Below are 105611 nucleotides of genomic sequence, written 5' to 3'. Positions count from 1 at the left end.
CTATTGTCACCATCTACCATCTCTTCCTCCAAAATCGTTTGATGGCTGTCTGATGGTGTTAGGCCTCAGGATGTAGCACTGTGCACTTCAACAAGATTTGCCTCCCTCTAAGCCAGTGCTTCCCAAATGTGAGGACATTACCCAAAACTGAGCAAAACTGGTTTTTTTCCTTTGGGCAACAACACACGACCCCATTGCCAATCAGAATAGGGACATTTGGATTGACTTAAAATTGCCACATGCACTAAAATATATTCGAAAAAAATCTCCCAAAGCATTCCTATTAAGATGAAGGTTGATAAAATTACAATTAGTAATCATTTGCTGAAATGATCGTTCAGTGATACTGGTAGTCCTCGAGTTACAACCATTCATTCAGTGACGGTTCGAAGTTACAATGGTTCTGGAGGAAGGTAGTTACAACAGGTCCTCAAAAGTTTGATAAGGCTTTTTGATAAGCAGTTTTGGGTAATGAATGAAAATGTTTGGGAGCCCTGCTCTAAGCTAGGGACTCCAAGCTTGGCACTTTAAGACTTGTGGACTTCAACTCCCAGAATTCCTTAGCCAGCACGGCTAGTTGAGAAATTCTGGATGTTGAAGTCCGTAAGTCTTAAAATTGCCAAGTTTGGAGACCCCCTGCTCTAAGTCACCCTATTCAACCATACAGAAGAGGAAATTCCATTGGAATATCTTTGCTCAAGAGAAAAGAGCCCACATCTCCATGTGTCTCTTTCATAGATAAGTGCTTGTGTTCCTTGCCATCTTACTCCCACCGCATACGAGTTTAATGAAAAGCTTGGACTTCCTGTGGCAGCCATGCCTGGAGTTGTTAGCATGTTAAGACTTACAGAAACAGGAGATTATAGCCAGAGTATGCTGCATGTACAAAGTTCTGCTTTACGTCAAACAAGGATTTGAATAACACAATCAGACTTTATTTAAAAAGTCATGCATGACCAGAACGGGGCCCCAGGTGGGGGCACATGTCATAGGACCACCACCAAGTGTTGTCATTCCTTCATTGCTGTTGAAAAACCAGCCTTTTAGGTAGCCTTTGAGGGTTTCAACACTGACCAGGTTCTGGAACCACGAAGAGCATTTATCTCTTGACCTTGTAATATTTTGAACCTAAACCGATGCTCGTTGTGGAAGCTCCTAGCTTCTCCCGTTTTGCATGTCACGTTTTCTGCAGCGCAACAGGAATAAAAGGAGGTGCAGAGGTTTTCGGTTTTTGTTGCAAAAAGTCTAGGAAGCCTAAGGCATGTTAAGGAACCTTTGTGGGCTACCATCTGCTAGGGATTCAGACATGAATCTGAGGCAACCTACTGCTGGTTTGGCTTATAAAAAGGGTGTCAGTGCTGGTTCTTGTAGCAAAATAAAGGGAAATCTGAGGAGGTCGTCAGAGACCGAATGCCTTCCTTCCAAAACTACGTTTCTGCGCTTTGTATTTGCATAACCAGGGTTACTTCAATCGGCTAAAGGCAATTCTGAAGTTATACGTCACATCCCTACTAAGTTACCGGCTCAGCCTTTGATGGAGTACCAACAAAAGAGTGGTTGCCAAGTTTTGCCCCTCTTTTTTAAAGATCTAATAAGCCTTTATTTCACGTTCCAGCACTTTTTGGATGGTTGTCCATAATGTAACACTATTTTTAATTCTCCAATTTTTGGCTAGTCTTCCAGCTTGTGGGAATGGGGGTGGGGGTGGGGGTGGGAACTGAAGGGGGAAAAAAAAACTTAAATCGATTTGTGTCCATTGATGGGTGCCAAGTTTACATGAAAGTCTTATTTGGTCTGTGTGGTAAACCAACCTGTAGTAGCCATTTTAATGAGGGGTTTTTGGGTGTGTGTGTTCTTTGAGTGCCTGATCTAGTAATAAGATGAGGCTTGTGGATTAATCCCCCCCAAAAAGGATATTTTTTTTAAACAGCCCCCCCATCCCTCCCAAAAGAAGCCATTCCACCATGCATTTAAAAAAAGCACTTTAGCGTATAAAACATGATCTAAACAGTTCCATTCTTCTTGATCTCAGGCTACTTGAAAATTAAACCTGCGATGATTCTGCTGCTATTTGAGCCATTCCTTCAATTGGGTCAGAGATGCTGCAGTGCCAGGCGGGAATTGCAGCATTTAACTCTCTTTCTAAGGACTCCGGTTCCTACAGGGTGTTTCAATTCCTTCCCTAAAGCATATTCCTTTTAGCCACCGAATTTCAGGTGTTACTGTTCCTCAATCAGCTAACATTGTAGGCTAACATGTGGTCATTTTCATTCGTACCTCATCAACCGCAGCCCCACTAGATAACTTAACCCAGTCAATTATGCAAAGCTTAGCACCATTTAGTGGTATGCAAAGCTCAGTTAGTCTTAAACTTGATGGTGGTTGGTTGGGCTGAGGGTGTTGTGTGATCCAAGTCTCTTTGGATCCAAGTTCAGGGATTTTCCATTTTTTCAGTGATTTCCTAAAAACAATAAATGAATTTTTTGAGAGATCCTCTCCCAAAAATTGATTTAACTTGAGGGTAGGGTTCAGCAAGAAATAAATGTTCCGCTTACTTTGAATTATTGTCAGCCCGCATATCAGAGGCAGTCATAAACTTTGCGGCATACAGAGGAAGGGAAGAGCAAAGGTGCAGAATAAATTTTAATCCGTCTACCTGTGCTAGACTGATTTTGTTAAAAAGATTATAACACTCTTTTTTCTAAAAAGATGTGAATCCTTTCCTTACTGGGCTGGCCCAACTCCCATTTGCAAACCCCTGGATTAAATTACGGTTCAGTGCATTGTCCAAATGCAGAAAATAGCTTAATTCGGGAACCAGGTTCATTGTGTTGATGTCAGTTTACTATGACATGCAAACACAGCCCCTGAAAGGGTTGATTTTCAATCTTGAACTCAACAAGGCAGAGACAATCTCTTTTCCCCCTCCAAGATTACTTCAGTTAACTCTGTAACCTCACAACTGTGTAGCTTTCACTAGTGAAAAATGGGCTGTCTTCAGGTAACTTCTCCAAGCCCCAGTATAAGTGTTCTGTATACCCCTAGTAGAGACCCTCTCAGTTCTTCCTTCCTTCCTAGCTCTATCAAGTTGCCAACAGCTCTGGCTCACTACTGCAGTCTTTATTTTGGGGGTGTGGGTATGATCTCTTTCAGTTTCATAGGCTTTAGAACAAGGGTTGTCCCAAGCTTGGGCACTTTTAAAACCTGTGGACTTCAACTCCCAGAATTCCCCAGCCAGCTGATTGGGGAATTCTGGGAATTGAAATCCATAGGTCTTAAAAGTGGTCAAGGTTGGGCACCCCTACTTTAGCATATACTTGAACAGCTGGGAAGAAGAGTAGGTTTTTCTGAGACCGGTTTGGGACATAAATCTGTCCTTGTTTTCTTCTGCTCTCTGTATTTACAAAATCCATTGAATTGATAGCTACCGTATTAATCCTTATTAGGGATTTTGGGGGGACAGGCAGAAATCAGATTCTGCAGAAGAAATGTATTTCCCCTAATTAAATATTAAGACCATGTCTTCGCTGTTATATATCAGGGAATCGACTTTCCATTCTCAGTTTCGCAATTCCCCATCAATAATCTTATATTAAACTAGATGTAAAGCAATAAATAATCCTTATTGCCAGAGAGGGGAAGGCGGGTTATTCAGTGAATGGCTGCGTAAAATCAGGATTCTAAACCCTACAAAATGGCTAACCCTGAGGTGCAATAAGAGCTGATTGTAGTTGTGAACACAAGTGAGGATTTCATGAAGATTGGCTCAGCTTGCACACTTTTATCGAAAAACAACTGTAAAGTGTATTTGTAAATATTTTGCCAATGTTTGGGGTGAATTAATTAATTTGTGTTTTAAACTGTAAGATGTAACTACCATAGGGAATCCCCTTCCCCCACCCCCAGACTTTCAGATGCTGAAAAATTGTGGGTTGTTTTTTAAAAAAAGGAACAAAAAATAATGCAGCATTGTAATTGTATTTGATGCACGTGAATTTTCTTCTCTTTCTTTTAACTCAAGAAACTTAAAAAACATGCAACTTCTCCCACCAGGAGCTTCTTAACAAGGACATGACCTGTTCTTGCTCCTTTCCTATCACTGCTGAAGCAACATTGCAGCTCTGATCCGAGAGCCAGGCATTTTGTTGACCAATCAGAGTTTTGTATGCACAAAGTCCTGACTTCCTGAGACTGTATGCAAGCTGCTGCCAGCCAGAGTAGACAGTACTCAGCATACTTCGCTTCGTACTTCAGCATGCCATTAAGAGGCAAGACTGACTTAGTGATAAAATGCCGATATCTGAGTGCCAAGAACTTAGGGTTTTAGCCATAGGGTTGGTCAGAAAGACCCCCCCCGCATGTATGTATGCAGCAGAAGGGCAGTGCCCCTGAAGCACTGAAATGATGCCCCTTCCCTTGCCCACTCACATTTACGTAACGAGGAGGCTGCGTTTTGCTGCTCTAGTTAAAAGCCCAACTTGATGGCCAACGAAGGAAAAGAGCAGGGAGAGACTGCTGTGCAGAAGTTCTCCCCTTCTTTTGTCTTCTTGGTTAGAGACCAAAGGAATTACTTTTTTTTTTTTTTTTTTTGTGGCTGTTGGAAGCCCCAAATCCGCCTTCCATACCTGCACAAAGGGAGAGGCATGTTGGTCTTCCTGCCGTATGAAACACTTGAGAATCCTTCAACTTCTGTGGAATGTATTTTTAAGAGATGAAAATATATTTTTTCTATTTGCTAAATGTCCGGACGGGGTGGAAAAGGGACTGCAGAAGCCAGACAATGTTATGTGTTCTAAGGCAGATGGGCATCGCCTGCCTTCTATTCCTTTTCAGGGGAAGGGGAAGGGGAAAAAAAAAAGCAAGTGCAATTTAAGCCCACTCGAGCGCCTCGGCTCCCAGCCCGCCACATGCTCAGCCAATGACCAGCACTATCCAGGTCATGCTCCCCCTGACCCACAAGGAAGCCCTCGAGTACTAGCATGCTGGCTGGGGAAAGGCTCCCCATTCGTTCACCTCCCAAACTCGCCTATGCACTGGACAGCAGGCAGTGGGAACCTGCCCGGTTACACAGAGCAATGAGTCTGCATGCTATGTTTAAATACATTTTTTTTGTCCGCATGTTATCTTCTGACTAATGCTATCTGTTCTGCAGTACATAATCAATAAAATTATTTGTATGTTAATGCAACTTGTGAGACAGAAAAGTCCTTTTGCTTTTTCCACGGGGAAAGAAAATCCAGCTCCTTCCGTGCAACATATTGGGTCCATAGTTGGAGTTTTTTTTTTAACGTTTTAAACCAACAAAGGAGACCCAATAGAAGAGACTATTTGTAGCTCAAGGTTGAACTGTGGGGCCCTCTGAGCTTGATTGTTCTTTCTTGCAGACGTTTCATTACCCAACTAGGTAATATTATCAGTGCTCATTGGATAATGAAATGTTTGCAAGAAAACAACCAGACTCGGAGAGCACCAACGACCCCACAACACAATAGCATGCCATCCTCAAACAAAAAAAAAACACATTGGGAGTTTTTTAAAAAAAAAATTAAAAAGATTTTATTTTTTATTTTTGCTTTCTAAGCCAAATCCATGTAAAACGAACTTACCTTAATTACTAACAGCTATCTTACAAGAACCATAGGCAGAAAGTTAACCAAAACCACATATGTACCTAAAATGCTCCAACTCAAGAGAGAGAGAGAGAGAGAGAGAGGCTCAGTTTATTTTCTGAGTAGTATGAACACTACTCTGGTGGGCCTGAATTGGGCTGGCAAATCGAGAGCAGCATTTTCAAATGATGGATACCTTCAAAGGGCTTCTCCATTGGGTCAGATGTTTTCCAACTTCTGGATTAAGCCCTCCAAGGGGTAGTGCTACAGAACACAATTCCACTTGCTTGTAACAGTCCATGCCAAGGATTCTGAGCCCACTGCACCGTTTCTAGCATTGGCATCTTCACATAGGAGGTGTCTGTTGTGCTGTTGCCGCAGGGGTCGTTTGGCGAGGGAGAGTGTACATCGCACCAAGAAACTGGTCTGCAATACGCCCAGCTTCTCTTAGGCCACTTAGCAGCGCTCCATGAACTGTCGCTGGGTAATTACGAATTGTATGTTCTCCAGCAAAGAAGAGACGAGGAATTGGCTGGGGGGGAAAAAGAGCAGTGGGCAATGACTTGAGACCCTCTGAGGAAGGTAATGGGGCTCTGGTAAAATAAAGATGGTCAGGCAGTTTTGTTTTTAGTGAAGTCCCCAGAAATGGAAACTAGATGGGAGAATAATTTGCAAATTTTGCAAAAGCAGCAATAAGAATTGCAAAGTTGTGTCACACATTTATTTCACAGATGATGAAGACAAAGGAAAATAATATTCCTCTGATACAAAAATGAGATTTTAAATTTAGCAAATGATAATGGTGAACCTTGAAACATGATGAGATCAGAAACTTTTTAAAGCATGGTTGGAAGATGTGGGGACTCATAACTGGCTTCCAAACCAAATAACAAACGTCAGCCTCCACAGGATGACAGACATTCAGCCTGCCATCTTCCTTCTGGAATTTACCCAGAGCCCTACAGCAAAGCCTTAAATTCTACATTAGTCTAGCCCAGTGTTTCTCAACTTTGGCAGCTTGAAGATGGCATGGGCTTCAATTCCCAGAATTCCCCAGCTGGCATGCTGGCTGGAAAATTCTGGAAGTTGAACTTCACGTACCTTAAAGTCACCAAGGCTGAGAAATATTGCTCTAGCCACCTTGTGTATTTGAGTTACAAATCATGAAAGCTGATGCCAGTTTATAAAATGTTTGTTAGTTGGAAAAGATGCCACCAAATACCTAATTTTTCTGCCATCATAGACTAACACAGCACTCCTAGAGGCCCCATGTGAGTACAATCTCTTTCTTTGTTCCCACATGGCATAATTCCTTGACTCCTTAATGCCCGAGTTCATTCAAACCCCGTCCCCCTTACTTAACAAAACACGGTTGCAATACATACATAAAACACGGCTGTTTAGCATGATGGCCTGATCCATACAGTATGAGGCAATGGCTGGGTTTTCCCCAACACAGAAATTACCCAGCTCACTATCTTCTAGTGGAGTGTTGTGAGAATTGGATTATAAGGTTGCAGAGCAGAGTCCAGATGACTTCTAGGGACAAGGCAACCCTAAGTTTGGCTGCATCTAATTAATATGAACTCAAAAGTTGTTATGGTTGGAAGAGGGGGAAGTTGATCCAAGGATTCAAGTAGAAAACAGTACAAGTAGTTCTAAACTTACAACCCTTCATTTAGTGACCATTCAAAGTTACAAAAGCATTCCAGAAAGTGACTTACAGCTGTTTTTCACATGACGGTTGCAGCATTCCCACAGTCATGGGATCATATCTGGGCCCTTGGCAAGTGGCATGTATTTATGACAATTACACTATCTTGGTGTTCGACATTTGTGACCTTCCCAGTTGGTTTCTGACATGCAAAGTCAATGGAGGAAACCAGATTCGCTTAATGACCACATGATTCACTAACAATTGCAGTGACTCATTTAACTATGTCATAAAATGGGGAAAACTCACTTAAGTGGCCAAGGAATTTGATAAATAAAATGAACAACTGCCTTGCTTAGCAATAGAAGTTTGGGGCTCAGTTGTGGTCCTAAGTCAAGGGCTATGTGGACTCTCTTGAAGAGAAACTGAGGTAAAACCCTAAAGGCAACTTCACCTCCCCTTATGGCAACTATTAGCCACGTAAAGAAGCAAATCTGCACCTGTTTCAAATAAGTAAAATACCTCACTGGAAGTGCCAGAATTAAGCATAATTCTGGTTGCTGGCTTCCTTATGCTAGTCACATCCTAGCAACATATGGTTAAACTTGGCTATTCTTCAAAAGGATGTTTTAGACTCACCTGGGGAGCTCCTGGAATGGCTGGTCCAGGAGTAATTGGCTGAGCCATCAAATCATAATCGTTTCCTGAAGAACCAGCTGCTACATAGGAATAAGAGCCTCGGGCCCAGGGATCAGCCCGCCATCGAGAAACCACCGTCTCTTTGGGCTGAGAGAGAAGCAGAAGAGAAATTCAATGGGAACGCTGCCAAAGTAAGGCTTTTATGAAGTCCTTGGGATAAGGGTTGGGTAAGAATGGATAGGCAAATCAAGCTTACAACAAAATGTAGAAGTCTTGCAAGCAGCAAAAACCTGAAAAGTTCTGAGGTTCCTACACAAAAGGTTTAAGATTCCTTAACATCCAAGAGAGGACAAGCAATGGGGTAAGATTGCTGTCAACAACCTCCTTCACAAAGAATGCAAAATGGAAAGGAGACATTTGCCAAGCCATAATCATGGGCTGTTGGGATTTTTCACTTTCCTCTTGCTCTAAAACCTCAAAACTGATCAGATTAACAACATATAGCAATGAGGATGGTATTAAACCATTTAAAATATGGACTATTCCACAACCAGGACTTTTCTTTAGATCCATAAAACATGAAGTAGAGAAGGGAATTCCCAGCCCCGGAGAACTCTTTGCACTTGATAGCAGAGGGTGGTGAAATCAAAATAACTTTTTCGAACCAGTCCCTGCCTGTCTTATATTATACATCTCAGAAGATTAAGGCTATGCAAAGTTGGCTGTGTTGATGAAGCAAATGAGCCACGGTGGCGCAGTGGTTAGAATGCAGTACTGCGCGCTATTTCTGCTGCCTGCCTGCCATTTGGCAGTTTGAATCTCACCAGACTCAAGGTTGACTCAGCCTTCCATTCTTCTGAGGTCAGTAAAATGAGAACCCAGATTGTTGGGTGCAATAGGCTGATTCTGTAAACCACTTAGAGAGGGCTGTAAAGCGGTATATATTGCTATATCCCTTGAAAGACGCTGCAGTGCTTTGCTATGATAGACAGACGGGGAACCATGTAGGCAAAAGGCTTCTAAGCTACGCATCACACAGAACTTTCTGCATTATAAAGGATACAATACCTGGGGGACAGCGCTGCTGCCAAAAATACCCTTGAGGATAGCAAGGCAGCGTCCAACAATGACATCATCACTGATGTTCTCCATAATTCCTGCTGCTTCTCCTGCCACCAAAGCCAGAAGGATTGGTGCTGTTTAGGGAAAGAAGTTTATGGGGCATTAACAGAGAGCAAGTCCAAGAGATGTTAACTCCACCCACCTTGTGAATGTTTGCAAACAGCCGAGAAATGAAACAGATTTCCTAGCCATGTAAACGGTTGAAGTTAAGGTGGTCTTATGATGATGCCAAATAGGCCAATGACTTGAAAGCAGCTAAACTTAGATCTATTTTGTTCAATCAGGTCTGCCCAAAAAAGAAAGATTTAAGAAAAACCCTTGTACTATGCCAAAAGCGCATACTGAAACATTGGCTGACATTGGTGTTCCCAGTTATGGAGGGTCAGGGAGCCAATGAAAGTTGTTCAGGGATCAAGAAACCACTTTTCACTTAATATAGTTCTGTTTCTTTCCGTTGAGGCCAATGCAACCTGAAGACCTCCCTTGCATGTCCTAAATTTACTGCCACTTCAAACTTCTCAGGTTTGCAGGCTCTACAGTTCTTAAAATGAAGCTCAATAAATTTGTACTCAATCTTTAAACAGGTATCAATGTTTAATATTTTATGGACTTTGAGCACTTAGTTTAGAATCCCAGTATGGGACCTTATGTATTCAGGGATTCAAGTTTGCTCCTTGGAACATGAGTGTTACACGCCTTCACACAACTACCTTTGTAAAGATTCCAAAACAGGAAAAGCTCTCCTCTGCTCGCCGTTGTACTGCCGACATGGCCGAACAAATTCACACTCGGATCCCAAAACACGCGATCAAAACACAGAACAACCTATTAAGCAAAGGAGGAAAACATGAACGGCAATTAAAGTATTCCTACTTTAGGAATTTAAATTTAGGTTTAACAGATGACAGAACTTCAGAAAAGGTATGCCTTTTTTATTCTTGCAGAAAATACTTCAGGTATTGATAAAGGTGTTTTGCCTTTTTCACAGATAAGACCGCAAGCATAGTCACGCTGACCATCCACAAGTTGACCAGTTATGCTAAATAAACCGTCTTTGTGCTTTTCATATTACCTTGTTAAGGTTTCCAAATCCCATTCTCTGTACAGCTGATGTCTTCCACTCCGGAAGAGGAGGAACAAACTGGACTGCTGGAGGCTGCTGCTTCAGCACTCCCAAGGGAAGGGTACACAACACGGCGTCACACTTATAAATAAAAGTCTGACTAGTAGAACGAGTATTGACAGCTATCACTTCACATCCTAGTGAGACAATGGAGACTGTCATGTGAGGAAATGATGGAGGGAGAATAAATGGCTGAATTAAGTGCCTAAGTGACTCTCTGTTTTCAGTTCATTGCTTCTAAAAATTAAATGGTTTCTAATTCTACCAATTCTCAATGCCATGATTCCCATCTAGAGTTCTTTTAGTTGACAATTTTTCCATGTGACTTGACCAATACAACACTGTGGCATTGCAAAGATTTAAACCTGATTTGATTTCCTTATTTCAGCCAAAAATGCCTGTCCCATTGGAACCAGATTAAGGTAAAGGTAAAGGTTCCCCATGCACATATGTGCTAGTCGTTCCCGACTCTAGGGGGTGTTGCTCATCTCTGTTTCAAAGCCGAAGAGCCAGCGCTGTCTGAAGACATCTCCGTGGTCATGTGGCTGGCATGACTAAACCCCAAAGGCGCATGGAACGCTGTTACCTTCCCACCAAAGGTGGTCCCTATTTTTCTACTTGCATTTTTACGTGCTTTCAAACTGCTAGATTGGCAGAAGCTGGGACAAGTAATGGGAGCTCACCCTGTTATGCGGCACTAGGGATTCGAACCGCTGACCTTTCAGTTGACAAGCTCAGTGTCTTAGCCACTGAGCCACTGTGTCCCTGATTATCCTTGTCTAAAACCACTTCAGAAGTTTTATTATTTTCTACTAATTCTACCTCTTACTTCCTACTAAACTTTCAATAATGCCAAGCAAATGCACCATATTTTACCTGCACATCTTGACTTCCTGTGCAAACAAGTTGGCCTATTTCAGACTTCTTACTTTTTGCTAATACTTATTGGTTCACCATAAATAAAAATACTTTAGTCTATTCAATATTAATTTTGCATCCATACGTGCATCCATTATCTGAATGCACTTTTTTGCATTTCCCTTTTTTGCATTTATTTATTTTGGGAGATCCATGAGAAAAACAGGTTTGTATATCAGTTTTGCAACCATAGAAAATACAACCTCCGAGTACTGACAAATTGTGTGTGAACATGTGTTCAAATCCAGCCAGGGCTCTTTGCCTGAAGACAATACCAAAAGAGGCATTTGAGCCAACAGGATAATCAGAGAGAACTCTTAAGTTTTGCTTACCTGAAGCGGTATAGCGAACCTGCCGAACGGCTGTATTCAGTTTGATATCTAACCCTTCTGCCAGAGCCACAGGCACGCAAGAATAGCCATTCCTCACAGTCAGATGACTGCCTGTGAATTCAAAATCATCATCCTGAAATGGGGGGAGAAGATTTAGAAAACCCATCAGTACAAAGCATTTGTAACAAGTCAGTAATTTCTCCCTCATATTGTTCCATGTTCTTTAGGGGTAAAGGAAGTGAATAATTTCCATGGGTGACAGGCCAAAAGGATACTGCTTGAATATAGGCAGCCAATAGGAGAAGAAGTCCATCTATCTGTTGTTACAGAGTCCAGGTCAAACTTTCTCCAACCTTGAGTCTCCCAACATTCAGAAATTGTGGGGACTGCCCAATTCAATCCCTCCTCCCCTAGCTTTCCATCATTAAGAGGATAGTCGTTCCTGTTTTGGCAAACAAGAGAGTGATTCTACTTGTCTTCTCTTCCCCTCCATGTTCCTTTTAAATTTTGTACCCGCCTGTAAAAATTCAGAAGTATTTATCAAGTAAATTATAGTATTTATCACTTGATGTTTTTTCTGCCCCTAATTTGAATTTGCTGATGGAGAATAGCTATGTGGGGGCTACGACAATAGCTCTTCAGGCCAGTTACATCTAATGTTTAAAAGTCATCATAGTATTCATTTTCCTACTTTTCCTTTTGGATTGCTTGTGCAAGATCAGTTCAATTTAGTGCAGCACATGCAGACCTGTGGCTGAATTTTCTGAATTTTAGCTTTAGCCTTGTTACTCGCTGTATCACTTGTACACTTCAGTGGAGGAGAATGCTTCAATTCCCCTGACATTTGTGTTTATTCATTTAGCCCCATTGAAATTTTAGAATGGGGGGGAGGGAAAAGAATAGTTACCTGGTCCCAATGCTTCAATGACAAAGTGGAAAGTGGTGTGGCATTTGCAAATTCAAGATTTGCAAAATGCCAATCAAGAATCTGCCTGTCCCTTGAAGATAAATACACATCGCTGCACATTTTTGAGAGGAAACAAAACCAAACAAAACAAAACACTGAGTATATGCTCTCATCATTTTTTCTTCCTTAAACTTTTAACAGTGTTACTTAAATTTCCTACACCCAAAGCTAATCTAAAAAATGTTCTTAATTATTTTGCAAGGCAATAGAGATTAATCTGTAGATTGTAAATAAGAGGATTGGCCATAAAATGGTTATGTAACTGAATGATTATTAAATGAGGCAACTGCTAAAGGAGGGCCACCTATATTAAAAACTTCTTATTCTTTATGAATTAGTATGAATAATACTGGCAAGAAATCTGAGTACTGGATTAGTTCTTCATTGCTATTCCCTAGCAAGATGACCATGTAGGAGAGAATTTTACAGAAGGGAGTTCTCACATGAGATAAAAATCAATTTTTAAAATTTAATTCATTGCATTTGAACTGAAGTGCAAACTTCCTCTTCAAAGGAATCTGCAACTCTTCTGATTGCATTTATCGGCATTATAATTGTAGCACAATTAATTAATGTACTTGTAGATTAAACATCAATGTAGTCTCCCTTTGCAATTAGTTCATTGATCTATTTGACCATCAGCATAAAACATCCAGTCTCCTTCATAAGATTTTACCTTGGAGGATTTGCTTCTAGTTCCTGGAGCTTCTCTTCCAGTTTTACTTGTGTTTCGGTTAGCTCATCGTACTCCTAATCACAAAATAAGGCAAGGACACAAATATGGAGATGATTATTAAAAGGGAGCATTTGTAGAAATCGCTTATTAAGTGTACAGAATAGTGTAAATTAAATTAGACATTTCAATAATAGCCAGTTAGACCCTCTACTTCATACCTTACAAAGAGCAGTAAGATCTCTGTGTTTGCTCTTCACAAGGAATTCTGCAGTAATATCTCGAGGTGGTTTTACTTCTGAAGCTTCTTTGTATTGTTGGTGAAGCTCTTTTATTTTTTCTTTCAAGTTTACCATCTGTAACAGGGAGGGAAATCATTGGCCAATGGAGAGAAGCAAAGCATTTCCTGACCTCTGCGGAATTTTAAGGAAAAGGATAACGTTTTTAAATTTTAAATCTTAAGATTTAAAGCCAAATACTGAAGCCAAATACAAATAAAAACAGACGATGCAGAATCATTTACTTACTGAAGCCCATTTTTTAATGCACTGGTTAATCTGCATTCACAAATACTAGGACTGTGCAAACTTCAAAGATGATTTCAAACAAAGTACTTTGGATTTTGCACAAGTATAGGCACAACACCATCTGGCAATATTTTTTAAAGTAACCTAACTTTTTTGGAGTTCCATTAAAAAAGCGGTGGCAAGTCATGCATCAAAACAATGCTAACCTTGTTAAGGAGATCTTTAAGTTCTTCCTGAGTTTTCACTATCTTCTTCCAATGTTCTATCTGTTCATCCTTGACATGCTTCTCCTGTAATCTATGGAAAGGAAAGAAGACAGCAACCTTTAGCAATAGTTCAGTGAGGAAAACTACACGGAAATATGCCAATTCTCTCCAGAGCGTGCAAGACGTTTGGTTATTCAATCTTCTCAAGGTAGAAAAAAAAAGTGCAATAAAATGAAACAGAAGAAGCCAATGAACTATGGAGGCATAAAAAGGAGGAATTTGAAGCTGTTATCAGCACCTAGGCCATAATGTGCTGTGTGCGAGGCTGTAACGCACAGTGCCACCACCACAACATGGATGCACTTGGATGGAGACTTAACACTTGGCACGTCACTTGATGTGACATTTAGCTTTACTTACTGTATGACAACTTCCAAGGCCTGACCAAGAGAAACAGGCTTGTTGTTGAGGACATTGAAGTCCAGTTGGTGACTGAGGTATGAGGTAGCTTCTAGCAAACGGTTGAACTCTTGCTCTACCATTTCATCTTTTTCCTTTGGAACCTGTGGGTTAGCAAGGGGAAGTAAACAGGTGCAGATAGTTCAAAATGGAGAAGTTAAATCAAGCCCTTAACCTAAAGGGGCATTTTCCATATAATGAACATTTCAAACCCTGCCAGAAACCTATTCTTAGTACTCATTCAGAATAGAATGACTTGCGTAAGATTTAACTTCTGTTTTATGACTAAATAATCACTGAGGTTCAGAAAGTTACTATGGCCCAGCCATTTCCAACATCAGATTTAATATAGAAGATTTAGTATAGAAATTCAATAATTAATAAATAAATAAATAAATAAATAAATAAATAAATAAATAAATAATATATCAGCTCCTAAAATGCATGTGATATGAGAATAACATTTAGTTCAAACTTAAACATTATTAGGGAAAATATTTGCTCTTTGCATGCAACATGGAAATTTAGGGAGTTTAACACTGGAAACCACCTTGGCAAAGACTCTTGCACCCAGTCAAAAGATTATAGTATTTTCAACTAAACCATTTCCTCAATATTGCTTTCCAAAAATAACTAGACTTACCGCTTGACCATTGGCTTCATAAAGTGGACATTTTTGTTTTATTTTGGCCAATTCCATGTTTACTTGCTTGCTTACCACAGCCATTGGATTTCCACCTGCAGAGAAAAAATAAATTTAACAAAACAAGGGCTCAAAATCTGGAAGTACCTACAGCTATAATGATCAAAGCCAAGCATTTAATCAAAAGTTAGATAACATGTATGTTGTGTACTGGGCACGAAGTGGCGTAGTCATGTCTTCCTTAGGCTTTTTTGCATATTTTTTCCTGTAAGAGAATTGACTAGTTTAATCTTTCCTAAACCAGAACATTCCAGGCATGCTAAGTTGCAACTCTTAGCATCCCAGCCAGGATGGCCAATGGTAGCTGAACTCTGACAACTGCAAAAGCAGTGGGGTTGTAGAAAACATGTGCTAAGCTAAAGTACATTCTGAGCTTTAATCAAATTATCTGGCCCAAAAGGGGAGACTTTGCAACCAAGATGTTCATTTCTTATTGGGAAGATTTATTACTATATAGAACAGATGTGAAAGCAATAGAGATCTCAAGTCACAAGACTGAGAAGACAGAACAAGGAAAGAGGAAGTCAGAAAGAGTCAACTTCTAATTCTGTGTGAAAAAAAAACAATATCAAACCTAAAGGTTATATTTTGCACAAGTATGTGACTGTGGAAATTGAATTCACATACATTTTCAAGGTAAGACTTACCAAGTCCTGTTACTACCATGGCTCCTAAATCTGCAACGTAGTTTCCTTTGCGAAAAGTAGCAACCCTGCCACCCACACGATCCTTAAAAAAAAAAAAAGCACAATGTTTAAGACTGACAACCTCAGGGTCCTCACTATAAACATATCAGCATACTACAATTTGGGCAAGAGGAAAACCTCATACAATATGTGCCATTTTAAGGAAGTTATTTAGCCTCATTCTTACACTTCTGTAAAAGACAAATAAAGGAAACTGGAAATTACATAATTAGTATGCAAAGTGAAGATCTAGGCAGGGGAACAAAAAATCTTAGCTTTTCCTTTATGCATTGTGAGCCCTTCCAGCCAAGATAGCAATAGCAATGGCACTGAGACTTATATACCACTTCACAGTGCTTTACAGCCCTCTCTAAGCGGTTTACAGAGTCAGCCTATTGCCCCCAACAATCTGGGTCCTCATTTTACCCACCTCGGAAGGATGGAAGGCTGAGTCAACCTTGATCCTGGTGAGATCTGAACTGCCAGATTGCAGGCAGCTGGCAGTCAGCAGAAGTAGCCTGCAGTACTGCACTTTAACCATTGCGCCACCGCCACCAATTAATGGAGAAAATTGGCTTATAAGAGTGTACTTTTTACAAGGTTGACACACTTTGGCATTGCCCACTCACCCGCGCTTCTAGCAGTGTGACATCCATTCCAAAGCTCTGGAGCTGCCGAGCTGCTGCCAACCCAGAAACTCCAGAACCAATTATGATGACCTTGCCAGTCTTCTTGGCTAGAAACATCAAGAAGTGCTATTGCGTTAGGGAGCATTTGAACAGAGAGACTGGCTTCTGACTAAAGGAGTGAATACGAGCTAAACACATCATCCTTCCGAAAGGGTCAGAGATTTCCAGAAATGCTGATCCTCTGAATGCAATAAAAGCATAATAAAATATAAAATATACCTAAACAAGAGCTGAATTCTCCAGCCTGACTGGTAGCCTGGCATCCTGCTGCTTAACTCAAGCCCAGGAACTGGACATTGCCCTGCTCTTCCCTAATGCCATCTGACCACTCCCTGATTTCGAAAGTGATCAACCACGCCACTTGATCTACTGGGATACTATATTTGTTTTGTTATTTTGAAGTGGGATGTAAGTATTGAGAGACAAGTGAACCATGTTCAGTGGGTAGAGTTATCAATTCAATAGCCTGTCTTTCTTTTAAACTTCAAACCTTCAGCTATCTGCACTGCATTTGGCTGCAATACGGTTTGTCTCATTCTGAGCTACTGATAGGCAAATTTAGCTACAGTGTTTTACAGGCAATGGTTTGGCATTTAATATAAACTGTGTGCCAAACCATGTTAAAACAAGCATGGCTTAGAAGGATGTGTGAGCCTAACTACTTCTTTGAAAAAAAGGAAGAATCTAGAAAAAGTGTTCAGTTTTAGAGCACTGTTTGCACATGATACAAACCACTTGGCCTTAACTTAAAAGATGAAATGATATATCTTGAAATTTTTTTAAAAAATTAAGTTCTTACTTGGTAGAGGCTTCACTCTTTTGTAGATGCCAAAATTGATTAAGCCATGCCGTTCCAGGTAGCTATGTACTCGATGGACAAGTACCGTATCACCTACAACAACAAAATATCTTTTAATGGACATTATGGAGAGGGGTGTGTGTGTATTTCGATAGGACTTGACTGTGTCACTCCAGTCTTCGCTTCTAATTACACATTTGCTCCACATTAATAGCCGATACAAAGTCCAACAAATAAGAAAGGGTCAGAGGGATTTACTGAGTTAATGAAAAAAGTGTCATAGTAGAGCAAACCAAGAAACCCTTTTCCCTAAAAATCTCCACAAGCAAATATTTCAGTCCACCCGTGACTTTTACTTTTTAAAACAGCCCTTTTCTCCAGTAACCCTGTGTGAAAAGGACGCAAGACCCAAAGCAAACAATTAAGGCTCACTGCAGTGGTTATTATATAAACCGTAAATACTGAAAAAAGACCCTACCAAATCGAGTCACTCCTGCAAACAAAAGAAATGCACTAATATTTATACATTTCAGGAAAGGGAGAAAAAGATACAGACATAAATATTTGTAAGTATTAATTAGACGATGCAATCTATTCATAACTAATAGACCTTGGGTTACTTCCTGCCTTTCTACTACTTAATATCAAACAGAATAATCATCTTACTGAGAAAAAAAAAACAGATGAAAAGAAGGGGGCTCACGGGGTCTGATAAGTGTTACAACAGACAGGTGGGAGCCAGTTCCAAGGCGATGGCAAATTCTTTATGTTTCCATTTGGTTTAAACCAGAGGTGGGTTTCAGCAGGTTCTGACCAGTTCTGGAGAACTGGTAGCGGAAATTTTGAGTAGTTCGGAGAACCAGTAGTAAAAATTCTGATTGGCCCCGCCCCCATCTATTCTCTGCCTCCCAAGTCCCAGCTGACTGGGAGGAAATGGGGATTTTGCAGTAACCTTCCCCCAGACTGGGGAGGAAATGGGGATTTTGTAGTAACCTTCCCCTGGAGTGGGGTGGGAATGGAGATTTTACAGTATCCTTCCCCTGCCACGCCCACCAAGCCACACCCACCAAGCCACACCCATAAAACCGGTAGTAAAAGATTTTGAAACCCGCCACTGGTTTAAATAGTCCCAATTCATCTGAAAACTTACTTTCCCCACACATGCTAGCACAGAGAGGCTAAGCAGCAACGTCTGGAAATGAACTGATGACACAGTGAAACCTCAAGAAATAGAGGGATTTGTGGTATTTATTTATTTGTTACATTTATTTGCTGCCTATCTTGTTGTTGGGCTATTCTAGACAGTTTACAACAATAAAAAGGAAGAAATGAAAAGAGTGTAAACAGAACAGAAGTGAAATAATAGAACAATAGAAAATGAAAAATAATTCACCAATATTGAGAATACACCAGCATGAGAGCAAAGCCATAGAAGGGGAGAGAGCAGAGAGCAAAGTGGGGGTAGGGGTGGGGGTGGAGAGGGGAAGTGGAGTCTGTCATCTATCCAGCAGCCAGTATATTAGCACCTATTGCTGCTCTTTGATCGTTCCTATAACTGGCAGAAATGGGACAAGTTCCACAAATGTAAGAACTGGCCTCTGTTAAGTTGCAGGCAGTATGAAAAATCTCTTGTTTTGGAACAGAGGTTTTGTAAAACATGAATGAAATAAGTACCGTCCTGTATAGAAGGAACAGAAATGGCAGCATGTCACAGCCCAAAGCACAAACATCAGTAAGTTAAAAGGTAAGAGGCAAAATGGCAGGAGGAAGATACAAAGGAAAAGAAGCTGGAATGGAGATGTGGCCATATGAAACATCTCTTCGGCTTCAGTGTTTCTGCTGTTATTATTTTGAGCTCTTTCAATTTCTATCACCCCCAGTCAAAGAACTATCTATGACATACTCAAATCCCCCACATCAGCAACTTACTATTATAGGGTGCTTCTAATTGCTGTAGTGTTGACTCAAAGGTCAGCTGAATCTTTGGGTTATCCAACCAGAGCTGCAACTGTGTTTAATCACACACACAAAATGTTGTTGTCAATATCTAGGCTGACATTAATACAGGTGGTTAACAATTTTAAATGTAGAGTTTGCATTGCAATTTTACATGCATTTAACATTAAAGAAAGATTTAAAATACGAGGATCCATCTATACAGGTAGTCCTCGACTTACGACCACAATTGAGCCCAAAATTTCTCTTGCTAAGTGAGATATTTGTTAAGTGAGTTTTGCCCCATTTTGTCACAATTGTTAAGTGAATCACTGCAGTTGTTAAGTTAGTAACACGGCTGTTAAGTGAATCTGGCTTCCCCACTGACTTGGTTTGTCAGAAGGTTGCAAAAGGGGATCACATGACCCCAGGACACTGCAATCGTCATAAATATGAGTCAGTTGCCAAGTGCCTGGATTTTGATCACGTGACCACGAGGATGCCACAATGGGCATGTGAAAAACAGTCACAAGTCACTTTTTTCAGGGCTGTTGTAACTTTGAATAGTCACTAAATGAATTGTTGTAAGTCGAGGACTACCTGTATTCTTGTAGAATATTAAAAGTGGAAACAAATTGCTTAAGAATAGTCAAGGCCGCAAAAAGTTGTTTCAGGTAGAGGTTGCATGTAGCCCACAATGGCAGAAGTTAACTTGGCCTTCAAACCAAATATTCATTGACCTGAACCCAGGATCATTCCAGTGGAAGAGCTTGAATGGGCTGTGAGAAAGCTCATGTGAACCAAGCCTGAACAGTTTTGTGATAAATTCACTTCTTCTTTCTCAAAGCAACTGATCAGAAAAGCAATATATACTGTACATTATATAAACTGGCACCCTAAGTTGAAACTGGAAGAAAAACTAAGACACCCCCCCTCCCCCCCCCAAAAAAAGGGAAATGCAAACAAGGCACAAGTCCAGGTGGCTAAGAGGAAGTTGTGAGTATCAAAGAAGAGGAAGAAAACATTGGAAGGGGTGGACTTATTTATTTAAACCATCATTAAACAACAATTTAAGTTTATTTGCACCCTTAAAGTCCACAGCACTGTGTCCCTATTGTGGAAAATACTTTTTCTAATTTGCTTTTGAGCCACCAATCATCAAATCACATCTTCAGCTGAATTTATATATTTATTTATATCCCACCTTTATTGTTTTAATAAATAACTCGGGGCAGAAAATGTACCTAATACTCCTTCCTATTTTTTCTACAACAAGAACCTTCTGAGATAAGTTGGGCTAAGAGAAAGTGACTAGCCTAAAGCCGGCTTTCATGTCTTAAAGCAGGATAGATCTCACAATCTCTCAGTTTCTAGCCTAGAGCCTTAACCACTGGACCAAACTCATTCCCTATTATTAAATGACAGAACTGTAGGTTTTTCATTTCAAAGTGTTACCAAAACCAAGCAAAATTGCCAGCAGAAAATAATTTCAACTCTGTGGAAAGAGAGCGAGCACAGAAAATGATTAACAGAAGTGGAGTTTTAATGTGTGTGGCTACATTTGTGGAATATAATAGTTACATGCTAAAACATGGCTTCGATTTCCTTGTTTTATGGTTTCTCTTAACAAAGGGAAATTTCTCAGTATGTGCCATCAGAATTCGTATTAAAAAACTGTTTTATACTGAATCCAGTAAATACAAAAACTACGAAGTGCATGCTTGAGAGATGCAAAACTACCATATTTTTTAGAGTATAAGAGACATCTTTTTCCACTGAAAATTTGGCTGAAAATTTGGGTGTGTCTTATACACTGAATGTAGTCCTGCCCACCCGCTGGCCCCCCGGAAAATGGGGTGCGCGGAGGCGGCAATAGACAATGGCAATCCATGCAGCCTGAAAAAGGTGATCTTCAGGAGGCCGACCCAACCGACAATCAGCTGTTTGCTGCAAGGAGGCAAATTGCTGAGAGGCAGAGGCAGATTTTTTTTTTCTTGTTTTCCTCCCCAAAAAAGGTAGGTGCGTCTTATAGTCCGGAGTGTCTTGTACTCCAAAAAATACGGTACTTGGAAAACCTTATCATCCTAGGGAAAAAAGTATATGAGCTTGAAATAATCAGCATACCGTTCGATTTCTGATGTAAAGAAAAACCTTCTGAGTTTGCTGGGGCCCACTGATAATATCTGGAAAACAAGCTGCTTCTTGTGATGTCATTCGATCGTGTGGAAGCCTGCTCTGGAAAGCTGCACCTTCCACACCTACAATGAAAGAACAAGCATGTGACAAGTACGCAAAAGTACCGGAAAAAACAAAATCTTGCTACACACACAGTACAAAAACTACAGAAATAGGCAGACTTAGATGATATGTTTTATTTGCTCTTTCACAGAAAGAACATCTTTTAATGACTATTGACAATACACTTGAAACCCGTTTTTAAATACAACTTGTCTTTTTCTTTAAAACTATTGGTTGAGACCTTGGAAAATGCTGCAAGGTTATCTGAGCAATGAAAATCAATTCAATATCTCAGAGTTTGTTAATTAAATGCATGACAATCCTCCTAAATCCTATTCCACTTTTTTGCAAGGGTGCACCTACCCTACTTTACTTAGAAGCAGGATTCTTATCTCAGGAAACTTATTAAAAAGCTTGAGACTTCAGCATACAGTCTAGTCTTAGACATCTTTAGTCAGATGTACTCCTGAGCTTCCGTGCAGACGCGGCAATCTTAATGAAGTATTTGTATACCAAGTCAATCATCCCTCAGGATCCTGCTAATAAGTGAAGAGGCTTGCTAAAAGCAGCAGGCAATACTTCACAAAGACATTCATGTTTGGGTACAGGCCTTAAAAATGGAAATTATAAGTAAGTATAAATAATAAATAAACAAAATTACAGGTAGTCCTCGACTTGCAACAGTTTGTTTAGTGACTATTCAAAGTTACAACAGCAGTGAAAAAAGTGACTTATGATTGTTTTTCACTTGCAGTCTCCCCATGGTCACGTGATCAAAATTCAGATGTGTGGCAAGTGGCTCATATTTATGACGGTCGCAATGTCCCAGGGTCACGTGATCCCGTTGCGACCTTCTGACAAGCAAAGTCAATGAGGAAGCCTGATTCACTTCACAACCGTGTCACTAGCTTAATAACTGCAGTGATTCACTTAATAACCGTGGCAAGAAAGGTCATAAAGTGGGACAAAATTCACTTAACAAATGTCTCAGCACAAAAAATTTTGGGCTCAATTGTGGTCGTATGCTGAGGACTACCTTTAGATCAATTACCCTTGAGGTTCTCAATATGTTATGTTTTTATTGATTTAAAGGTGGAAGCCGTCAGCTCTATTAATCAATATTTTCACGAAAATATATTTATGCTGTCCCACTGTGGCACTGCTTATTTTCTTTCCCTTTCAGTTCCCATCTACAAAAGGGTAGAACAAAGATTCTTTCCTTTTTCAATTTCTATATTCATTTTTCATTTTTCATCTTGACAAAATCTTGAGTTTCATCCTCTCAAAGTTAGCCAATAACCCTGATTCAGTTTCTTTTTTATACTAATGATAAGGCTGTCCGCCTGACAACTCATGTGGGCTCGAAACAGAGTTTCCAAGCATTTGCCTTCTATTATAAAGTGAGAAGACATAAATTGCTATGACAAAACAAAAACTGTTTCTTGAAAAAGACCAGGCAGGTGCCATTCCTCTTGGGAAATTAATGTATTCTCTATTGAAAAATTACTTGGACACTTTCTTTCAATCCTCAGTAGTTTGGAAAGAACTAACAACCTTTTCTTTCCAAGTCCACAAACTTGGAAACGTAAGTTTGTATTATGGTTCTATAATGGCACCAATTATGCACCCACTGCAATAAAAATTTCTAGAGCAAGAGTAATTGGCCACTCATTATTAGGCCCACAGATGTGTAATTACACTGATTCCAGCTTTAGAAAATTAGCCCATTATAAACTTTCTAACACCTTATTAAAAGTCTTTGTTCCAATATGTTTGTCACATCAGGAGACTGGACTGATTTCTATAAAAGACATATATGTGGTGCTACTGCCTCCAATTCTGCCTTCGTTTTTAGCAACAGCAATAGCACTTATACTTACTATATATACTGCTTCACAGTGCTTTACAGCCCTCTCTGAGTGGTTTACAGAATCAGCATATTGCCTCCCGACAATCTGGCTCATTTTACTGACCTTGGAAGGATGGAAGGCTGAGTCAACCTTGAGCTGGTCAGAATCGAACTGCTGGCAGTGAGAAGAATTAGACTGCAATACTGCATTCTAACCACTGCACTACCATGTCTCTTTTTACTAATAATTCCCTATGTTTCCTGATCTTATAGGACAATTACATATTAGGAAAGCATAGATTTGAGCCTAAAATTATAGTCTAGCTGCCTGAATTTGATCGCATTTGGCCTTGAGAAGACTTCGTCGGAGCAGAAGCAAAAGGTCTTCCATAATGGTCTTTTGAAAAATCCAAGAATATGTTCCTATTGATGGTTTCATCTTCAGGATCACTAAATACTGAGATGAGCAAGCATTATTAGACCAATGATGAAAAAGGAAATGAGATATAATATGCAATGGAGTTCCAGCTCTACTTGCTTTTCTCATGTTATTCCGTTTTTATTCTTTTTAAAGAATAAATGGAACATTTGGAACTATAATGATGCTTTAATATTACACATCATTTAACATCCAAATAGGATACAGAAAATTGACTGATTGATACCGATTTCACAGCAGGACACACCTACCTAATAAGGAACCTTTATTTAGCTTGGGTTTTAGGATGAAGCATTTCGACAGTGACACTAATTCTTTCCCCATACAATTCTCCCTTTCCTCCTACAGATAATCCTCATTTTACAATGATTCATTTAATGCTGTTCAAAGTTACAACAGCACTGAAAAAAGTGACATTTTTCACATTTATGATCATTGCAGCTTCCCCATGCTTATGTGATCAAAATTAGGGCACTTGGCAACTTGTTCATATTTACGATGGTTGCAGTGTCCCTGGGTCATGCGATCACTTTTGCAATCTTCTGATGAGCAAAATCAATGGGAAAGCCAGGTTCACTTAACAATTATGTCACTAACTTAACAATTGCAGTGATTCACTTAACTGTGGCAAGAAAAGTTGTAAAATGGGACAAAAACTCATTTAACAAATGTCCTGCTTAGGAACAGAAATTTTGGGCTCAATTGTGGTCATAAATCGGGGACTATCTATAAATTTCTGCTGGCCCAGTAAGCTGGTTGACTAAATTTCTTGAGATTCCAACCCTCCTCCTTTTTCATCTGGGCTTGTGATGGGCAACAGCCAACTTGCAGGTGATATACTCCGTATGGAGAACAACCAAATTCCCAAGATGGCAATTAGATGGACCGCCCCCCAATGTCAAATGACCAAAGGACACTCTCGAAATACATGGCGAAGAGCATTCATAGACAACTTCAAGAATCTAAGCAGGGGAAGACATCTCCCAAAATACTGGAGATCCCTTGATGACCAATATGATACATAGCATGGGAGAATCTCATGCTAAAAAAAAATAAGCTGGTGAAAAGAGACAAGGAGGAGGTTGGCAGTTTTGCAAAGATCTGGGATTTCATTGTCACATAAAAGTACTGTCACAAAATAAAAGCATACTAACATTACTTTCAGGAATGCCTAAAATATTAGCCACACTCAAATAGAATGAAATGTTTTATCAGCTGCTCCCTTTAAATATAGTCAAGATTGTATCTTTCTATGGCATGCTACCAAGAAGATAATTTGCAAGATACAATCAAGACAGGGTCACACAAGCTCCTCACGTGCTATATAAATCAGACTTTTAATCCACCTTCTAGCTTCTAGGTGAAAAACCCAAGCCTATTTTGGGCTACTTCTCTCACGTTTTTAAATGTGTCCACTAAGCCCAATTATTGAAAAAGAAATATCAGATTTCTAATATCAGATGCCAACATGCCTAATATATAAGCTTGTATATTTTAAATTCTAACCCTTGAGGAATTCTAGAACTTTAGAATGAAAACCACTCATATTTTAGTTGCACTGGAAAAACAGGAGCAAACAGAAGTTATGATTTATGTATCACTAGAAAACAGTTCTGCCTGAGCACTTACTAGAGTTGAACATAGGAGGATTACATTGAAGCAGCATCTATCTCTGTACAAATCCTAGCATTAAGGTTTCACATATGCTCATTTGTGATACTTGATCTACAACAATAATAAACTCTAATACAGGTCCACAAATGTGCATAATTGCAATTATTATTGAATAAATGGAGGCTTGAGGTTGCATAAATGGCGGTATTACCCGTTATTTACGGTCAGCAACCAATGGGAGAATTAGGGCACTGATGTTTCTCTTCCTGCTGGATTTTTGCTTTGGGCAAAACATAAATCCTGAACTGCCCTTGGAATGTTCATGCTGCAGTTACAAATTGATTAAATATTCATAACACGTCAAGTGCAAATAAATCTTAAGTTTTTAAAACAAACCATGAGATCCAAATGCAGTTTGGATGGGGTAATGGATTTTTTTTATAGAAACAAAATTAGCTTTAGGCTGGACCAAATCCATGGAGCAATTCATCCAGCATTCTGTTCTATAAATTGTTCCTATTCACAAAAGTCTGCCAGCAGCACTTTCAGCTACAACTTATACCTTCAGGAAACACAATTGATATAATGCATATTCTTACAAATATTAGAGCTCTGTATAGCCACAGTATGAATGCAAGAGCTGAATAATGACATAGCATGTAACAATCTGACTCTCTCAAATGTTATTTTCTATAATTAGCTCTTCTGTAGACAAAAGCTTGAAATTATAAGGTAGAAACTGAAATGTGCATTATATGTATGAGTGTAAATCTGCATATTTGATTTAAGTGTAGTGACATTTACATAATGCTTGGATGTAAGATAGATGTTGCCAATTGTACAAACAAAAATAGATTTGTCTGACAAATCATCTTTTGCTAGATGTTGTCCTATAGAATGATCAGCTTTCCCATTTCAACTGAGAATGACCGCCTAATGGTATAAGAAAGACAGCTAAATAAAATATCATTACTGTAAATAATCCACAAGTCATTCAAAGTGTAATTAAGTAATTGTCAGGGTTCCAAGTTAATAGCTTAACTGTATTCTTTTCAAAGGAAATACAGGCCATAAAAACACAGTCGTGGACTGAAAATATGCTCAAAGGAAGATTTAGGGCTTAGTGGGAAAAACCTTCATCTCTGTCCCTGACACAAATGTACAGTACTTTGAATATAGTGATTGGAAGTTGACACTCTTGTGGTCCCACTATAAGAATATATTAACCACTGGAATTTTTGCCTTCCCAAAGTTGCCTAGAAAACTATACAAAAGTATACTTCACTTTTTTAAGCTATAAAGGGCTTCCCGAGTACCTGAGCTTGGCTGGAAAATCTAGATATGCTGTCTAAGATAATATTTCCCAACTGATGCCACCCAAATGTTCATCACTGGTCTCATTCTTCCTAGCCACCATCCAAACAGCCATGACGACTGAGGATCATTTGTTACTCAGTGTATCTGGAGGGCATCAGAATTGGGCAATTATTTCAAGGAAGGGATTACAAATAAAAATCACAAATTCAGAACCATTGATAAATAAAATTAATTTCAGAACATATATACATACCATCTTCTTGAATTCTTTTTAAAAAGATGACCGAAACCCAAAATGTCTAATACTAGTACATAAAGACTTATTAGTTGGACCTTAAATTCTTGTCAGACTTGCCAAAACTCCTCTTCATTGCAGCACTTAACAGAGCTGTCTGCTCATAATTTCAAACCCAATCCATATTTTGAAATAATAAGACATGCCAAATAAATTTATTTCACGGTCTATACTTTTAATCTCTTCAGCATGTATATCCAAAATAACCACTCACTTAAACAGGTAAGGTTTCAAAAAATTAAACATATGATAAATTGCTCTGAAAAGCAGACCAAAGACAAATAATCTACACCTTAAACTGACCACTTCTGTCCTTAGATACAAAAATTCTAGCCTGAATGCATGAACTGGAACTGAGATTATCGTTTGTATCAAAAGTTCTCAAAAAGGCTGTCAAAGCAAGAGACTAAGACAGATTTGTGATCAATCCCTAAATTAAAAGCACAATTCTATGTATATTTCTTTGAAAATAAGTCTAACTCTCAGTGGGATATAACCAGAAAGTGTAAGCCAAATTGGTCAAAGTGTGGGGCATCTAACTAAGGAGTTGTTTGTGCTTGAGACTTATATGCAGAATTACAGTATGTAATGGAAAAGGCCTACAGCTCTAAAAGGAGGGAGGGAAACTGCCTTTTAAATTGTATAAACATACGCCTCTGATTTCCATCGAATTCATGGAAGAGCAGAGGGTTGGGAATTCTGCCTAAAAATTTCAGAATGCTTTCTTTCCCAATGTCTTCACCAGCTGGGATATAAAGTTTTACTTTTCTTTTTCAACAGGCAAATGCATGTCCCTTGTACTTCAAATTAAGTCTGGGCCCACCCACCCACATGCACTTGCAAGCATCAATCCCTGATTTGGGGGCTCTTGCTACTAAGTGGCAAGCATCAAACGCCACCCTCACCTGATGCTTGGCAGTCTCCATACCCTCCAGAACTGTCGTCTTGAAGTCCTCCTGCTTGCCCTGTGGAAGGAAAGAGGAGATCTCAGGGACCTTTCTCCATAAGTTCAAGTCAATTGGGGACAGGAAGGCCTGATAGTTGGCGATTCAAGTTTAGAAGTTCACCAACTAATGGAGGGAAAACATTTTCTGAGAATTCCAAATCCTGAAATCTGTCGTGGGCTTCACATACTCTCCAGTCTTCTAAGGCTTCATCCTTGTTGTTGGAACCCTTTGTCAGACTCTTATAGGGAAAAGATAGATATACACAGTATTTTCAAGGCACCTGGTGGGTAAATATGCATGAACCGGTGTATTAACAGTTTATGACAAAATAAAAAATATACTTCCCATTATAATTAGGAAGACTATTTAGACGAGTAGTCTAACCAAGGGTTTGAAACACCAAGGATTTTTAAAATCTTGGTTGGGCTGTCCTTGGAAACATATTATTTAAAGGGCCAGAAATCTGATATACTTTTTTTCTTTCCCATAATTTCTTACTTTCTAAGACTGACTTTGTGCACCTTCAAGTACTTAAATGCTACATAACCTTTACTAGAATTCACATTATATACAATGCTGTCGTATTCAAGCATCACTGAATTATCCTAGTGTTAAATCTTTCGACCTATTCAGAGAAAGAGGCAGGAAGTAAATACACTTGAAGGAAGCCCTAATCTTCCCTCTACTCTCATTTCCATTTTTCCCCAATACCAGAAGAAAATAATGGTGAATACTTCACGAAATAATTTGTTGAAGCAACTCTGAAGAAGTAATGTTTGGGTTGTTTCAATAAATCAGACTTTCACCTTGCAGGACAGAATACTATTTATTTATTTGTATCACATTTTTATTATTTTTATAAATAACTGGAGGGGGCAAACATACCTAACAGACTTTCCTCCTATTTTTCCACAGGCTAAACTGTAAGTATATCTGAAAAAAAAAACTTGCACTGCTTCTTCTACCGTATGTCCCATTTCAGAAGAGAAGACTTGCAAATATAATTAATATAACATAATTAACTTTCTGCACTTTTCTTCTCTAACTTTCTCAAATTTTTATTTGTATTTTATAATATAATAAACCTTAATAAAAAAAATTCCCATGCAAATATAGTTAGGTAATTCAGCTATTTATTAGTAGTCTTTATCAAAGCAGTCTTACACTAGAAGCTCCACCCTTATGGATAATTTAAGGTCTATCCAGTCTTGTCAGTAGAAGAGACTCAAGCACAGCATTCTTGATAAATACAAGAAACTATGAGGACTGAGCCAGTGATTATGGTCCAGCCAGAACACAATATAACCTCGCCCATGTTTGCTGAGTTAAGGGCTATAGAGCAACACTGTTAGCAATAGTTAACAACTATCTTACATTAAATATACCACACTGTACTGTGTTAATTCATTTTGTCTTGTTATAACAGCCCAAAAAATATATGCTTTCCAGAAACCCATCCCATGTCCAACAGAAGGAGGAATCATTTGTACTTGAACTGTTAATTTCTTTCCCATCAGGACTTTTCAGGAAGCAATAGGCTCAATTGGATAAAAGAAAAAGGAGGTTTTTCCACCTGCAACAAGTTGAGCTTCAACAAGAAGCACCAACTTTCTTACTGCCGCTTCCAAAAAGCAAATGGAAACAAAAGGCATAATATATTCATTTTGCCATAAAACCAAAAAACAGAAAAAGATAATTTCCCTCTTGTGCCATTAGCTTTCTTTTTTCTCATTAGCAGTAAAGAATTTTTTTTTTTTGGGGTGGGGGGGATCCTAACTCAGAGTAAAATAACTTTAAAGAACACATAACCAGCAGAGCCTCTTTACTAAGGGAGAATTAAGAAAAGCTTTCTTCAAAATTTGCCTTATTTTGAAGAAATCTTCCCTCAATTCTTCCCAATTTCTTTTCATCTGCAAAAAGGAGCAACCTATATGGGATGAAACACTTTTTCATCTGAAGATGCAGGGGAAGTTAAAGGTGTTATAGAAAAATGAATTGCTTACTGAAGCTCATCTGTGTCCTATTAAAAAGTCAACTTTCACATAGCTATTAAACAGGAGTTTGGGGTACAGAAGAGGGACCTAGTGTTAGATAACGGACATAGAAGAAAACAGAAATGTTACATATGTATGTTATATCTAAAACGTGGGATGTGATAAGGCATGAGTTTTTTAACATTATGTCCCTATAATGTACACCATACAGTGCTACAGTAGGGAAAATGCAAGCAAGAAATGTGTAGGAAAGAGGGATTGCATAATTAACAGTACTACAAAGGAACAAAAACCTGAGGGAATGGCTAAGACCTGGAAGGACATGGTTGTACAATAGCAAGGTTTCTAATTATCAATAAAGACATGGAATTATTTAGTGGATAGATGTGACACAGCTGTGAATTCTGCAGCCCTCTAAATGTAGATTAAGTATAACTGTACGATCAGCATGGCCAGCAATGAGGGATGACGGGAGTTGTAGCAATTCTCAATCTTGGTAGAGTAAACCCTTTCTGTTGTAGAAAAACAAATTAGTAGATAATCTGTACTGTAGGAAAATTAAGCTTTATACTTCCTCCAAACAAAAACATTAGCATATATCAATTTCCCTTTCACAGTTTACAGCAACCTCAGTAAAACATAAAGCTGTATGATTACTGTATAAATAAGAATTAAGAGTACATTGAACTAAAAACATATTTTTCAAATATGACAGATTATTTAATTGCTAAACAGATAATGTATAGAGATGCATGCTAGAACAATATTTGCGGCTGAAGAGACACTCAAGCCTCTTTTTAAATTAAATAACTTTTGTACTATGCCTTTTGCCCATCTTTTTCCTTGTAAGACAATTTTAGGTAATTTAACTTCAGGAATGGGTACACCCCTTTTTTCTCAAGATTATGATTTTGAATTATACACGTACTGATTCTTTGTAACCCACTTGCAGATGAATTAAAAAATATATAATTCATTCTGTATTTTTGGGTAAATGGCATGTAAATTGCCTTCTTTTGCTGTTGAGGGCAATGCTCAAACTGTGTTTTTGCACGGCACTTACACTACTTAATTCACGACCAGGGCATTTCACTGCATTTGAACTCAGCTCTCTCTTCCTACATTTCTACATGCTGTTATTTTCACTCTCAACAAAATACATTCAAAACAGTAGTCTTTTGTGTTGTGCAGTTCATAACCTCTCCGATGTGTACTGCAAGATATTTGAAAGTAATTCTTCCTATTTCATTTTGCATCCCTTTTCTATGGCAAGATTATTAAAACAACATTCTTTAATGTAGCCCTACCACCACTCTTCTCCTTTGCTGACAAAAATAAAAAAGTAGTAGAACCTTTTTCTCTGAACCAGTGTTCATGTGCAGGAAGAGATCATGAAATATTTATGGGTCAGAGATATATTCAAAGCTGTTGAATTTCTTTTAATTGAAAGGTTTCCTCTTATTTTGTTGCAATCTAAAAAAAAAAAAAATCACAGAAATGACAATTGGGGGATTTAACATGTTTTATTCAGATATTCTGGTACAATTTTCTGAACAATTCAAAAGCAGATTTTTGCTATGAAAAATTAATTTATCAAATCCTTGCTATTCCACCAATCTGTAAAACAATTAAGTCTTATATGAAGAGATAAATGTGCTTGAAGATGCACTTTAAATAAAATTGCTACCCAATATAAAGACCAGTGAAATTTGATTATACCAGTTAAGATTGGTAAATATCAAGTTACTTCCTATAAAAAGTGGCAAATGAACAGTTTAAACTTCTTCTAAAGATTCAAAAGAAAACAACCAAGAAGCATTCTAAACCTTGTACTAAACTCGTAAATATCTGTGACAAAAAACTGAAAAAAAGAGGTATGGATCTGAGGGAAGTAATAGAACTTTTCCAGAAGTGAAAATAAAACCTGACCTTGCTGTGGTTAGGGCATTGGATTAGCCCTAGAGAAATCCATCAAATTCAAATCAACTAATTGCCATAAAAGCTTTCTGAGTGAATTTGGACTGGTCACAGCCTCCCAATCCAACCTACCTCACAGGAGTGTTGCTATGGGAAAAAGGAGAGAAGGAAATGCTACACACACTGCCCTGAGCTCTAGAACAAAAGGCAAGCAATCAATGAAACAAATACTCGGGATCTGGAAAAGGAATACGCATGCTGACAAAATTTGATAAGATATATTTATACTGATGTATCATAAACAAGCTGACAGCAGAAATAGATTGAAAATAAATGCTAAAGAATGAATAAAGATAAAAAACTAGATACCTTGTAGCCTTGAAATTGAAGCCAGTGTACTGTTTTGCTAACTCTGCAGTCAATAGAAATTATTTTTTTCAAAAAAATAAGATTATGACAAAGTAATAAGGCACCAGATGCACTGTAGTTAAAAACATTTTTCAAAGACCAACATTGAAATTCCTAATTAATGAAATTTAAGTTAAACTGTCAATGAAAGTTTCCTATTAGCAGAAACTTACTTGCTTTATGCAATTATGGTGCCTCCTTTTATTTCCAGATAAAGAAGTGAATTCAAGTAAACTAACTGTATAATTCTGTGATTCATACAGTACATAAATTATTAAATAATGCTAATGTTAAATTCCTTCCTAGATAAGCAATTTGGAGATACATCTGCACCTTCAAAATATTCAGATTTAACTGTGTATTCCCTCTTGCTCTCTCTGAAATATCTACATATGTAACACAGAATACAAAGAACATGGATGAGAATAAGACAGATCTGGAGGTACTGACAGATCTCTGATAGGTTTGCAACAGATCAGCAAGAACCTCAATTATTTCCCAATAGCCTGCCCTATATTACACATTGAAATAAGGAGCTTGGGTGACCCTGAAATGAATGTTTATATGAGAAAACTGTATTTATCTACCACCCAAATAAGTGCATGTTATAACTGGATTTTCATTTCTGCTATCTTTATAATTGCACTCCTATAAATTGACAAATTTTATTGTCTTTCTGAATCAGAGGAAAACATTCCCAGCACTTACGTATTAAATAGAAAAAGGATACAAATGATTTCTGGTTCAGAGAACACTGGCAAAAATATCTAGCCGCAAAAGCCAAAGCTTGCATCTCTTAATTAAGAATAGCAATCCTAGCACAATTCAGCAAATTAAGATTGAAAGTTAGAGAATATATAGATTAGAAATGCTACCAAGCCATGTCTCTTCCACAAATAATATAGTCAAGAAACACAAAACTAATATTTAACCTACTTACACAACTTCAAATACACTCAAACTGGTTTGTTATCTAATTTTATAAAGTTTACTCCAAGTGGATCTATTCAACAATCCAAAAATGGCTAAACCTGGATCTATTCAGCTGTCTAAAACCAAACTGTGGTATCTACTAAATTATACCTTTTCACCTGATGCCATCTTCTTAATTGAAAAAATACCAACCATGTGCCATGCAAGATTAACTGTGTTTTTTAAAAAAGGCAGATGTCAATGCCTTTTCCATAAGGCACGACACAATGTTAACACTATACTGTACATGTAGTTGGACCTTAGCAAAACAAGATGCTAGAAACAGGATGACTCTTTCTCTGAAACAGAAATATCTGGTCATTATTTAATAGAGTGCAGTGGAAAAAAAATTATAAGCAGTTCTCACAAAAATTTAACTTTTTATTTACAAAATCAAGACTATATAAAAGTCCTAGTTGCAAAACAAGTGAACCATTATACTAAACTGGGTGTCGGCAACCTGCGGCTCCGGAGTCGCAAGTGGCTCTTTGGGCCCTCTGCTGCAGCTCCCTGTCCCATCACTGGTTGGTCCTGCCCCTAGCCCCTTTTAGTTCTTTTTTGGATATTTTTGGAAATCTGGGCTGGCTGAGGAACGATAGCCAGCCGCAGCAAAGGCTTCCCTTTGGGCGACCCTCCTCCTCCTCCCCCCCTCATGACCCTCTGGCCAGCTGTGGCTGAGCCAGGAGCGTGCGTACGAGTGGGGAGACTCTCCTCAAGCGAGCGCCAAAGCACAGGAAAGGCATGCAAAGGGTGGGCGGGTGCTTAAGGAGTGTTTTAACAGGACGCGGCTTCTCTCCTGCACTACAGCTCCAGCCATCGCCTTGCCGTGTCGTCCCCCACCCCCGGCAGCTCTTCGGCTGAGCGCTGAGGGGGCGAACTCCAGCCCGAGGCAGCAGGAAGCGGGCCTTACGGGCAAATGTGGCGCTTTCCTGCACTTTGGTGCTTGCTTGAGGAGGGTCTCCCCATACACGTGCACGCTTCTGGCTCAGCCACAGCTGACCAGAGGGCCACGAGAGGGTCGCTGGAGAGTGCAGGAGTGAAGCAGCCCTATACCTGCCTTCATGTCACATTTGTGCGTAAGGCAGCCTTCGCTTCCTGCCACTTTGGGTTGGAGTTCACGCCCTCCATGCTCAGCCGAAGAGCTGCCGGTGGTGGGGGATGGCACGGCAAGGTGATGGCTGGAGCCGTAGTGCAGGAGAGAAACTGCGTCCTGTTAAGACCCTCCTTAAGCGAGCGCCCCCCCCACCCCGCACGCACCTTTCCTGCGCTTTGGCACTTGTTGGAAAAGAGTCTCCCCACGCGTGCGCATGTTCCAGGCTCAGCCACAGCCGGCCAGAGGGTCACAAGAGGAGAAGGAGGTGGAGAGGAGGACGGTCGCCCAAAGGGAAGCCTCTGCTGCTAGCGATCATTCCTCAGCCAGCCCAAATTTCCAAAAAGAAGAAATAAAAGGAGTAGCGAAGCACCCCAAGAGCAGCTTGCTAGCTTGGCCCAGCAGCGGCTTTCCGAGAGAGAGGGAGGGAGGGAGACAGAGACAGTGGGGAAGAGAGAGACACAGAGGGGAGAGAGAGAGACAGACATAGATACAGAGAGGGGGTGAGAGAGACAGAGAGACACATACAGAGTGATACACAGAGAGGGGAAGATAGGGGGAGAGAGAGATACAGAGGGAGAGAGGGAGACACACAGAGGGGGGAGAGAGGAGAGATAGAGAGGGCGGAGAGGGGGAAGATAGGGAGAGACACAGAGAGATACAGAAAAAGGGGGTGAGAGAGGGGATGATAGGGAGGGGGGATAAGACATAGAGAAAATGGTTTTGTGGCTGAGTAGGCGTGGCTGGGGGGGGTCATGTGACTGGATGGGAGTGTGACATCAAGTTGGCCACCCCTACCCAGGTTTTGTGGCTCCCGGTGTTTTTTTTTTTTTCTGTGGGAAACTGGTCCAAATGGCTCTTTGCGTGCGTAAGGTTGCAGACCCCTGTACTAAACAATGTCCAACAATTCTATCTTGCTGAGTAACTAAAATATGATAACGTGCAGTATTTAAAAGATATAGCTGACTATATTTAAAGAGAAAAAAGGAATCAATAGAAATAACCTCTTTTCTTTTTTTCACAGCATAATCTATGGTGAACTCAAGGATTAGAGTGTGTGCCTCTCTGTGCTGTCCTGAAAAAAACACAAATATATCAGGAGTAACATAATTGTTGCCTTGCTGGATGGAGATCTTCCACTCACCAGATGGTTCTTCCGGCTCACTTTCATTCTCTTCCTCAGGAGGTGGGGGAGGAGGGGGAGGCGGTAGCTTTTTCTCTTTTTCTGCTTTAGCATTTCTTTCCTCCTCAGAGTAATACTCATCTTCAGAAAGATTAGCAAGGCTCTCATCCATTTCTCTGTATTCCACCTGTAATTGGAGTTGGCCAGAAAAAAAATGTTGACCGATCAAGTAAATTGCTGTGGGAGAGGTGATTAATACCAAAAACAATGAACGCAAATTGTATTGAATAAAATGAACAGGCTTCAAATTAAAGATGCAATACATCATAGAAAAAGTCAGTGTTATCTGTATAAGATTATCTAACCCTATGATGTGTTCTGGAAAAAATCCACACGGTCATTACAGATTCCAAAGCAGGGCAAGAGAAATTTCGTAATTTGATTACAAATTCAAAACTGTTCAATACCAGTGTTTTTTGATATAGAATTTGATTTCATTCCACAATTATATGCAAATTCAATATTCTATACAATTCTGAAATATTTATTCAAAACCATGTTCAACAACAGAGTTTAATTTTAGGACCGGGGCTTAATATTATGAAAGATAATATACACAGCCACTCCCTTCTCATGTTATATTATCAATTGTCATATTCTCACACATTCTACCTCACATTCACAACTAAGCTTTACCTTCAAACCTGGAACAGTGGAAAACTGGTGAGAAATCATAAGAGATATAGCACAAGATATCAAAAGAATATGGAATTACATAATTTCTCAGAAGTATTTCAGTAATTTTGCAAACAGAGTCATATTTGTCTTCCTAGGAAGAAGAGAAGAATTCTAGAAGCTCCCAAGTTTTTTTTTTCTATCTAATAACATTCTGTAAGATATTCTGGCAAAAAAATGGCAAATGGCAAAAAAAAGAAAAAAGAAAGAAAGAAAAAGAAAATGGAAGAAGGGAAGACAACTATATCATGACTCCGCCCATAAAGCGATTAAGTTAAAGAAGAATCCAACAACTAAAAAATCCTACCCCTCTGTCCACCTCTTTAAGAGCTTGGGACATTAAAGGATTTTAGAATGGGTATATAGCAGACCAGCCCCTCCCTCCAACCCAAAAGGCAGAAATAGTTTTGGAGAATGCAATACAATTTTTACATTGAGCGAACATAAATTTTGCTTTCAGTGAAATGTGGTTTATAGCCCTCTGAAAACTTAAACTGCAAAACAAGTCTTTCCATGTACAGCTTTCAACACTAAGCTTTCGAATATTAAGCTTTACTACTGCTACGTAAGCTTTCAAGCATTTTTTTTAAAATTTGATTTATATGCCGCCCTTCTCCGAAGACTCAGGGCGGCTTACAATGCATTAAGCAATAGCCTTCATACTTTTGTATATTTATACAAAGTCAGCTTATTGCCCCCCATAATCTGGGTCCTCATTTTACCTACCTTAGAAAGGATGGAAGGCTGAGTCAACCTTGAGCCTGGTGAGATTTGAACTTGCAGTAATTGCAGGCAGCAGATGTAAGTGGATGTTAATTAGTCTGCTGAGCCACCAGAGCTCCTACTATTTCAACAGTAAGAAAATAAAACAAGTTTATCTCTGTCCAAGGCAGGGTTTCTCAACCTTGGTCGCTTGAAGATGGGTGGACTTCAACTCCCAGAATCCCCCAGCCAGCGCTGCTGGCTGGGGGATTCTGGGAGTTGAAGTCCACCCATCTTCAAGCGACCAAGGTTGAGAAACACTGGTCTAAGGCAAGAGGTCTTCAAACTTGTGGACTTCAACTCCCAAAATTCTCCAGCCAGCTAATTCTGGGAGTTGAAGTCCACAAGTCTTAAAGCTGCCAAGTTTGAAGACCTCTGGTCTAAGAGGAAATGCCACTTTTATTTAAAGCGCTCCTCTTGCACCGAATGGTTTATAAGAAATACATTCTGAGGGAAAATATCTGCAGGGGCTTAAGAAAGCCCTAGGCCTGACTGACTCAAGAGGAAATGCCGTTTCTCCCGCCCAATTTTTGCCCTCACAACACCCCTGCAATGCAGGCCTGCCTGAAAGGTCAAGATGAAGGTCACCAAAGGACCCCCCCATCCCCTCCCCCCCATCCTAATTTTATATTTCGAGGAGTTTCAGGAAAAGGCGCTTGGCGAGGAGGTCGGCCTGAGGCGACCATGACCTCCGCTTCGTGCCTCCCTCAGGCAGCAACCCACCTTGGCCCGTTTCCGGCGGCTGGTCCTGCGGCCCTCGGGGGTCTCGGCGATGCCGGTCGTTTCGGAGCCCACGGCGGGGCCCGGGCCGGCGGGAGGAGGCTCGGATAAAGCCCCGGGCGGCGAGGCGCGCGGCGGTTCTTTCTTACGAGGCGTGCGCTCCGAGGCGACGCCGGCCTCCGCCGCTGTGGCGGCGGCCCCCAAAGAAGCGGAGAGGGCCGGAGGCGGCGGAGGAGGCGGAGGCGGCGGGGGTGCCGGCGCTTCGGAAGCGCCATCGCTCCCCGCGCCGCTCCCCGGGGCCTCCGCGGCGGCCACTTTCTTGCTCGACGACAGCATCGCCTCAGCCGGAGGGACAAAGGCGATTCCGCTCGGAGGAGGCCGGGCGCGCCGGAAGCTCCGCCCCCCCCCCGCGGCGCGAGCTACGTCACCGTCCTTCTAAGCCCCGCCCGAAGCCGGTTCCCTTCCCTGGGAGAAACGGTCGAGGAAGCGGGCGGGAGTGGCGAAACGAGGAGGGTTTTTTTTTTGTCCCTTCGCGCGCGCCGTAGCCTCAGTCCCAGGTAAATGCAGCACGTGCAAAAGCCATGGCTCTGCAACCTGGATGGATGAGGACGAGAAACCAAAGAATTCAGGTGCTTTTTCAGGAGGCAACTGGACATCTGCTGAGGATGATACTACATGCATTGCAGTTTAATTGCATTGCCGCCCTGAGTCTCCGGAGAAAGGCGGCATATAAATTGAATGAATGAATGAATAAATAAATAAATAAGCAAATCCAAAACAAATGGAAAAATAATTCTCTTTTCCTCCACCAGCAGATTGAGAGAGAGACAGATAGACAGGAGAGAAAGTGTGTGTGTGAGAGAGAGAAAATATGAATGAATCACTAGGAAAATTGGGTTCAGATTATAAATGATGTAAGTAATTTGAGAACATTAACATTAGTTAGTCCCGAAGGTGCTTTTTCAAGAGGCAACTGGACTTTCTGGTTTTCCTTTGAAGACCTTTCACTTCTCATCCAAGAAGCTTCTTCAGCTCTGACCTGATGGTAGTGGGGAATGGAAGGATTCATATCTATCGCATAGCTATGCAATGTGGGATGAACACCCTTCGAATGGTGTGGGAGTATGAACGGATTTTCAGAAAGGTTGCAGACCACAGGAACCATTAAGCACTACTCAGGTGACCCTGAGGACACAGATAAACCAAGTGCTTCAATGATCTTTAAAAAGATCTTTAAAAAGAATGTAAATGACCAGCTGTCTGCAAGGAATATAAATTCTTCCATTCGCTGCTATCCTGTCAGAGCTGAAGAAGCTTCTTGGATGAGAAGCGAAACGTCTTCAAAGAAAAAACAAAAAGTCCAGTGGCCTCCTGAAAAAGCACCTTTGGGACAACCATGACCTGGATGACTGAGTATCTCTACAGACTTTTAGTGCAGTATTTCTCAACCTTGGCGACTTGAAGATGCATGGGGCTTCAGCTCCCAGAATTCCTCCGCCTGCATGCCTATCTTACCATCCAGGTTGAGAAACAGTGGTTTAGTGCTTGAGTAGCAAAGGGACGACTGTGAAGCCAGAGACAGCATACAATATACATCTCAAATATTTGTGTTAAGAAATATTTTCTACATTGGTCCATTTTAAGGATTATGTTAAAATAGATTCATTTTGGATTGGTTTTTTCCCCCCCTGGGGAAAAAAACAGCAACATTGTATGGAATACAGTAATGGTCCTGAATGGATGACATCCACTCACTCACTCCTTACAGTAAAAGTTTTTATTAAAAACTTGGTGTTAATAGATATCCGCTCTCATATTAAACCTTTGCCTGTCCGCTTTCCCCTCAACAGATTCATTACAAAAGCCTCCAAACAGAAAAAGACTCGACTGTCTGAAGAGACTTTCTTGGAAACAGATACAATAGGGAGGTTGAAATTTCAATCTGGAATGTGTCAGCTTCCCATTTTTATATGGAAAGTCGGATAGAATAGAACAGAGCTGAAAGGGACATTCTAACCCAACCCTCTGCTTAAACAGAAGACCCTACACCATTTCAGACAACTGGCTGTCCAGTCTCTTCTTAAAAACCTCCAGTGATGGATCGCCCACAACTTCTGGTGGTAAACTGTTCCACTGGTTAATTGTCCACACTGTTATGAAGTTTCTCCTTAATTCCAGGTTGCTTTTCTCTTTGGTTAGTTTCCAACCATTGTTTCTTGTCCTGCCCTCTGGTGCTTTGGAGAATAAGTTGACCCCCTCTTTTTTGTGGCAACCCTTCAAATACTGAAATATTGCTATCATGTCACCCCTAATTCTTTTTTTCTTTAGACTAGCCAGACCCAAAACCTGCAGCTGGTCTTCATATGGTTTAGTCTCCAGGACTTTGATCATATTAATTGCTCTAAGACAGACAACAGAAACCAAGGGGGCATCTGTAGGTATGCCAACACCTTATGTGGTATTTGGGACACCCAGAAAACCACATTGCAATTATTTGCTACCAGGAAAAATTAGGTACAGGAGACAAGGCAACCCAAATTCCAAACCATTGTAATAGTAATATATATAGGACACATAACTAAGGTATATATAATTTGTAATTTATTCTCTGTTTATTTTCTGCTTCCCCTATTCGGGGAAAGAGGTGTTTTCATCACCTGTGTAATTCCATTGCAGATAAGAACTTGAACTGTGGAAGAAAGTTCCACTGTTCCCATCCGGATAGCGATTGGGTTTAGAAATGTCAAATCCCAACGGTCCAAAAATTATTTTTCAGATCTTTATCCTCCAGCCCTGCCACAGATGAGTAAGAGTTTCCCATACTGTTTTAAGAACATCTGGACAAAGTGCTTAAAAGGTACAAAAGTCACATTCAAAGCTTTCACAGATTCAAGCATGGACATGTCGGTTGTAACAAATTATTTTTCCTTTCAAGCATGGCTTTGTGATTAAGATAAATGTTACACGTTACATTTCTCCCTCAATTCCTGATTACAATTCATTTGTTAGTCAGAAACAGGACTTCGGGGAGGTCGTTTCAAATCAAGTGAACAGCGCATAGAGCTATGCAGGATGTTGTGTTTAGGAATGAAATGGGTATACTGTATATACTTCTTTTTTTAAAAAAACCTGGAAACTCAATTTGGAGAGAGTAGTTTTCTCCTCTGGGCTTCCTCAGTTCTTTTCCCTCAGTCCTGTTTAGTTTCCTTCAGTGCTTGAAGTCTTTCTAACAGTGGAGGATGGGAATAATGCCACATTGAAAACAACCAGTCTGAAACAGGGAATCCCAGGTTATCTTTGTTCAACTTGATCAACGCAGAATACAAATCTTTTGCCTTTCCGAGTTTCTTGGCAAAGGCATCGGCTTGAAATTCAAATCGCCGACTTAATACAGTCAAGCAAAAGGAAAGCACCTGCAGTGGAAAACAAGAGGATGACACGGGATGAAATTTCAGAATGAGTTTCGCGGTCTTTCAAAACCACTTCTCCAAATCTCATCAAACCTTCCGAAGTCTAAAAGGGAGGAGGAAGTAGGCCACATTTTGGGATTAATTTTTAAGTAGAGATATTTCTTTACAGAAAGGAACTAGCGCTCTCTCCTTCCTGTCAGGCCCCAGATGCCACCCTCCAAAAAAAATATTACAGAGAATGAAAGGAGTCACTTTAATGAGTTGGATTATAGCATGGAAGATGGAAGGGTTTAGGAAAACCTCAGAGAAGAACCTCTGGGAGAGAGGTGAGAGGCAGAAGACTTCCTGTGTTTTTGTGAGCGTCCTTCCTAATCGGAAGGAAGTACTGGGAGAAACATTTCTGGGAAGACCAAAGGTCTGGAGGGAGAACTAGGAACAGAAAAGTCCACTTCCTCATCTCCTTTTGTGGGAGGATGCTAGGATCCAACCCATTTATACAATCTAACAGTAATTTAGGAACCAAACTTTCCACACGGAACCCAGGCAGAGGTGGGCTTCACATAATTTAACAACTGGTTCGCCCCAGCACCAAAAATTTGCATGCGTGCCTTCCGTGCATCCTTCTGCACATGTGCTTTGCTCGCGCGTGCTTGCATGCATGTGCATGGCTTAAAAAACGCAGCTAAATAGGACGGCATAGCGCCAGGGCGAGTGGGCAGGCCCACCCGCAGGTCACAACTACCGGTTCACCTGGTATGAACCGGCTGAATCTCTCCCCTGAACCCAGGCAACTTATAAGTTGAGCAAAGTGCCAATCAAAACAGACATTTACCTCATTGTAAGGTGAGAAAATAAACTGAAAGATGATCAGCAAGCCTATCAGGGTAGGCTGGGTTTCGTAGAATCCAAAGGCAGCAAAAAGCTCCTTTCGACCAATCAACACCGCAAATAAGAAGAAACATAAGAAGGAGTTCATCTGAGAGAAAACAAGACATTGGATGTTAGGAACTGTTAACCACCTTGAATGTTATAGTAAAAATGATTTATAATAAATGAGTTGGGCAACAGTAGCACATTGCAGCTGAGGTGATTGGTTTGGTTTTGGCAAGTGGAGTACACAAAGGTATGAAGGTGCATGGAACGGGTGATTATTAATAGCGAATCTTTCATTTTTATCTTCTCATATCAAGGTTGGATATCACATGCTGGGTAACACAAGAGGGAAGTGGGTGTTACATCCTTTATATCCTGGCTGCGTGGATATACTGTACTCCTGGAACATCTGGTTGGCTACCACAGGCATTGAATGCTGGACCAGAGAAGTATTTGGCCTGGTCTACCACAGCTTTTTCTGAGTCTGCAAAGACAGGAACCTCTCCTATTGGAATGCACACTTCTATGGATAAAGATATACTATTTTATAGAATGTGGAAGCATTCCCAAACTCCAGAGGGACTTTTTCGATTTTGTTTGGCTATGCACCTCACTCAGAGCCAGCAATCTTTCAGGTTGTTCTATTGCAATCATTTCTATATGACAAGCAAGGCAGGTTAAAACAAAGAAATAAAACCAACCTCTCTTCAGCTCTGATCCAGGCCACTAATACCTATTGTACACTTCTCTAGGGTAGTTTTTATAACTTTTATAACCTTTTTTTTTAAAAAAAAGGTTAAAGATTCAGATTTCCTATGTCATGTGTCATTTACTCTGTTTTAACAACATTGCCCAAATCTTGTATATCTCCTCATTCCATTTTTTTTTCAATTATACAAGATACAAGCAGAAAGCAAGCAGAAAAATGGAACCACTTTATTTTCTGAGTGAATAGTGATAGTAGATAGGTACCCAATTATTTCTTACATACCTGGCTAATGACAATATTTTTAATGGTGTGGCCAAGTTTCCAGTGTCCCAATTCATGTCCCAGCACAGCCAAAACTTCTTCATTTTTGCAACCTTGCTTCTTACTCTAGACGGGTGGAGAAAAATATAAATCCATCTCTTTTAACTCGCGGGCATGCACACACAAATACGAATGGATAGGACACAATGTTCTGGTTTGGATTGCCAGGTCTGGATGGATTTTTAAAAAAGATTTTAAAGGGGTAAGACCTAAGATGCTCATAGCTCCTTTAAAAATAGGTGAAAGTTGAAATAAACAGGTACATAACTGTTGAATTAGCTATTTTACCACTTAAAACTACACTTCCCCAAACCCCGGCCAAAATTCTCAGCTTTATCTGTCTGTTGCCTTTTAATTGGTCATGCCTCTTGTGATTCCCACCAATCTTAAGGCATAACTAAGGCACAAAAGGTATAGCCTTCAACTAAGAAAATGCTGCCTATCCTTGTTATACACACAAAGATAACTTTCTCCAAACTCAGAACTAGAGTAGGAAGCAATCAATCTCTCCCCCCCCCGATATAGATATGTATGATGTGTTATATATCCACACACACATACACACTTTACCTGTATATCCAAATATATATCCAAAAATAATCAACCACATTGAAATTTGTTTCTTGGCAATTCATTATCACTTTATAACCAAAGATTCAGGGTGTGCATGCTGGTTTTCCTGTAATTGCTGCTTGGGCTTTCCTTTTAGGCAACCCATCTTTGTTATTCGGCAACTTTGGATCAGGTCTGTCGATAATAACATAAATCAGGGCTCACTTTGGTTTTAGCCTTTGTCTCGGGTCCTCCCTCATTTCCTCCGGCTACCTGTGTGTCCACAGCAGGCTCTTCGGAAGGCTCTTTGTTGAGGGCGGAATAATCTTCCAGGAGCGTGTCAAACAACACAATACGTTTGTTCTTGAAGAAACCATAGAAATAAGCATTGCTATGGGAAGAACGTTTGGAGCCTGGGGAGAAAGAGTAGGGGAAAATTCAGTCATACTGCAGTATTCTAGATTTTATGAGGGAGAGGCTTAAGAGTGTTTGGCTTTCAGCATCAGCTAGTGCCTCCTGTTAGAGACCAGTGTTCTGATCTAGGCTCCCTTAAAAAGCAGGAAGCAGAGTCTTGATCTCGGCAAAACCTCTTTTATTTACACGACTGTGAATTCCTTTCAGTCACAGTCAGCAAGGCCTGTCCAAATGGTTTTTCAAAGGAATATTTATCAACACAGACCTTATCTCGCTTGGAAGGCTGCCAAGGTAACTACTTTCCAAACGCAGTACAAGGCAAAACTTGGCAGAGTCTCTCAGAGTCACGGAATGAACAAATTGTTTCCTGCAAAAGCCCACTCCTTGTTCGCTCCTCTTTTGTTTTCTATGGGAGGGGCCAATCACCTCCAAGGTGTGGCTTTGCTCCCAAGTCGACCCTGCTTTCTGAGTTCTTCTTGTCTTCTGGCAGCTCTGCACATGCACACACTGGGAACAGGCTCCAGCTGTTCCTCTGCCTCACTGCTGTCTAGCTCCCTTTCTGCCTCCGACGCAGAGCCCTCGTCCAAGCTTTCCCCAGCCCCCCAGGCCTGGCTCATATTCCTCCCCAACCTCCTCACTGTCTGACTCTGCTGCCACCTCCGCTGGCTGCTGGCGGGCCACAACAACCAGTAAACTTGCCTGGGTATGAAACTTTTCACTTGTTTCCGATGCACAGAGCTGGTGACCCAACCACACAACCAACGCAGAAGGGGATCACATCACTCTGGGACACTGCAACTGTCATAGATACATGCCAGTTGCCAAGTGAATTTTGATCCCATGATCACTGTCGCATGAAAAATGAGTCACTTTTTTCAGTGCTGTTGTAACTTTGAACAGTTGCTAAACACACGGTTGTAAGTCAAGGACTGTTCTGACCTAGGCTTCCCCAGCAGCATGAAGCTGAATCCTCATCCTGATAAACCCCCTTTATTTAATTTATAGTGAATTCCTCTCCAGCAAAGTCTTTCCTCTCCCAATCTTTCAAGATAGTTCACAATTACCGACCTTTATCAGGCTTGGAGTGTGGCCAGGCCAATATCTTTCAGACCCGCAGTATTTGGCAAGAATGCAGTAATGAACTTATTGTCTCCTGCAAACTCCACTCCCCTTTCGCTCCTCTTTTATTTCCTCTGGGAGGGGTCCTTCATCATCCACCTGTGGCCTTACTCCCAAGTCGACCCTTGTTCTTTAGCTGTTCCCTCCGTCTGGCAACTCTGCGCATACGCACACTGGGAATAGGCTCCAGCTATTCATCTGCCTCACTGACATCTGACTCTGAAGGCAACTGACAACTGTCAGACGGCCCTGGCCCCCTCTCTGCCTCCGACGCAGAGCCCTCATCAGAGCCTTCCCCAGACTCTAGGACTGGCCCATGTTCTTCCCCAACCTCCACACTGTCTGAATCTTGCTGCCAAGATGGTGGGCCACAACAAGGACTATCTGTCTTCAGAATCAGAACCTGAGCACTCTATTCTCATACCTTCCACAACGTAAACTTTGGTGAGTGGAAAGTCTATATCCTTTGCCATTGCCTCAATCTCCTGCTTCAGCTCTCCTTCGGGAAGTGGAATGAATTTGTCAAACAACGGAGCAATATAGTCAGCATAAATTGTGACAAGAACCTAGAATGGAGCAAAAGGATAGAACACAAATCCCTTACAATGATAAAGATACTGCTGTTCACTTAAAAAAAAATCCATCTTGCACTTTTACAGAGCAAGTTGGAAAGACATTATCAGTGAAGTCATAATTATAATTTTATTGGATTTTGTTAATGCTGAACTAGGAAAAAAAAACACGGGGGACAATGTTTTTTATATAGTGATTGAGGTAAGAGTAGTATATGCACGAAGTTGGAAGAAACATAGATAGCAGAAGATTGGATAATAAAATTGATGGAGCTCATAGAAATGGCAAAGCTGACCAGTTTGGTATAGGGAAAAAGCAATTAAGACTGTTTTAAAAAGTAGAAGCTTCATAATGGAGTTTTTACTGAAAGAATGAAAGACTGAACTGATGATTTAGGAGGGAGGAGAAAGAATAAGATTCTTATTAAACAGAAAGGAGGAAGTCAACATTCTACATTTTCTTTCTTTTGCACTTTTCACTTTTTTCTTATTCTTTTCTCGTTTTTCTTTTCATTTTTTTCATACTTTTATTGTAAAATTCAATTTTTTTTTTTTAAAAAAAGGAAAATCACTATCATCAAAGGGATAAAGAGCAAAACCTTAACAGCAGAGACCATTTTTGAATAATTCTAAAGAAAACAACCAGCTGTTGTGAACTCACCAAGGAAACAACTAAAGTGAAAAGCCAGGCATAGATGAAGAAATAATCTCCACCTATTTTGATGATATAAAGCAGGAGCGAGGTCACCGGCAGGAGAATACACTGTGTCACAATGAACTTCTTGATGGCATCTTTAAAAAAGAATCCCAGGGTCTATTAAAGAGAAGCATACATAATAAGCTGGGGGGAAATCTGAAATGGACTCCATAAATACCACAAATTTTACACTGCGTGCACCTAAGTTACATTTCAAAGTTGTCCAGCCATTTTGCCGAGGCAGCTAAAATGGACAGAACATTAAAAACATCCCTTTCATTTTATTTTAACTTACTGCAGCTGCGTAGGGTTTGCCAATTGCACAGTGGCAGATAGGACAGCATCTACAGAGGGTTAACATCATTGCCCAGAGGATCACTGGTTGCCTTCTCCCCTCTTTGGAAGAGCTTTATAGCTCCTGCTGCCTTAAGAAAGTTCAAAACATCCCTCTCATCCTGGGCACCCCCTTTTTTTTTTTTGAACTATTAACTTCTGGCAAGCGGTACAGGACATTAAAGACAAGGACAAATAGGCTGAAAAACAGCTTCTATCCCAGAGCAGTTAACTATACTGAATTCTACTGTATAGTGCAGTATTAATGCAATATCAGGGGTTTTCAATTCAATTGCATAGAATGTGAAGGATGTGTGTTTTTGTTTTATTTTTATAGTTTTCTTATGTATAATGTACACTGAAGATGGCATTTAATTTCGTTGTATGAGGTGCAATGACAATAAAGTACTACTACTGCTTTCTCAAATATGACAAAGCAGCACATCCAAAAACCCAAGACACAAAACGTTTAGTCAAGGTGGCATTGAAAGAGAATGTGCTTAGACATGCAACCAGGAAATAGCTAAACTAAAACAGAAAAAAAAAAAGACATGGGCAACACCCACAGATATCTGCAAAGGAACTAGGGCTCCTTAAAGAGATTACAGGCAAAGTACACTAAATGTTTTGATTGTTCTCTATGAAGCTCCTATTTCAGCAATTAATCATGGCAATGCAACCATTTTCATGGTTGCCTTCTGGGAAGGAGAGTCTGGGGCCTCTGGAACAGAACCACTAGATTCTGTAGCAGCTCAGTTCCATATAGTATCAACTGTGTTAACTCTCAAGACTCTTTTTTCCACTATGCATTCAAAGTGGACTGTGATTAATAAGACGTTTTGGTGACATTTTAGCATTTTTGGTGATGCTGCTGTTATAGTATTATTATTTCCTATCCTTGGGATGGTGACATTGTTTGGTAGGTGGCATTCTTTCTTTCGAGAGCAGGGCATTGGAATTTCATTTTAATGTGTGCTGCAGGGTATACGGGTCAGAGGTGGTATTCAGCAGGTTCTGACCAGTTCTGGAGAACCGGTAGCAGAAATTTTGAGTAGTTTGGAGAACTGGTCAATATCACCTCTGACTGGCCCTGCCCCCATCTATTCTTTGCCTCCCGAGTCCCAGCTGATCGGAAGGAAATTGGGATTTTGCAGTAACCTTCCCCTGGAGTGGGGAGGGAATGAAGATTTCACAGTATCCTTTCCCTGCCACGCCCCCCTGCCACGCCCACCAAGCCATGCCACGTCCACAGAACCAGTAGTAAAAATTTTTGAATTCCACCACTGATACGGGTAAATGACAATAAAGGTTATCTTATTATTGTTACAGGCAAAGAGGGCTCTTGTCTGTTAATAGATGTAGGATAGCAATTTCTCAAGATTAGCTGGAGTATAGTTTCCATCAGCTGTTAGGCAGAGTGGTCAGTCATGGATATCTTATTATTTATTAAATTTTTCCACAACTAATTTCAATAAGTTGACCCATGATAGTTTACAGCATGAAACATCCACAATAAGGAACTATAAAACATGGGTAGGAGAATTCAAACAAATGCAGCATTAAAACACCCACAGTAAGATACTGCATTCTATCGAGAAGAGAAGGTAGAAATGATGTAATACCTGCTGATTGAAACCATGCTTTTCCTCAATGACAAAAGTATTATAGAGGCTCCAGGGCAGACCTGTGACCGCACTGAAAAGTGTAGCAAGCAGGAGGAACACCAATGACTGGACAATCTGTGCATCAGAATAATGAAGAGGGGAATTGTTACAGATAAATATTATCCTTAGCTCAACTCCCAGAATTCCCCAGGCTGAGTCAACCTTGAACTCCTGACAGTGGAATGCAGAGTTAGCCTGCAATGGTGCATTCTAATCAATGCACCACCAAAGCTCTTTAAATTGGTTTGAAAGGGATTAGGGAATTACTATCCAATCTAGATACTACCATAGCTAGCTAGAGAGATCCTAAATGGGAATCCAGACTAGATGGGAATACTATTCCACCATCTAAACCTGATATTTCTTTGGTTTGTTTTAGCATACCTTTTCTTACATACCTAAAAGTTTAAACAAACGTTATTAAGGGATTACTTGGCGCTTTATCAGATTAGTAATCATCTGAATCAAGCAAACCAATACATCTACCTCATATTCAGGTCCAAAACCAGCACGATTTGAAATGTCTCCAGATACAGACCAAAGAAAAGGAATTCCTCCACAAAGAAGAATTACCTGTAAGAATAAAAATACAATTTTATTACTGGAAGAAAATACACAGATGGTTACAGGAATTAACAGGACTTCAGATAGAATACATTCCGGAACTATTTCTCCTAGGGATAGTTAAAAAGGAAATATGAAAAAAGAATAATATACATCATTTTACATATAATAACCGCAGCAAGGATAGCTTTCGCACAATGCTGGAGAAATACAAAGATACCTTCTGCAGGCTTAGTAATTAAAAAAATATTTGATTGCGCAGAAATTGACAAGTTGACAATTGAACTGAAAGGACAAATAGATTCAGATTACTACGCAATATGGGAGAAGTGGTACGACTGGATTGAGAACAGAAAAATGGAAAAGAAATAGACAAAATAGAAGTAGAATTAAAATGTATAGTAAAAATGTATAGAATGTATTTGAATTGGAATGTTATGGTATGTAAATGGTCACAGTTACGCATAAGATGTAAAATTTGTTTAATTGTAAAAATGCACCAACAAAAAAACAATTTTATGAAAAAGGCTAACCTGATATAACCTTTTTAATTGTGGGATTCCAGAAATCAAAGAGGTACAGATTCAAAGCTGCATTTATTTAACTGTAAACCTTTCTGGGTGTCAATCAATTAACAGCCAAAGCTAATGTGAGCCCAAAGCTCATTCGTGTACCAGCAAATAATTTAATACTGCAGTTTAATCACCTGAGCACTACTTTCACTGAATTTTTTTCCCATTCTCTAAGCATTAGAAAAAAGAGGGACATGGAACCTCTGAGTTAAAGCTCAATTGTATGCAGGTTGGAGAGAGAGAGAGAGAGAGAGAGAGAGAGAGAGAAATGGAGCATTATAGACAAAATGCTGCATAAAATAAAAAGATGAGGTAACAGGGAATGCAAGATCATAAGCTAATCCTGCATTAGCTAATACACTTGTAGCATTTGTGGCTAGCTCTTGCTCTACTATCTATTGAAGGGTTAGGGTTAGGCTGACAGGAATTCTGGGAGTTGAAGTCCACAGGTCGTAAAGTAACCATAGTTGGCCCAACCGGATCTATTGGGTCCTCCTCTGCTATTGACATACAGCCCTTGAAGGGGATAACTTCCGGAAATGTTAGCAGAAGGAAGAAAAGCCACTCTCAATTCTGCCTGAAGGAAATCTATCTGGGCTTCTTCGTAGCATTTGCTTCCAGCTCAAGGTCTCTTTTATTCAATATTCTATGAAGCAAAAAAAAAAAAAGCCCTATGGATTTCTACATTCTATCACAGAATAAATCCTTCTGGCATTTTTGTACAATTCCTTTGTCAATATTCTTGTGCATGCATGCACACACGCTCACAAATATACATGTTAGAATACATTCTAACTCACTAAAAAAAATACACGAAATCAAAGAGGATGAAAGATACCTACCGTGCCCTCTAACTCTGAGTATAGTCCTGACCAGAAGCTGAATGCACTTTTATCTAATTGGTAAAGACGGGATTTTTCAAACGTTTCTGAGTCCATGATCGGCCCTAATTCCAGTGGGACATGGGTGGTTGTCTTGTAGACAGTCCTCTGAAATATTTAAAAATAAGCAGTCATTTAGCTTGCATTTTCAAAAATGTTTTCATGTGCCCCTGGAAGTTCAATATCCAACAGCACAAGGATTCTTAAAATATATGATCATTTAGCGATACCATGATTACAAAAGCACTAATAAATACAGCTCTAAATCAATGGATCCAAATTCTATGAATTAGAAAGAATCTTCCTTAGTTTACCTGATAGCTTTTACTGAATAGATCTGATCAATTCTTTTAAGGCTTAGGCGCAAAACTATTTGGAAAAACTAATCAAAGTTTGTTTCTGAGGTACTTCAAGTTAAGACACCTAGCAATTCTGCTGGGGGGGAAGAGGACGAGGGGCTTTGTAGAACCAGTATAACCGGCATATAAATTGAACTAATAAATAATAATTGAACTAATAAATAAATAAAAGCGCCGCTTCCCACGTCGAGATCGGCGGCCACCTGCGGAGGCTTCGGGAGAGCTGCCCGCCGGCTTAGAAACCGAGCCTGCCATGATCCCCAAAGGTACCCGGGCACCCCCAGACGGAAGGACCGCTCGTCGCAGCACCAGGCGACGGGGATGACCCGGCTCGTCTCGTCCCGGCCTTAAACCTGACGGGGCTGTCAAGCGCTCGCGGGCTTCGGCGGGAAGGATCTGACCTGCCGCCAGGCGAGCAGGGCCTCCCACAGGTAGACCGCCCAGGAGAAGAGCAGCACGGAGAGGAAAATCCGGTCCTCCACGGGGCTCTCGGCCCACAGATCGCCCAGCAGCGGCATCGCCATCTCCGGCTTCGATCCGCCGCTCTCCCACAGAGCCGCCGGCCAGCACGCTTGAGCCTTTCTCAGCCGGCTTCCGGCTGCAGTGACACAAGCGGAGCAAACTCCGGAAGAAGTTCCTCCTGAAGAACTTCCGGGGCAAGCGCCTTCCGTATGTCGGCGGCACTTCCGGCTCCGGAAAGGCAGAGAGTCCGCCATGTGCGGGGGAGGGGAGGAATGAGAGGAGAGGGAAGGGGTTTAAGTATTTTTTTTTCTAAATTTAAATAAAATAAAATAAAAAATATTTAAATTTAAATACCTTTAAATATTAAAATATTATATATATTTAAATTTAAATATTAAATTTAAAGTAGTTTAAAGGTTAAAATAATTTAAAGGTTTAAATATTTTTTAAAGTATTTTTTTGGGGTGGCATTTTAGATATTTGTAGCCTGCCGTTTATAAAACATTTTTTTAAAAAAAATTGCCTTCAAGTCAGTGTTTTGTTCTGGCGACTGCCTGGATTAGTCCCTATAGTTTCCTTAGGAAGGTTTTGGAAGTCGTTTGCCAATTGCCTTCCTAGGGCTGAAAGTCTGAGACTGGCCCAAGGTCACCCAGTTGGCTTCATGCCTAAAGCAGATCTAGAATTCGGAGTCTCCTGGTTTTTAACCTGGTGCCTTAAAACCCTACACCAGTGTTTCTCAACCTTGGTAGCTTGAAGATGGGTGGACTTCAAGCTTCCAAGGTTGAGAAACACTGCCCTACACCAAACCGGCTCTTTACCAAAAACCTGCTCAATCTTAATAACTTGTAAAGATGTGCAGTTTTCCACTCCCAGGATTCCCAAATATTATGAGACACTTTGAAGTTATCCAGGGCTGAACCAGAGGAACTTGCAACAGGTGCTTGTAGATGTGGTCATATAGTTTCCAGTCACTGACTGCAATTTAGGCTCTCGGCATCTAGGTGTGATAAGTATGACATTGTAGCATTGCATAATCACATCATTTGCGAGCTTCACTGCTGGCGTCCCATCAAAGTCAATGGGGAAACCAGCAGGAGGTTGCATATAGTGATGGATCTCGCAACTGCTGGCCACTGTCATTGCATGGGATTAAATTAAGAATAGCGACTAGAAATTGCCCCAATTGCTGTCATTGGTGCAGTGGTGTGACATCACACTTTACAAATCATGTTGCTTAGTAAGAGTTGCCAGTTCCAATTACCTTCAATAAGTGAGGACTACGTCTATTAAGTTCATGGCAGTCTTGAAACCTAATGGTTTCAACCTACCAAGATCCTGGGATTTTGAGAGCCACCTGGGTGGATGTATTTTTTTTTAAAAAAATAGACTTGGAAGGCTACTAACTTCCTAAGAACTCTGAGTAGCTTTCCTAATTAAAAAGGGAAATTGCAGTTTAAAAAAAAGACTATATAGCTTACAGGCTACCAAGAGTTAATTTATGGTGAGTAGAATAAACAATTTCCAGGACAGAAAATCTAGCTGCTGTTGTTATTTTGAGCCACATTTCCTCCCCTAGAGCTTACAGCAAAGGACTTTGTTATTTTTGCATCTTGCTTTTTACCCCGTCCTCACTTCCTCTTGGGGAAAACATTGGCTTTAACTGCAGAAAGATAGGGCACAGTCCCTGCCATCTTCTTGAATTTTTTTTCCACGTGACATTTTCAGTCCACATGTGAACCTTCAAGAAAATAGAAATATTTCTTACTTTCATATTTCTGAACTATACTTAAACCCAAACAGGAAGTGCATGAACGGAAGGGAAGTCTTGGATGGGATCTGGTTCATCCTATCCAGACAGAGGTTATTTATTCATCAGGATATTTTCCACAGAAATCAGATTTATCCTGGACAAAATTATGACAAACTCAGTAGTACTTAACAGAATTATAAGAGGCACAATTCACAGCCCCAGAGCCTCTGAAGAGTATCCACTGGGGGAGGAGGGGAGCCTATACCTTAAAAAAAAAGAACATTCGGTATATTCAGCAATTGCTTAGCTCATACCAGGGGTGAAATCCAGCAGGATCTGACAGGTTCTGGAAAACCGGTAGTGGAAATTTTGAATAGTTCGGAGAACCAGTGGTGAAAATTTTGAGTAGTTTGGAGAACCAGCAAATGCTGGCCTCAGAGCGGGCTGGCCCCAGAAATGGGGGGGAATGGAGATTTTGCAATATCCTTCCCCCAGGAGTGGGGAGGAATGGGGATTTTGCAGTATCCATCCCCTGCCATGCCCACCAAGCCACACCACGCCCACCAAGCCACGCCCACAGAACCGGTAGTAAAAAAAATTGGATTTCACCACTGGCTCATACCATGGAAAACAAACAATAGTAGCTGAATTCACTCAATACAAAACTCATCATCATATATAATTGCATGATTTATACAACACATTCAGATATTACGTAGTTCACTTGGTTCATGTGAACTATTCCGATTTTAATTGACGTATGATTTTGCGAGTTGTGCAAAGTCACTTTAAACCATTGAAAAAACCACCCCAGAGTTGTTGTCATGCAAGGTGCAAATGAAAAGGATCAAATGATCTTATTTCAGACACATTATGTAGAAAACCTAGCGCTCTCGTGAAGGCTCTAATGCTGGGAAAGATGGAAGGGGGAAAAAAAAGAGGGCGGGCAGCAATGTGGATGAATTCAGTCACGGTGGCAACGGGGGGGGGGCACTGTTGGAAGAGCTAAAGGACCAGGTTAATGACTGATCGTCAACAGAGAAAATCTATGTTTGCTAAGAGTCAACAACTTGAGGGCACTTAAATCAATCATTCCATAAATACATCCCAAAATCTACCCTTTGAAATATCCCCAAAGGTGGAACTGTAACTAGAATGAGTACTAACTTACTTGGAAACTCTCTGGTAGAACAAAGCTGTTTTTGATATGGACAAAAATTCCCTAATAATCCAGATCTCCTATGCCTCAATGATTTTCTATTCGTTTTTAAAGCAGAGGTTCTTTAAGGCAATCTTTCAGCATCTCCATTCAAAGACTTTTCTACTTTGGCAGTAAGAGGCAACATGCATTTTTCCTACGTCACGATTCTTCACAATTTTTGCATCAGAAAAACGGGGCACTCTGTTTCCTTGAATACTAAAGCGATTAAAGCAGAAAGCAAGAGCCATAGTTAAGAATGAAGCTCTGAAAAATATCTTCAGTTCAATGGAGCATGAGGGATAGACAATATAAAGCACATCTTTTGCCATAGAAGATCCCTCTCCCAACTGCCAACTCATCAGGATGAAAATATATGCCAAATAAGCCACAAGCATAGAACCACTTTTATAAATTAAAGCAGCAAAAGTTTAGGGAAATAGGACGGAGAGAAAATAATTACTGGCTTATTTATTTTGCTAGTCCAGTTGCTGGTATGTAAATATTGTCCTAATTGGTATCCTGAGTTGCTTTGTGAATGATTGGCATTAGGATTTTAGTATTTTAAAGCAAAAGCTGTCAGACCACTGTCTCGTCAGCCCTATAAAATTAAAACACTGCAAAATGACATTTCCAGTGGCAATTCTGGGCAGTAGTTTTTCATAAGGGGTGGGGGCAAAATGATCAAGAGTTAAATATTTCAGTCTCCTTAATGTTCAATGACATGTCATTAATGCAACGGTAAAATATAGTTAAGTTATAACAGTTAGCTGCATCCAAAAATTCCTAAATGATCACCCCCAGATTATTCATATGAGTCTACTCCCTGGACTCAGGGCTGTTCAACATTTTAATGAATGACTTGGCCGAAAGAGGGAATCATCAGTGCAAAAACTAGGAATGGCTACTAACCCTTTAGAAGAGGAATGCAAAAGGTCTAGATAAGCTTAGGCGAAGGACCAAAACAAATGGGATGAATTTTATCAAGGTGAAATGCAGATCCTGCCTCTGAGAATGAAGATAGGAGGGGTTAGAGAGGCCTGACTTGACAGGAAGAAATGGATCTGGATGTTGTTCTACTTAGATTATTATGAGTTGCGCATGAGCCATTACTGTGATGCAGTTGCTAAAAAGACAAATATGCTTGCTAATACATTTGAGGATGTATTAATAGACACAAAACCCAGAACATTACAAGTTAATTCTCTCAACTTATTCTTCTTGTCCAGCCCGCTTGGAATACAACCTCTAAACTGAAACGGGGATAAAGGAACTGGCCAGGGGTGGGCTGCTGGGGGTTCGCAGTTCAGGAGAACCTCTAGCTAAGGTTCTATGCAGTTTGGAGAACCCCCAAATCCCACTCCTGGCTGGCCCCACCCACCCCTCCCCTCCCCAAAGTTCCCACGTGGCCCATTTTGGATGCAGGTAACTATAGGGCACATGTAGAGGCTCGGGGAGGGCAAAAAACGGGTCTCCAGAGGGCCTCTGGAGCCTGGAAAGGCCATTTTCGTCCTCCTGGAGGCTCAAGAAGAGCCTCTGGAGCCCGGGGAGGGCAAAAATGTCCCACACCGTGGTGCAGGAGGCTGACTAGGCCAAGCCCACCATGGCCACGCCCACCCAGCAACCGGGCAGAGAACCCCTTGCTAAAGTTCTTGAAGCCCACCCCTGGAACTGGCCCTATTTTGCTACAGAAGAAAAGATCCAGGGGTTGCCCCATAAAGAAGAAAGCAGTCTTGTTTGTGGCTGCCATACAAAGTGGGAACAGTACTAATGAATTGAAGCTACAGTGAAAGAGATTCAAGTTAGATATTAGGAAGAATTTACTGAGATTTGAGCTGTCAAGCAGCAGAAAGGATTGCCAGGAGTGATATGTTCTCTTTCATTGGTGATCTTCAAACAAATGTCCACAATGGTTCAGCAATCCCCTCACTGAGGAGATGACGACTCCCTAGGATGTGGGTCTACCTCTTCAGGACCTGTTACGAAGAGAAACCTATCATGGGTTAAGAAAATGACTTCGAATACAGAATGGGATTTTTCTGACAGATTTGAGGCCCAGAGTTTTTGTGCCCCCTTTTCTTTCAGCACAGATAAAAAACCTTCACAAAACCATAAGGTTACAAATATTCAAATCCAATCTGCATAGCAGTTAATTATGCAATACAAAAAAAAACATATTCCAGATGAATCACTACATCAATAAATTAATCTTCCATTCTATGTACGTTTTTACATACAGTAGCCTTGATACTTCCCTGGCTTAACCCCATTTTCTTTCTTTTTTAAAAAAAAAAAATCTGGGTTGCCCCATGCTTCAACTAAATACTATTTAGTTGCTTCAGAATGTCGCATGATATAGTAGCACAGTTAACTTTCTGCTATTTTCTAAATATAGTACTTCCAAAATAGGTGCAAAATATAAAGAGAACCAAAAAGTATACCAACAGGCCTGAACATCAGTACAAAAAATTATTATAATTTGATGGATATCATCTAATGTAGTGGAAGTTTATCCTAAGCAATTAACTGGAGATAGTAGTACTGATGATGTTGCCTAGTTTGGTAATGTTACGTCTGCAAGAAAATCACCAAGCTTAGAGAGCACCAATAGTGCATTTATTTTGACAAGTTACTACAGAGAAGGATATAAGATAAGGCAAGAAGGATGTTTTCAAAGGCAGCTATAAACAATAATTAAAAATTGCTTAAAAGTTATGTTAGAACTTGCCCTCCTGTCAAAAGGCCTATTGGAGAATAGATCTTGAAAACCCATATTTAAATTATGTACACTTTATCAGGGATATTTGCCATCCACACATTTCAAGTAGATGCCTACTTAGGTATTTAGAAATTTTTAAAAATTATGTGCTATATTAAATCAGAAAAAAACAAATGATATATTTATATATCGGTATTAAGTTTTAAAGAACATAAAGTACAGCTGTTGGCGTTTCAGCAGTTGTACCTTTGAGACTATAACTGGGAACATTCTTGTCAAATTCCCTAGATATTAAGTCCACTATTCTGTTTTATAATTCCCAATGTGCAATCTTGCCTGTTCAACGTTACCTTTAAACACCAGAAATTCTCAGGGGAAAAGTCAGTTGTTGAACCAGCTGTAAGTAGACGAGAAAATAAACTTTCCCTAAGAAAAAGCCTTCTTGCATTCAGATCAAGGTCGTCTAGTAAACGGATGAATGCATTGTGAAATAATGTATTTAAAAGATAGTTTGATGACTTTGGAGATGGTACTACGGCGATTATTTTTCAACCTTGACCTGTAATTTGGTAGCCGAGTATTTCATAAACAGGAAAGTTTTACGTAGAAATACTAGGTAAAATAATCAGGTTTAAAGCAGAGTGTTGCCCAAATATTGAGTAATTATGCTAAAGCTAGTAAATTCCTATGAATGGATTGGACCCGGAAGCGCCATGTAATTTGTGACAAATACATTGAACAGATTTTGGATTAAGAAAGCAGATTAATCATTGTGCTCTGAACAAAAGAAGTTACAATTCCTTGAAGAAAAGCTAACATTTGTCTTCAAAGGTTATGACTGGCTAATGCCAGCTGGGGCAAATATACATTGGCATCTTTGCTTTTTAAGTTCCTTCTTCAGTGTTAGGCAACTGTGCGCATCTGCTAATTTATACATGTTTCACATAGGATGTGAAAGCCATTTGGTCTGATTCTAGAAAGCAATTCTTGTCACCTATTTCACATGTACTGCATTTAGTGATTGGCAACAAAAATAAGACTAGAAAGGGGACAGAGGGACGTGTTTGCAAAGAACTGAAATTTTACAATACAGATCCTTTGAGAATAGTCACTTAAATTAGAAAATCTTATTTATAAAAATCAGTTTACTTATCGGAATAGGTTTAGGGTTTACAAATGACATCTATCCCCTTTATGCTACTGTACTCATATAGTAACAGAAATTTATTGACTGAATTTACTTGACAGTTTCAGTAAAGGAAAGAAAAAGACATATTCTAGATTTTGAACCTCTTCAAAGGATTGAAAAAAAAAATCCTTCATGTTTTAAAAAATGAAGGAGGGAGAATGAATGCTCAGAATACATTCTGCCAATGAAACTTCTTAAATCAGTTTCATTTCATCCATCTGAAATGCAATTTTACTCCCAGGAACAATCTTTATTGGTTTTTTTGCTTATATTTGGGTTTTCTTATGGACCAGGCTCCCTATAATGGGAGTTGTCTTCCAGTTTTGTCATGGAAACGTTCATATCTTTAGCGAGCTGCTCGGTTCCTTCTTGACATATCTTACAAAAACTTCCTTACATTTCACTACAGTTCCCCAAGTGTTTTTTCCCCCTGCAATCCATTATCCCACCTTGATTGTGTTTCCTCCCATCAGTATTAAGATACAAAACACATTGTCCAGAACTGCTTCTCACTACACTCAATTCGAAGTTCTTAGACTGCCAACAGGTGGTTGTAGTCAACCAAAATGGGTGAAAAAATTCCTTTTATTGAAACTCATAACTCAAAAAATATAAGATGCTGTAGTGTACAATATGTTACACAAAGCACCCTGAGGTGCACATTCAAGTCAAGTAAGATCACCATCTCCCCACCCGCTCCCACCCCACCTTGGTACCCCCCAAGTACTTGTTCCATATACAATCATGCACATTTAATCTGCGAGAGGAAGCCCCCCACCCTTTGATATTCTGTTAATTAGCACCAAAATATCAGTTCTCTCTCTCTCTCTCTCTCTTTTAATTTAGTTGGGGAGCTATATTAGCCAATACTGTAGACAGATGTCATACATTCATGGAACTGAACAGTCTAATCTAACCTCAACAACATGTGCACGGAATCAGATTTAGCATTTCCCCAAAAGTCTCTTCTTTCATTCTTCTTCCTTCCTTCTTTTTTATTTTTTTTATTTTTTTAAAATAAACACAACTATTTATGAACTTCCCACACAAAGGTGATCTGTTTTTTTTGTTGGAAAAAAGTCTATGAGGGAGGGGGAAAATTTAGATCTTTCGAGAACAACAACTGGCCGCAAGTAATGAAGTTGTTTTAAGGCGTGGTCCCCACAGCCTGTTAATGCCTTGCCCAAAATGGCCCTCAGGTTCTCCAGAGAAGGGAGGGAAGGAGAGTCCGTGGATAAGAGGGGCTGCATTCCTCTCAGCTGCCCATGAGCTTTGGCGCCACTGTTTTTCTTGGACATGGCTACAGGGGGGACATTCGCATACAAGCCCCTGCCCTGCGACACGTCCCGTTTGGAGTCTTTAGCCTTCTCTATCACACCACCCACTCTATAGGGTCCAACTGGCTCCCATTCATTCTCAAGTAGGTCATCATCATCATCATCATCTTCTTCTTCTTCTTCCTCCTCCTCCTCTTCTCGCTCCTGGCTTTCCTGAATGAACTTCAAAAATGAAGATTCGAAGCCCATGGGCTTGAAAGACTTTAGATCAAAGGGCTTCTGGACTTTCTCTTTCGGAGCAGGAAAGGAAAGCTTTTTTGTCGCCTCCTGCGAGGAGGACTGCCAATCTTTGTCTCTAGATAACGGCAGGTGCGATTTCGCACAGTAAGAGGCGTTCTCTTGTCCGTGATTTCTCAGGATATTCCCGGCCTCAGACTGTTGAGATGACCCCACTCGATTACAATCTTCCGAACACCTGGTTTTGGGATGATGGATATGTTTTAAAGTGCCTGAATACACAAGGACATCCGCCTCCTGGGATTCCTCCCCTTCAGAATACCGATCCAGTTGGCTGCCCTTCTCGTCACAACTGGAGTTCGGAAGATGCCTCTCCCTTTTGTGCTCGTTGGCAGGGTGCCCCGTAACGTCTGGTTTAAAGTCAGAGTCGCCCTCCGGCTCCGAATTTGCTTCCATGCAGAGGTCATTCAGTGCTGTGCCACAGTCGACACACAGGACAAGCTCATCGTACTGCTGCTCAATATAGGCACCCGCCATCTGATGGGTGCGCTTATAGTGCCTCACGATGCTGCTTTCCAGTTTGACCACAGAGGGACATCCCCGAACCATGCAAGGATACTGCGTTTGGTTGCAATTGTCTCTGCACATCTGCAGGGCTTCCAGCCTTGTTCTGAAGGCATATAATTGCTTTCCTTTATTTCGGCTGCCGCCGCCGCCCCTTTCACTATTCTGCCTCTTCTTCTCACTTCCATCTTGCCTGAGGCACCGATACTTTAAGCACTGTTGCTCCTCGTCGTCTTCAAGGTGGCTCCCCTTTTCTTTGGTTCCTTGCAAGACACCGTCGTAATCGCTGTGCCGAAAATACACGTGCTGGGAATAGCTGCTATAAGTTGTGAACACTCTGTTACAGCCATTCAGGTCACAATGGATCTCAATGCCTTTGTTCAGGTCCTCCTCCTTTTCGTGCTCTTCTATCAGGTGGTGCTCTAACTTGTGGAAAGAGTAAAATGCAGCCGAACAGTGCGGGTGATGACAAGGAAACCTCACGGTTTCAGAAAGCACTTTGGAATCGTCCTCGGGATCGAAGGTGTGAGAGTCCACGCAATGCTTATCGAGCGATTTAGAACATAGGAAACGCTTGCTGCAGGCCTTGTGTTTGCACACAAACAGTTTCTTACATTTGGCAAATTCCCTCTTGGTTTTTCCTTTGTCTTTTTCAAGGCAGAGCTGCTCTTTGTTATACCGATGCACAGTCCTGTAGTGGCGGATCAGCCCTTTCTGATTGGTGAATGCAGAATTGCAATTCCGGTGGATGCAGTGGAACGGCTTGTGGTACTTATGCAAAATGTAGCATAGGTTTCCTTTGGCAACGGTCCTTTTACTTCCCCTCCCTTCGTTGGCTTCCAGTTCTTTTCGGTGGCTGTCCAGCGATGACAATTTAGCCTGCTTTCCAGGGATGCAGCTTTCTGCCTCTTCGCTCGATTCCAAGTCAGTTTCAGAACTGAAGTCCTCCGTCTTGGAAGGATGGTGTGGATCCACAGCAAGCTTTGTTTTGTGGTCGAGTTCTCCATCCGTGCTGGTGTAGAAAGCCGACATTGAATCTTCTGTGCTGTTCAGCCGATCCTCGGCACATTCATTCATATCCTCAAAGCTTTCATTTGCAAATAGTTTCTCGGTAGCTGTCATGCTGCCAAGCTTATGCTTGTTCCTGTAATGCACCCTAAGATGCGTTTTTCTTGTAAAGGATCTTTGGCAAATATGACACTTGAAAGGTGAATAGCGATGTTGGAACATGTTCAGCTGAAGCACCATCTCTTTTGAATAATTATGTTTTCTAACATAATGAGTAAGCAATGCCTCTCTGGTCACAAATTCACACGTGCAGCCTTGACGCTCGCAGAAAAATGGCTTGGCAGCCAACTGGGTGAGATATTGGGTGGGGAGCTTGCTTCTCTGTTCTTCGGAGAAATGGTCAGAGGTAGATTCGTCTTCAGAGTTGGGGCACTTAGAGGAATAGGACTGCAAGAATCTGGGAGAAGAGTGACCGCTAGAATTCTTTAAACTTAAGTGCTTCAAGCCCAGGAGAAGTTCGAACATGCTGTCTTCGGTATTTGACATTTTTGAATGTACATAGCACGAGCTTTCAGGGGAAGAAGGGCACAGTTCTTCCTTGAAATAGTTTCTGCTTTTACAGACATCATTAAAATCTCCAACATCCTGAGAGTCTGAGCTAATCTCTCCAACAGGACTTTCCAGCTGACTGATCTCTTTATCTTTCCTTCTTGGTTTGAAATGGTAGGGATGGGCCCTTCGTAGATGTTTCTGCATCCCCTTTGAATTTTTGTATGTCGATCCGCAGCCTTCAAAACCACAGGTGAACTTTTTCCCATCAAAGTAGACAGCCACGTTAGAGTAGCGCTCTTTCAGATTGGAGGGAAGGCAGGCTTTCTCCTGAGGTAGCACAGCCCCTGAAAAGGCCTGGCCCCGATCCACGGCGTCAGTCACTGAGGTCATCTGATTCTCATTGGCCAGGGATGAAGCGTGACTTTCCAAGTTGCCGTTATTTTGGCCACCCTCTTCTCCATCAGAAAGGGGTTCTTGTTTCACGGTCAGCATTTCTTCTCTCTTGGTAGAGCCAGAAGGCAAACTAAGATTTTCCTGCTGCTCAGGAGATTCTTTGTTTTCTAACGCCTCCGAATCCAAATGGCAGGTGAGCCCATCTTGAGAAACATTACCTTCCTGCTTAATGGAGGCCGCCTTCATTTCGCCATTCGACATATGCACGGAGAGATGATTTGTTAATTCGGTTTTGGAATAGTAGAATTTCTTACAACCGTGGAAATTACAGGTATAAGAGGCGTCCCGGAAATGCTGGGCTTCATGATGGTACAGCTGCCCCAAGTCGCTGAAAACAATGTTGCAGCCGTTCAGTTCGCACTTGTAACGCAGATCGTCATGCTGCTGCTTGTGATGTAGCAGTTCGTTCACGGAGCCAAACCGAGCGTAACAGCCCACGGAGACACACATGTAAGGCTGAGGGCCGCTGTGGACGTGTTCATGCTCCTGCAGGTGGAAGGCAGACATGAAATGCCGCCGGCAGTAGGCGCACTTCTCACGCCGGTTTTTCATGTCCAAGTAGTGCATTGCGTTCTCGTCGTTGTTTTGGTGTTCAGCTTTTAGGTGAACACTTAAGTACTTGAACTGCTTGAACACTCTGGAGCAATCCGTGCCTGGGCAGGGGTACAGGTCTCGGTCTTGCAGGTGACAATTTTCTAGCTTGCTAAACGTTACATAGTCCTGTAGGTCACTTCTGGGTTTTTCAGAATGGATGATTTTGAGAGGGTGGTTTCCTTCAAGGGCTGCAGAAGCGATCCTGGAGAGGTTGCTCTGGGCCAGCCTCCGTTTCTTCAACAGCAACTTCTTCTCTGTCCGGCATTTTCTACTGGGTGGCATTTTCACATGCTCCATCACGTGGGTCACAAAGATGTCCTTCCTCTTAAACTTTTTGGTACATACTGGGCATGTAAAAATGCCGTCTTCCATGTGCATCTTAGAATGGTGTAGGATTCGAGCTTCGATACACTCCCGTTTGCAAATGACGCAAAAGAACTTGTACTGAAGCCATCTCTGGTATCTCTCTGAGGAGCCAATCGGCTTTTTGACTCTTACTCTCTCTTTGGGCCGATTTAAATAACGACTTTCAAAATTATTCTCTTCCCTACTTTCTTCACAGTCACTGGGGAGACTATCTAACAGCTCAGTTTCGTTGAGTGACAACATCTCATTGCCACTCAAGTCATCCTCTGACTCGGAAACTTCTTTCCCCAACAATTTGAGGCAATGCCGTTTTAAGGTTTTCCAGTCCCAAAATTCTGGATCGAAGGGCCAGTATGCCTTCAGAGCTAACAGAAGCTCACAACGGAGTGAGTTTGGAACTGGTGCATTTTCTTCATCAAATTTCTGATCTGGTTGTACATGCAGTTCTTCTAGTAGATTGTATCCTTCTTCACTTGGCTCCAGTAAGTATTCGGTGAGCTGGCAGGCCCTTCTGACTTCAAGGTCTTCTGGCAGCAAACATGCAATTGTTTTGCAAACAGAGCTCTTCATGTCGTCATTTTCGTTGGACCGGAGCTGCAGAGCTCTCACACACAGCAAGATGGATACAGCAAGGCCAGCTTCTTCTGCCTAGGAAAATGAAGAAACACAGACAAATCAATGACTCATTTTTCTTTGGATTTTCTCTGAATACTTTTGGAGGGTTACAAGTTGGAGAAGGCTAATCTGTATTTTTTTTCCCAACTGCAACATTCAATATCCAACAATAAAGCCATTCTTACTGTACCATGAGAAATAAATAAACCTGCTCCGAAGTGAGAAGTCATGAGTGAAATGTAAGTCAAACAACCCTAAGAGGAAAAATAGGATGCTCTAAATTTATTCTGGCTTTGAAACAAACAAGAACATTCTCTCAAACTGAATGCTGGGGGATTTGAAAAGCTGCCGGTCAAAGCATCACTTATTAAGCTAAAGATATTTTTTTTAGTGGATTTTAGCGTTCTTAGGGATTAAGTATACTTAGGAAGCAGGCCATTAAATTTCTAGAGGACTCAGCTGTAAGTTTGAAATTGGCCAGAGATGTTAGTGGCCAGACAACTAATTCTAGAGTCTCTTCTGATGCAAAACAAGAAGAGTCTCTCAATTTCTGTGCAATTCCTTATCATTTCCTGTTTCAGCTCCAGGCTTTTACGCTGTTGAATTATTTCTCTTATCTTTTCAGGCAGAAACACTGTGAAAAATCAGCAGAAGAGCAACATAAACAGGGCAGAAAGCTGCAGGAACTGGGTTACAATTTATTGTGCTCCACTATCATTTGCATACTAGGAGGCCTTGAAAGATAGGAAATTCCAACCTGCAAGAACTCTCTGAAAGGCAGCCTGAAGCAGAGGGAACCTCAGCTAGCAAGAGTAAAGAAAACCTTTAGAGTCACAGGTTGAGTGAGAATAGAAATGAAAGATGTGCAAGCTAGAAGGCAGCAGGCTTTCTATATAATTTGAAGTGGCAAAAAGTATGTGTAATCTTATATGAGGTGTGTAAATAAACAGACTGTCAGTGGAATCTTCAGTCTATGGAATCTATCCATATTAAAGTACACTCAATCACCCTGCTTTCTGAAGTCAAGGCAAGAATGCACCTCACAAGTTCCTTACACATGTTTTTAATAATTTCTATATAAAGTCCCCATTATGTGATACATTTCCACCCTCCACAAAATCAAACAGCTGATATTAGTAAACCGCAAATGGATACGTACTTCAGCTTGTATGACTCTTATGAGGAAGAACAAGTGTTGCAATGTTCTAGCAATGATGCCAAATTGCCGACATCGCTCCAGAAAGGAATCTAAGGATGGGTCAATTCTTCTTTGTAATTTGCTCCAAAACAGAGTTAGTTCCCTGCAGAAGAAGTTGGGGGGAAAAACCCAAGGAATTAGAGGGAATGTAAGACAATTCACACAACTTCCACAATTGCCAACCAACCCCAGCCAAAACACGAGAAAACATAGCCTTTATGTAGTGCCAAACCTGAAAAATAGGATCTAGGGGAACATCTGAGTCAATTTTATCATCTAAGTCAATTTCACCTTCTTTTAATGGGACCCACAGATTATTTTAGAATAAACTGAACATCCAAGGATGTAGCGTGCATGTAATGATGTTACTTAGAACCAGTGGCGGAATTCAAAATGTTTTACAACCAGTTCTGTGGGTGTGGCTTGGTGGGTGTGGCAGGGGAAGGATACTGTAAAATCTTCATTCCCACCCCATTCCAGGGGAAGGTTACTGCAAAGTCCCCATTTCCTCCCGATCAGCTGGGACTTGGGAGGCAGAGAATAGATGGGGGCGGGGCCAGTCAGAGGTGGTATTTACCGGTTCTCCAAACTACTCAAAATTTCCGCTACTGGTTCTCTAGAACTGGTCAGAACCTGCTGAATACCACCTCTGTTAAATATACAGTCTCTTTTGTGTTTAAGTAAAAACCCGAAATGATACAGCTATCAAGGATTTAACACATTTCATTCACTTTTTATTTATACTTAAAACAACCCGGAAAACTGTTCTTGAATTTTAATGATGCAGGTGGAGTAAAGTTGCAAGGACCTGCACACCTATTACATACAGCTAATTTTACCATGTGGAGGAGCACATGGTTTTTGTTATCAACACACTATTACTTATTGAAATATAGCAGCAAATATAGCAGACTTTAACATTTTTAAATACTTGATTTCTCTTTTATTTTAATGCTTCTCATCAACAGACCAGAATGCACCATAGTGTATTTTTGTCAGCTGTTGAATTAGAAACTTTTAGAAGCTGTTTTGGTCAGGATGGGAAATTCTGAAAGCCAATTCTTAGACAGGCCACTTACCAAGAGCAATACACGCTTGCTGTTTGAAGCTGCTGAGTGAAGTATGTTGTACAGAGAATAAAAGCAGTGCTGTCTTGGCCTTCAGCTTCCAAATTGCATATCATATCTAGGACCTCTTTGCAGTCCACTTTTGAAATCTTTTTTTTAAAAAAAAAGAGGGGAGGGGGGAAATTACATGATAAGTTTTAAGACAAAACCTCTTTTCTTGTTAAACAAGGTAAGCTACCCTCCCAGCAGAACCTCTGCATTCTGTTCTAATATTGAGAGATCATTTGGTAACCTGTTTAAAGTCCGTGATGGATCATCACAATAAGAATAATTTAATGTGGATTCCTACATGCAGCAGCTTAAACAACACTGCAAAAGTTGAGGCTTCCAATGCCAAACAAGAAGGTAGATTTACTGTATTTTTTGGACTATAAGAGGCACCTGACTATAAGACGCACCTAAATTTAGAAGAGGAAAACAAAAAAAAAAGTTTTTGGCCTCCACGCGACCCATTTTCGGGCCTTTTTTCGGGCCATTTTCGAGGCCTTTTTCAGCCTGTTTTTGAGCTTTTTTGTACCATTTTTTTCCAAAAAATGGCTGGCGGGTGAGCGGGTCTTTGACAATATTTGGTCTATAAGACGCAGACATTCTCACCTCCTTTTGGAAGACAAAAAAGTGCATCTTATAGTCCGATAAATACGATAACTTTATTTCTGATAAGGACAAAGAGAAATAGCACAGGGCTATCTCACACAATGGAATCATTTGTCTCCTCAAACCTTCTTCAGAGTAGAGAGACGATCTAGCCCCTGCTGAGATGGGAGCCAATACTCCAATTCCTTTCAAAATTTGATCACGTCAGTTCAGATACTAAAATTAATATCAGTTGCCTTAAGAGTAACAAGCTGTAGTGACTGGCCATTTACCTCTTTGATGGACTCTTCATTTGGAAGCATGGAGCACAAGCATGTGATATAGGACTGAAGAAAAGGAGAGACATCTGGAATTTCTGGAGATTCTTTACACAATTTGGACAAGGAAGCAGCTTGAGGAAGGCGGTTTGTCTTCATCAAATGTTTTACTCTCATTTGCAGAAATGCCAGTCCTTCCCGTTTAATCAATTGATTCACTAGAAAAAAGGCGATAAAATGTTATTAAGTACTAGAATTAAGTATTACTTTATTAGGAAGATTTAGAAGTTCAAGGGAAAGATCTTGACAGCGACTGCTCTCTTTAAGAATTCCTGAATGTCCCAGACATTACTTTCAGTTTATTATGAAATTCACTAGGAAAACAGTTCACAGCATGCCCTTTTTTGCTCCAAGTAGACAAATACATCTCAAATATTTGTGGCACTGAAGTGAGACTGCATGATCCACCAAATCTCTTCTGCAAAGCTTGCTCATACATCTTTTGATGTGGAAAACTGTTCTCCTGTCTTTCAACTGAGCAATCTTTGAGCCAACAGAGTAGACCATAATGCCACCTATTTCAAAGCTACATGACCCATGTCCCATGGCTTTGCAATGGCCAAAGGGTATGATTAATGCACAGGGGCCATATTAATCTCCCTGGGTGCGTTTTAGATGACTTCCCCATTTCCCCATTCCCCATTCCTCTGTTCTTTTCTAAAAAGCCGAAATTCCCACATAGGGGCAGAACGGTGGATCATCTCTGCAGTGATTTTTCTGGAAAGTTGCAAAAGAAACTACCCCATAGCATTTAGTCACTGTCTTAAGGCAGAGGTCTTCAACTCCCAGAATTCTCCAGCCAGCTATGCTATGCTATGCTATGCTGGCTGGAGAATTCTGGGAGTTGAAGTCCACAAGTCTTAAAGCTGCCAAGTTTGAAGACCTCTGGTCTAAGGCAAGGGCCTTAGAAGAATTCCCTCCATCTCTGCCACCACAAGTGATGAAAATGAAATGCAAGACAATGTGGATTTATCTGTTTTCAGTATAACTTATTTTAACAACAGATTTAAAAAGTACATAAGTAAAGGCGGTGGCTAATCTGCAATAGCCATAAACAGAAAAACAGTCAGAATATTGTAGTTGCTCAAGAACTAATATCTGACATTTTACAGACCGTTTAAAAATGCTTTGGAAAGATGAAAAGTGCAGGTGAAAAAATCACCAACAGAATTTTTTTAAAAAAGAGGGCTCCTTTTACAACAATAGAGGAAGGTGCCAATCTAAATAAAAATGGTAAATAAGTTAAGAGACTTAAAATGACAACTCATCTATCAATGCGAGTTTGCCATCAGTAGTTCTCAACCTATGGTCCGCAGACCCATGGAGGGGCCCACAATATCACTTGGGGGGGGGGGTGTCCACAAAGGATTGAAGAAGTGTTATGATTTAAATTTTGAGTTATGTCTTGGAGGTCCCTGGCCACAAAAGGGGTCTGTGGTGAAGAAAAGGTTTGAGAACCACTGTGCTATGACACACAGCAGTTTTTCAACACCTATCTTCTTGCTTGGCTCCTCAGAGGCAAAATAAAACAAAATCCACCGTGAAAAGACAGATTTGGTTTACACTGGAGAGGCAGCAAAGTAACATGAATGCTCAAAAGCGCAGCTGAACAGCTTACTTTCTTCTGCTTCCACTGACTGCTGTGAAAGGATCTTTAAAAGAACTGGATTCTTCCATACACCTTCTTTTGAGATATCAGCTAGAATTTCAAGGCTATTGTCTCCAAACTCAAGTAAAGCATTATGGGAGTCCTACAAGAAGGGGGAAAAAGCCTTTTAAATTGTTACGTTTAACTTGGAATCATTGCTGTCTGTGTCATCTCAATTTGAATTTTAAAAGGGCAAAATGTACAACGTTACATGCATTTTTTTACATTGCCAATCTGTATGTTTTGGGAGGTTGCACATTGCTATCTTCAAACCCGTATCCACCCATCCTTCTATTTCTTTTACCTCCTGAACCAAAGACAGAGGATACTGCAGGACAGGAGTGAATTAATGCTACAGCACAAAAATGTGTCCTTGGATTTCATCTCTGAATTAATAAACACAAAGATTATATGCTTAGGCTGGATTCACATGCTCTGCTTAACGTAATGTGGTCAGCTTGGTTTTGGTTTAGCAGGTGATGTGTCCAGACAGTTTACTTTCCAAACCACAGTTCATAGCTTCGGGAATTATACAGATCTTACCTACCCTGGTTGATTCAATTAATGAGGATGAAACAAGCTGTGGTTTCACCTAAATATGTCAATCAGGCCTTGATATCATTCAAATAATCACACATGGACATAAGACTCTCTGATTATAAATGACAGATGTTGAAACAATGTTCTTTGTCGATAAAACCGTCAATATACTTGCCTGTATGGACTGACACAATCTTAAAAATGGTTCAGAGAGCTCCTCACTTTCAGGCACAGATAACAGTTGTTCAAAACAGCTCCTGAAATAAGCAGGTTGTTAAAAAAACAGGAAGTGGCAATTGTTGTTGTTGTCATTGAATCATTTTGTACTTTGCCTTTTCGTTACTCCAAGCCAAAAAGACATATAAACAAGCTAAGAATTCGAGGACTTCTTACTTAGCAAAAATATAATCAAACACACTGAAGCTTTGTTTTAATAATTTGTAAATAAAGAACATGCCTCCCCACAATTAGTCTATTAGACTAATCTATTAGACTAATTGTGGGAAGGCATGTTCCTTATTCACAAATGCCTATTCAGTACTAAAGAATGACACTTCACAACCTGCTACACTTGTGTAACAACATCATTTGTGAGATGGCATTATAGCACGATGTAAATCACTGTGGAAATCTGGCCTGTTGCATGAAAAGTCCACGATGCTGAGCTCCATTAATTTGAGGTTTTAGCATAACAACGTAACTGCTATTGATACACAGACACACACCCCTGAGAAAAAAAAAAATCAAGATTCTTGGTAACTATTCTTATATACTAGCATCAATGTAGGGTTCTTTTTTTAAAAAAAATCCTCCTGATTATGGCTTTCCACAATTCTTCCTCCTATGGTTCTTAGGATCCCATTCGAAGAAAACTATTCAAAGTTTTTTATTCCATGTAGGATATGTAACTTGGTGCCTTTCAGATGTTTTGGACTACAATTCCTACAACAGACACCCCGTTGGGGCCAGCACAGTTGGAGGGTGCCAGACTGTCTAGAAATAAAATAGGCCACAGGTACATATAAGAAGAGAAGATTTTACCACAGAGCAAAATTTCAATTAAAACAGAATGCCTGGAACCAAACGTACAATACTAGCCTGCCAAGTACCAGGAGAACGTCTTCACATTCTGTAGTCAAGTAAGGTCGGGCACTGGCAAAACTCTGAATGGCAATTCGATATACTTCCAAAAAAGGCAAAACTTGCTCCGAAGTACCCTGATTGCCAGCATATTGTAGCAGGGTCTAAAAACAAAAACAGATCAGAAAAGAATTTTGGTTATCAGCTGGAAATTGTAAAACTCTGGCTGCCAAGCAATACTGGATTCTACAGTAATACACTGAGGGAATTAGACATTTTAAGTTGTTTTAAAAGCCAAAAAGAAAAAAAAGGAGATGGCATTTCTTTCTCCTGTACTCCCAAAACAAAAGTGGTGGTTGCTGTTGTTTATCTTTTGAAAATGTAACTCTTGAAAGAGCTGTGTGGAAGCAGAAGCAACTTATGAATTAGAAAATCTTTCTTTGTAGCCTACTGGAATCACAGGATCTGCTTTCTGAATCATGGTAATGTGATATAATGTGACTATAACATTACAACTATATTTTCAGAAATGGTTTTAACCGGGGTGGATTTGATTTAAATCGAGTTGATTTAAATCACAATTTAAATCATGATTTAAATCACTAGTAAAAAGGCTTGATTTAAATCAACTCTATTTATTCATAATTTTTAAAGAACAACTGTCATCTCTGCGACTCCTTTGACTCACTGTTGACTCACCGATAGTCCCAGTGTTGCAGAATATACAGCCTCATGCTACATAACTAAGCTCCATTTCATGCTGAATAAACTAAATTATTTATGTATCTTAAATAGAAAACTATCTTACGATAGATTTTTACCCCAAAAGTTTTTTATTAAAATAAATTCAATAAAAATCAAAAAAATTCAATTTAAATCAAAAAAATCTGATTTAAATAAAAAAAAATCTGATTTTTTTTATTTTTTTTAAAAAAACATTTTTATCCACTCTGGTTTTAACTTGCTTAAAATATACTGCTCAAAAAATAAAGGGAACACAAGCAGAAGACATCTGAGATCTGAATGAATGAAATAGCCTTATTAAATACTTTGTTCGTTACATACAGTAGTTTATACACTGCTCAAACAACTAAAGGGAACACAAAACTACTGTATGTAACGAACAATTTAATAAGGCTATTTCATTCATTCAGATATCGGATGTCTTCTGCTTGTGTTCCCTTTATTTTTTTGAGCAGTGTATATATTTCACATGCAGAGTCACATCTGCTAACACAAAATAAACAATGTTTTTTTCCCCCCAATGTACTGGTCCATTCCACAAAACAATGGTTTCTCTTATCTACAGCTGTCATGGCTAGATTTCGCAAATCACAACAAGCTAAAAACAAACAAACCACAGTACACATCAGTGAGATGCGTGAACTCGAATCTGTAATCTAAATGTCATATGAGAAATCCAGGATCAAATTTCTTGAAGAGTTTTTCCTTGCTTAAAAACAATCATCCATCTCTCATTCCAACAGTATCACTAGGCTAGAACAATAGTGAAAGAAATACAGAATAGATTTATTTATTTATTTATTTATTTATTTATTTATTTATTTGTTTGTTTGTTTGTTTATTGTTTAAATTTATATACCGCCCTGCTCCTGAAGGACTCAGAAACCTCAGAATTTTATTAATGGTCAAATATAGAAACCTTAGTCCAAATCCTTCCCAGTAACATGGTTGCTTTTAACCAATATATATTTAACCAACAGCATATAAATGTTTTAAATCATGGGTGTCAAACTCGCCGCATCACATTGCCGTCACGTGACGTTTCACGATGTTTTTCCCATTCACGGAGCTGGAGTGGGCGTGGCCTGTACATGCCTCATCTGGCCCACAGGCCGCCGTTTGACACCCCCGTTTTAAATGATCACATCCAAGGCTGGTTCTCACACCATGCTAAACAGCTTGGTTTTGGCTTTGTACAATGTGTGAATTTATTAATTACAGTTTAGTGTTTTGTGCAAAGCAGGCCTCTACAGCTTGCTGAAAGGACCAACTTTAGTCCTTTTACTAAAACTTTAACCAAAATCACGATTATGTTGGAAATTGCCACAACCTAACAAAACCTGAAGATGCCAGTCTTGATCTTTTCACGTGAGCTGTTTTCACAATAACACACCTGGGTAGCAAGAGGAGAAATATCAATGCTCTTTGTTTTGTTGGTTGGATTTCCACTTCCATTTCAGATTGTATCACCTAAGAAAATCATGTTTTGAAGTACCTTCCAAACAAGAATACAAGTTCTGCTACCTCCCATGATTTATATCATTGCCTCGGTTCTGCCTACAAGGAGGAGTAAGACTTCATGAATTCAACGCAAAAACAGGTGGTGGTGGAATTGCACACCAGATTACAGCTGCCTTATGAATAGAAAGCATTAATGAGCCTTTCTACGTTGCTATGAGTGCTCAAATGTGTCCTACTTATGTTCTGCTGCTAATTCTTACATTACTCTGCGAGATCCATCAGTATATTTGCCACACTCTACATGAATCCATCAAACCTTGGAAAGCAATACGGATAAGTTGTTCTTTGTAAGCATGTTCTGTAAACAGAATTTAAATGGCATGCTTTATATGTTGTGCCCTGCACTGGGAATATATGTACAATTCTTTAAAATGCCAGCTTGCCGTAGCTAAAGGGACCTGGGACTTCATTTTTCTCAAGTGACTTATGCAAACAGTAAACCAGTCAGAAGTGAAAAACAGTCGCAATGTTATTAAGAATGCATGAGAATCTGGGGTTTTGGTCAAAACCCCAAAAGCACAGACACCTGAAATTCATTTGAAGTAGCTACTTCAGATTATGGATCCAAGAGTGATTATATTTCCCCAAAGACTTATGATGTAATGAGTTTGGAAAATTCGGGAATTTCCAGGTATGTCAAGCCATTTAGGAAAACTGAAGCTGCACATAATATATAGTGCCTTTCACCACAATGAGCATTATAGAATTGTAGAAGTTACTGCAATTTCTTATGGATACTTAATTTAATAGTTGAATTCTTTGCTTGATTAGCTAGAAAGATAAGTTAAATGAAGCTTAGGTAAAGTGAGGTGCTCATGTTTGCCCTTTTCCTGCCTTTTTAAACCAAAGCACTTTCCCATGAATTCTCAAATGTCAAAGCTAGAATGCCTAGAAATAGCTGAAGTGCATAAAAGCGAGAAATATAATGGCTGAAGAAACTCAATCTCATGGCTTAAATACCAAATTATGTTGAATCCAGAGAAACAGTATGCTCCACAAAAGACAGCACAGCTCGAACTTCACCAAGCCATTTGTGAGTTAATATTAATTAGAAATACGAACAGAGAATCTAGCTATATGAGGCACCTGCCGTACTCTCAACTATAAATCTAATAGGTGTTCCTCTATTGTGGAAAAGACAAAAATCTAAAATGTTGTCTTTAAAAAGCAGCCGTACAACGCATTTATCACACAAGGGGAATGTTATATCTAGTCTGCATTCCAGAGACAGTCAAAAGAATTTGTCTTCTGAATTATGGACACAACATCAACACTTCAGTAAGCCAAGCCAACTCAATCAAATTCTTTTAAACTAGAAATCTATTTTATGTATTTGTAACCACGCTAGGATGCTTTGTAGGTCAATGTTTTTCCCCAATATGGAGGGGAAATAATGTTAGGAAGCTAGTGAAAACTGTGGTCCAATTTATAACATTTGTCCAGAAATTACTTACTAAACCCCTCTGTCAATATACAGAATCAACTTGAAGAGTTCTGTTCTAAAGCTCTTCATCTTTGCAGTGTGCACTTTGCCCAGCCTCCCTATACATCTTGATGATAATGCCCGAGTCTCACAGGTCTGGTAAAGCAAATTACATCGATTCCCACCATACAAACTGTATATACACATGTAGAAAGGAATTTTCTAGCTTTCCTTTTCTCTCCTTCTCCTGCAGAACTGAAGGAGGATAAACCAGAGTTTTTCATTTTAGCAAACTCCTAGGTTTAAATTATAGCTCTAGTGAACAGCTAGTGGTCAACTCCAAATCCAGAAACACTGTCAATTTATTGACTGTGTTCTGGCTTTTCCTGGACACAAAGGAGATTCAAGAAAGAGACTGGGCAAACATAGCATCCATGCAGGATCCATGCAAATATGAAATAAGATCCATACAGCTAGAATGAATCATATGCCAAGTACTAAAGCCTTTAGAATAAATAACCTCTACAAAAGAGTAAATAACATAAGTAAGTGAAAGTGAAACAGTCAAATTCTTCTCTTGTTTATCTTTCACTTCCTTCCTTACATCCATTTTAAGACTAATCTCTTTGGACTAGATAGAGCCATATAAATAATAATAAGCAGGTATATAAATACCATATTTTTCAGAGTTTAAGACACCCCTTTCCCCCCCTAAAAGGGGGTGAAAATTTAGGTGCATCTTATACACTGAATGTAGCCCCGCCCACCCACTGGCCCTCACCCTTTGGCCCCTGCTTCCCAGCAGTTACCTCCTTGCAGCAAGCAGCAAGAAGAAACAGCTTGTTTCAGCTTCAGCATAACCTAATTAGCACAAGTTGATTGGATCGGCCTCCTAACTCTCAGCTGTTTTGCTCCTGCCTCTGTTGCTTGCTGCAAGGAGGTAAATTGCTGGGAGCAGATTTTTTTTTTCCTTGTGCTAATCAAGCTATGCTGAAAACGAAAATGAAAGTAAAGCAGGCTGTTTGCTGGAACGAGGCAAAATTGCTGGGAAGCGGAGCCAGATTTCTTTTTGTTGTTTTCCTCACCAAAAAAGGTAGGTGCGTCTTATAGTCCGGAGCATCTTATACTCCAAAAAATATGGTAATGTGATCTGATAATCAAATAAATATTAACGGTATTCAAAGTACTTATCAGAATTGCAAATGTGAAGAATTCAGGTGATAACGACATCAAACATTGTGCTTAACCTGAGTCAATTATTTGAACAATATTTTGAATCAGAATCTAATGGAAGGAATTAGGTTCCTATTTCACCATAAAAGTTAACCAATTTTAAAATAAATCAGACTTAGGATGCCATTTAAAAGCAGCAATTAGTTTATAATTGATCTGGCTTGGTATATGGTGTGAGCATAACCATTGGAAGCTGTATTTCACAACTTTTAATTTCACTTCTATATACTACCTGTTCCTAAGCATCCAGAAGTTTAAGTTTATCTCCTTCTAGCAGATAACCTTACAAATATACAGTGTTTCCGTGAAAATAAGACATCCTCTAATAATAAGCCCAATTAGGCTTTTGAATGCATGCGCTAAAATAAGCCCCCCCCCCAGAAATAAGCCCACATCAACAATAAGGCCAAGCGCTTATTTTGAGGTTCAAAAAAAATATAAGACAGGGTCTTATTTTCAGGGAAACATGGTAGCAGTTTTAACCATTCAGTCGTGTCCAACTCTTGGTAATTTTATAGGCAAGTGCTGTCCACGTTACCCTGTCAAGCACAGCTCCTTTCAGTTGCTGGATGTTTATCTTTCTATCAGCTGTGATGGCATCAAACCAGCAAGTTCTTTGTTGCCCCTTCTTCTTGATCCACTAACTATTCTTAGCATCACTGACTTCTCCAATGAATTTGCATGCGTGACATGGATTATTTGTAAATAAATTTTACAAATAAACAGCCAAATTTTGGGATTGCACTTGTAGGATCCATTGGAATATTCTAGAGAAACCTTGGTCTTTCTTATAAATAGGTTATTATATTCTAGATGTTCCTACTGCATTTTAAATATCTATATCTGTAAAATAGTTATTCTATTATATGTTGTTCAATAAAAACAGCAGATAGATTTTAAAATGGAACTAGAAATCCTTAACAGACTCCTAATACTACTCAAAGCTAATGGGAGCAGGTGGACTTTCTTGATACTACAGAATAAGAGATACCATTTGTAAATTTCTCTAAAAGGTCAGCAATTTCAGTGTCATCACATCTTTATTAGTCTCTAGTCCAATAAAGTTTTTCACTGAAAACTCACATATATTAATAATATAAGAACCTCTTTCCCCCTCCAATCCTTTCTAGGCTCACCCTTCTCTTGGAAATACCAGACAGTTAAGGTAAATCCAGTTACCTGAAAAAGTTTACAAGCTAGAAGAAGCCGGCCAAGTAATCCAAGCTAAGTCGGCATTGACTTTGAAATTATTCAGCAACAAAGTAACATTTTTATATTTTTTGTATAAACTGTTCATATTTTCAGCATCATACTATTTTTCTGTAAGACATATAGACCATACATGGACTACCAAAATTAGCACGAAGAGAAAGAATGCAAACCCATTTTTTCTTATACTATACTCTCCAGAATACCATACAAAGATTAATTTCCAAATCATTGACAAATATATAATTGATCCCAGATTCCATTATTATTCCACTGACACTAGTTTTTTTTCTTATAAGTGCCAACTGCTAGTCAACAGTTTCCAAAGTATAAAAACACAACTAAAATCATAAAAAGCTCTGATTAAAATACAAAGCATCTATAACAAACACAAATGAAGCCAACCGCTCTCTAATACACCTACAGCATTCATTAAAACAAAATGCACAGTAACCCGGTGAAATTTAAAAGAACCCAAACTAATTATCCATTAAATATGCTTCAAGAAGGTATCCCAGTTCAGGAATTGTCACAAACAAACATCTATCTAAGCCCCAAAGCCAGGATTCCAACATACTTTTTCAGTTCTGGAGAAACAGAGAACTCAAAAAGCAAAACTGAAACAACTCCGGATACAAGTAGTCCTCGACTTATGACCACAATTGAGTCCAAAATTTCTGTTGCTAAGCGAGACATTTGTTGAGTGGATTTTGCCCCATTTTACGACCTTTCCTGCCACAGTTGCTAAGTAAATCAATGCCGTTGTTAAGGTAAGTAACACAGTCGTTGTGTGAATCTGGCTTCCCTATTGACTTTGCTTGTGAGGTCACAAAAGGTGATCACATGACCCCCGGGACACTGCAACTGTCATAAATACGAGTCCCTTGCCATGTGTGTGAAGTTTGATCATGGGGATGCTCCAACCGTCGTAAGTGTGAAAAACGATAAGACCTATTTTTTCAGTGCCGTTGTAACTTCAAACAGTCGCTAAATGGAAGACGAGGACTACCTGTAACTCCAAGTTCACCCAACCTACTCTTTCATCCTTCCTGAGCAAAAGCTGCCCAAACCAACAGACCACACCTGAAGACATCCTGGTTGCTCTCTGAGCTTGTTTGCTTGCAGAAATTTCATTACATTTCACTCATGTAGATATGTTAATTGACAGTGCACTGAGGTTGTTACCCGGTTGGGTAATAAAACGTCTGCAGGCAAAACCACACCAAGGCTTAGAGAACAAGGAGGACAGTGGCACCGTGAACCCCTGAGCTGCTTATATTCTCTTCTATCGAGATCACCCTAACTTATTTATCTTCCTGCCGCCATGAAGCATCAATCAATCAACCAATCAATCCATAGAAGATTGTATGGACTGATTGATTTGGACTGCACCCGAATCAAGGGCAGGAAGGACCTATAAGGTCCCAGCCCACCTCGCTCGGTTACTATCCTCCGGCTCAGATCCGGGCCGAGGACCTTTCGCTTTCGGGGTGAGGGGGGGGTGAGGGGGGGTTTCCAAGCGCGCAATACATGCGGGCAGTTCAAACACAGGCGGTTGCGCCAACCTGCACGCGCGGGCGCTCCCAATCCCGTTCCCGCTTTGCGGTCGGCTTGGAGAGACCCAAGAGCGTGCGGGGGCAGCCCTGGGTGGGCGGTAGCTGGGGTGGGGTAGGAAGAGGGAGACCCCCCCACCCCCGGTAGAGGGTGGGGAAGGTGGATTTCACCAAAATAATTGTAGAAATTAGGGTGGCTCCCGCCCCCGCGATGAAAAGGAGGCGGATCCGGGCTGGTGGACCCAGCCCTGGATCCCTTGGGAAAGCGGGGTGGGGGGGGTTGGGAAAGCCGAAGGGAGCCCCCCCACACACTCAAGAGGAGGGGGGGGCAGAGAAGGGGATTCCCACCCCGGACGGCAACGGCCAAAGGGAGCGTCTCTCGGCGGTCTCCCAGCCCCGCCTCCCAGCGCCAGGCAACGGCTGGCTGCCACCTTCGCCTTCCGCGCAGCCCCCCGCCGTTCCCGGGCCGAGGGGTACCGAGGTCCGCTTCTCTCGTTCTCGCCCCCGAAGCAGCTCCACACACACCAAGGCCCGCCCCGTCGTCGTGTGTGTGTGTGTGTCCCCCACCCCCCACCCCAGCCCGCTTACCTGACAGAACCCTCGGCAATAGGCGCTGGAAGAGGCCGCCTCCGCCGCCCCCTGCTCGCGCAGCTCCGCCTGCAACTGCCACAGCCGGGAGCGGAGGCCAGCGGCCAGCCGCTGCATCTCCGGCGGCAGGGCCGCGTCAGCCTCGGCGTCCGCCATCTGCACCCGGCCCCACTGCGCGTAGGCAACCCGATCACGTGACCGCCCCGCTCCCGTCGCTGACCACATCGGCGGGGGACGCGTCACGTGACTTTCGGCGGGGGCCCGCCTCCTCGGGCCCCGCCCACTTTCCCCTGCCTGCGCATGCTGCCGCCCATCGGGAACCCGACAGCGGGTAGTTCCCATTGGCCTCCGCTCTCTCCCTCTCCTTCTGGAAACCGTGACGTCAACACATCGCGCGGGGCGCCCCCCCCCCACTTTCCTCCTCGAGCGAGCCAATGGAGCGAAGGGGCGGAGCTCCTGCTTCAGGGCGATGGTTCGGGAAGCCTGGGCCGTGGGGCTGCAGCAAATAAGCTCTAATGCGATCCACCGTTTAATTTATTATTATTATTATTATTATTTTCAATGTTTGTGGGTTGTTTTTTTAACGTTTTGAATAGGTTAGGCTATGATCCGGAAATAATTTTATAGGTAGATCTATCTATCTACCTATCTATCTATCTATCTATCTATCTATCTATCTATCTATCTATCTATCTAAATATCTATCTATCTAAATATCTATATCTAAATATCTATCTATCTATATATATATATTAATGGAACTATATTAAAATATTTTCTTTTTCAATTAAAATATTTTAAGTGTTTAACTACAGGCTTTAATATTTTTTCCTTTTTCTACTACCAATTGTATATATTTAATTTTTTAGGAGAAATGGTTTTGGTTCCTTTTTTTGCTGATTTCTGAAAATCTTTGCTACTCAGTGATTTTTAAAAAAACAAAACAAAACACCTTTGCCCACACTCTACAGGTGTGTTGGAGTAGCTACCACCCAGAATCGGAACCCTAATTTACATCAAAGAAAGGCACTGTAACCACTAGACTATCCTGCTTTTATATTATTCTAGGTAACAGAAGCAAAAGTAATTAGAAAAGCCTTTTGAAATGCAAGGCTTAAAGAGAGAATAAAATATCAAATGTGTTTAATATATTTATATACTGCTTCCTATTTCATAATGATTTACAATTAAAACAGTAAAATAAACAATACATTAAAATTATATGAAACAATGTTTAGTAAATAAAATATTTATTAAAACACTGGAGAGGGCAAATGTTCTTAAAATATTGATAACAGGGAGGCCTGAATGAAGAGATGAATTTTTAACAGGTAACTAAAACATTCTATAGCAAACACCTTCCAAATTTCATAAGGGAGATTATTCCACATTAATAGTGCATAACAAACACTACCAATGAAATATCATACTAGCAAAACTATTCTTAAACAAATATTCAAAAAAATCATATTCCTACATGGTATTCCTAAACAAATTAAGAATATACCGGTATGTGTATTTCATAGTTCTGGAATTTATTTTTGGCAGCAGGTCTAGAAGCAGATCGTGTTAAACCATGATATGGTTTATTGCAGGAAGGAGGGAACATAGGATGTTTGTTAATTTGATAGCTTTAGCTTATTGTATGAATCAACCACTGAATGTTAATCCCGTGGACAGAGTTTTAAATCAAATGTATAGGATTTATTTTTTAAAAGTGCTGATAGTAATTCCCATTAGGGCAGAAGAAATCATGATTATCTCAATTAAAGCCAGAATAAAGACCTAACCCTTCCTGTGTTGAAATCCTGAAGCTGATTCATGCAATGAGAGGATCTCTTACTTACTGCAACACTTTTTTTAAAAACAGCAGTTGAGGTGGGGAGGAGAATTAATTTCCCCACACATACAATTTTCCTCAAGGCTCAATATGGTATGCAAAATGAGAAGACATGCTGCAGACTGATTCCAATCTTAAACCTCATATTCCATTCCCATATTTTTATTCTGAATCCAGGCCACTGCCCAGCTAATCCTCTCTACCTTCTGACTCACTAAAATGCTTGCTTCACACCCAGGCATTGTACTAATGGTTCAGTGAGAAAGGTTTGATGCAAATCCAATAGGAAAGTTGAAATCTTTAAGGTAGTCAATACAGAGAGGTATTCATTCCTTTGTTAACTATGTATTTTGAACTGTGGCAGCAGGCACTGTATTAAATTTCCCTTGTTGGCTTGTTTGCCATATTACCTGAACAGTGTTCCTGAACAGTGTTGTTCCTGAGCTCCACAGGAAAGGATGCTGTAGCTAACTTTGGTACAGGTGCATGTCAGTCATTTTATTGTAGTCTCAGATCAATACAAGAAATGTAGCAGTAAGTGACACCTATAAAACGCTCTAGCTTAAGAAACCATTAAATAAAAAATTAAAACCAAAATAAAATGTGTCTATAAAACAACCCGACTTGGACCCATAAGTGTACAGTAATGCAATATATGTCTGGCTACAGGTGAGATAATGCCTAAAATTTTATAAAATGTGCTATCTACAGTTACATAAACTGTATGTAGTAGGAACTTGAGCTGTCATGATCCGGTGGATTTTATATACTGCTATACAAAATCTAATTATGTGCTATATTAAATGGTAGGCATATACATTTTATTGCGGTTCTTAGCCTGTGTGTATATTTATTATACACATATATAGACATTAAACACACATCACAAAAATAACAAAAACAATTTAAAGAGTTTAAAAGAAAAGAGAATGAATAGGAAATTGTAAATGTATCATGAAAATACAATTTTATTGGTTGATGTTAATTTCCTCATTCTTGTGGCAGCAAGACAAAATTTGGCTACATTACAGGTAAGAGTGGTCTTATTTTCTGCTAAAATAGTGTTTATATTTATTGAATCATGTAAAAATAACAATATAGCATTAAACCCACTAGATCAGGGATGTTCAATCTTGGCAATTTTAAAACTTCTTGACTTCAACAAGCTGGCTGGGGAATTCTGGGAGCGAAGTCCACAAGTCTTATGGTTGCCAAGGTTGGATACCTTTGCTAGATATTAATGTAAATAAAATACTGTTCATGGGAAAAAATAGTATCTTTTAACAAATGAAAAATAATGAGAAGAATGACATTGTTTTAAATGTTTCCAAATATCGTCAATATCTGGCAAATAATTTTGATTTTGCAAACCTCTCAAATGGTCTTCTTGAGGGACCCCCAGATGTCCTCAAACCATAGTGGTGGCTGGTGGCTGAGCAGACTGATAGCATTGTGATTAACACCAGCTGTCTGCAATTACTGTAAGTTCGAATCTCACCAGGCTCAAGGTTGACTCGGCCTTCCATCCTTTCTAAGGTAGGTAAAATGAGGACCCAGTTTGTGGGGGCAATAAGCTGACTTTGTATAAATATACAAAAGTATGAAGGCTATTGCTTAATGCCTTGTAAGCTGCCCTGAATCTCCGGAGAAGGGCGGCATATAAATCAAATTAAAAAAAAAAAAAATAGTCATGGTAGGTAGATGTCCCCATGGTTGTCTCTGCTTAGGAACTCCTTTATAAGGGACTCAATTAGTTCCTCACACAGGTTCAAGTACAAATGATAGCGCAACAGGATGTAATAATAAATGGTAGTTCATCTCCAAGGAGAATCTGGGCATAGGCTGAGAAATCAGGGTATGATGTCAGGAGGACAAACCTGGTTTGAATGTCTATAAAAGGAGCAACGAAGAAATAAGTTTTCACTGCTTCAGAATCACAGAGACACAGTCTATGGCTACTGTTTGATAACTGCCATCCCAAATTGCAAATGGGAGAATTCTGACATTGAACAAACGATAGCAAGGTGTTTTCTAGCTGTGCGAGGTAGCCAGTAGCGCGGTAGCTAAAAAGGGAGAGGCAACAAATTCAGAACAATTTATATTCAAAGCATTTTATAAGGAAACCGAAAAATTCTGCTATTTTAGAGACCACACACTTATTTGTCATATAATTTGTTTTATTTATATTTCATATTTCTATACTGCCTACCTCCCTCAGAGATTTGCCCAATAAATCATAGCTGAGCCAACCATGGTTTTAGTTTGGCTCAATTGATGAGTGTGGTTACTGTTGACTTTCTAGATCAGGGGTCTCCAACCTTGGCAACTTTAAGCCAGGAGGACTTTAATTCCCAGAATTCCCCAGCCAGCAAAGCTACTGTAGATCACTCAGAAAGTTGAACTGCCTGAAGAGGTGATGTGTGAAGATGGGGAAGAACAAGCCAAGGAGACACTGGTCATCCACCATCCTATCCTTGAACTTCTTTCCATAAAGGATGATCTCATTCTTCTGTGACTAGAGGCCACCTATAATCTTGTGGCTGCAATCAACATTTTGGGAACAGCTGCAGTGCACAGAAAACAACCTTCCTCAAAACCTCCTTCCTCCAGATATGTGCGTGCCTCCACAATTCCCAGCCAACAGCAGCAAAGGCTGAATGAAGAAGAAGAGGCCTAAGCCCAACACACCCAAGGTTATCAGGGAAGGACAGCACAGAAGGCGGTTCCCGCCCTTTTAGTGCAAACACACTGACAGAAACTACCACCGCAGCTGGGAATCCAATGACTTTTGCAAGATGGCCGCCCAAGAACCATCACCCTTGCCCATCCTACTGGGACTTGTAGCCCAGCAACTGGGATGGGGGTGCACTGCTTCCCAACTCCCTGATCTATCCAGTTCATTCTTAAGAAACTTTTTTTTAAAAAAAAAAACAATCTCAACCCACCTCAGCAACCCTGAACAGGACAACAAAAAGAGGGAGTTCAGAAGTCTATTGTCCTTCCAATCCGGCTTGGTTTCCTTGAGTTCTCCTCTGTTTCTAATCCAACCTCTGGCTTTTCCCCCTCCAACAAAGCCTTCTGCAGTCGGTTGGTTTTGCCAATAGCCAGCTTAGGGAGTCCACGGTTGAGCCCCTCCAACAGCACACAAGCTTTGCAAAGGGGCTGGCTAGAGAAGTAGCCGCACCGCCGGCAGGTGCCCTGGACGGGCAAGCGAATGTCCTTACGGATAGCCAGACGCTCCCCCGAGTGCACCAAATCAGCCACTGAGCTAGGCCGGATAGCTTCCAGGTCTTTCAGCAAGGCACGGACGTGGCCCCGGTAGGCATTGGGGGCGTACACGCACTCGGTGCTGAAGTAATCCAAGCCCTGGAAGTAGGCATAGAGCACGATCTCTTTTTCGTAAGCGTTCTTCAGCGGCTTGCAGCGAGGCAGGGTTCCCTCACTGCCCGTCAGGATTTCGGCGCAGCGTTGAAGTCGGCCAACGTCGCCCCGCAGGAAATTCATCAAGATTGTCTCAGCCACGTCATCGGCGTTATGACCTAGGAAGCAAAGAGAAGTGCAACAGGTGAATGAAATGGAGCAAATAGACTTTGGGTTTTCTTTTACAGGAGTCTTTTACGGGAGACAGTTGGAAACTCAACCTTCTTCCTCAGAAGCTGCCAGAAACTTAGTTTGGGTTTACTAGTAAATCCTTGGCTGATACACATAGAAATAGTCATTTTAATAACTCGGTGCCTTCCGCAGTGCCCTTAAAACCTTCTTTTTTCAGCAAGCCGGGCTGGCCTAACACTTTTTAAATGTTTTAAACTGGTTTGTTATTGTTTTTAATTACGGGGCCAAATTTATATATATCCTTTTAATACTATTTTAATGTTTGTAATTTATGTTTTTATTTGGCTGTACACCGCCCTGAGTCCTCAGGGAGAAGGGCGGTATATAAATTGGATATAAAATAAAAAATAAATAAAATAAAACAACTCGAAGACCTTTAGAAGATTTTCAAAATTAAGGTGTAACATTGAGAATGAAAGAATTTCAAGTCTTTTAATAAGCCAGCTCGGCTCCGTTCTGAAGCTGAAACTGAAGATCCTGACTCGGCACATGCTCAGAGTCACTCTTGCTACAATTAGTTCAATGAGATACAGTTAGCCACAAACTCCTCGCCTATACATCAAGGTGCATTCGCACAACATGCTCAATCCAAACCAAACTAGATATCTAACTAGAGTGTTTTTCAGCCTCAGCTATTCTATGGTGGTGGACTTCAACACCCAGAATTCCCCAGCCATCAAGGCTGGCTGGGGAATTCTGGGAGTTGAAATCCACGCATCTTAAACTTGTTGAGATTAAGAAACACTGCCTTACTACTCAATGTGATGTCTGAACGTAGCCATAATGCTACCAAAGTTAATGTTCCCCATTATTATCCTTTCAAAAGCTTAAGGCCATTACTAAATTTTAAAGGAGTTAATCTTATAATTACAAACAACATACTAATCCCCATTTGTTTAGTTATGGTTTATTTAATAAATCATAAATGGCTGGGCTCACACAAAGCTGTAAACCAAACGCAAACTCAAACCATAACATGTTGTGCAAATCCAGCAATACCACCTACTGACTGGAGCAACGTGGTGCCTCCAGAATGTTCTGAATACAGCTGCCATGATTCCTGCCATGGACCATACTAGCCGTAGCTTATGGGGATTGTGGTCTGAAACAGATGCACATACCACACACTCTCATTTGGGAGTATTAAAATCAACAGGACTTACTTTTGTGGAAAAATAAGTAGAAACAGGGGTTGAACATTAGGCATCCTTTCCTAAAACCTCGGTGGCCTTTCAAATAAATAGATATGCGGAGTCCTTGGAGGTCTCCGAGCATGGTCGTTTGCTTGCAGACATTTCATTCCCCAACTAGGTAACAAGATCAGCCTGCCTGGTTCAATAATGAAACTTCTGCAAGTAAATTTCACATGGCTCAAAAGCACAAAGGATACCACAGTTCAACATGTTACATATATATTCTCTTCTATTGAATTTATTTATTTATTTATTTAGTAGTTCGATTTATATGCCGCCCTTCTCCGGAGACTCAGGGCGGCTTACAATGCTTTAAGCAATAGCCTTCATACTTTTGTATATACCTGCTTAGTAGGGCTTTTTGGGCCCCCCTAAGCGGTGTTCTTTTTTATACGAAGTCAGCTTGAATCATACAGATATAACATAACAGGTCATAAAACGGGGCAAAACACACTTAACAACTGTCTCACTTAGCAATGTTGTGGTCCATTGTGAACTGTTGTGCTCCATTGTGATCGTAAATCGAGGACTACCTACACTGATTTCTTACAGGCGTTTTGCACCCTTGTCCACCAGCCCGGTCCCCGTACCTGTGGCTATCTTGTCGGCCCCTAACAAAACGGCGCCCCGGTCCAGCGCCTGCCTCCGGAAGACGCCGCAGAAGGTGCAATTGTTCCTGGATCCCGTGTGTTGGACGATGCGGTCCATGCTCCATCCGTAAAGCTCCCGGTAGGAGACCACGTGCAAAGGCAGGCCCAGGCGGCCCCGGTTGCGCTGGACGGCGGCTAGCGAGTCGTCCCGGTAGCCCGCGATGCCTTCGTCCACGGAAAGCAGCAAGAGGCGCAAGCCGTACCCGTGGCGCTGGTTCAGCAGGCGCAGCACGTGCGCCAGCACCGTGGAATCCTTCCCGCCCGACGCCCCGATGGCCACCGTCTCGCCCGGCTGGAAGAGCCCAGCAGACACGATGGTGTCGTGCACCTCCGCTTCGAAAGCGGCCGCGAAGCAGCTCCGGCACAACGCCTGGCCGGTTTTAGGGCGACGGAGCGCGGCCCGCTGAGCCCCGCAGCTCCCGCAAAGCACGGGCACCGGAGGCATCCCGCCAGACGGGAGAAGGGGGCGCCCGGTTGGTGGTGACGCTCGCCAGGCGGGAGGGACTACGATTCCCGGCATGCTCCGCTTTTGCTCGCCTGCCCTTCCGCTCGCCCAATCCGAGCTCAGAACTAAGTTCTCACGGTGGGCGGAGGCGTTAAGAAGGGGGAGTTGATGGACCGTCCCGGCTGTTGGGATTCGTGCACCGGGGTTGGGGGGCTGGCAAGACGGCTCCCTGTTGGTTTATTATTATTATTATTATTTTTGCATAAACCAGGGTTAAATCGATCTGGATTTAATGGAATGGGTAAACCGAGCACTACAGTAGTGGCCAAAATTGTGGGAATTTTGGCCACTACTTTTGGGAAAAGTGTACTTTCTAAAACTAGCTAATAACACCACTTTTTTTTCTTTTTGGGAGGAGTACCATTATTATTATTATTATTATTATTATTATTATTATTATTATTATTTATTGGTTAATCTTTAGTGAGATTCACAGCCTTTGAGGCTGGTTAATAGCTCAGCAGCTCGAGTCCTAACCAAGGACCTAGGAACTGTTAAGGTATTATTATTATTATTATTATTATTATTATTATTATTATTATTATTATTATTATTATTATTATTATTATTATTTTATTTCTATACCGCCCTTCTCCCAAAGGACTCAGGGCGGTGTACAGCCTATTATAAGCACAAAACAAACATCAATTAAAATAATTTAGAATTATTAAATAATTTGGCTCAATTTAAAACCCCAGAAATTTAGAACACCCAATTTAAAATTATTATGTTGATAGCCCGGCCTGGCGGAACAACAGGGTCTTGAGTGCACAGCGAAATACCCAGAAGTCGGAGATCTTACGCATTTCCGGGGGCAGTTATATATCATTGGAAAGATGCTCAAGAATGTTCTTATGTTCCTTTCTTTCATCAAAGTAGTCAATTTTGCCATTTCAGCCAACTCCACCAACTTCTCACAGCTCAGGGAGGCTGTGAGTTCTAATCCTGCCATAGGCATAAAGCCAGCTGGGTAGCTTTGGACTGGGTGCCCTGTCTCAAACATAGGAAGAAGGCAAGAGCAAACCCCTTCAGAAAGAAGTCTGAAAACTGGCAGTCACCAGGAGTTAACACCAATTCGAAGGCACCCATATACAGACTTAATGCAGCCCAGGCTGTGTCCTTATCCAGGACATATTTAAGTACTTATTTATTTGGATGTTTAAAGTTGTCCCACTCTGAAAAGCCTCTGGACACCTTTCGTTATTGCTATTGTTCAGTCACTGTGTTTGACTCTTCGTGACCCCATGGACCTTAGCACAGTCGGCTTCCCTGCTCTCCCATCTCCCAGTTTGCCCTAATTCTTGTTCATTGCATCGATGCCATTATCTACCCATCTTCTGCCGTCACCTTCTCCTTTTGCCTTCCATCTTTCCCAACATCAGTCTTCTCCAATGACTCCTCTCTTCTCACTAGATGGGGGGGGGATGAGTCTGCCTATCGAGATGAGGTGGACCAGTTCCTTTCATGGTGTGGAGACAATAACTTGGTCCTTAACACCAATAAGACCAAGGAGCTTATAGTGGACTATAGAAGGAATAGATCAGACATCCAGCCCTTGCTTATCAATGGAGACCAAGTGGAGCAAGTGGCCAATTTTAAGTTTCTGGGTGTTATCATAAAAGAGGATCTGACCTGGGGCCCGGGTTTTTCAGATTCGGGATTTCCCAGATGTGCCAGTTTACCTATTGCTAGTAAAGAGAACTTTGGAAAATACCTGCTTCCGCATCTTTACTGGGAGTCGGGAGTTTTCTGGAATGCTGACATTAGCCCTGGTCAAAAGGGGCCAGCAGAGATTATACTACCTGAGAATTCTCAGGAAACAACAACTGAATGAAAAACTGCTGGTGACCTACTACCACTGCACCATAGAGAGTATTTTAACTTACTGCCCCTGTGTATGGTTTGCCAATTGCACAGTGGCAGATAGGACAGCGCTCCAGAGGGTCAACGTCATTGCCCAGAGGATCATTGGTTGCCCTCTCCCCTCTTTGGAAGAGCTTTATAGCTCCCACTGCCTTAAGGAAGTTCAAAACATACTTAGAGATCCATCTCATCCTGGGCACCCTTTTTTTTTTTGAACTATTACCATCTGGCAGATGGTACAGGATAATAAAAACAAGGACAAATAGGTTGAAAAACAGCTTCTATCCCAGGACAGTAACTATATTGAATTCTACTGTATAGTGCAATATTAATGCAATAATTTCAATTCAGTTGTATAGAATGTGAAGGATGTTTGTTTGTGTTTTATTTTTATAGTTATAATGTACACTGAAGATGGCATTTAATTTCATTGTATGACGTGCAATGACAATAAAGTAAACTAACGAAGTATTTGAGCTTCAGCTTCAATATCTGTCCTTCCAAAAAACAGTGAAGGTTGATTTCCTTTAGGATTGACCAATGTGATCTTCTTGCAGTCAAGAGTCTTGATTCCAACACCACAATTTGAAAGCACTCTGGACCGTGTATCTCATATATACATCATTTAAAAACATGGTTAGAAACGTAATAAAAACAAGACAATATTAAAAGAGTTGACAGGGGCTCCATAAACAATAACCTCAGACCAGGAGACAGTCTTAAAAGATTTCTGGAGCAAATGGAGAGTGATATTTCTGGCACTCTGATTTTGAAAACGGCATCATTCTCAGCTCATTCAGCTGCTTGTTTCTGCAGTAACTATGGTGTACAATTATGACTTTGGTTCTTAAAAGCAAATTGTGAAATGCTGCCAATTTTCTCCCTAGTGATTTCCGAACTCTCCTAAGTGCTGCTTAACTAGAGTATTATTGTGATTTAACAGTAAGCATCATCACAAGGGTAAGAGAGCCAGTTTGGTCTAGTTAATAGTTAAGGCCCCAGGCTAGAAGCCAGGGGACTCCGAGTTCTAGTCCTGCCTTAAGCATGAAAGTAGCAGGTCACTTTCTTTCAGCACAAGTCACCTCACAGGGTTGTTGTTATGGGGAAAAATAGGATGTAGTAGTATTAGGTATATTTGCCACTTTGAATTATTTGATAAAAATGAAGGTTGGATGAGTATAGATAAAATAAGTTGGGTGATAATATTAATCTCAGCCAAACACTTTTGCCCACCTAATGCTTGATTCGGATGATGAGACACTGCCACTAGGGGGCAGACTCATCTTAAGCATCTTCTGTCTGGGACATGGACCTCTTCTCAGAATATCATGGGATCTCTTACGTTTCCTGAACACTTAATGATTCTGGTGACCCAACAACATATTGGGTGACACTGGGCAAGTTCCAGAGATCCATGTGACATCCAATGTTTATGCTCTGTCTAGCTCTGTTTTGCACTCAAGGACTTGCCCAGTCATGGTTGTTTAACCTATAGAAATGCATTATGTAGGAAAGTAGATGGCCTCAGCTGCAAAATCTGCTTCCTGTTATTTTTCCATCATTCTTTGCCTGGGGTCAAAAGAATTTAATTTCCTGTCTTCTTTGCAACTGCCTTCCCAAAGAGGCCCAGATAAAACTTTCTGATCAAATAACTTTTCAATTTTTTCCCAAGTACTGTGATGTTGGAAAAGGAGAGCTACAGATCAGAGCAAAGAGAATTTTTAAAATATAGTGTATTAAATTTCTGGAAAAGTTTAAATATAATAAATAAGGAAATTAAGAAGGAATAAATGGAGAAAGGGAAGATAGAAAGTGAAAAGGAAAAAAAATAGAAAAAAGGTAACTTTCAACTTTCTTCAATATAGTTACAGATGTAAAACAATCTTTTGATCTAAAGTACAATATTGTACGTCATTGCTATAATCTTAAACAATCTGAATAATCAGATCTCAAAATTAATATAGCATTTATTTCAGCATTGAGCAAGAAATCCGGAAGTGGTTTCCATTTAGAAAGAAAGCTAGACAAAATCTTTTCTTTCATTAAGATCATTAATTTCATTAAAATAGTAACATTGCAGTCTCAACTTTTTATTTTTACATACTCATATATGCTAGCCATTTCAATAACAAGAAGCTTATCTAATCAGTAAAACCCAAGTTTCATTTTTTTTTCCATCTCAAGCACAAAGTCCAGAAGCAGTTTCCAAGCAGAAACAAAATTGGACATGTTCTTGTCTTTGATTAAACCAGTCAATTTAGCCATCGCTGCTAGTTCCATCTGTCTCTCGAGCCATTCATCCATTGTGGGAATTAAAGTAACTTTCCATTGTGCATAAAGCATTCTTGCTGCTGACAACATACGGATATGATATTGCTTAACTAACACTCCCAGTGTCCTCTGACATTAACCATGTTTGCCTGGTGTTCTAATACATCCTAGTGGACAATACATCCTTGTTGGTAAAACATGAGCATTTTCCTCTCTGTTATGTTCTGCAATAGTCAGCACTGTACAGAAAGTGTTACATGAACATAATTCTCTCCTATAGCATTAAATATTTCCTGTTTTTCTTTTATCAATTTTAAATTTTAAAATGACAGGTGCTGCAAGTACCCTCCAAATTTGGCATAGGTCTGTTATGTGTTTCTTTAGTCTCTTGAGCAAAATGAATAAAATTTGATTCTGACCTTTCCTTACAATGAATTCTTATTCCTGTTCTTCTGGATTTCTGGTCTGGGAAACGCATCTCTTAGTCTAACTTCAGAAGAGCTTTACACCTCTAACTATCCTTGTGCTTTAGATACTTCGGGATACTTCAATCTCTAAATGAAGGAAGGAAACAAACAAACAAACAAAAAGGTTTTCCGGAACTTCCACAAAACTTGCGAAAGGTTGCATTCAGTGGTGAAATCCAAATATTTTTACTACCGATTCTGTGGGCGTGGCTTGGTAGGCATGGCTTGGGCATGGCAGGGGAAGGATACTGCAAAATCTCCATTCCCACCCCACTCCAGGGGGAAGGATATTGCAAAATCTCCATTCCCACCCCACTCTGGGGCCAGCCAGAGCTGGTATTTGCCGGTTCTCTGAAGAAATTTCTGCTACCGGTTCTCCAGAACCTGTCAGAACCTGCAGGATTTCACCCCTGGTTACATTCTGGGGTATCTTAACAAAGAAATATGTTTTTAAAGAATTGTACATAAGGACTGCAGGTAGTCTTCAACTTACAAACCACAATTGAGCCCAAAATTTCTAAGCAAGGCAGTTGTTAAGTGAGTTTTGCCCCATTTTATGCCCTTTCTTGCCACAATTGTTAAGCAAATCACTGCAGTTGTTAAGTTAGTAACACCTTTGTTAAGTGAATCTGGCTTCCCCGTCGACTTTGCTTGCCAGAAGATCATAAAAGAGGATCACTCTACAACCAGCATAAATATGAACCAGTTACCAAGTTATCTGAATTTTGATCACATGACCATTGGGGATGCTGCAATGGTTGTAAAAATGGTCAGAAGTAACTTTTTTCAGTGCTGTTGCAACTTTGAATGGACACTAAACGAATGATTGTAAGTTGAGGACTAGCTGTACACCCTTTAAAATTCTTTACATTCTCTTTTCCAGTTCTGGAAGGCAGTTATGAACATGCCATGCCAAGCCTATGCAGTCCTGAAGAATATCTGAGAATTGAAAGCTCTGAAGTCCTCTGACGGAAGACTAACAGTAGTCTTTAGCAGACTACTGACGTAGTCTGTCTGAATTTCTGCTAGACGTAGCAGAAATTCAACGGACAACTCTGGGCTAAATTAACAACAATCCAACCAGAGGACAATAACTATCTTGGCTCATTCAAGGATCCTGTATTTCAGTGTCTGATATGCTCTTTCTGAATACAGCATTCCCCTCCCCTCCCAATGATTTCAAATGGGTTTTGTTGTCACTAATGCTGTGGGTTTGTTTTAGTTCATTGTATTGAGCTACATGCGTTCCAGACCAGCAGTTTTGTGCCAATTTCTACCACTTAAAAGTGTTCTTAAAAGTTGTAGACCTAGTTTTGCAACATTCCATCATTATTATCTTTGATCAGATGGTGATGGGAAGTCTTGATATATTGTTTTTAACTTCCTTCTCTTTCAAGGTGAGGCTGAGGTTTTTGGGAATAGATGAAGGAGGACAGCGTGATTTCTAGCACATATAATAAACTGAACGATATCTTACAATTTAAAATGTAATTTGTGGGTTTTATTATTCATATTTATTATTCATATTTCTATGCCGCCCACTCTCCGAGAACTCTGGGCGCCTTACACCAAAGACAGTATACTAAATAGCATATTGCCCCCAACAATCTGGGTCCTCATTTTACCCACCTTGGAAGGATGGAAGGCTGAGTCAACCTTGAGCCGGTGAGATTTGATCCGCTGATCTGCTGAACTAGCAGTCAGCTGAAGTAGCTGCAGTACTGCACCCTAACCACTGCGCCATAACTTTTATTCAGTTATTAAGTTTTTATGCCACCCCTCTCCCCTTTAAGGTGGCTCTGGGTAACTTACAGATAAAAGATAAATGGAAAAATAATTAACGTATTAAAACTATACAAATTACAATTTTAAAACTATACAATATGCAGTTTGCAATATATCTTGGTATGTTTCACCTGATCAGGTACAAATTTGTGATTTGCTACAGTACCTTAACATTGATTAATTCTGTGCTTGGTTATTCTACGTGAGATCCGTAAGATCTCCGACCTCCAGGTGTTTTGCTGTGCACTGAAGACCCTGTTGTTCCGCCAGGCAGGGCTATCAACATAATAATTTTAAATTGGAGTATTTTAAATTTTTGGGGTTTTAAATTGGCCAAATCTATTTAATTATTTTAATTTTTAATCATTGTTGTGTCCTGTGTTTTTAAATTGGCTGTATACCGCCCTGAGTCCTTCGGGAGAAGGGCGGTATAGAAATAAAATTATTATTATTATTATTATTATTATTATTATTATTATTATTATTATTATTATTATTCTGCAAGCAGGTTAAATGTCTATGTGAATTCAACCCTATTGCTTTGAATGATGTGTGCCACATGCTTCATGTGGTTAATATGGCTAATCTGGAATTGCAATAGTGGAAAAAGTGACCTTAAGTCACTCAACTTCAAGGTAATCCCGGATCTCTAATTAAACATTAAATAGTGCAGAAAGGAACATTTCCGTTTAATCAAGAACATTGTCAAGTTTTACCACACCTTTAATGGTGAAAACATAAAAATGTTTACACAGAAATAAATCTTGCTAATAACAAAGGCCGGTAGCACCAGTCCAATTGTTAAAATATGAGATATGTTTTATAAAGGCTTGCCTTTACTATCACATCCTGATCACACGACATTTGAAGCAAAAAAAAACCAAACCCGTATTTTTTGGAGTATAAGATGCATCGGAGTATAAGACGCACCTTAGTTTTTGGGGAGGAAAATAAGAAAAAAGCTGATTGGCAGGTGGATCGGCCTCCCGGAATACCCCCAATCCGCTGTTCCCAGGGGTGAATTTTAGCAACAGGTTCCTTGGTTGTGAGCTCTGTGCCTTGCTTTTTTTTTCTGCCTCTGAAACCTCTGAACCTCTGTTTCAGAAAAAACGTTTTTTCTGCCTCTGAAAGCCTCCGAAACGAAGCTTCAGAAAAAAAGCCTCTGAAGCTCTGTTTCCGAGGCTTTTTTTCTGAAGCTCTGTTTCCGAGGCTTTTTTTCTGAAGCTCTGTTTCCGAGGCTTTTTTTCTGAAGCTCTGTTTCTGAGGCTTTTTTTCTGAAGCTTCGTTTCTGATGCTTTTTCCAGCCTCTGAAACCTCCGTTTGAGAAGCTGGGTGGGGCTACATTTGGAGTATAAGACGCACCCAGAGTTTCACCCTCTTTTTTTGGGGAAAAAGGTGTGTCTTATACTCCGAAAAATACAGTAAATATTTCCTGCTTATATTTGAGCGCTTTCTAGGCTATACTAACTTCTCAACATCTGCCGGGGAGGCACCAACACCTCAGCGTCTATCTGTGTGAATTTATTTATTTATTTTTGGATTTATATACCGCCCTACTCCCGAAGGACTCAGGGCGGTGAACAGCCAAAAAGATAAAACACACAAACTACAAAATTTAAAAGACAATATAAAACCCATTAAATAATTTGGCCCAAAACAAATTAAAACACCCCTAATGTTTTAAAACAAAATTTGAAAATTTAAAAATTACAATTAAAAGGGAAGTTAGGCCAGGCCAGCCTTTGAAATAAAAAGGTCTTATTTATTTATTTATTTATTTATTTATTTATTAGATTTTTATACCGCCCCCTCTCCTGAAGGACTCGGGGCGGTGCACAGCCAAAGTTAAAAACATACAATATAAACAATTAAAATACGTTTAAAACAGAATTAAATCTAAAATGGCTCCCCAATTTAAAATGCCTTACCCATACCCCTATAAAAAGACAAATTTAAAATTTAAAAATTTAAAATTTCCACATTTAAAAAGGGGGAAGATTTAGGCCAGGCCAGCTTGATAAAATAGAAAAGTCTTAAGTGCGCGGCGGAAGGTGCGCAGATCCGGGATCCTATGTATCTCCGGGGGGAGCTCGTTCCAAATCGTAGGTGCCCCCACAGAGAAGGCTCTCCCCCTAGGGGCCGACAGCCGACATTGTTTGGCCGACGGCACCCGGAGGAGCCCCTCTCTATGGGAGCGTACTGGCCGGTGGGAGGCTATTGGTGGTAGCAGGCGGTCCCGTAAATAACCAGGTCCTGAGCCATGGAGCGCTTTAAAGGTGATAACCAGAACCTTGAAGCGCACTCGGACGACCACCGGGAGCCAGTGCAGCTCGCGCAGGAGAGGTGTCACATGGGAACTCCATGTCGCTCCCATCACCACCCGCGCGGCCGCACTCTGCGCCAGTTGGAGCCTCCGAGTGCACCTCAAGGGGAGCCCCATGTAGAGAGCATTACAGTAATCCAGACGAGAAGTAACGAGGGCATGAGTGACTGTGTGTAGGGAGTCCCGATCTAGATAGGGACGCAACTGGCGGATCAGGCGAACCTGATGAAAAATCCTCCCGGACACGGCCGTCACATGCTCTTCTTGAAGGCACGGCGGAAGGTGTGTAAATCCGGGATCCTCCGTATCTCCGGGGGAGCTCATTCCAGATGGCAGGTGCCCCCACAGAGAAGGCTCTCCCCCTGGGGGCCGCCAGTCGACACTGTTTGGCCGACGGCACCCTGAGGAGCCCCTCTCTAAGGGAGCGTACTGGCCGGTGTTAGAATAATACATTTTGTATTGAAGTATGTGCCTCTGCCCCTGAAAAAAAAATCTTCCTTGAAATTTGAACCACTGGGAAAGTTGTACAGAGCTTAAGCCCCTTAGTATGCTTAATAATACTTTTAATTATGTAGTAGCACAGCTCTTGATGACTTAAATGCACACATTGGGGGCTGAGAAATTTATTTTTTATTTATTAAGAGCCTTGATAGTACAGTGGTTTAATGCACCCTGTTATTAACACAGCTGCCTGCAATTTCTGCTGGTTCGAATCTCTCCAAGGCTCAAGGTTGACTCAGCCTTCCATCCTTTCTAAGGTAGGTGAAATGAGGACCCAGTTTGTGGGGGCAATAAGCTGACTTTGTATAAATATACAAAAAGAATGAAGGCTATTGCTTAACACATTGTAAGCCGCCCTGAGTCTCCGGAGAAGGGCGGCATATAAATCAAATTTTAAAAAAAAATGTATATGTCTGCCTAACTCACAGTGATTCCAGGAGGCTTACAGGAATAAAACACCAAATAAAAAAACCAATACTCGCCCTCCACTGCCTTTGCGACAACATTCCGACAAACCATTTGAGGGGCTTCATATCCACCTGGATCTCCCAGGCCTGCTGGCAAAACCATATCTTCAGGACCTTTTGGAAGATTATCAAGATGGAGGCCAGTCTTATCTCCACAGAGATGATGTTCCACAGGGAGGGAGCTATGACAGAAAAGGTCCTTCTTCTTGATGCCATTAGATCAGAGGTGGGGAACGATGGCCCCTTTGTGACTTGTGGACTTCAGCTCCCAGAATTCTTCAGCCAGCATGGCTGGCTCCGGAATTCTGGGAGGTGAAGTCCACAAGTCATAAAAGGGCCATCATTCCCTACCCCTGCACTAAGAATCTGAATAGAGCTGGGAGGGACCTTGGAGGTCTTCTAGTCCAGCCCCCTACTCAAGCAGAAGATCCTATACCATTTCACTAGATGGACCTCCTTGCTGGAGGGATCCATAACACACCCTGTCTCCCTAATTTGGTGGGTTGGGTAGATGTAGTTGTGTTTTAATGAAGCTTAAAAACAGTTTGGTGGAATAATGAAGGTGCTGGCCCAGAAACCAGGAGATAGTGAGTTCTAGGCCTCCCCTGGAGTGGAGAGTTGGTCTCTGATAGAAAGCCACTTGAAGAGACATTTGAAATGTGGATTTACAAGCGGCTGTTACGTACAAGTTGGGTTGACAAAATCAGAAATGAGGAAGTGATAAGCCTCCTGGGAAAGCATCAAAACCATAAAAAAGTTTTGTGTGGCTGTTGAACATCTGATGATGGATATGGCACAAGAAGGGGGCGGCCTCCCCTGGAGGAAAAATGGGATTAACTAAACAAAATGATTCTGCACTCGATATACCATTTTATATGAACCTTGAAGGTGTTCTGAAGGCTATTGTCATTCCCCATTCCAAGTGATCTTTGTGGCCAGATTTGGCTTCAGCAAAAAAGTAGGAAGCATCTCTTATCCAGATCCAAAGCAAAACCGATAGCAAGAGTCATTTTTCTGCTGTGGCATTTGCAGATAGTTAAGAAACCAAAAGAAGCAACAGATGTTGATATATTGGAAATTGTGATGCATTAATTGTTTGGTTTAATCAGTGGATTAGAATTGGGATAAGCTATCTTTCTCAAACAAATAAAGATTAAATAAAAATCAGCTGTATGACTTTTGGGCCAGTTCCTTTCTCACAGGGTTTTGATTGTGGGGGAAAAATAGGAAGAGGAAACAATATTAGGTATGGTATGTTTGAAATTAGAGAACAAGAAGATAAACAATATTATAAGATATGGGACTTATTTTATCAATGGTAAGATAAAAAAATATGGAAATGAAATATGAGAGAGAGTTTTATAATACAAGAATTGTAGAATTATATAAAATATAACATAAAGATGCATTATTATTGGATCGATTTAGGATGATGAAATGAAAGTTATAATACAAATTAACTCAAATCTTATAATATTTTGTACAAAATGAGGGAGGAATAGCTATAGTCAAATACATGATAAATGAGAATAGTAATACATAGATATATATCAGATTGATATGAGAATTTAGGTAAACTGTAAGCTATGAATATGGTGAAGACACACAAAAGACTTGTAACCAACCGACACACTGTGTGTAATTGAAGATGGCTTTATGCTTTTATGTATGTTTGTTTAAAAATTAAATTAAAAAAAAAAATTAATTCAGAAGCAGCCAATGAATCCCAACATTTGAAGTAATTTACTGAGGTTTATTCATTTCTTATATTCCCAGGATGTACAGCTAGTCCTCAATTTGCAACAGTTCATTTTGTGACTATTCAAAGTTACAATGGCGCTGAAAAAAGGGACTTATTGTCATTTTTCACACTAATGACTGTTGCAGCATCCCCATAGTTACGTGCAGAAATTTCAGATGCTTGGCAACTGGCTCTCATTTATGACAGTTGTGGTGTCCCAAGCACTTTTTGCAACCATCTGACAAACACAGTCAATGGGGAAGCCAGAATCACTTCTTGTGTTACTAACAACTGCAGTAATTCACTTAACAATTGTGGCAAAAAAGGTCATAAAATGGGGCAAAACTCACTTAACAAATGTCTCACTTAACAGATGGTTCAATTGTGGTCATAAGTCAAGGACTAGCTGTATTGCTTGTTCTTTAGATCTGGTGTGAGAAATTGGCACAGAATCTGCTTTGATTAATAATGGAATTTTGAGATCCTCCAATGCATACATAGGTTGTGTTTGCCCAACACACACACATGTTAATCACTGTTTGGTTTCTTAATCCATTTTCCAGGGGTTTTGTGCAATAGGCTAAGCCCTAAACTAACCTCACCACTTATTTATTAATTAATTTATTAATTCAATTTGTATGCCACCCCTCTCTGAAGGCTGCAGGGCAGCACTTCCTGCTGGGTTTGTTCAGAAAACTTCCAGACTAATAGAAAAAAATGTACATTACTCTGGATTGGACTGTAGAGTCCGTGGTGCCGATTGCTTGCAGACATTTTATTACCCGACTAGGTAACAACATCAGTAATGTGTTACCTAGTCAGGTAATGAAAAGTCTGCAAGCAAATCCAAAGGTGCTTTTTTTGCAAGAGGCTGCAAGCAAACAAACAAATCATATCCTAAGTTTAGTTGTTAAGCATATATAAGATAACAGGTAAAAGTATAAACATAATTTGAATACATGAAAAGAGTAAGTAAAAAGGAATATTAGGACAGGGATGGTAGGCATGCTGGTGCGCTTATACACGCCCCTTACAGACCTCTTAGGAATGGGGTGAGGTCAACAGTAGACAGTTTAAGGTTAATTTTTTGGGGGGTTGGGGAAGAAACTAGAGTCAGGTAGTGCATTCCAGGCATTGACCACTCTGTTACTGAAGGCGTATTTTCTGCAATCGAGTTTGGAACGGTTTACCTTGAGTTTGTAGCTATTATTTGCTCATGAATTGTTGTGGTTGAAGCTGAAGAGATAGATGACTACTTAAATAATAAATCTCACAGAGCAGGGATCGCCAACCTAGGCAGCTTTAAGTCTGGCGGACTTCAACTCCCAGAATTCCCCAGCCAGAAAAGCAAAGCAAAGCCAAGGTTGGAGACACCCCCCCCACCCCCCCCACCCCCGTCACAGAGCACCCAGGACTCCACACTGGCCCCTTTGAACAGACGGACGTGAACTCATTCACTGAAGTTAGCAAATCAAGATGTTTGGGGAGGCTTTGATTTCAGCCTATGGCTTGGCCCACAAACCACAGTTAAAACCACAGTCACCAAAGCAGAGGAACCCAAGCACTAACTAAACCAGAGGTCTTCAAACTTGGCAGGTTTAAGACTTGTGGACTTCAACTCCCAGAATTCTCCAGCCAGCATAGCTGGCTGAAGAATTCTGGGAGTTGAAGTCCACAAGTCTTAAACCTGCCAAGTTTGGGGACCCCCGAACTAAACTAACCATGTATTTTGCTTTCTCTGGCTCCTGCAGCCGCCTCGCTTTTTCCTCGCACCCCCCTCCCCCTAATAAGACTTGAAGTCCACAAGTCTTTAAGCTGCAAGTTTGGGGACCCCCTGAATTAAACTAACCCTGCATTTTGCTTTCTCTGTCTCCCCGCTTTTTTGCTCGCACATCTCCTCCCCACCCACCACCACGGCCCCGCCCCCTTTCCCGGGTTTTGTGAATTTGCCACCACTCTGCGCCCAATGACGTCGAGAGCGTCCGGCTTCCGATTGGCCGGCTTGGGCGCCGCCTCCGCCCCATCTCTCGAGCGGCCCGCCCCTTTTTTCCTCGCCTCGGAAGGCGATTGGGCCGAGGCGGAGGGAGAGAGAGAGAGAGAGAAAGAGAGAGAGAGAGAGAGAGAGAGGAGGAGGAGGGGGGAGGGGCGGGTCATGAGGCGTTGCTCGCCTTCAGCGCGTCGCCTCTCAGACCGTTCTCGGGAGGGAGGGAGGGAGAAGGAGGGAGGGAGGGCCGCCCTCAGTCCGTCGACGATCGCGGAGACCGCCGGCGGGAGCGGTGACCCGGAGGGGGCGGCAGCGGCGACGGCGGGGGGATCCAGCAGCGGCGGCAGGCAGAGAGCGAGCGCCGGATCTTCCCAAGGGGAGGCATCGCCCCGGCAGTAAGTGCGGGCTTCCTCGCAAGGAAACCCCCGAGGCGTCGGAAGGGGCTGGTCTCTCGGCTTGTTGCGGCCGCGCGGCTCCGTATGGAGGACGCGGGGGTGGGATTCTTCGGGAAGGCGATTACCGGGCAAGCGGCGGCGGAGACTTTTCCTCGGGATTCATCACCCGGACTGGCCGCGCTCGTGCAACAGGCTGGGCAGGCAGTCGCAGCCCACTCAATCAGTCATCAAAATCGCCGCGCTGGGTTCACACGAGCAGCTCCAGACACCCGTGTCCTGGCTTACTTGGCGTGTTGTGAGAACCCGCCCGACCCGCGTGTGTTGGTGTGTATGTGTGTGATGGGTTCCTTTCGGCTTCTCTCTCCGCCTTTCTCCTCACTTTCTGGGGTTTTAAATTGAGCCGAATTATTTTAATAATTTTAAATTATTTTAATGGATGTTTGTCTTGCGCTTTTAGTAGGCTGTACACCGCCCTGAGTCCTTGGGGAGAAGGGCGGTATAGAAATAACATTCTTCTTCTTCTTCTTCTCACTTCAACCTGTGTCCTTCCCCCACCCACCCACCCACTCAAGAAATCATCAATCGCCGCGCTGGGTTCACACAAGCAGCTCCAGACATCCGTGTCCTGGCTTACTTGGGGTGTTGTGAGAACCCGCTCGACGCGTGTTTAGGTGTGTGTGTGTGTGTGTGTGTGTGTGTGTGATGGGCTCCTTTCAGCTTCTCTCTCCGCCTTCCCCCTCACTTCAAGCCGTGTCCTTCACCCACTCAGTAAATCATCAATTGCTGCACTGGGTTCACACGAGCAGCTCCAGACACCCGTGTCCTGGCTTACTTGGCGTGTTGTGAGGACCCGCGTGTATTGGTGTGATGGGTTCCTTTTGGCTTCTTTCTCCGCCAACCCGTGTCCTTCACCCACTCAGTAAATCATCAATTGCTGCACTGGGTTCACACGAGCAGCTCCAGACACCGGTGTCCTGGCTTACTTGCTGGGTTGTGAGAACCCGCCTGACGCGTGTTTAGGGGTGTGTGTGTGTGTGATGGGTTCCTTTCTGCTTCTCTCTCCGCCTTCCCCCTCACTTCAACCCGTGTCCTTCACCCACCCACCCAAAAGAGTGGAAGGTCCCGGCGCCCTCGCATCTCCCCAATCCCCACAAGTCGGGGTGAGGGGGGAGAAGAAGGAGAGAGAGCAATCTTTCTAGTGGGGTAACGGGAACGAAAAGGGTGGGTTGGGTTATTCCTCCTTGCAAGTATTTATTTCCTGCCTTCTTCCCTTCCGGACCCCTTTTCCCCTCCCTCTCTCCCTCTTTTTAAGTGAACATATGTCAGATGTTTTGGCCGGAGGAAGAATTGGACTTTGGGGGAATGGGCTACTTTCCCAATTAAGGAAGAGAGAAATAATAATAATTAAAAAAAAAAAAGTAGAATGGGGGAGAAATCTAGTGATGTGGGGACATGTGAGTTCTCCACTACTTCTTTTTTAAAAAAAGAAAAATTGGTACCAGTAGAAGAAGAAAAATTGTTTCTGGCAATCTTAAGAGGAAGAAATTGGTCAAAGTTGGCAAGTTTCTCTCTTGTTTCTTATGGGATGGGGACGCCTGCAAATTTGTGTACAATGGAGGTGTGGGGGGTTAGGTGTGGTGACGTTCTTTCTTTTTCTTCTTCGCTACTTGTAAACTTAAAGAAAATAAAAAAAAAAAAAAAAGGAAACCACATTTTGACACCTTTGATGAGTTGTGTTCCACAAATGGCACCGCTAGAAAAGAGGAGGGAAAGTGGCACGATCTTCCTTTGGGGGTTAATAATCCGCATTCACACAATATGTTTCGGCCAGCTTTCCCCCCACACTCGGCCTCTTTTAGTTGTACAGATTTCGCCTCTCAGAATTCTTTTGCTGTAGTTGTGATGGGCAGGGAATTAATAATGAAAGCCAGACGGGTGGGAGGTTCTGGCCTTGAAACCAGGAGATGGGTGAGTTCTAGTCCTATCTTGGGCAGCATGAAGGCTAGCTTGGTGGTATTGGTCCAGTCGCTCTCAGCCCAACCCACCTCCCAGGATTGTTGTGTGGAAAATAGGAAGAGGAAGGTAAAGTAATAAAGGCAGGACAATCTAATTAATTAATGCCATATGTTTGAAGCCTTCCCAGAAAGCAGAAGACAACACTGTTGATTTAACCTAAGTGGCTAGATGTATGCAATAATTTTTTTAGGTACTAAATTACATATTAAACAGATACGAAACTGTATTTGCTGGCACAGCATTAATGACATGCCACCAACTGACAAGTCATATTTTAATGTATGAATCCAATCAGGGTTTATAAACATGAAAGCTGCATTTTGGGCTCCCTATGACTTGGAGTTTTCCTTTCCTCAAGGGAAATCATTGATCCTTACCTCAAATACTATGAAATGCTTGCATCTTCTCTATTGCACAGGTAGGACTCATATTTTAGGGTACCTCTTCCATCCACAGGAAACATGTTTGCTGTGGAAAGGTAGTTCTGAAACCACCATAAATGGAAGAGCCTTTCCATCCTTACTGGTTGTTGGCTATGGAAGTTGAAGCTTCTAGGTTGGCAAGTCTGGTATAGAAAGTGTGTGAAAGCATTTATATGTCACGCACAACCATAATACGGGTTGCTTGTTTGGGATATTATTATTATTATTATTATTATTATTATTATTATTATTATTATTATTATTAGTTCAATTTATATGCCGCCTTTCTCCAGAGACTCAGGGCGGCTTACAATGCATTTAAAAAATTTTGCGTCTTCGATCACCAGAACAATTGTTGCTTATTCCACAATTCTAGGTAATACACAAAACTTGCATAATGAGACATCCAATTGCTGCACCTTGCTGGGAACTCTCAATATAAAATAGATTGAAACCTTTTATTTTCTACCTAAGCATCCAAGATTTCCAGATTATATAAATGTTCTTCATAATTGAAGAGCTTTTTTGGCTCATTCAAATTCTCCTTAAATGAATGCATCTTTTTCTTATTTTATCTTGGAGGTTCTCGGCAAAGACAGTCTTGATTTTTCTTACAGTATGTTTCGAACTTGAAGTACTTTTCAAGACTGAAATCCTATGCTGTAAGGTAAAAGAAATTAGATTTTTTTTTCCTGTGAGCCTGAGAATAGCATAGCATAGAATTTGAATTTGAATTGAAACTTACCGGTATATACTGCTTCATAGTGCTTTACGGCACTAAGTGGTTTACAGAGTCAACATATTGCCCCAACAGTCTGGCTCCTCATTTTACCGACCTCGGAAGGATGGAAGACTGAGTCAACTTTGAGCAGAGCAGGATTGAAATGCTAGCAGTCGGCAGACTTCGCCTGCAATACTGCATGCTAACCATTGCACTATCACTGATAATAAGAATAGAATTCTTTATTGGCCAAATTTGATTAGACACGTAAGGAATTTGTTTCCTGGTGCATAAGCTCTCAAAGTACACACAAACAACGAGGTAATACAATCATAAGTTGCCAATAGGAGAAAGTAATAGGAAAGATGAGAAGGATAATAGTATAGTATGTATGTATTACATACCGTAGGTAAATATCCTTAGGCATAAGACTGCTATGGGAATTAGGTGTTTAGCAGAGTGATGGCACGGGAGGGGGGGGAACTGTCTTTGTGTCTAGCAGTTTTGGCATGCAATGCCCTGTAGCCGCGTCCTGAGAGGGAGGAGTTGAAACGGTTTATGTCCAGGATGTGAGGGGGTCTGTAAACATTTTCTCAGCCCTCTTTCTGGCTCATGTAGTGAACACGTCCACAGTGGAAGGCACACTGGTTGCAGTTGGTTTTTCTGCAGTTCTAACTATCAGTTGGCAGTTTGTAAGGTACAACATTCTTTTACATGCATTCTATAATGCTCAGTTATTTTCCTTTTGTCGGCCAATTCTAAATATTGGCTTTTGGATGAAGCTTTTTCTGAACATACAAACTAATTTCTCAGAGATTTTTGTCTGTATGGGTGTAGTCCGTGCCTAGGACTCTCATCCAACACAAACCCTATACATCCCTAAGGCAGTGCTATTCCAATTGGATCGTGGCTTGCACTACAGCGGTTTTATTTTGTAATTCTAAGTAGAAGAAGTGTGTATATTCTGCAGTGGGACTTCCATGTCAGCTGTGAGTTGCTCTTGCAGATAAAGCTGTTCGTTGTCATGCTGGTGTTTGTAAATACAGATAATCCGTGACTTTCGACCATTCATTTAGCAAAACATTTGAAATTACAGCGGGGCTGAAAAAAATAATGACGTAGGACCAGTCTTCCCACTTATGACTGTTTGCTGTGGTGGCGCAGTGGTTAGAGTGCTGACTGCTGATTGCCAGCAGTTTGGCAGTTCAAGTCCCACCGGCACAAGGTTGACTCAGCCTTCCATCCTTCCGAGGTCGGTAAAATAAGGACCCAGATTGTTGGGGGCCATAGGCTGATTCTGTAAACTGCTTAAAGAGGGCTGTAAAAGCACTGTGAAGTGGTATATAAGTCTAAGTCCGTGATGGTGAACCTATGGCACCGGTGCCACAGGTGGCATGTGGAGCCATATTGGTTGGCACGCGAGTGTTGCCCTAGCTCAGCTCCAGCGCGCATGCGTGCACTGGCCAACTGACTTTCAGGCCTTCCGGTCCTACCAGAAATCGGGAAACTGGCTGTTTCCGGCCTCCGGAAGGCCTCCGGGGAGATGGGGAAGGCTGTTTTTGCCCTCCCCAGGCTCCTATAAAGCCTCTGGAGCCTGGGGAGGGGGAAAAACGGGCCCACCGTGCCATCGCGTGCCAAAAGCAGGGGGAAGTGTGGGGGAGTCACGTGTGCATGTGCGGGAGGACGGGGCACATTGAATTATGGATGTGGGCACCTGCATCCGCGACCCCCCATGTTCCCTCCGCTTTTGGCACGCGACGGCAAAAAGGTTAGCCATCACTGGTCTAAGTGCTATTGCTATTTGCAGTGTCCCTGCAGTAATTTGATCACAATCCAGGCACTTGGCATATGGTCGCATTTATGACAGTGGGAGCATCCCGGGATCACCTGACTGCCATCCGTGGCCTTCCTAGTCTGCAATGGGGAAGCCAGCAAGGGAAGCTCGTAAATTGCTAGCATGTGATGCCTTGCTTAATGACCACAGCAAAAAAATATCGTAAAATTGGGTACGACTTCATGTGATGTTTTGCTTAACAACCGCAATGCTTGACGATGAATTTTCTGGTCCCAATTGTGGCCCTAAGCCAAGAACTGCCTGTATCCCAGTGAACAGTCTATATAGGTAGCAAGAAATTGACTTCTAGAAGTGAAGAAAAGAGGCTGTTTTGCAAAGATGTTTCAGTCTTTTGTTTCTTTACATTCTCCCCCCCCCTCCATTTGTTTCATTGTAAGAAGGAAAGATGTTGGTTAATTTTAGACTTGAGTCTGTGGGCAGAGAACTATCACTCTCCGTTTTACTGTTCAGCACCTCATAATTTTAGATGCTTTATAAATAAAATAGCATGATGGCTTCAGCTGTTGGAAGGGTTTCTTTGTCTGAACCTTCAACCCGACCAGACTGAAAAAAAGTGATGAAACAACAGCAAAAAGAAAATGTCAGGGATGGGGAGGGAATCATATTCGTTTTACTTACCTTTTTTTCTCTTTTTTTTTTTAAAATTTGATTTATATGCCGCCCTTCTCCGGAGACTCAGGGCGGCTTACAATGTGTTAAGCAATAGCCTTCATACTTTTTGTATATTTATACAAAGTCAG

At 40.9% G+C, this 105611-nt stretch overlaps 5 protein-coding genes across 11 annotated transcripts in view; 1 reads left to right on the top strand and 4 right to left on the bottom strand.

Annotated features, from left to right (window-relative positions):
* Positions 1-5529: 5529 nt before the first annotated feature.
* Positions 5530-37967, bottom strand: KDM1A (lysine demethylase 1A). 4 transcript variants are annotated; one of them, XM_060693998.2, is made up of 20 exons: positions 37465-37967; positions 35266-35431; positions 27699-27758; positions 21166-21299; positions 19036-19114; positions 17107-17199; positions 16248-16354; positions 15580-15661; positions 14873-14967; positions 14191-14333; positions 13771-13861; positions 13259-13393; positions 13041-13114; positions 12305-12416; positions 11398-11530; positions 10097-10284; positions 9735-9849; positions 8971-9098; positions 7903-8049; positions 5530-6141 (listed from the first exon to the last, which is right to left on the bottom strand). In XM_060693998.2, the coding sequence occupies exons 1-20, from the start codon at positions 37795-37797 to the stop codon at positions 5956-5958; spliced, it is 2601 nt and encodes an 866-aa protein (XP_060549981.2). In that variant the 5' UTR covers positions 37798-37967; the 3' UTR covers positions 5530-5955. The 4 variants fall into 4 exon arrangements, with proteins under 4 accessions (XP_060549981.2, XP_087732711.1, XP_087732712.1 ...); XM_087876585.1 differs by having other exon boundaries at positions 9732-9849; positions 37465-37893; XM_087876586.1 differs by lacking the exon at positions 27699-27758 and having other exon boundaries at positions 9732-9849; positions 37465-37910.
* Positions 37968-40040: 2073 nt separating this feature from the next.
* On the bottom strand, positions 40041-51148 carry ZMPSTE24 (zinc metallopeptidase STE24). The gene is made up of 10 exons (XM_034423630.3): positions 50903-51148; positions 50104-50250; positions 48612-48698; positions 48084-48200; positions 46093-46245; positions 45284-45425; positions 43552-43739; positions 42736-42840; positions 41704-41847; positions 40041-40874 (listed from the first exon to the last, which is right to left on the bottom strand). Exons 1-10 carry the CDS (start codon positions 51023-51025, stop codon positions 40650-40652), a joined length of 1431 nt encoding a protein of 476 aa, XP_034279521.2. The 5' UTR covers positions 51026-51148; the 3' UTR covers positions 40041-40649.
* A 7500-nt stretch (positions 51149-58648) lies between these two features.
* On the bottom strand, positions 58649-78666 carry RLF (RLF zinc finger). Of its 2 annotated transcripts, none has more exons than XM_034423631.3 (8): positions 78261-78666; positions 69999-70153; positions 69085-69166; positions 68340-68472; positions 66677-66879; positions 65763-65899; positions 64645-64786; positions 58649-63518 (listed from the first exon to the last, which is right to left on the bottom strand). In XM_034423631.3, the coding sequence occupies exons 1-8, from the start codon at positions 78600-78602 to the stop codon at positions 58851-58853; spliced, it is 5862 nt and encodes a 1953-aa protein (XP_034279522.2). In that variant the 5' UTR covers positions 78603-78666; the 3' UTR covers positions 58649-58850. The 2 variants fall into 2 exon arrangements, with proteins under 2 accessions (XP_034279522.2, XP_087732710.1); XM_087876584.1 differs by having other exon boundaries at positions 70019-70153; positions 78261-78435.
* A 2384-nt stretch (positions 78667-81050) lies between these two features.
* Positions 81051-86096, bottom strand: CTU1 (cytosolic thiouridylase subunit 1). Its single transcript, XM_034423632.3, has 2 exons — positions 85496-86096; positions 81051-83639 (listed from the first exon to the last, which is right to left on the bottom strand). Exons 1-2 carry the CDS (start codon positions 86073-86075, stop codon positions 83083-83085), a joined length of 1137 nt encoding a protein of 378 aa, XP_034279523.2. The 5' UTR covers positions 86076-86096; the 3' UTR covers positions 81051-83082.
* A 13413-nt stretch (positions 86097-99509) lies between these two features.
* The window catches only part of LOC117669303 (beta-1,4-galactosyltransferase 3-like), a 31442-nt gene continuing 25340 nt past the window's right edge, over positions 99510-105611 (top strand). The window contains exon 1 of one of the 3 annotated variants that reach the window (XM_034423636.3): positions 99510-99857. The gene's annotated coding sequence lies outside the window, so the exon portion shown is untranslated. Of the gene's footprint in view, positions 100182-103601; positions 103714-105611 lie in introns of those variants that run through there. The other 2 variants (XM_087876583.1, XM_087876582.1) reach the window with 2 other exon arrangements.

The sequence above is a fragment of the Pantherophis guttatus genome, chromosome 10 (genome assembly GCF_059756535.1).
Source record: "Pantherophis guttatus breed Tessera chromosome 10, ASM5975653v1, whole genome shotgun sequence".
Lineage (NCBI taxonomy): Eukaryota > Metazoa > Chordata > Lepidosauria > Squamata > Colubridae > Pantherophis > Pantherophis guttatus.
The sequence above is the reverse complement of the archived record's forward strand: the minus strand, read 5'-3'. Positions and strand labels throughout refer to the sequence as shown.

Bases quoted from the DNA above. Each gene is read 5' to 3' on its own strand.
- KDM1A (XM_087876585.1), bottom strand. From the start codon at position 37,797: ATGCTGTCGTCGAGCAAGAAAGTGGCCGCCGCGGAGGCCCCGGGGAGC. The intron at 11,531-12,304 runs GTAACTATTCTT...CCCCCATTTCAG, and splicing joins CATTGAAGCATTGGGACCAG to GATGATGATTTTGAATTCAC. The intron at 10,285-11,397 runs GTAAGCAAAACT...TTGTCTCACTAG, and splicing joins GGTTCGCTATACCGCTTCAG to GATGTGAAGTGATAGCTGTC.
- ZMPSTE24 (XM_034423630.3), bottom strand. From the start codon at position 51,025: ATGGCGATGCCGCTGCTGGGCGATCTGTGGGCCGAGAGCCCCGTGGAG. The intron at 50,251-50,902 runs GTCAGATCCTTC...TAAATATTTCAG, and splicing joins CCCTGCTCGCCTGGCGGCAG to AGGACTGTCTACAAGACAAC. The intron at 43,740-45,283 runs GTATGAGAATAG...CTTTCTCCCCAG, and splicing joins CAAAGTTTACGTTGTGGAAG to GCTCCAAACGTTCTTCCCAT.
- RLF (XM_034423631.3), bottom strand. From the start codon at position 78,602: ATGGGAACTACCCGCTGTCGGGTTCCCGATGGGCGGCAGCATGCGCAG. The intron at 70,154-78,260 runs GTAAGCGGGCTG...TTTTGTTTTTAG, and splicing joins ATTGCCGAGGGTTCTGTCAG to ACCCTGCTACAATATGCTGG. The intron at 68,473-69,084 runs GCAAGTATATTG...CCCTTCTTGTAG, and splicing joins GATTGTGTCAGTCCATACAG to GACTCCCATAATGCTTTACT.
- CTU1 (XM_034423632.3), bottom strand. From the start codon at position 86,075: ATGCCGGGAATCGTAGTCCCTCCCGCCTGGCGAGCGTCACCACCAACC. The intron at 83,640-85,495 runs GTACGGGGACCG...TTTGCTTCCTAG, and splicing joins GGCCGACAAGATAGCCACAG to GTCATAACGCCGATGACGTG.